Source organism: Callospermophilus lateralis, unplaced genomic scaffold (assembly GCF_048772815.1).
Source record: "Callospermophilus lateralis isolate mCalLat2 unplaced genomic scaffold, mCalLat2.hap1 Scaffold_43, whole genome shotgun sequence".
In the NCBI taxonomy this organism is placed as follows: Eukaryota; Metazoa; Chordata; class Mammalia; order Rodentia; family Sciuridae; genus Callospermophilus; species Callospermophilus lateralis.
In genome coordinates this window covers 1,580,205-1,724,383 of record NW_027514380.1, presented here as the reverse complement: position 1 = coordinate 1,724,383, position 144,179 = coordinate 1,580,205, and positions in this window count along the sequence as shown.

Here is a 144,179-nt window from a genome sequence, read left to right as displayed (position 1 = left end):
TGATCCTCCTGCCTCATTCACCCAAGCTTCTAGAATTACAGGCTTGAACCACCACACACAGTGAAACATAGTTTTTTTTTTTTGTTTGTTTTTTAATGAGACCCTCTCCCATAATTGTATTTTTATGCCTTATAAGCATTCAAAACCCCCAAATTTCTTATAATAGTCAATTTCAACTCCATCACTCCAGAAGCAATCACTATTTTTATATTTTCTCAACTGATAATAGTCTGTGCTAGAATTTTATATAAAACACAAGAGTTTATGTATTTTTATTTAAATAAACTTTAGTTATTTTGTTTTATTATTAATTCATAGTACTTCTAACAGTAAAGCATTGAAAGACTTTACTAAATGCTATTCAATGTATAGGTAAATTGACCAGAGTGTATTTAATTTTCTATTTGTAGACCCCAAACTACAAATATTAGGTATTATGAATAAAATGTTACTAAATGCTACTTTTGTGATATATGTCTTCACTTCTCTTGAGTAAAACTTCAGAGTGGAGGTTTTGGGACTCACATTAGGTGTCTATGTTCAATTTCAGAAACAAAAATGAAAAATACAAGTTTATTTTTCAAAATGTTTGTTCCATTATATATACTCAGAAATATCACAGAGGATTTCCAGTTGCTCTGCAATCTTGCCCACATGAGGGGCTATTAGCCTTTTGTATTTTAACCAGTCTAATCAATATGTAACAATTTACCATTCAAATTTTAATTTGCATTTATCTGAAGACTGGTTTCTTTTTTGTTCTTACTGATATTTTGTACATCTTGTTTTATGAACCATTTTCTAATCTTTTGTGCACCTCTAGGAAATGGGTTATGCCTCTTTATCATTGAGTTTTAAAAATGTTTTTAAATATAATTTACCAGAACTTTGCAAAATATTTGTTTTGTAACATATTTTCTGTAGGTGAGTCAAACAAAATATGACTGTGAGCTATATATTTCCACTTAAAAATTCAATTTGTATCTTACTTTTTTGATAATTTTATTGTTTTAGCATACAAAACTTCACTTATTGTAGGAAAACAAAAGCAATCACATGAACAAGCAGCTGTAGTCTTATAGAGGTCTGCCTTAAACATATCACAAGTGCTTCATGCCAACCTCTGCTGGAATTTCTAATTGAATCTTGACATCGACCAATTGAAGAAATCAAATTTAACTATTTTCCCTATCAAAGTAAACATAAGCTTAATGTTAAAACTAGATAGAAAATATACAACAAATGTTGGTAACATGAACTGTGCTAAAGAACTTTTAAAGAGAAAAAAACAATTTTATATTTACTATTGTATTGGTAATTATTTTCCAGTTATTAATCTTTTCACCTGGTGTGGTCACCATTGGTATGAATATTTCAATGACATAATATATAAAAAAAAAATTTAAATGGCCTGGGATTTTAAACCAATCATTTTACTCTGAACAGTACTAATCATGAACCCAGCCTAATTTCAGTATAAGACTGGGAGACATCTTGTCAAAAAGGTATAAAAAGTTTATTTTTATTTTCTGTAAGAAAACTAAAAATTCTCTTTGGCTTGACAATATTTTAATGTTTTAAACTTGTTTGAAATTTCTACCTGTGCTTTGAATTTAAATATGCCGGGCTATCCCTGACCAGATAACAACCCTCTCTAAAACCTTACTGGTGCCTCATAAATCTTGGCTCCTGCTGACCAAATAACAACTCTCTCTAAATCTCAGTGGCAGCTCATAAATTCTAATGTCTGGAGTTGAATTTATTCCCTACCTTGAAATGTTGAGACATGTAGATCCTTAACCTGCTATCTGCCTTTGTTTTATGCTTGTCAAAATCTTGTTGCTGGTGGGACTGCAAATTGGTGCGGCCAATTTGGAAAGCAGTATGGATATTTTATGGAAAGCTGGGAATGGAACCACCATTTGACCCAGCTATTCTCCTTCTCGGTCAATTCCCTAAAAACCTAAAAAGAGCATACTACAGGGACACTGCTACATCGATGTTCATAGCAGCACAATTCACAATAGCAAGACTGTGGAATCAATCCACATGCCCTTCAGTAGACAAATGGATAAAAAAATGTGGCATTTATACACAATGGAGTATTACTTTGCATTAAAAAATGACAAAATCATAGAATTTGCAGGGAAATGGATGGCATTAGAGCAGATTATGCTAAGTGAAGCTAGCCAATCCCTTAAAAACAAATGCCAAATGTCTTCTTTGATATAAGAAGAGTAACTAAGAACAGAGTAGGGAGGAAGAGCATGAGAAAAAGATTAACACTAAACAAGGATGAGAGGTTGGAGGGAAAGGGAGAGAGAAGGGAAATTGCATGGAAATGGAAGGAGACCCTCAGGGGTATACAAAATTACATACAAGAGGAAGTGAGGGGAAAGGGAAAAAAATACAAGGGGGAGAAACAAATTACAGTAGAGGGGGCAGAGAGAGAAGGGGGAGTGGGCATAGTAGAGAATAGGAAAGGCAGAGGAATACAACAGACACTAGTATGGCAATATGTAAATCAATGGATGTGTAGCTGATGTGATTCTGCAATCTGTATACGGGGTAAAAATGGGAGTTCAACACCCACTTGAATCAAAGTGTGAAATATGGTATGTCAAGAACTATGTAATGTTTTGAACAACCAACAATAAAATTTTTTTTAAAAAATCTTGTTAGCTGTATAGTACCCGAGACACCCACCTTCTCTGTAACATTTTGTGCTGAAAAGACTTTTTCCTGAAGATCAGGAGGTGATCTCTAGCATGGAGTTTTGTAAGAGACAGTTCTTTCCAGCTCTTGTGTACACAATACAATCTTGATTTAATTTAATTTCAAATTGGAGTTGCTGGTCTTTTTTTACTGTGTTCTGTTTCAACATTAACATTTTCTTTAAACTTCATTGTAAATAAAACCAAAGAACAAAACAAAACTCCTGTAAATGAACCAGGTGCATAATAATAGCCATTCTTTACTGAAAGCACTGTATTCATTATAGAAATGATTTAAGCTTTAAAATTAAAAGATAGCTCAAATATCAAGGTAGTTTAGAAGTTAGAAATTTTTTTCTTTCAGAATATAGGTGGTAAAATAGGTAGATGGAACATGTGCTGGGAGAAATCAAAAGTCTTTGCAGAGGAGGCACAGAGATTTGAGTCTTTCTCAGGTCTATATTTTGCACAGAAGAGAAAATGTGAAGCAAAACTATATCAAGCAATGTGCAAAAAATCACAAAAAAATATTTATTATACAAAAATCATATCTACAAAAATGGTTCAAAAGAAGCAGTTTTTTTTTGGTCAGGAATAAACATTTGGACACAAATGGAAGTTTTGGTACTTTTTTTAAATAGTTTTACTCATAGAGAATAATCTTTATACCATTTCTCCATTTTACTGGTTGGAATTAATCACAATTTATATATCTGCTAAAAAAGATACTGAATGCAGAAAAATATTAATTGCTCATGTTTAAATCACCTACATTATTTGATCTTTCTTTTTAAAATCAAAAATATCCATCTCTTAATAAATATCTCTATCTCTGTATATTAGCAACAACTCGGTCATAAAATATACTATGATAACTTGTCTCTTCATGTACTTACAGACTATGAATTTGCTGCTTAGAATTTAGATATAATTTTCTATGGTTTTCTCTACTTATTTATGTCTCTATGCCAAGTTTTATTCAAGCTCTTAGTATATGCCTTAATTACTCTATGTAGCAATTTAGGATCCATGTCTTATTTGTGACACTTTGTTTCCAGAACTGTGTCTAAAGGGAAATATGTATAAGATGATCATCCAGGCAAATAATATCTATCTAACATTATATTTTATTTTATACTTATTTATATATTTACATATACATATTATTTTTATTATTTAAAAACCCACTTTGTTCTGAAACTACAGTGATACTAGTGTATTTTAGCTTGAATTATTTGTGAGAAACAAACAAACTAAAAAAACATTTCTCTTTGTTGGCTGGTGATTTTTTCAACCTCAGGAGTCTCTTGAAGAATGGCAGAAATAGATATGTAACTCTCTAGTTTGAGGCAGACCCATCAAAGTAGATTATGTTTTGCTTCTGCTTTCTATCTTGATCATTAGAAACATACCTTTATATTCACATGGAACATTTTTGGAATTCTGTTCTGTTAGTTCTTCTAAAAATTAAATAAAAGTGAAAAAGAATGCAGGAAAGATAAATTATTAATTTCAAACAATTCATTTTTAAATTTTTTTTTAAATTACCAAAAATTCTAAAAAGTTAGAAAAGTTAAAGGCTTTAGAAATAGCCTAAGTCAATTTTCTCTTTTGCTCAGGAGAGTAGACTATATCTCCAACTCATTCCTCTCTAGAATTTTACTGTGTGCAAATATGAAAAAAAAAATGTGCTAAGATGCCTCACATGGCTTATAAGTTTTAAAATCCTCACAGGGGCTCAAATGTGCATTTTTCTACTTTACAAGTTACAAAATCTGAAATTTGTATACTTAAAAAACATTTACAAAGCTGTAATTCAAAATGACCTAAAAAATAAAAAAAAAAAAATTGAAGAACTGACCCACTGAACATTAATCATAGGGACTTATAATATTGAAGCCATTATATTAAATGTCTTTTTATCATTATCACAATTTTCCATGTTTATATCATCAATATATTAATCAAAATTTTTACCCACTTAATAACAAATATCTTTGTTTCTATTTTAATTGTTTTTAAGAAAAAATTATTAGTAATTCATGTTAATATTTTAATGTACATACTTGTTAAAGTATGAAATATATACTTTAAAAGCTATGGCTATCACAAGTGATAAATCCGGCCTAAATTCTTCTTAAGATTGGGAGCCATCTCATCACACAGGAATGAAAAGTTAATTTCTGCTTCATTATAAATTACTGTGATTTCTAAACTTGCTTGAAATGCCTGCCAGTGCCTTGAACTCGCCCATGTCTGGTTTTCCCTGATGAGATAACAACCCTCCCTGGAACTTTAGTGATGACTCATAAATTCTGGCTTTCCCTGACCAAATGGCAACCCTCTCTGAAACCTTAGTGGTGCCTCATAAATTCTGATGTTGTGATCTAAACTTACTCCCTAAGTGATGAACAATTTTAAACCACTAACCTTGTACCTGCCTTTGTATTATTCTTGTAAAAATCAGGGTTGTTTTCCCTGATAACAACCCTCCCTGAATCTTTAGTGATGACTCATAAAGGGCTCTCTGGTCTCAGATTCAATATGGATGATCTGATGCCCCTTCCAATCAAAAGCATTTTGTGGGAACTGTCCAATCCTGTGTGTTGTGAGGGAGCAGGAGGGTGGGCTTTCACTGTTACTTATTATCTTCTAAGTCCTCTTTCTTTTTGACATTTGTCTGGACTTGAATCTCATACTTCAGAGTCACAAGTTGCTCTGCTGTGCAGAAACTGAGGATCCCAAGCAGGCCCAACTCCAGAGAACCAGGAAATGGTGAGTGTGCATTGGCCTAGTGAGGGAAGCTGGGGGAGAAAGACTATTTATTGGAACCAAAAGACTGGCTGTGGTGAAAACAGGAGCTAGCAGATTGTGACTCTGGGCAGTCTCTGCAGGCTTAAGTCCTTCACTGGGCAACTATGTCCTCAGTCTCACTGGCCAACCAGGTGGAGAACATGTCAGTGGAAGAAATTATTTGCTGTCTTCTTATGGCTGTGGTAAAAACAGGAGCTAGCAGATTGCGACTCTGGGCAGTCTCTGTAGGCTTACATCCTCCACTGGGCCACTATGTCCTCAGTCCTACTGGCCAACCATGTGGAGAACATGTCAGGGAAGAAATTCTTTGCTGTCTTCTTTATGCTTAAAGGGCATCTTCAGTCTGCTTAAAATAGTCTGTGTCAGGTGTGTTCCTGCTGCCCAGTGTCTTACCAGATGCTGAAGATTGACAGGTGGAATAATTATCAAAATCAAATCTCCACAGGCCATTATCTTGAAGGAAAGGAGCTGTTGTTTTGGGGCACCTAATTTTTCTTGAGCCAGCTAATTTTTATTTTGACTTTCTTTTATTTTTACTATTATTGTTATTATTATTATTATTATTATTATTAAGGTAGTTAGTGTCATTAGGTAAATCAGGTCTAATATCAAGTAAAATGAAGAATGAACATTATATTGAGAATGGAGTCCAGGAAAAGGGGAATTGAAACTGTCCCCAAGGTCCAGAGCCCATCCCAAGGAAATGTTAATGAAGAAGCTCCCAACAAACAGGGAGATGCTAATCCAAATGCCCTTCCTTCCCAGATTACTACTTCAGCCCACCTGTCCCCCAGCCTTTGGGCCTTCCCATGTACATTCTATCACTGCAAGATAACAGATCAAAGGACAGGAATTCGGGGAAGCTGAAGGAAGAACTTAGTTATAAAAAAGAGAAGATCTCGCCCTTTCATGAATTCCTTCACTTGGGTCCTCTTTTCCTCTGGAGAGAAGTCTTTTCTACTGTCCTTTAATAAAACTTCAACTTCCACTCTAAACTTACCTTGGCATGCTTCTCTGATATTATACTTCAGCATTGCAGAGGCAAGGACTTGTCACCGGTAAACAGCCCTAATAGTGATACCGCTGTTGACCGGTGACGAGTTCTTGCTTCCCCAATGTTGAAGAATAACACCAAAGAAGCACGCCGAGGCAAGGTCAGAATAGAAATTAGAAGTGTATTAAAGGACAGCAGAAAAGACTTCTCCCGGAGGAAGAAGGGGACCCAAGAGGTGGGAATCCGTGAAAGTGCGGTTGTTTCCCCTTTTGATAGTTTTGGTGATGGAATGTAGGTTGAAGGGGTTAGGACACAGGTGGGCCCAATTATCACCTTTTGGGATGGGCTATCTCCAAGTCTGTTGGGGCTGTTTTCCTGGGTTCCATTAACATTTCTTTGAGGTGGACTTTGGCCTAGGGCTTTTTCAGGACTTCATTAACATTCCATGAGTTGTCTTGCGTTTTCCCTGAGTCATTCCCAGCATGGCCTCCATTTTAGATTTCACTCAATATTAGACCCGATTTACCTAACTACACTGACTACCTAATTTTAAATCTGGCTTTATTTCCCCCTCTAATTTGGGAACTCCTTACTGCTGTAAGGAAGGGGGGCGAAGAAGATCTTTCTGGCTTCTTCAGGCTGAAAAGGGACGGTGTGGGGCAAGCAGTTTGGAGTCCCCCTTTAAAAATCGGGTATATCAAGTGGTCCATGATAGAAGTCTGATTGAGAAGTAATAGACTGGAAGGCCATTTGAGTGATGGGTGGTCTATAAGAGTAACAAGAATTAATTAGTACTGGAACCATATTGATGCAGCAATAAATCTCATAGCACAGGAATATGCCAATGAGTATGATGGCAAAGACAAAGACTAAAAATATTTTCCACATGGAAGTACCAAGAACCAGGAGCTAAGATATTGTTTCCATGACAAAGTTGCTGAGGACATGGCTTCTATCTGAGCATGTAAATCTTTAAGGATATTTGTCACGTTGCCAGAATTATCAGGGATGTAAACACAACATTAAGATACAGTTTAATAACTTAATGTCATCTGAGCTTGCAAAATCCTTTTACTAGTATGACCTCTGTGTCTAATAGAGAAATCTTTAATTCTGTTACTTAGGGCTGGATAACCATACTAGCAAATATTAAGCCTACCTGCATAGGTTAGAAATAAAGGCCTTGAACTAAAAACTACTCTGGCAGTTCCTTTTAATAGTTATCAGGCATTCCTGTCTGAGAATCTCTTTTGAAGCCTCCAGTTTACTTATTTATGGAAGTTACATTTAACTATTTTATTTAAAATGCCCAGGAATAGCTGTGTTTTGGCTTTGACTGTCTCTGCTAAGTGTTTAAGATAAAGCAAGTCAAACTGAGTTTTGTTTCTATCTATTGTTAACAGTCAGCTGAGTTTCCTTGGGAGTCCTCGGGAACTTTACAGCAGCTTCTCAGATCTGCTAGTGCCATTTGCGCTAGGATGGGTCCAGGCCTTGCTTGACAATGTGGCTTCCCTCAGAAGCATCAGGGATGTCTCCCTTTTCTGATGACCCTCCTCTTCACAGCAAATGCACTTATTGGCTTTCTGTCCTCTACTGGTCTCATTAATCTCCCTGATCGGGAGGTTATGTGGCCTAGAGTTGCAAAGCTCTTTGGAAAAGTCCCCTATCCCCTGACTCAGACTGACTCAGAGGGCAAGAGCCAAATTTTTAATTTTAAAATTTAATCTTAAACATCCAGCAAATAAGTTTTAACAGCCTTATATTAAGAGCACTGGGCTTTAATGTCTATCTCTCTATCCTGTAGGTGATAACTTCTTATCTTACATTAACCCAGGTTGTGAGTTCTTAAATCAGTACCTCTGCAAAACATTAACAGACAATCTTTAAGCCATTTTGAAAACTACAAGATAAAATTATCAAGAGTAAAAACATATTTAGTTCATGTAATAGCTACCTTGAATTTTGGTGGAGTTATACATTATAATCCCCTGTTTGAGATCCTGGTAATCATGACAAAAACTAACCTTTGCACACAACTTTAAATGTACTGAAATCTAGCCTACTTCTTTCATAGTCACTTTCACATGAAGTGAGATGGGACACAGAGCCTTATCTCAAGTAAGGTGGGGCTCTTCATAGATATTAAATATTATAGTTCTGAAACTGATTTTTGCTTTTTAGACATCATTTTATAAAGCCTACATAAATTGTTGTGAACTTGAGCAAATACAACATAATAGCACATCTAAAACGTGAATTAAAGAAAGGTTGAAAACATAACCTTTCGTAGAAAAGTAGTAAAGTACTTTTGTGTTTTACAATAAAACCTTTACACAGATTAAGCCCTCATTAACTTAAAAATACACTTAAGTTGTATCTCAGTGTAAAAAGGTAACATAGAACTGTACATATCTTATTGATAACAAGCCCAGTTATAGAACACAAATGATTTAATTATATCTCCAACATGTCTTTCTTTTAAGCCTAAAATTACCATATAACTTTAGAACACAGCTTGATACAATGCTCTTTCTAAAGCTTCTACCTAACAGACTTGTATACCTGGAAGATGTGAACACATTAATAGCACCAATTACATTGATGTTTTTATATTAACCAAGTTTAGCTTTTAAAGAGATAACATAGCACAATTCTCTAAAACAATAGCACTTGTTTTACCAGCTGTTTAATTTCTTTAAGATTACTTGCTCAAAAACTTACACTTATAAGCAACTTACTTGAAAATTTTGAATTTAAGCAGATTTAACATTTTATTAGGGCCTTTTTGAACACCTAGAAAAACATAAGCTTAATTTAAGACCTCTTTACTTTCATCTGTTTACCTAATTTAAATTGAGCCATTTGAATCACGTGAGTCAAAGATATTTGGATCCATTTTAAAAATTTTTCATGAGCGCTCCTCATCTGCCAATTGTTATATCACTGCATGATATATGAACATACACACATACAGACATACTGACATACAACACGTAACACAAGTGTAACACAACACAATAGTAAAGGCCTTGTTGCTTTCTCAGGTGATATCTCATTGTAATGTTTAAAAACTCCATAGTTGATCAAAAATAGAATTTATCAGAAAAACATTAACTTGTCTGTAGGATCAAAATCATGAGCTCAAAAAAAAAAAAAAAATACAGAATCTAAGAAAAAAGCAAAAGGCTAGAAAAATTTGACCGGCCTGTAATTACTATTTGGTTTAATCTAGTTTGAGTTCCCATAAAAAGACACTTTTACCCTTTTTTTCTCTTGGGTCTCAGATCTGTCTCCTACTGAGTGCTCCAGGCTTCTTCTATTTGCATATCAGCTTAAGTCCTGGCTGAGGTCTGGGAAAACAGGAATTCTGAGCACAAAACCTCATGCCTAAGGCATTTTAACCATAAGTCACAATTTTCAGGTTTGGATGTTGAAAATTATGATACAAGTTTAAGATACAATTTATAAAATTTCATACCTTTACATCTTTCTACACTAGAAAAACTTGCTCACACAAAACTGAAAATAGGATCTCTATCATCAGAAGAAATTTCTTTAGGATCATGAAGTCACTTTCTTTGTTCTGAAATTTCTAAAGTAGTACTAAGTTAGATTAAATCACCTGAAAAAATTTTAAAAGAGAACTACACACTACCATGTATATCCAAAATTAAGCTTTAAAAATTTCCAAGACTGTTGCTATTCAATGTTATTTCAATAAGCCAGACCAACGTCCCAACCCAACATTTTCTTTTCCTGAATCTTACACACTAAGGGGAACAGATACCAAATCATAATTTACTATCCTTGCCCAAATTAATGCACTGTTACACCTAGTGAAATCTTTTCAGGCTACCCAGTTCAAAATTGATGAAAAAATAAAACTGAATGATTGGGAGTTACTTGCCAACTTGGAAGTAGAGTTCATTTAATTTTTTTATCCTAAGTATTTAAGTTCTCTGGCATGAATTATCTGAAATCACAAACTAAACAATTACCTAACCCTAACTTTTAACTGCAAGATTGTGCAATGCTTCAAACTCATTTAGATACCAGATGTTACAATGAAACATCATCTTTTAGACACATATTTAGCCTAGATTATTCCCAAGAAACAATCAGACAACTAGATAAGAAAATATCTCTCCAGGTTTTGAACTTCCATTTAAGTATGACTCCTATCAGTGGCACCATAGATTTCCCCATGAGTGGACTAGATGTTTTCACATAGGGGCAACTATAGGTGTAAAATTGAGGGACTCAGTGTGACTGACTTTACTGCATTCAGGTGGAGTAATCCTTGCAGTGCAGGGAAAGAATGACGAAATTCCCCAAAGCGAAAATGGCTCTGGCAGCTGCTGGGAAATCCTCAGTTTCCCCTTTACTTATAGGATTAGCACCTTTGGATAGACCCAATCCCAGGCAATCTGGCATATCTCCTAACTTTCCAGTAGAGTCAGTTTTTATCTGCCTTAGGTTTTGAAGCGGGAAGAGGGTATGTACTTTGATGGCTCAAATTTTTCTCTTGATTTTTTTCTCAGTGAGTCCAAGATTTTTTCTCTTCATAGCAGATATCATAGCTAAGTCTACTTTACACCGTTGGCATAATTTAGGATTTTCCCTTAGAGCAATGAAAATTTGAACATACAGCACCTGACACCATTTCCTTTTTGTAAATTTTATCAAACTGTCCCATTTTTTCAATACGCAGGCTAGTGGTGCACCTGGCGTATTGGAGAGAGAGAAGCTCCTGTCTGAGTGAGAAGAAAACAGGACTCAGGCGCCCACACTGCGCCAGAGAAAACTGTTCTCTTAGGGACGTCTCCCTAGGTTTGAGCTTCCTAAATGATCCAGCAAACCCATCTCTCACCTTGCTTAGCCAAGGGGTTTCTGGTCCCCTTTAGCAAAGTGCTAGGGTCTCAGTTTGCCCTGTGCCAGAGACCCTGGGAGGATTCAGACTTAAGGGCATTACTGCATATCCTCCCGGCCACTAAAAACCCATTTTAAAAAGAGAAACATACATGCTCTCTTTTTTTTGCCTTTGCTCTGTAGACTAGCAGATTACCTGAGGAGTTGATTCTAAAAATGCCTCTCTAGCAGCTTAAAGAGAACACAGCTCATTTTAAACATTGGGCGGTAAAACAGACTATTGAAAGTTACCTATGCACCTTAGGGAACCTGGGCAGATTTTACTAATTATCTCATGCCTTTCTCAGTCCTACAACCCGAATTGCTAACATTTCTGACCTGCGAACGAAGGGGAGCATCCAGAAGGAATTGGATGCGGGGTTTGCAGTGTTGTGTAGCCCATAAGGAGGCAAATGTGAATGGGGCTTTCCCTCAGTGCCATTCATCTACTGATCACCCTAGATACCCCTGAGGGCTGTCGGGAGGAGGCTCAAGAGAAAGGAACCTTAAGAATCGTCTGAAAGTAGCCCAGACCAGAATTCTGCAGTTGTTCCAAACTCCTTCCCACACCTCCACGCATCCGAGGCAGATGGGGATTCAGGACACAGTGTTCACACCAATTCCTCTCCGGGCCCAGACAGAAAAGTTGGAAGCGGCTTTGGCAGAACCCAACATGCCTGCTCTGTATTGAACAGGTGATTGAGAGCTGCCTAGGCTGAGAAACCTCTCACCCAAGTCTTGAAGAGTGGCGGCTGCACTATTTGCGTTTAAGTAGCCGTCGGGTGCCCACCTTACCCTCCAGAGAGAAAGAGAGAGAAAGAAACACCTCAAACAGACATGGGGTGCGTGCACTTACCTCGGTGTAGAATCTCGGTATGGGACCTCCAATATGATACCACTGTTGACCGGTGACGAGTTCTTGCTTCCCCAATGTTGAAAAATAACACCAAAGAAGCACGCCGAGGCAAGGTCAGAATAGAAATTAGAAGTGTATTAAAGGACAGCAGAAAAGACTTCTCCCGGAGGAAGAAGGGGACCCAAGAGGTGGGAATCCGTGAAAGTGCGGTTGTTTCCCCTTTTGATAGTTTTGGTGATGGAATGTAGGTTGATGGGGTTAGGACACAGGTGGGCCCAATTATCACCTTGTAGGATGGGCTATTTCCAAGTCTGTTGGGGCTGTTTTCCTGGGCTCCATTAACATTTCTTTGAGGTGGACTTTGGCCTAGGGCCTTTTCAGGACTTCATTAACATTCCATGAGTTGTCCTGCGTTTTCCCTGAGTCATTCATAGCATGGCCTCCATTTTAGATTTCACTCGATATTAGACCCGATTTACCTAACTACACTGACTACCTAACTTTAAATCTGGCTTCAATAGTACGTTTAAATTTATTTTGAGAAAGGTCATAGCTAAATTGCTGAGATTATTTTTGTTATGGTTGATATATCTAGACTTTGCTAACACAATAAAGCATACAGGTTTTACATACAAATGTATTCATATGGGGATTTTATTTATGTTGTGATACTTTGATGATTATTGTTATATTATGATTTCTCAATATATATGAATAGTAGGCCATGATAAGTTCTTTTTTTCTTAAAATTGAAAAGATTTTTGGCTAAATTTACATATATTTTTGTAGACTAATTTTAAAAATTTATGATTTGGTTACTTATTTCATTTAAAGTTAATGTTTTTGATTTTTTTTATTATTACAATATTGTTGTATTTAATAGTCAAGATTATTTTGTCATAATCATAAAACATGGAATATAATTTGCTACCCATTAGTATCCAGTAGTTCCCCTTTCCCTATTCTCCTACTTTCTTTTATTGTATATTTATTTATAGTTTTTTAAAATTATTGCATTATAGAATACACATAAAAGTACACTTCACTGTGATATATCTATATTTTTACATAGCAATTTTGGTGAGATGTATTGGGGAATAATTTGGGGGAAAATTATCACCTTTATAATGATGAGTTTTATTATCTATACATGGGATGTATAATTCAGTCTTTTATGTGCTTCTCATAATTTTTATTTTCTTATAAGTTCTACATATTTTGTTTCTAAAAATTTACACATGTAAAATACCACTTTCATAAGGCATCTATTGTAAGAGTAAAAGAAATTGAAGTTAAAGTGTAAAAGACCGGGCATTGTAAAGTTTCTAAACTGCAAGGCCTGAGTTAAAAAGTGAAGGACCAGGTATTGTTAAGTTCCTCTGCTACACCCAAAAACCTGAAATTCCTGAGGCAGTTAAGACAACGCCCTACTGGCCATTTAGCTGATTAATAGCCTAGGGCCCTGTGCAGCTTGTCACGTAGGCATACAGGGCCCGAACCAATCAGTTTTAATGTGTACCCCACTTAAGAGTGACCAATCACCCCCGCCCAATCTGTTCCCACCAATGAATGTGCTAATCATGTCTCAGAGTTGTTGTTCAATTTTCCCGTGCCTCATGATGATTTGTTCTGATGTATGCAAAGCCCCCGCCCTCCCCAAAAAGTGTACTTAAGCATTGTTCAACCCCTGCACTGGGCTCTTGGCTGCTCTCCCTTCTTGAGTGAGCAGGGAGCCCCAGTGCGCTGGAATGGAATGGATCACCAATAAATCCCCTTTTGCAATTGCATGAGCAGTCTCTTGGTGGTCTCTTTCTCCGACGCTTCACTGGACCCTTACACTATGTAAAATTTATACATAGTGTTTTATGCTCATTTTTAAACTGGATATGTTATGAAATGTGACTGACCTAGTGACCATTTTTCCTACAGATTATTATTTATCTCTTCCAACACATGTATTGTATTGAGCCATGCCCTTGGACTTAAAGTGTTTGGATGAGTACCATTGCGTATTTATATGTTATCATGGTAACATATGCTCTAATTTCACTAAGTCTCTATAATGGGAAATATCATGTATATTCAATAGCAAAATATTTTCCACAAATAGATACTAATTTAATCTCCTTTTGAGTTAATTATTATTCATTTGTTCTATATGTACATCAATATTATTAATTTTTCCCAAAATGGGTTTTTATTTTGCACTTTTTAATTTCTAAAAATTTTGAATTTTTAAATCTAATAAACATAACTCATGTATAAATTTGCAGTTCAATTTTTTGTCTTTTATATTTTTTATGATTTCTGGATTAAAAGATGAGAAAATGGATCCAAAAATGCAGCTAGAGTTTGATTTCAACAATAAGAAAAAGGTTTAAATTATTTTTTTAAAATTGCCTTTTTTATCCTCATCATTTATTATAGGTTTCTTGTGTGATTGTAAGTGTAGGTTATTTAAAGTGGATTCTAGGGCTTATCTTTGGAAGTTACTACAGGAAAAATAAATAAGAAATATCTCAACACTATGGCTGCAGGAAAATGAGTAAATTTCCTCAAATCATATGGTAATTAAATTGTTAAATGACATATTTACTAAACATCTACTCCTTAAGGAATTTTTAAGTATTTTTGGCAGTGAATCATGAATTCTATTATCTGGATTTTGGTGTTAAATATAAAATCATATGGAATAAAATTTGGTCAATCCTAAAAATATTCATACATAATTTGTTGTTTACTTAATGATAGACTGAGGAGATAGCAACTAATGAGCATATTTATTTTTAGAAAGAGTTACTTTTTTGCTTTTCAGTTTCTAATAAGCCTTTTATATTTATTTCCTTACTGAGTCTCTCAGGGCCACTGATGTGTTTTTGTTTTTGTTTTTTATTTTTTCATTTTGTAATCTCCAGGCATTTACCCTTCTAAGAAACCTGTCTTGGGAGCTCTGTTTCTGAAAAGTTTTTTAACATGAAAAAAATGTATTTGTGTTGCCCCTGAAATGTATTCTCAATGCACTGTCTTCAAAATGGAAAGAAAATAATATTTCCCCAGACTGACATCCCTGTGTCAGGAGCTAACAATACATCCATTGTCTTTGAAGAAATTTCATACAGTTCTGTCTCTGGGTAGTTTGATGTGGGCTGCTGAATTGCCACTTACTATACAAATACCCATGTTTTCTTTATCTGTACTGTGGGAATAATTTTAGAGGACACAGATGAATAATGCTCTTCATGGAGGTTATGAATACCTGTATGTTCTGTAGTGCACAGCTGATAAAGCCCCTGGAAGACACTGTGCAGATACTAATTGGTTAACGATTATCTGGCACTCACATAAATTTATTTCAAAAGATTGTAATAACCTTTTCACTTTAGGCATCCATGTCATCCACATTCCTGAGTATAAAAGTATGAATCTTTCTTTTCTGAATTCCAGGGTCCATTTCTCTTGTGCTTCAAAATGTTGCAAATAATTATGGTTTTTTTTGTCTTTCTTTTACACTGTCTTTCTAATAAAAATGTTCTCTGCTCCAAGTCTCTATTTCCCATGTCCACCTATGTTTAGAAAATGACATAGAAAATTGTATTTGATAATTTATAAAGAAGAGTTGAAAATACTTCTGGTTCATGTCTTCCTTCCTTAGAAACTGAACAAGAACTATGCTTGGTCCTGAAAAGGGAGCAGCATAACCTATCAGATATATAGAAAAAATGTTGATTGATTGTATATTCTCTTCTAAGAATTGTCTGTTCAGATCCTTGGCCCATTTGTTGACTGGGTTGTTGTTGTTGTTGTTATTATTATTATTATTTGCTTAAATTTTTGATTTCTTTATGTACCCTAGAGATTAGTACTCTATCTGATGTGTGAGGGGTAAATAATTCCTCCTAGGATGTAGGCTCTCTCTTCACCTCACAGATTGTTTCTTTTGCTGAGAATAAACTTTTAGTTTGATTTCATCCCATTTATTGATTATTTGTTTTAATTCTTGTGCTATAGGTGTCTTGTAAAGGAAATTGGGGCCTAATCTTACATAATGAAGATTAGAGCCTGAATTTTATTCTATTAGATGCAGAGTTTCTGGTTTAATTCCTAGGTTCTTGATACACTTTGAGTTGAGTTTTTTGCATAGTGAGAGGTAGGGTTTGTTGAAGAGGCTATATTTTCTCCAGTGAATGTTTTTGGCACTTTTGTCTAATATATGAGAATTGTAATTTTGTGGGTTATTCTCTGTGTCTTCTATTCTGTACAATTTGTCAATCAATCTGTTTGGTTGCCAATGCCATGCTGTTTTTGTTACCATTGCTCTGTAGTATAGTTTAAGGTCTGGTATAGTGATGCCACCTGATTCACTCTTCCTGCTAAGGATTGCTTTAGCTATTCAGGGTCTCTTATTTTTCCAGATAAATTTCATGGTTGCTTTTCTAATTCTATAGAGAATGCCATTGGGATTTTGGTTAGAATTGCAGTAAATCTGTATAATGCTTTTGATAGCATGGTCATTTTGATAATATTAATTCTGCCTATTCATGAGCAAGGTAGATCTTTCCATCTTCTTAGGTCTTTTCTGATTTTTTTTCTTTAGGGTTCTGTAGTTTTTCTTGAATAGATCTTTCTCCTCTTTCAATAAGTTGATTCCCAAGTATCTTATTTTTTTTGAAGTTATTGTAAATGTAGTAGTTTTCTTCACCACCATATGTACCCTATCTTTTGTATGTAAATTTTTAAGCTTTGTACTTTTAATATACTTCAGTAGTAATTATTAATAACTTATATTCAGCATTTAATGTGTCAATATGTTGTTATGTTTTCTGAGTAAAGGGATAAAATAGCATTTTATTATCACACTGTTTTCCCAATATCCTAGCATCTTTCTTTGGAATGAATGCCATTTTTCCTCTTCTCTGCACTGCAATCTTCATTATGTATCACTGCCTAAATAACAAGAGGCTTTTTAAGAGTTTTGTTTTTATTGTTGTTTTCTGTAGTTCCACCATTTATTTTATTATGAGGTTTACCTTGATTGTTTTAACTTTATTGCATCAATCATGTGGCATCATGATATTTTCATCAGCAGTAGACTTTATGTACAACAGTGGATATAGCAAATATCTAGATTCTTGTCATTATACTCAGAGAAATGAAAAATTGCAGAATATTCTTAGGATAAAATTTCCATCAGAGTGTATTTACATCAAGTCAGAAATCATTACATATGCATATATTTGCAGTTATATACTATATAATTAAAATAATTATTATTTATTGAATTTTCAAATTTGCTACTGCAAATTTTAATTGCATCTGCTTTTTTAATTTGTACTGTAAATTGAACCGAGGGGTGCTTATCCATGAAGCCACATACTCAGTCCTTTGTGTATTTTATTTTATCAGTCTTGCTGAGTTGCTAAGTGCCTCACTAAGTTGCTAAATACAATATATATAAGACAATATTATATATAATATTGTCTTCGAATTTATGAACCTTTTTCCTCATCCTCCTCAGTCACTGGAACTACAGTTGTTCATCACTAGACCTTGCTCATTTGCTTTTTAAAAGCACCAACATCGATATTGGTAACTCTCTCTGTGTTGTGTTCATCTTTGATAGCTTCTAATTTTGCTCTTTTGCTTAAGATTTTCTTTACTTTTAGTTTATAAAATTTACTTTTCATTGGGATCGAGGATTTGATAATAAATTCTTAGTCATTTCATGGCTTATTAATTATTTTCTGTTTGTTTTATTTTCAACCTCAGGTTTAGTTGAATTTTAATTTTTGCAGCTGTATTGAGGTCTAAGTGAAACATAATAACCTGTATGGATATTGTTTAAAGAAATGGAAAGACAATTTAACCCAGGTTTTTTACTGTACTGTATATACCCGAAGGACATAAAATCAGAATGCTACATTGACTCAGCAACATTAATGTTTATAGCAGCATAATTCACATTAGCTGAGCTACAAATCCAAACATTCAATGAGAAATGGGTCCATTCAATGATGACAAGATAAAAAATTGCTGCTTATGTACACAATAAACTATTAATCAGTCATTAAGAAGAATAACTTTATGACATTTGCCAGTAAATGAATGGATCTGGAAATGTTATGCTTAGTAAAACAAACCATTTCTTTAAAACTGAATGTTAAAATTTTTTTGCTGATATGTAAAATCTAAAGTTCATAAAGTGGGGAAGGGTAAGAAAACAAGAACAGTAGATTGCACAGTGGTAAAAATAAACAAACAAACAAACAAACAAATCAATAAATAAATAAATAAAAGGGAAGGAGATAGAAAAATTAAAGATATATATAAATCCTACCATCATAGTCACCAACAAGAACAAGATTCTAATTAGGATAAGATATATCCCATGCTTACATAATACCATAAAAATTGATTCTACTCTCAGGTAGAACTAGAAAGAACCAAAAAAAAATTACATTTTTTGAAAATCTATATGTATATTCTATTATAAACATCATACAATATATGCATCAATCAAATATATATATATATATATATATATATATATATATACATATATATATATAAAAATTGTTAAAATAATAAAACGGAAAATGCAAACAGGATTGTTTTTGTTATTTTTATATTAATAACATTCGTTAATACCATAAAATATTTGAACTTAAATTCACTGTTAAATATTTCCATTAAGTGGTCTGTCTACCTTGTAACATTTCAAAATTTTTCTTATACCATTGGTATTTGGATTACTAGAGATATCACTACATATTCAGAAAAGCCAGCTCTATCAACAGTAAAACCTATTTACTAAAACTATTTACTAAATAATACTCTAGCATCTCTTAATACTTTTACACATTTTAATCAAACTTAATGTAGAGTGTAATTTGCATAATCAGATCATTGTAATTTATTTTCTGTTTTTTTTTTCATGGTGAAATTACAGTTATAGGAAGGACATTTCACATCTTGATTTACAAATTTTAGCATTTTAACTTTTTAACATTTTAAGATTTCATAAAGATTTGAATAGACTGAATTTCCACAACCTTAAAGGTAGCTCTTACAGAAGAGAAGTGCTTTATCTTTCCTGTGTGTGCATAATGCCCTTCTAGACTTCAGCCTCATTTGAAACATTTTATTTTTATGTGAATGAGGTAAATAATCAGTGTTTTCATATACATTAGTTAATTCTGACATCACTGTTATTCTATAGGCAGTGTTATTTTAGGGCAGGAATCAGAGAAATGGATGTGGAGTCAAGGTTGAGTGAGGTCTTATGCTTATGAAAAAATAATCAATGAGCTATGTTTCATAGTCTTATTTTTTGTGAACCAAGTGGTACGAGGTAAACTGAGAAGGTTTTATGTAAAGACTAAGTTTCTTATCATAAAATTTTGGCTTACCAGCTATAATAGGGCAAAGGTTTTTTATGCATGGAATTCATTAAAAAATAATATTGAATATCATTCACAATATTATTAATATTACATATAATTCATGAAGAACTGAGTTTAAAACAATATATGGCTAAGAACAATGCCTGGGGACATTGTACACTCTCCAATACAGACATATTTATATCAATTTAATTATACATCTAATACACTAAATAAGAAGAAAAATAAATTGGATCAAAGCACAACAATATACAAATAAAAACTTGTAAAGATTTAAGCAAGAGACCAATAGTGGATGAAGTGTGGCTTCTAAATTCTAGGGGTAAAATCGTCATATAATTCAAAGGTTTGAAGAAAGATAAGTTACCCACTTTGAGCTAGAACAGCATTTGAAAGAAAAAGAATTACAATGTTAGCAAAGATTATTCACTTCCATTTGTATGCTTTGTAATATATTCCAAAAGATTTCTGCATGTTTTATTTCAGTCAAATTGAGAAACAATCCAGGAAGTTAAAAAAGAAAAGTATTTCTCCTCTGGTTCTAAAAGCAAGAAAAGGTATAGAGATTTATTTAGCTAGAAAAACTTACTAGTTAGAGGTAAAAAATAGAACTGAGATTTCCTGAGTCTCTGTATAATGTATCTCAGTGATCTCTGGATGCACAGGACATTTTTGCATAACAAAGAATTTGTTCACTTATGTACAGCTTAAAGAACATTGCTGTTTTTATTCAGTCTTTTTTATTAATAACAGTAATGTACTTTTCAGGAGTTTCCAGCCACAACAATACACAATTTCAGAAATCTTCTGGTTCATGCTCCATATATTCTGCCACAATATTCACCAGGACAAGATAATATAAACCTTTTGGCAGCCCCATCAAATCATTTACTTCTATTAATTTTAAGGCCAAACATATACTGCAGAGAAAAGTATGATACATTGAACAACATAGTTTTACTTCGTAAAATATTTTTTTAATGAAATATATATCCCAACTGTTTTGTCTTGGGATTGCATTAGAAAAATATGAGGTAATTATACTGTGTATTATGACCTCAGGCTCTGAGCCTTAAAATACAAAAAATATTTTATGTTTATTTTTAAATATAGTTTTTATATTTCAAACATTCAAATCAAATTCCACAGCAATCAATGATTAAAAAATACAAGAGGAAAACAACTGCAGTTTGGTGTCTCATCATGACCTTTCAATACCTGCTGTAGATTGCCTGTGGGTTCCACTTGTTTTTTAAAACATAATAATTTTTCCATACAATTTGGATCAAGTGGAGGACAATATCTCCTGCATTGTTTTCCTGGGCAAGCTGTCATACTTGAAACAACTGAACCCCCAATCAAAATATCTTTACATTCTAATTATACCAGTTCTTAACTGATCTAGCATAAAACAAATCCACTTTCTTCTTGTTGAATATCTTCAGCCCAAAGATATGTAACCTGAGAGCTAAAAGAAGTAGGACATAAATGAAGGGGTCTTTTTAGCATAAGGCAAATTGCACTTTTTTTGTATTTGATTTCTCTGCTTGTGATGATGTACACTTCTCTACCTACTTAAAATATCTGCTTCCACAGACTACATGATGCACAGTAATTCTCAGGAGTATTATCTATCTTTCAATTTCAATTTTTTGGCTTTCTATATAGTTACTGCACCATCTCATGGCCAGGTCAATATTTTCTTGAACTTCTTCACATATTAATCAATACACTATCTCAGATATGTTTGTTTTTAGATTGTCAGGGATCCCTCCTAGTGAATTCTGAGACGTGTGAGAGGTTGAACAAGCATAGAAATTTGCTTATAAAAAATAAGCCATGTTGTAGGTGGGAAGTAAAAGGAGAAAATATGCTAAAGTCCTCATCTAAACTTGTATATGCTGATACTACAAAAGGATACGCCAACGATGTCTGGTTTGGGGTAGGGAACCAACTTTTCTTATTCACTATGACACAAAGTTCATCAAATATGGTTGTTATAAACTTTTTGAGAACACCTAAATTTATCTTAGTAATTTCTAGATTGAAAAGCTACTCTTACTTTTAAACAAAACTATTCATTGCAATAAATCTGAAATAGTTCTTTAATATTGCAGAACAGAAAATTGGTGGCATTACTGACTGAATGCCAATATTTTCCAAAAACACCTATAGGGTACTTAAAAAATGCATAGATAATTAAAGTAAAAAGTGAAATGTCACCCAGAAACAACTACTTATAGTAAAAAATTCCATTACCTTATTTCAAGTACTAGTGCACTCTTTTGCCTTTTTTTCCAAAAGCTAATTTTTTTAACCTTTTGGTATGATATTTCACTTCATTTATATAACATGATCAATAGTATGTTTTTTTCATATGCACTCTCTGATGCATCCCAAATATATTTGAATACCTCAACACCTTAGCAGATTTCTATACATATTATTTGCTAGAGAAACAGTAGTTACTTTTGAAATCTATTTTGCCCTTTTAAAATGAGGTCTTGTAGTTTTTTTAAAAAAATCTGAAATAATTAGGATGAACTTAATTCTAATAAGCATATCGTAAATTTCTGATAAATATTTGTGAAAAAGATGAAGAAATAATAAGAGCATTTATAATCTGTACAATACGGTATGTGGTTTTTCATGTTTTTAGCTACAACTTATTGAGTATTATAACAATCTTATTATGTGGGTAAGATGTGGGTATGATGAACAAATATTAAATAAAAATTACATGCTGCATTGTTAGTAATTCACCAAATTTTTTTTTTCAAAAACAGACTCTCTGATGTGTGGTTTTTATCAACTATTATATTATGAATGACTGAAGTTCAGTAAATGAATAATTGGAACTACATACTTGCTTAGGGTGCCAATAGCTCATTGTTAAAAAAAAACCTTTAGTTATATAAAATTTTAATACTGTTTCTCATTTTGGGACTTAATGGAATTTTGATAAAATGTATATTAATAATGCTGAAGTCTTTTTTGAATCTTACATCAATTTATGAAATAAATATGCTTTATGTGATTTCCTCAATTCTAAGAGTCTTATGTTTTAAGAAACTGTATGGACAATTCAAATTAAAATTAACATACTAATATCAATAGCAGAAGCACCACAGGAAAAATGAAAACAAAGAATTTGGAGATTCCACCATTATAGATATAATTTTCTCAATGTACCTAACCCAGTATTGATACCAAAATTAATGAGCAACCTCTTCTCATGCTGAGTGTGCATGATGTTATTATATAAAATGAAAACAATTGCAAATGTTTCAGAGATGCATTTTACAACATTACTTGAAAATACAATTGATTGATCAGTATCTCATTGTGGTTGACCACAGCAAATACCTTCTCGGTGTTCAAGATAAATGGGTAAAAATAAAAATAAAAAAATTCAAGTAAAATTCATGTTAAACAATAACAGCAATTTTTTCATAAGGAAACTGTCAATGTTTTTTTGAAACAACATGACAATAAACTGTGCCCTATCACATAAAGGAAAGCAACAGTTATTTATTTTATTTATTTTATTATTTGAATATGCCAAGTATTCTTTGGGAAAACTGCCACATATATTGTTTTAATTTCACAAGTGTTAATTATATCTAATTTTCTCTAAATTGCTACTTATTTAATATAAATTTGTTGACAAATTATTTCTGTATGTGCTGATTAGTGAAATATAGTGAGGAATGGAATTCATTCAAAGCTCTATGTATTGCAATCCAAGTATGATAGGAGGAAGCTGTATATAATTATGAGAAACATTGAGTAATATTAATTTGTTCCAGATATTTATTTCCCTTAGTATCCACTTTTCACATAGTGCTTTTAAATTGAGCTGACTATTAAATATCATAGGAAAAGCTTTCAGAGCAATCAGAATAAGAAATTTAAAAGGAAACAATAAAATCATAAACATCTGGTTGAATCAACTAGCCAACTGTTGGATCTTAGCTTTTGACTTTTCTAAATTTCCTCCTATTTTCTTTTGATGATGACTAAGAGGAAGGTACTTCTATTAAGAGCATGACCAGAAAAATTTATGGCAATTTGTTTTTCTAAAACATATATAAAATTGACTTGCTAACTCAGAATAAAATCTATTGAGTATATCTTTTGATGGTCAAAAAATGTATAACTACACAACATGAAGATTGGCCTTTTGAAAAAAATAATGTGATGGTGAAAAACATTTTGAAAAGGTAGTATTGAATATTTTATATAAAAGAAAAGGCAGGAATATTTAAAATAGTTTTGATTATTAGATTCATGTAAAAAATTAAAAGGTAGTATCCAGGCCTGATGTGTTTATACATACTTGTAACCTCAAAAATCACAGAGTGTGAGGCAGAAGGATCACAACTTCAAGGCCAGCCTTGGTAACTGAGACCAGATCTCATGATAAAATATCAAAGAATTGTGAATATAGATAAATGATAAAGCACCCCTGGGTTCAATTCCCAGGACTATATAAAAGAGTTGTTTCCAGAATTTACACCCAAATCAGCAGCCTCCACTATATCTGCAACTATGTAAAGTTCTAAAAGGAAACTAAATTTAGTCGTACCTACTACTTGTTGTATGATATTGACCATGATTTTGAAATATATACATAGGAGACCCTTCAAAATGTATTAGATGTTCCCATTATTTTTTTGAATTGCAAGGAGAGAGGGAGGAAAACCAATTTAGCTTATCGGCCATTTCTTTCTCTTCAGGCCTAGTGAGTCAAATATTAAAAGGCTTTAGTGTTTAATTGATTATCATTTATGTAATCATAATGATATGTGTTCTGTGATTTCATGCTTAATCAACATTGGACACGTTATTATTTCTGAATATCAGCATTTGTACAGACCTCTACACCCCACTCTATTATTTAATAGTTACAAGTCCCTGTGTTCATGTTTCATCAGTTAGTTATTCTCTTTTAAAAATAATAATGTATTGCATTCTTTGTCTACAGAAAACTGATGAAGGTTAAAATAAGAATTTTCACAAATTTAACTTCAAAATAGTTTTCAACACAAAACACACACCAGAAGTAATAATAGTTTATTTCTATGATTTATTAGCCTTTCTGACATCCAATATCAGGACATGAATGCTGCTCATGGAGGGATGTTCTTCCTATCAGGAAAAATCAATACTATTTACTTCCATCCCATCAAATATTACAAAAAATACACATTTTACTGTGTTTCATACACAGAACTTGATGTTCCTTTATTTGTGTTTAGTGGGTTTTTACTTTCTTTTTCATCACTTTGTTTTTTCTGTATTTTCTAATATTCAATTTTTTTGTGTTGAGGAAAATAGATCACTAGAATCTTCTAACTTTTGCTATATTCAATCACTTGACTAATCACTAGCTAATATTTCTATTAAACCACCATTTTAAAAGTAGGACTGGAGTATCCTAACAAAGCTATTTTCAAGGTCTACTGCAGAATCAGCATAACTTTCTTCAGCTCTGTAGTTAGAGGCCCTGTTTCTATTCACAAACTTTGCTCCGCTTGTTTTATTTTTCTTGTATATTGAGAAACTCTCTTTGAAATGAGAAACAGAAAACAGCTTTTTAGAATTTTATCATTTATGAAAATCTATTTTTATTTATTATTAAAGAATAGTCTGCTTCAGTTTAGAATACCATTTTGAATACTAGTTTTCCTTTAAATCATGAGGTTATTCTGTATATATCATCTACAATCTATCGTTAGTGATAAATACTTGGGTTCTATTCTTGCTTTTTTGAAGCTGACCATGGTTTTTTCTTTTCAGGAAATCTTCTTTGTTTTAGGCATAGCCACTTGAGAAATTCTGGATATATATTTAGCATATTTAAAATTTATTTTCTTGATTATAGCATTCAATTAAAGTGGTGTATTTCCAGACCTGATTTTCTTTCCAGTATAAACATGCAGGAAACTGGGTAAAATATGTAAAATAATATGTCTGTTTTTCAGACACCAAAAACAGGCATCACAGGTGAGTGAAACCAAAAGCAATAAGTACAGATTGGTGAAGTGAACTATAATTATATTTTTAAAATTTTTCTTAATAAGTGCAGTTTGATCAAATGCTGTTAAAACTTATGGGTAAAGGGGAAGTAAGAATAATCAAAGTATACCACTGTAAGAAAAACTTGAAGTCTGGCACCTGAGAGCAGACTGTGGGGGAAACTTCATGTTATGATAGGAAAGAATCTCCCCCACTTTCCCTTCACCCTCTTACCCACTGAACCTCACCAGAAACCACGAAGATGCTTAGAATAAAAGGTTTCAAGTTCAATAGTCACACTCTATTCAAATAAAAAAAAAGTTAAAATTCAACTGAATACAGAATCTTGTTTGCAAAGTTAAGGGAATCTGAAACATCATATAAAAAGTTAGGTTAAAGATGATTCTGTGTTGTTTTTTTTATTATTTTTTTTGTATGTGTGTGTTTTGTTTTGTTCCAAGGGTGTGGCTATTCCTTGGTCACCTGAACTCAGCAAAGAAACTGTTATTTTGATGAAGTATCAGTGGCTGACCCACATTAAATATGGACAAATGTTAAAAAAAAATTTTTTAAAGCCTAATTTTGAAAAAACGTGTTGCTGTTTCCTCCCTCCACATTTTTCTTTATAAAGTATTTTCTAAAGTTTTTTTTTTAGTCTTGAAAAATAATAAAAATTTCTGGAAGAATTTACAACCAACTGCATGAGGGTCTGGGAAGCTGCGAGGCTGGAGCAAAGCTGGGAGGAGCAGACAGAAAGGGGTCTTGCCCTTAGTTACTGGAGGCCAGCTATAGCTAAAAACAGGCAAAAATCAATCAGTGTTTGTAAACCAGGAAATGATACAGATTATCAAGTTAATATCAGTTATAAAAAATTCATAAAATCAAGAAAATAGAGAAATCATGAACAGGATTAGAAAAAAATAGGTGTAAATTATATTTTTAGAAATTTATTGGTGATACATAAAAAATAAAGATCCCAATTTAAGAATCTCATTTCATTCTAATAAAATTAATTCAAAATGCCAAATAATTTAAAAATGTATAAAGATTTCCCTTAGACTAGAAACCAACAAAGGAGTTTTCATTTGTCAGCTTAAAGTTCTTGAGACTTGATCCCTTGAATTGAGCTCTTGGCAGAATTATTATTTCCATATGTCCACAGAATGTTTCATTTAAAATATATGTGCTTTTAAATTGGTCTCTAACCACTTCACTCATTTTCCCAACCCTTTGAGCATTGTTCTCCTTGGAAGCTAGACTCTTTTATTTGCATTGGAGGTAACCTATTTCCAGCATGCCAAAACCTGTTCACTTTCAAAGCCACTTTTGGAGATTTTATAGCCTGAAATGGAATAAAATTTAAATTTAATAAAATTTGAGACCTGATCTAAAAAAAGAAAATAAACTTGTTTAAAAGCCAGCTACCCAGACATTGAGGAAAATATTCTGAGAAAACCCCACAGGGCAGAGGGAGGTTGGAAAGCCAGACCACCGTTAGCCCGCCAAAAGGTCATTTGGGGCTGGCTTTAGAAGAGAACCCGAACTGGTGATGCAATGCAATTATTTAAATCCAGAAAGAAAAATGTTTGCTCCCAAATCTGGTGGTAGACGATTGCCTCTGACTCCAACTGATTCTGCACATAGGCCTGGGGAGCTTCTGGCCTAGGAGAATGCCCAGGACACCGTGTCACACCTGGGCTTGAGGTGTAGTGTGCAAAGGAGAAGGGCCTGGCCTTGCATCAAATGGACTCAGGGTTGTACTCGAGGCCTCCTGGGGGAGCAAGCCACATTTTTCTTTAAAACACATGTTATAACAAGAGGGGATTTTTCTTTCTTTGTTTCTCTGTCTGTGCCTTTGTCCCTGGCTGGCACCCCCTTCTCTGCCCCTGCAGCTCTCTCTCTTTCCCTCCTTCTGGCTCCTTGGAGTGCGAAGGCCTAGGCTGGCTGTCACTCAGGCCCAGGGAAGGAGGCCATTCAGGGCTCCACCAGCATCAAGGTATTCATTATGCCCTCCCCCAGTCCCAGTCCCTCTGCAGCCTCCAGGGCTGCAGCTCCAAGGGCATGAGGTCTGTTGCACACCCCCACGGAAGGGCCTCTGGTGGATGCATATGAGGCCTCCAGTTGGGCTTTTCGGCCTCCAACAGAGAATGTTCAGTTATCTCTGCACCTCCTCTCCCACTGTGGGGAAGACACGCAAGAGGAGCGCTCCAGCAACCGTGGCTGGCTCAATGACAGTTCCAGCAAGAGCATGGGCAGACCCTGTGGGGACAGGAGTCTTGGTACAGTAGCCTCCCTGGTGTCGGGGCTGAAAGGTTGGCTCATCTGCCTCAGTCACCCCCGCAGGACTCTGTGTGTGCGATGCTGGGCAAATGCTTCTCTGCTAAGCCACCTCTTCAGCCAATCACAGGAGTGTTTAAAGACAAGTCCGTGGGGCGAAGAGGACTCTGTTCCTTCATCCTTTCTCCTACACATGCACATACCACTGCAGGGCCTTCAGCTGGCCCAGAGGGTGGAGCCCCACATTGTGGGTGAGAACTGAGGTCCTCTAGCATCTTTAATCCTTATTAAAAAAAATGTCGCTAAAGTTATTTGGGTTACTTAGTTGGAAAGAAATGTCTTTAAGACACTCAAAGCTGGAGCTATTAAAGGCAGATTGTCAGCCCCTGTTTGCTAGGTAGCCAGGAACTCAAAATAGTAAAGGCATTTTAGAATGGACTTTCTTTTCCATCAATGGCTTCCTCTCAGTTTTAAGCAGGGAATGGCCATCCAGGACCTGGGGGACAGTCCTCGGCTGCTCGAGTCTGGGGGCAGGGTTGTGGTATTGAATGGAGGGAGCGTACCTGGTCATTAAAGGAGGTGTGGATCTGATCCCAAAGAGGATTCAGGCCACCAGGTTTCCTCTAACTCTTCTGGAGTTCTGTCCAGCTGACCATGAGTCTCTCCCTCCATCCATCCAGTGTTTAGCCATCCTTTTCTTCAACAAATATTTCTTCCTATGAGCTGAACACAGAATTAGTCCCTGTCCTCAGGAATCCTGCCTTCTGATTGCTTGAGACAACAGCCCTGAGAAATTCACAGGGAATCCCATGATTGCCAACATGACGTGTGCTCTGTAGTCTGGACCAGTGGTGCCTGAGAGAACCTTTGCAGACAAGGGAATGTTCTCCATTTGAACTGTCTCACATGGCTGCCACCTGCCCCATGTGGCTGTTGAGCATTTGAAATGTGACTAGTGTGACTACTTTTGCTAGAAATGAGCTCTTGCTGTGCTACCCAGGCTGGCCTTGAACTCCTGAAATCCAGCCATCCTCCACCTCCCAAGTAGCTCGGACTATAGGCATGGGCTTTGCCTCACCTGGCTTACTATTTTTAATTTGATTTAACTTTGATTTTTGCTTAAGTAGCCACAGGAGGCTAATGGCTACTGTCATGGATAGTGCAGGCCCGATATCACCCTAACCTGGGAACCCAGGCCCCTGGATCTGCTGAGCCAGAATCCCTGTAGGTGGAGCCCAGGAATCCGAGATTGCACAGTCTCTCCAGGTGATTTTTACGCAGCTTTGCTAGGGCAAGCTCGGCAGTGGGTATGATGCTACAGTGCAATTTGGTTGGACTGGGTGCTGCTAGGAGCAGGGGAACTGAATTCCAGACGTACAGTCCACTCCTGAGAAAAAGAGATGGTAGGGCTTGGTCTAAGGAGTAAAGAGGTGATGTGGATGGGCTTGGGGGCTTGGACATTGGTAGTGATGGTCAACAGCTCCACAGGCCCCCTGGTGGGAAGGGCTTGGCACACTGGATGAACTCAGCATGCTGGAGTAGAGAGAAGAGAGTTTGTGAAGAATCTGGTCCTCTCCCCTTCACCCCCATTTGTTTCCTGGGAAATCCTCTCTAAGCCTCTGCCTCTCCTTATTTGTGTCCCTAATCTTGGAGTCCTCTTCCAGAGCCCTCGTGTGGAAACCCAAGACAGGCCAAGAAGAGAGGATTCCGTCAGCGCAGTTTTAAAATCTGAGGTAACCAGATGCCTTTTGGGGAAAGGCTTCGTAGTAATTTTAGCGGCATCTTTTCTATTGTCTAGACCTAAGATCAGCATTTTAGGGAAAAGTGTCGAGGCACAGTTTCCCCTGCCTGCCCGCCTCCCTCTGTCCTCCCCTCGGGACTGCGAGGACTCTGGGCAGAATGTCAGGTGGCCAGAGCCTCCACTGAGCCCCAGCGATTCATTTGGCAGCTTAAAGTTTTGTCCCTGGAAGACACCAGACTTATTTTGAGATGGCAAATGCGGTGGATGCTTCCTGGTTGGCAAGACACCAGCTGTCTAATCTCAGCCTCGGGGGTGGTATTTTGCGGGGATATTGGCAGCTTCTTATCTAAAATAGACACGTGCCTTGCTTCAACCTCTCAGAAACTTTGGCAGCACTCTGTGTCCCTAGGTCTTGGTGTGGCACCTGGGGCATCGGAACTGCTTCCTGTCGTCCAATTGCTCTTGTCAATATTACTTTTTTCTGTTCTTCCAGGTCCAGCACACTACCTAGATCTGTCCTCTAGACAAAGATATTTGTAATAAACTCTTTGAAATCTTTTGGCAAGAATATCTGGGGAGAACACTGTTGGGCTCACAAGAACAAATAGCTAACGGAAGAATTTGAGCCACCAGGACCAGACACTGATTTATAGAGAAAGATACTTTCCAAGAACCTCTCATGTCATCCTGACTCGGTGCCAAAAAGTCATCCCCAGGTTCAACCCTGAAATCCTGAACCGAGGTCGCAAACTGGTAACCCAAGAAGCGCACCTGGCTCCAGGTTTTTGTTTGTTGGTTGCTCAGGTTTAAAATTTGCTTGGAGGCTCCGCGGTAGAGCACTCACCTACCAAGAGGAAGGCCCTGGGATCGATCCGCAGCACCACATAAAAATAAATAAATAAATAAGATAAAGGTATTTTGTCCAACTACTACTAAAAAATAAATATTTAAAAAATTTGCTTGGAAATAGAATATGATTCTTTTTTTATATTTATATTTTAGTTTTAGGTGGACACAATATCTTTATTTTATATTTATGTAGTGCTGAGGATCAACCCATTGCCTCACACATACTAGGTGAACCCTCTACCACTCAGCCACAACCCAGCCCTAGAACATAATTCTTAAGATTCAGGAAAGTTTGCACAAAAACTCAGGTTTCTATCTGCCCTTCAAAGTCACCAGAAGATCTGGCAGCCCCAGACTGAGTTCTCACACAGCAAGGATCGCTGGCACTTTCCTGCCAGTTTCCATGACTCCTGAGCGCAACTGAGCTCTCTTTGCCCCTTTTGTGTCTCGCCCTGGAGGCCTTGAGTGTTGCTAACACACTAAGGGTTAGATGAGCTGTGGCAGCACGCAGGAGTCAGCATGGAACTTTTGGTCCAGCCCTGCTTCCTGCTTGCTGTGTGACTTTCTTCCAGTCACGCCACCTCTCTGTGCTTCAGATTCCCTATCTGTCTGGAGGTCAGTAGACTAGATCAGTGGTTTTCTACTTTAAGCCAGGGCAAGGCTGAGAGGTGGGCTGCCTTGTCTCCCCTCTCTCCTTTTTGAATTAGGCCTGCGCATCAGATTTTGCTTAGGTGACTCCCTGTTTATCCAGGGTTGGAAAACTCCTGGGTAACTACTTGTGTTAACCCCATAGCCGGGGGTGTGAGGTGTATTAGAACAGGAAAGAGAAAATACCTTTTTATTTTTATTTATTTTGTGGTAGTAGGGATTGAACCCCAGGTGCTTTACTGCTGAATTATATCCCCAGCCTCCACCACCTTTATTTTTGAGACAAGGTCTTCTAAGTTGCTGAGGCTGGCCTCGAACTGGTGATCTTCCTGCCTCAGCCCCCTGAGTTGCTGGGATGACAGGCGTGTGCCAAAGCTTCTGGAATCATAATGTGTTTATTCATAAGAATGATGGGATTTGCTGAGCAGCATTATTCTCCTACAAAGAGAGGCTCTCCTCCCCTGTTTTACAGATGAAGAAACTGAAGTTTTGAAAAGTTGAGTAACTTGCCAGAGGTAACACAGCTATGAGTGGCCAAGAGCCCGGGTTTGTGTCATTGCAGACAGTGAGGGCCTAACTACTGTTTCTGTCCCTTAGGTGGCTTGGGAGGAGGTGGGTGTAGAGATGTGCCCTGAAGCAAAGGGGAGGCCAATGCCCTGGGGAGACCCTGCCGCCTCTTGTGCTAGCCCTCCTTGCAGGCCATTGGCACAAACAGGGAAGTCCCCCTCTGGTTTGTGCTCAGGACCAGGCTTCCCTCCCCCAGGGCTGACCCAGGCTTCACTCCTGGGCTCCGGGTGATCAGGAGATCTGGCAGCCATGGACTGAGTTTTTGCACAGCAAGGGTCAGTGGCACTGTGCGCTGCCATTAGATGGGATAGGGAGATGCACGCGAGGCCCATCGAGCCAAAGGGCACTTGTGGTTCTTTGCAGGTGTAATAATTGCTCACCGAGCTCCATAGGCGACATTGTGCAGCCCAGACAGCTGCTGTGGTTGTTTAGGAGGAACCTGGAGAATGGGGGGGTCTCATTGTTCTCAGGACCCAGCATGTCCTGTTTGAGCTTTGGTTCTCCCAGATGAGAAAGGAAAACCCCTGTCCCCACTCCCAGCCTGTGTCCCTTTTATGGAAAGGGCAAGGGTAAACTCCCTGCCAGGCTCCCCCTGCAGCTCAACCCCTCTGCAGCTCCTCTTGGGAAAGGGGCTGAATCCCCCCATTTATAGGTGATGTCTGAAAAGGTTAATGTTATAGGCTCTGGCCAACGTCCTCAGCTGCTGAGGGCTAGGTTTGTGATGGTTTCCAAAGCCTCGTCCATCCCAGGCCTGGGTTCACAACGGCTGGGGGAGCCTGGACCCAGCCGGGGACTCCTGGCAGCCTCTAGCCAGTCCCTGAGTGCAGGCTGCCCTTCCTGCGCCGGCTGCTTCCTGAGCGCTCTGGGCTCCAGGGAAGGAAGTGGGCGCTCAGTGAACCCCACCGTCCTCCAGGAAGGAAGAGCTTGCTTTCTTAATCCAGGTGGGGCCTGGGCATGACTCTCCTGGGAATGGACGGCTGTAGGCTCTCGTGCCTGCTGAGGTTACCCTTCCAAGGTAGCTCCTGGGTGGGATGAGTGTAGAGAGGTGCTTGGTCTCAGCTGATGTTTTAGCAACAGGGCTGCTCTCCTGTCCATCAGGGTTCAGGGTTCGCACACGACAGAGGTGACAACTTAGGCCCCCCAAGAGCGATTTCCTGGTTTGGGGAAAGCTGCTGGGATGGATGGGAGGAGGACTAGGGCTTGGGTGTCTCCAGACCCTAGGGGACCAAGGAATGGACCACCCTCCAGGGAACTGCACCGTGGGGAGAGCCCCTCGTCCTGGTGTTGCTGCAACCCTGGGCTGTGGAACCAAGGCCAAGGGAAACATATGCACTATCCTGGGTTAGCAGGGAGAGTCCCTCAAGGTCCGCACAGGGTGAGGGGGGGTCTTAGGGCGCAGTCAGGGTGCTGGTAGCAGAGGCAGGGCAGAGGCTGCCTGGAGGCGGAGACACCTGCCCAAACACTGCTGCTCTTTGGGTGTGCTGTTTCACCATCTTGGGAGGCTTCAGTGGCCCAGGTCCGTGTCATTGGGTGGGCTGGGTTGAGAGGTTGTTGCCCATCAGACAAGCTTTGGGCCCTAGATTGGATTTGCCAAGTCACAGCACATGGGACATTGGGATGGGATGGGTCTTGGGGGAAACCTGGTCCAGTTTCACCTTGTATCACAGGGAAATGGGAATCAAGGGAGGCCAAGAATGTCTCTAGGGCCCCACCACCCAGCAGAGACAAGTTGAAGTGAGGGGGTCGAGGTGGAGCACCACAATACCCTGTCGCCAAGGGAACATAGGCACCTTGGGGATGGGGCAGAAGGTTGGAAGGAGGAAACTCACACACTTTTAAAAGCACTTGCTGCTCGTAAATGCATACGGGATAAAATTAAAAACAGCCCTCAGCCACCCACCTGCCTTTCCCTGAGGCCACCGGCATTCTAGTTTATGCTGCCTGGTTCTAGGCAATTCTGTGTTCGGCCACACGCGTGATAGACGCATGACAGACACAGACAAATTCCTCCTGTCACCGCACCATGCTGCGGTATGTGTCAGAAAGGATTCCAAACCCATTCATTCAGCACCACTTCAGGACTTTCTTTTCCTCCCTCCCTCTCTGCCTCCTTACTTCCTTCCTATCTCTCTCTTCTCTCTTTCTTTTTTAGTACTGGATGTGGACACAGGGCCACACCTGCTAGAAAAGCACTTGACCACATAGCCACACCCTCAGCCCTTTCTTGTTTTGGGGAGGGGATTGAACTCAGGGGCACTCTACCACTGAGCCACCTCCCCAGCCCTATTTTGTATTTTATTTAGAGACAGGGACTCACTGACTTACTTAGCACCTTCCAGAGGCTGAGGCTGGTTTTGAACGTGAAATCCTCCCATCTCAGCCTCCCCCACGTGTGTGGCCCCTTCTGTTTTTGAAACAGGGCCTCACTGAGTTGTCCAGGCTGGTCTGGAACCTGCAATCCTCCAGTTTTAGCCTTCAGAGTCAATGGGATTGTGGGCATGCCACACCGCATCTGGGACTTTAGTACTTTGTAAGTCAACTTGTATTCATTGACACTTGACACACAGCCAAGTCCACTGGCCACCAGTGTGTTTCACTGAGGAACAACAGGGCAAGCTTCCCAGGGGCTGACTCTGCCTGAGGACAGCGGCTGCCCTCACTTGGAGGTTTTAATTGCTATGTGTTTGTTTTAGTTGCTTTATGTTTGAAAAACCAAACCAAATCAAACCCCAAACCAAAACAACAAAAAACCCAGCCAGCACACCCCACTGGAGATTTCCCAGGGAGGATTGCTTGGGATGGCAAGTGTGGTGCTAGGCCTGGGGCTCTGATTCTGCAACACAGGATGGTTTAGGCTGCCCAAACCCAGTAATGACAGTAGGAAAACTGAGGTTCCCTCTGGAGGACCTAGGGATCTTATTTCCTCCTGCTCAACCTCATTCCCATCCCACCCCCTTGACTGTCCACACACAGTCCACCATGCCTGCAAGACATGGCTCATCTGTCATGCTGCAAGACATAGACTCCCCTGGACAAGTGGGGAAACTGAGGAAAGTGGCTGAGCCTCTGCAAGCATATGTGTCCCAGCTTATACCAATAACATGATTCGGCTCTCTGTCCCGCACACAGTCAAAACCTTGAGCCGGATGGGAGGGGGTCGTGGGTGGTGCACTCACAGTGTCTGATATAGCAAGTTACCCAGCCCCAGCCTCCACAGCTTTATCTGTAAAATTGGGACATCAGAACAATGTTGCTTGTTTGTCTGTTTTTTAAATCATGTTGTATTTTTTTAACCTTTATTTTATTTATTTTTATGTGGTACTGAGGATCGAACCCAGTGCCTCACTAAAGCTAGGCAAGCAGCTCTACCACTGAGCCCCAGGCCCAGCTCCAGAACAGGCTTGTTTAAAAAATAAGAAGCCAGTCATGGTGGCATGACCTTGTAATCCCCGCTGTCCCCGCTGTGGGTCAGAAATCAGAGTGGCTTAGCCTGGTGCTTCTGGATCAATCTCTCATGAGGCTGCAGGACCGCGGTTGTCTGAGGGTTGGGCTGGGGCTGGAGGATTTGCTGCGACGTGGCTCACTCTCTGGGCTGTTGGAAGGAGGCCTCAGTTCCTCATTATGCTGACTTCTCCATGGGGCTGCTTGAGTGTCATCATGACAGGGCCCCTGGCTTCCTCCAGAGCCAGTGATCCAAGAGAGAGAGGAGCGGGAGAAAGAGGCATGATGACTTTTTGTAGTTATTTGTTTTGGGTGGTGCTGAGGATGGAACCCAGGGCCTTGCACATGCTAGGCAAGCGCTCTACCACTGAGCCACACTCCGAGCCCCAGAACGCTATTTTGTTAAGTTATGAAAGTTATACGAGTTCATTGCAAAAAATTTAGAAAAGTAGAAATTATAGAAAAATGCCTCTAATCATACCACCTGAATAAATGCAAAATACCGGGCTGCCATTGTGGTTCAGCGGAGAGCATTCACCTAGCACGTGCGAGGTCCTGAGTTTATTCCTCAGCCCCTCATAAAATAAATAAATTAAAATAAAGGTATTGGGTCAAACTAAAAATAACTAAATAAGTGCTATTTACAATTTGAAGTGTTTCCATCGAAACCCGTGTGTGTGTTTGTATGTGTGTGTGTGTATGTGTGTGTGGGGGTAGTTGTATCATTTGGGGGGTGAGGAGGGGTGTTGCCAGAATGCAGTGAGTTCTGGAGCTGTGGCAGAAGGGCCACCAGGAGTTGTGGCCTTAACTAGAGGGACTCAGAACACCCAAGAAAGAGAAGTCTGTTTGAGAGGATCTGCAGTATTAGGAATGCCAGAGGACAAAGAGGCGAAGAGAGTAGGTAGAGGCTGGAGGAGAATAAACTGCATAGGAGGTAAGTACATTTTAAACAAATCAAACACTGTGGATGTATCTCAGTGCAGGAGGACCTGGGTTCAATCCCAAGCACCACAAAAGAAAAATAATAATAAATAAATAAAAATAAATAAAGATCAAGGTGCTGGACATTGTGTTGCAATCCTGTAATCCCAGCAATGCACCAAAAGAACAGCAAGTTCAAGGCCAGCCTCAGCAACTTAGTTTGACCCTTTCTCAAAATTTAAAAAATGAAAAGTGCTCGGAGTATAGCTTGGTGGTAAAGAAACCCTGGGTTCAATTCCCAGGACCAAAATAAATAAATAAAATTAAATAAATTTAGATTATGAGAGGGATGTCGATCAGTGAGTTGTAGAGCACTCGGTCAGCACACTTAAGGCTCCTCCTGAGACCATCAAAGTAAAGAAATAGATAATAAGGAAGTGAATTGGAGTAAAGTTTAAGCATTCTATTTTAAGCTGGGCTTAAAATACATTGTAAGTATTTTTATATCCCATATTTTATATATTACAATACATATCATTACAAAAGCATAATAATATAAATTATAATTTAACTTGTTATAATTTATAATTAATATAAATTAGGGGCTGCGGGTTTAGGGTGTGGCTCAGTGGAGGAGCACCTGTTTAGCATGAGCAAGGCCCTGGGTTCCATCCCTAGCACCAAAAATTATATATATATATATATATATATATATATATATATATATATATATATATAAAACTTTTATAATACAAATACACACAAATACATATATAATATATATTATTTATATTATGTATCTATGCATTATTTATGCATTGATATTATGTTCTATATTTATATTATTTATGTATTTACATTATGTATTTATGTATTGTTACATAATACATAAACATTTTATTTATTATACTACACATATGTTATAAAATGTTAAATGTATTGTACTATTTAGAATTTTTTAATTGTATATATATGTGTGATATATATATATATATATATATATATATATATATATATATATATATATATATTAAGAATGTTCTTCAAGCAAGACACAGTGGCACATGCCTATAAACCCAGCAACTCAGGAGGTTGGAGCAAGAGAATCACAAGTTCAAGGCGGGACTCCGCATCTTGGTGAGATCCTCAGCAACTTAGAGAGAGCCTGTCTTAAAATAAGAAACGTCTTTAAGGTGTTTGCTGGGAATGTAGCTCAGTGGTCGAGCATGCCTGAGTTCAATCTCCAGCATCAAAAGAAAGAAAGAATGTCATTCAAATGCAAGATATTTAAGGACTGCAGACCATTCGAAGGACAGTGCTTACTGACCCCTTCTTCGAGCCCGTCCTGTCTTCCCCACATCAAGATCTTCCCTGAGCCCTTGCAACAACTGCTGATTTGTCCGCCATCTCTGGCTGTGGTTCCTTCAGTTCCCTCTGTGCCCATGCTTGCAGGGCTCATCCTGAGACACAGTTCTGGTCACGCTGTTTTCCTGCAGAAGTCCCCTCCACAGCTCCCTACTGTTCTTGGCCTGATCTCCAGGCTCTTCCATGTTTCTGGCAGGGGTCTTCCGACCCTTGCCCCCTGCCCCCCTACAGACACAGCTCCAGCCCTCCCCACTGGTGCCACATGGTCTAGCCACTCTGGTCTCTGCTGATAGGAGGCAGTGTCGTATAATGGCTGGTGCCTGGACGTTGAGCCAGCTGCCTGGGTACAAATCTCAGCTCTCCTGCTTGCCCAATTTTTGAGTTTGTAGAACTTCCCCATCCCTCAGGATGATGGGGGGACTCCATGAGTTCCTGCATAAAGAGTGCTTTGAATGGTGTTGGCATGTGTAAGTAAGTGATCCATGGATACATCAGATGTTTTCATCTTCAGTGACACTCCCTGAACACAGTGGAGCAGTTCCCCAATCAGAGCCCCTGGAATCTGGGTGGATTTAGGATGCTTCAGCCAATAAAATGCAGGGAGAGTCTTGCTTGTGACTTCCAAGGCTGTCACACAACACAACACAGTGCAGAGCCTCTTCTGCAGTGCAATACTTCCTCTCCGAGGCACCCTGATGGGAAAGAGCCCATGCCACACCTGTGGGAGAGGGGCTGGCAGTCCCAGTCTCTGAATCACCCTGGCCAGAAACAGGAGATATCAGATCATTTTAGCCTCCAGTTTTTAAGTTGCTCCAGTCTCTAGTTTTCCTACTGAGACCTCAGACTCTAAGGAGCAGAGACAAGTTCCCTCCACTCTGCCCTGCCCACATTCCTGACCTACTGACTGTTGTAAGTTTTGTTTTGTTTTAGTTGTAGATAGACACGATACCTTTATTTCATATATTTATTTCTCTTTGGTGCAGAGTATGGAACCCAGGGCCTCACATGTGCAAGGCAAGCACTCTACCACTGAGCCCCAGCCCCAGCCCCTGACCTGTAGACTCTTAAGAACATAATAAGATGGTTCCTTGATGTTGTAAGTGGTGGGTAATTCATTACACAGTAATAGATAACCTTTTTTCTCATGGCAAACTCCTACACATTCTTCAAAAACCATAAAAATGTTGCCTCCTCCTCTATGAAGCCTTCCCTGATTCCTCCTTGCCTTGGTGGCTTCCTGTGTGTGGGTCTTCAAGGGCCCATTCCTCACCATGTGGACCTGTCTCCTCATCCATTTCTCCCCTTAGACCAGGCACCCAGCAGGTCCATCTTCATGTCCTAGAACTGGGGCTGCTTAATGGAGGTTACATTTGATGAATAAATAAATGAACGACTTTGGCCCGTGCTGGCCTACCTGACTGAAGTATCGGGAAGATATTCACATAATTACATTGTGGGACTTGATGGATGTTGGTATAGTGGAATTCCCTTTTAAACAGCTTTACTGAGGGTTAAACAATGTGCAATCAACAATACATATTTTAAAAAGTTATTTTTAGTTGTAGTTGGACATAATACCTTTACTTTTATTTGTTTTCTTATTTTTAAGTGGTGCTGAGGATCCAGTCCAGCGCCTCAATCTCAGTCCCAACAATACATATTTTTGACAGATAGTAAACTACATATTTTAAAGTGAACAATTTATTATATACACCCACAAAACCATCTACACAATCAAGATAGTGAACTTTTCCATCACCTCATTATCCTCAAATTTTTTTCTTTCTTTTTCTTTTTTGATACTGGGGATTGAACTCAGGGGTACTTTACCATTGCATTACATTCCCAACCCCTTTACTTTTTAATTTTGTTTTGAGATAGGGTGTTTTCTGATGGTCTCACTAAATTGTCTAGGCTGGCCTCAAACTTGGGATACTCCTGCCTCAGCCTCCTAAGTGTCTGGGATAAAAGGCATGCACCACTGTACTCTGCCCAAAAGTTTCTTTATACTCCCTGTAATTTCACACTCTGAGCACAAGTAACCACCAATCTTCTGAAACTATAAAATAGTTTACATTTTCTAGAATTATATATAAACAAAATCCTGTGATATGTGCTTTTAACAAAAATCTGGCTTCATTCACTCATAAAAATTTGTCCACCCTGCTGTGATATAGTCATAATCTATTTCTTTTCACTGCTGAGTAGTATTTCATTGTATAGATGTATCACATTATCCTCCATTTTAAAAATGAGGAGACTGAGGTCTGGAGAAGCAAACCAATTGCCCAAGGTCACTTTGCTGGTGAACTTGAACCCAGGTGTGTGCCTCCAGGGACAACTATCTTAACTGCCACCTATGCCTTCTATCTGAGGCATGATGACTTTTTTTCACTCTCTTTTTTTTCTGTTTTTCCAGTGCTGGGAGGCATGGTGGCTGATTGAGCAGAGTTGGCATTTGAACACTGGGCAAATGCTCCATCACTGAGCTACACCCCAGCCCTAGGCCTGCTTTATTTTCAACCTAATCTCCAGCCCCTCTCCCCTCCCTAGAGGATGAGGACTGACATGGAAGGATCCAAACTTCTAATTATGGCTTCATCATGCTGGTGACCAGTCCCCATTCAGAAAACTACCAAGAATGTCACCTCATTAAAGCAAAAGACACAACTATCACCTAGGAAATTGCAAGCATTTAGGAACTCTGTGCTAGGAACTGGGAATAAAGATCAAAATGTGTGTGTGTGTGTGTGTGTGTGTGTGTGTGTGTGTGTGTGTGGTGTTAGTTATAGTACTAGGGATTGAATTCAGGGGTGCTCTATCACTGAGCTATACCCCCAGTACTTTTTTTATTTTGAGACAGGATCTTGCTAAGTTGCTAAGTTACTGAAGCTGGCCGTGAACTTGGGATCCTACTGTCTAAGCCTCCAGAGTCACTAGGATTACAGGCGTGCACCACCATGGTTTCAAAATATTTTCTTTATTTATAAATCACAATTTCAGCTGGGAGAGGTGGCACTTGCCTATAATCCCAGCAACTCAGGGAGACTTAAGTAGAGGTATCCCAAGTTGGAGGCCAGTCTTGGCAACTTAGTGAGGCCCTGCCTCATAAAAATAAAATATAAAGAGACACAAATGTAACTCAGACAGAGGACTGGGCTCAACTCCAAGTACTACACAAATTAATCAATCAATCAACCACAATATCACAGTTGGTGGACTTTAAACACAAATCCCTTACTGCAAGGTGATGTACAACTCAGAAGACATGAGTATTACTATAAGTCCATTCAATCATTAATAATTAGTTCATTCTACCCTTCAGACATATGGAAATGTTTCCTAGAACTAGGTCACCATGATTGCAGGCTTCCATTTGATCTTTTCAGGTTCCAAATAACAAAAGTGGTCTTGTCAAATGGCTTTGTCTTTTCAGGAATCTGCTCTGATTGACCTAAGAGAGACTGTCCTCTTTTGCTCTGAGCCTCTCCAGGTATCCGTGTTCCTTGAATTTCCCTCCTTCCAATCATTTCTTGACCCTCAGTGATTATTTGTCCTTCTGTCCATTTATGCCCAAACTTTTCTACCTCTGGAAGAACACAAGGCTGGCCACGATCCTGGTCTGCACATCAGTCAATAATACCACCTTAGTGAGTGTGTGCCCATCAGGTGGCCCCTGTTCTGGGGTAAGGTTACACAGAAGCACAACTAGCCCAGGGCTGTTCTTACCACAGGCAATACAGCTGCACTTATTGATGTTTTTTCTTTTAATTTTTTAAAAGTCTGTTCTTTTTAGATAGACTCCGGTGCACTCACTATAAATCCCTGCTTTGCCAAAGAAACGACCCGCCCTCCAAGCCCTTAGGAACTCTGACCAAGTCCCCAGTGGAGACAGAAGAAAGAACAAAGTGCAGTCCTGGTGATGCACCTGGGGCTCGGTGGTAGAGACTTGCCTGGCACCCCCAAGGTCCTGGTTTCCATCTTCAGTGCCCCAAAATGTGCACCAGCCTCCTCCTGCAGAGCAAAATGGTCAGGTGTATGTTGAGAAGGTTCCACTGGCTGTTTGGTGGCTTATCCACAGGAGAAGATCGGAGACCATCCAGGAGGGACAGGCAAGGACTGGGGAAACCATCCCCAAAGTGCTGGGAATGAATTTCCATCCCAGGCCCAGATGTGTGAAGGCCTGTACCCCACCGGCTTCTTCCTCATGGAAGATATGGTGTCCAGCCTTCTTTGGCTCTGCAGAGTAGACCATCGAGGCTGCAGGACCAAGGGGGCAACTGGGCAGCTGCTGTCTGTTTTCCACCCAGTTCCTTCTCTGTCTCTGCCATGGTAACAAGAAACCACATTTCTCACCACTATGGACCAAATGGTGCCCATTCTGAATTTCATTTTTTGGAATCCTAACCCCCAGTACCTCAGCATGTGACTGTATTTGTTGACAGAGTCTTTAAATTTGAGTAAAAAAGAGGCCAATACAGCTCAGAGGGTGGGTATTTTGGGAGTGTCCAAGAGGACAGCTGGCTTCAACTTCCCCCTGGGCCTCTCCACACCCTCTAATTCTCCTGGGAATAGCTGCACTTCCTCTGCCACAGGTACACAAAACAGAGCCACTCCCCCCACGCTATTGAGTTGAAGTTCCTTGGACACTTCTGCCTCTACTACTGTGTCCTGGCGACTGCTGAACATGTGACTCTCCATATATTCTAGGGCAGAGCCATCCCCACTCCCAGGGCTGAATCACTACAGGGCTGAATACCTCCCTTATTTCTTTTTTCTTTTTTTTTCTTGGTACTAGGGATTGAACTCAGGGGCACTCAGCATTATTTTGTATTTTGTTTAGAGACAAGGCCTCACTTCGTCGTTTAGGTCTGCACTAAGTTTCCTAGGATGGCTTTGAACACACAATCCTTCTGCCTCAGTCTCCCAATCAACTGAGATTACAGGTGCACCCACCCTTCCCCTCCCTTTCACTTACCCACCACCACTCAGGGCAGAACTCATGATTCCAAAGTCTACTTCCTCCTTCTTTCCACACCTGCCTTGGGTCTCTCCTGATCCCCTGCACAGTTTTAAACTCACAGGGAACTTTGGGTTCCAGGTGTCCTGTTAGATTCCAAGTTCCAGAAATTATATTGATTACAAAGCAAGTTTATTTCTGGGAAAAAAAAAGTCATGGGGATGGGCCATACTTTGATAGGAGAGGTATCTTCATAAGGAGACAACACAGACACAAACAGAAAGAAGACAAGGTAAAGACACAGGGAGGAGATAGCCAAGGAGGGAGGACTCAGCAGAAACTAACTCTGCCAACACTTGATTTCAGACTTTTGATTGTTTAAGTCATCCGATTAGAAGGAAAGAAAGAGAGAGGAAAAAAACAGTGATCTTTGTTATAGCAGCTCTAGCAAACTAATACATCCACCATCACCACAATAACAACAGCAAACACATACTGTGACCTCCGTGTGACAAGCTGATTCTCACTAACTCTGGAAGATGGGAGTTAGGGACCTTGTTGGGATCATCTTCCACTTATCAGCTATGTGATCTGGTTAAATTACATTGCTTCTCTGGGCCTTGATTTCCTCTTCTATCCCCTGAGACTAAAATAGCACCTACACACCAGTGTGGTATTATAGAATGATATAAAACATTCAAAGGGTTTAGAGCAATTTCTAGAACTCAATGTTGGCTTTTATTATTGATTTATTTGAAACTCTTAAGGTCAAGCAATCCTCCTCTTTCAGCCTCCAAAGTAGCTGGGACTACTAGAGAAGCACTTGGCTTTAATATTGGCTGTAGTTATTCATCTCATTTTATAGATGTGAAAATAAAGGATCTGAGAGGCTAAATAACTTGCCCAAGGTCACACAGCAAGTGGAAGGGTCAGGATTTGAACCCACACAAGTCGCACTCCAAAGTCAAAGATGCTGCCTCCGTTCCCACCCCTCAGCTGCCCAGACGCAAAGGCCACCTCGGTTACTCTTTTTTAATTAATTTATTTATTATTAATTCTAATCAGTTACCCATGATAGCAGAAAGCTTTTTAATTTCTTGTTCACAAATGGAGTAGTATTTTTCACTCTCTGGTTGTACATGATGTAGAGTCACACCATTCTGTAATCATACTTGTACCTAGGGTAATGATGTCCATCTCATTCCACCCTTAGTGTCGGCATCCCCTGTCCCTGGAAGCCCCTCCTGGGTCCATGTACACTGGACTGTGGACATTGGCTTGCGACAGTGTGCAGGTCGCGTGGCCTCAGGCACTCCTCCTCAATTCATTTCCTCTTCCAGCTCTCACTGCTGCCCCAGGTGTTGGGCAAGGCCAGGATGTGGCTTGCCCCAGGACACAGAGCTAACGAGGCAGAGTAGGGAGGGGCCCTGCCCTTCCTGCAGCCCCAGGTCCATCCTCTGGCTCACCCCAACAGGCAGCCTCAAAAGGGAGATGGGACCATGCCTGGGGTCCTGGGCAGGGACCAGAGCCTTTTGATCATGGGTGGTCTGGTTTCCTAGGAAAAAATGCTCCTGCAGCTGCTACCCTGATAGTGGCCAGGTGTATCTGCAAATTGCTCCATGAGCTCAGAGGCCTGTGTACTGAGGACATATGATAAGAAGGACCTGTGGCCTTTGCTGAACAGATTTTATCCTGAAATGCACAAGGTGTCCTTGATATACCTCGTCTCTGCCTGGAAAGTGGCCATTCAGCCCACACTTCTGGCATCTTCTGCAGCCCTTGTTGTTTATGGTTGGGGTGAGAAAATCTAGCCAATGTGGTCAGCTAGGAAGACCACTGTCAGACCCCCACCCACTAAGACCTGAGAGGGGGTGTATGGCTCATCAAATCAGAGGCTAAATCAGTAACAGCACAGGACTGATCCTCCTGTGGGTGCCTCGTGCCTCATGGCCCTGTTGGCCTTGAACATCTGAGGTGCTGGGGTGGGGGTTGGCACCTGGAATTGAACCCAGGGGTGCTTAAACCACATCCCCATCCCTTTTTAAAATATTTTATTTAGAGACAGGGTCTGACTGAGTTGCTTAGGGCCCCATTAAGTTGCTGAGGTTGGCTTTGAACTCACATCCTCCTGCGTCAGCCACCCAAGTCACTGGGATTACAGGTATGGGGCAGCTGGTTTGCTGGTTTTTAAGGAGTTGGAGATCAAGAAAAAGTTCCAAGCTCCCAATATGATTTGTGGAAACAGCTGGGAGTGTGTCTCCATAGCTGGCAGTGACTTGACCCCAGCTTACCACGTGAGCACAGGTCCCTGTAATCTGGCCTGTGCTCTGTGTGTGGGGGGGGAGGGGCCATAGGGGTGTCTCTGGATCTCCACACCCATCTGGTCACCCTGTCCTGCACTCTGTCTTGTTCGTCAAGTTCCAGAGGAACACAATACCTTTGTTTTATTTATTTATATCTATGCCAACCCAGTGCCTTGCATGTGCTAGACCAGCGCTCTACCACTGAGATGCCACCCAGCCCCCAGCACTGCATCTATCTGGCAGCTCTAATAGTCTTGGTTCTGGCTCTGCTCCTACTCTACAGCCTGCAGAGTCCTCTGGCCTTAGTTGGTCCTTAACCCCTAATACCCTTGTCAGCATTTTCCCATCTCTCCTATGATGAATCAAAGATTAATGGCCTCATGGACTGTCCTATCTGGCCGCTACCCCCTGCCTATGCCATGCTGACCTCACCCTTACAATCTTGGCCTTGCTTCCTGCAGTACCCACCTGGGAAGCATGTGAGATGGCATGTGAGATGAAGCCCATCTGCCACCTCCACCCCAGTTCAGTTCCCAAGGTCTCTCCCAGGGCTCACCTTTACCTAAGTCTGTTCTAACCTCAGTTGGCCATTCTGCAGTGTGGGGAGGAAGGGACCAGAGCCCCCTCTTTCATTCCAAGGGGCAGAAAATGTGAATCAGTAAATCTGCCTTCACTTGGGGATCTGATTCCTAGAGATCTGACTGGATCCCACCTCAAGATAGCTCCTTCTCTGCTGGATTCCACCCTGCCCCTGACAGTGCCCCAGCTAGCCGAACATGCCCACCTGTAAGTACTGGGCTGTTGAAAGCATCTATGGAGGCTCTCTCACTTGCTGGAGCCTCCTGGATCTCCCGCAAGACTGTGGAGCAGAAAAGAGCACAGGACTGTAGAAGCCAAGGGGTTGGCTTCAGATAGGTCTTGTCACTGGAGGGGGGTCTAATGAAGCCCCAGAGAGAAGGACCTCAATTCAGGACAATGGGGTCCTTAATGTATGTGACAGTAAAGAATTCTAGCCTGTGTCAGACATTGAGGTATGCCACAATCCGGCTGCAGCAAAATAACCGTGGGGTGACGAACAACTTGTGTAAATTGATACAGCAGGAGTGGCAGCTGTTTATTGTAGGACAGAAGGGATTTATATACATTACACACAGTTTATCTTAATTAACATAAACTAGATACAGCAGTCAACCAATAAGGAATCTCCACAGTCGCTGGCATTACTTCACAAACCACTCCCTCTGACAAAATGCCAGGTTCCATCTTGACTTGTTTACAGACCCTAACAGAGGTACACAGATTTATTTAGGAAAGCAAAGAGTACACATTCAAGAGAGAATTAGAACCAGGTGTAATGGTGCTCACCCATAATCCCAGCAACTAGGAAAGCTCAGGCAGGAGGATCATGAGTTCAAGGCCAGCCCCCACAACTTAGCAAGAACCTGTCTCAAAATAAAAAAAAAATAAAAATAGGGGCTGGGGATGTAGTGAGTGGCTCAGTGCTCTTTGGGTTTAATCTTTGAAACAAAAAAAAGGGGTGGAGTGGGCAGGAATACAGGCTATCTCAAGAGTGAGAGCACTTCTGCAGTTTGGGCTCTTCTTTTAAAGGAAACTTGGTGAGCATGGGCCTGGGCAGGTATGTGGAGATGAAATCAGTCTGGTGATCACAGATGGCTTATGGAGGTCTGGGAGTTCCAGGGATCCTTAGATTGACATCTTCTCCATTATCTGATCAATTGATAAGATTGGGAAAGTACCCTATATTATCGGTTTACTATCTCCTTTTCTCAACAAATTTTAAAAATGCATGTATTAGTGGGCTAATTAACAGTGCACAGGGCAGTTTTTTTTAAGTGGTGAGTTTCCTGTTACTTGAAGATTGTGTGTTATGATTTGGGAGTGCCAGGTCTGGGAGAAAAACTGGCTTGGGGAGTGAAAGTATGAGGAACTTTACGAAGGTGCTTTCAGATGAAAGGAAAAAGTGTCTTTTTTCCTTTCATTTGTCTCGTTTTTACCTGTCTTTTTTGTATCTCTTCTATCCTACCTCAAGCTGACATGCCAAGGTACCACTCCTGCTTGCCTGAAAAGCTCCATCTTAAAATGATTCCATCTGGGATCAGGTCAGAAAGCTAGGAGTCCTGGTTTCCCCCAAGCACCAGTTCTGTCCCTCAACCTGAGTTGTGGGTGTCTGAACAAAACCTTGCCCTTCTCTGCGGTCGAACATTTTATCCATGCAATGAAAGGAAATGAGTCAGGAATTGGTTTTGTCTGATTCTCTGTTGAAAAAGTTAGAAATTCAGATTTTGGTATAAAATTTAGATTTTTAGTTGCTAGTAATGAACCCCGGCTTGTTAACTTGGAACTGTAAAGTCTCTGTCTGACATTTAGTGCTGTGGTTTTCATCAGCACAACTCATTGGAAATTCCTGGGGTGTTGAGAGCCACAGTTTATTCAGAATGACACATTTTGGAGTTCTGGTGAAGTTCTTGTGGGGTTCCGAGAGAATTGGTACAATGAGCCCGGTGAAGGGAGTGTGTTCCCAGGAAGTGTGTGTAGAGTGCCTGTGAGAGTTCGGGAATAAAGAGTTGATGTTTGAACCTACAAGGCTGTGTGGCGGCTCGGTTATTTTGTGCACAACCAGACTGCGGCACTGGGGATTTTAAAGAAAAACATTGACTCCCAAGTACCCCAAAGTTCTGATTTAATGGCTAAAAGCAGGACACAAACATGAGGTACCAGATGCAGGGCTGAATCCTGGCTGCACCTTGTCTTCCCAATGTGACCTGAAGGCTGTGGGCAATGCAGGAAGGACTCTCAGGTAAAGCTTTGGCACAGAAAATGTGTTCAGTGAATGAAGGGGGAAAGCTATCGGCAGCTACTTTTGACTTAGTAACTTGAATCTGGCCTTGGAAAATAAGCCCATTTGCTTTCAGGACTGAGAAAGTATAATGTTCCACAGGGATGAGGGTGGGGAGACATAAATCTGGGTTCCATTTCTGCCTCTGGTCAGCTGTGGAGTTGGCGAGTTTGACAGTTTGATTTTCTCTGTTCTGGGCCTCAGTATCACCTACTTTTTAAACTGTGCTTTGGCCAGGGCTGTCTCTTCAATGTGAATGCCACAATTTCATTGGAGACTTATTTGTGGGGGTGGCGAGGGGTGGGGGTTGACTGACTCAACCAACTCAAAGCTTCTATCTAGAGGCTGAGGCAGAAGGATTGCAAGTTCAAAACAGCTTCATAACTTAAAAATTCATTTTTAAAAAAGAGCTGGAGACTTGGCTCAGTGGTGAAGTGCTCTTGGAATCAGTACCTTGTATCAAAAGCAAAAACAAACAAATAAGCAAACAAAAAAAACAAAACAAGAAAAGGGCTGTGGATGTACCTCTGTGGTACATGATTTGCCAGGCAAGCAAGAGGCTCTGGGTTCAATCCCAGTACCACCCCTCCCACCAAAACAAAGAAATAAATAAATGAAATCAAAAATTACACATGTCCAGTCCTGTAGTGGGAAAGCCTGCAATCTCAGTGACTTAGGAGGCTGAGACAGGGGGATCAAGGCCAGCCTCAGCATTTTAAGATCTGCCTCAAAACAAAAAGAACTGGGTGTATTTCAGTGGTAAAGTGCCCTTGGGTTCAGTCCCGCGTCCTGCAAAAAGAAACAAACAAAAAAATATTTTGGCCAGTGACGGATTCTTGTGCCCCAGCTTTGGAGCCCTTTAAGGACCAACAGAACCGGGCCAGTGTGTCCTCTGCGAAGCCACCGCCCTGCACAGCGGCAGGGGGCGCCCGACGACGTGCTAACCATTGTCCTCCGGGCCCTCAGAGGAGCCTCCTGGGAGAGTCTCCCAGCTCCTCACTCTGGGAACCCCTCTGGGTCGCAGTTCCCACCTCCTGCCTGCCAGGTTGCACGCTGACCTCTCCCTGCCCCGGCCAGGTCCCTTCCAGTGCTCAGCTCTCTCCCGCCCCCTATGGAGTGCCCCAATCCCAGGTGGTCTCCCTTGGCTCCCCGGCTCCAGGACTATCCTCCCCCACTCTGGGGGGTGGGTGGCTCCTCATTGGGGGCCGGGAACTCGCTGCCCCGGCCCCGCCCCCAGCTCCCGGGCTCCCTGGCCCCCCCACTCAGCAGCACAGCTTCCTTCTCCTCTACCCCCATGGCTCTGGAATTCCTGCTGGAACCTACACCGGCCTCCTGCTCCCGCAGGCTCCTGGTGTGCAAGCAAGTGTGCACTCCACTGGACACTGGGTTGCGGGGAGTCGTGGCATAGCTGGGTCCCTCTCAGCAGTGTGTGAATGCACACACGTGCATATTTGTGCATCCCACTGTGTGCCTACGCCAGTGAGTAATTTTTTGTGCACACACACTCAGTGACTCTTGGGGAAACTTTTCTGAAAATCCTGGGCTGGCAGTTTAAATATAAACAGGCTTTGTTTAATGCCAGAAGCATTTTCCCCAAGTTCCCAGAGTGGGAACCTTCACCTGCTTGCCCCTCCCTTAGAGATCAGGAGGCCAAGGCTTGGTGGGGGTGGGGGGCAGAGTGGGTGGGGACAGATGCCTGGTTAATAGATGTTCGTCCCCATCCCCTCCAGACTTCAAACTTCCCCGGGTCTCTGTCTCTCCAGGCCCTGTTTAACTTTGAATCTTTCCTCTTCGAATATCTGGGAGTGTTAAAATGATTCCAACATCATTCTGGCGGTGGAATTCAATTTGAAAAGTGGCCAGAATATGGAACGCTTAGGAGCTAGGGGATGCCATAGGGGACGGTGATTGGGGCACAGCAAGGAAATCGAGAGCAAGGGGAGTTTGTAGGATGATCCTATGAACAGGTGTCCTCACCTACCATTAACTGCTTTACACTGAGGGTGAGGACACCTGTCTAATGAGGTTGTTTGGAGTTTCCTTCCTGTACTATAGATCTGATGCCTAGGACTATCTGCTCAACAAAGGTGCTAAGAAATTTATCACTTCATTGGGTTTTTATGAGCAGGAAAGGAATAAGGTATAAAAACATGTACATTGGGTTTCTGGGTTGGCATCCTGGCCACACAGTTTTCTGGTAGTATCACTCCATGTAAATTTCTGCATTCATTCTTTCCTTCTCAGTAAAGTGGAGCCAATAACGGTTACATATATCCCAGAGTTATTCTAAGGATTAAATGAGTTAATTTACATAAGCACTAGAACAATGCCTGGAACATCTAAGTGTTGTGTATGATTCCCTTTTATTATTATTGGCATCACCTGTATTTATTTTGCCCTCCCTCATTCTAAGAATGTTTTATACATCTGTACATTTTTAAATGGTTGGGCAGGGGAGAACACTTTTATTTCCGGATGCATGAAATGGAATTCAAAGGTCAGTGTCCGTAAATAAAGTTTTATTGGCACATAGCCACACCCATTTGTTGATGTTTTCCTACTGGGAAGGCAGTTAAATCCTTTTAATGGAGACCTTATGGTACCCAAAGCAAAACATATTTACTATCTGGTTGTAGGAGGAAAACTATGCTAAGCCCTGCTGGACAATATCACCTCCATGAGTGCAGGGAGCTTTGCCTGTGTGATCATTAGTGTATTCCCCTGCACCTGGAACAGCGCCTGGAACATAATGCATGCACAGTAAGTATTTGTTGCATGAATGAGTTTGGCCCTAGGCAGAGGTGGAGCTGTGGCTCTCACATGCCTGAGCTTGGCATGGGAGTTCATAGCGATTCCACCAAGTGCTCCTTTGGAGATCCAGAAGAGGGAACCTGTCTCTTACCCTTACCTTCTCACGGGTGACCAAGAAATCAGACTACTGCAGGAAAGTAGCAGAAGCCCACTTTAGCCTTGCTTTAGAATAGTCACTTACCTGGCTCAGGTAGGCACCTTTATATAAGCCCAAATGCATGAGCAGATTCTAAAGGAGAGTCAGCTGGTCACCAGCAGTAGGTGTGTGTTCTCACACCTTCCCTTCCACTGTGGCAGTCTGGGAGCAGGGAGGAGTTGGAAAATGATGTCCCTGACCTTCCTAAGTGGGACACTCTCTAGAGAGGAGGTTTGGGGGATAGCCCTTCCTTTCCTGGAGCCCAAGGATCCCTGAGACCATTATCCATGATGAGATTGCTCTGGGCCCTGTCAAGAGGCTTTACAAGGATCCTAGTTTAAGGTTATTGTGAACATGGCTAGGGAAAAAAGAATTACTTCCCATGTGAGAGTGCAGCTCAGTGGTAAAGTGACCCTGAGTTCAATCCCAAGTATTGCAAAACAAAACCCTCTCCTCAAACCCCAAATAAACATGAGATCAAGCAGACAATGCATGGCATTTAGGAAATGGTAGGTGCCCCACATTGGCTGGCCCACTCATGCTGGTCCCTGGTCAATACAAAGGTTTGGGGAAGGAGGTAGTTCTTTCTCACTGACCTAGAGACTTCCAGGAGAGCCAAACCTGCTGGCAGCCATACTGTCATTGTGTGGACTCCGAATGAAGTCACCATTAGGGAGTGAGGGGTGGCAGGCCTAGTGATGGAGAGACAGCTTGTGCCCCTCGTCATATTACTTGGATACCTGAATCCTCCAGAGTCTGAAGCTGAAACTACAATTCTTTTTGTTGAAGCCAGATTTTGAAAAATCACTTACAATAGAAAAATTTTGATTTGTGGTCACTGTCATCCCCACGTGTCCACTCCGAGGCTCCCGAGCCCAGGAGGCAAAATGCACTGATCCAGGTGGGATTTCTACTAGGGCAGAAGGCCGTTCAGAATGTTCACAGATGGAAATCTGGAACTGGGGTGCAGCTCAGCGATAGAGCACTTGCTTAGCAAGGGATGGAGGTGGGAGAGTGAGCCACAAACCTGCCTGACATGTCGAATGTCTGTTGTTCCTGATAACACCTCTGAGCATCCCCTACTCAACTCTCAGATGTCCTGAAGGGGGCCAAGAGAACCCCAGCACCCCTGAAGATCAGATAGAGCCACAAATCAGCAGGGCCTGCAGCCTTCTATCCTAGAGGCTCAGCATAGCCTTCTGGCCCTTTCACTCTTGCCAGGAGCTTTGACCTCTTTCCTACTAAGGTGCCCCTTCCTTTTGGCAACCCTATTCCAAGGATAGCAGTGCATAAAAGGAAGGCAGAGCCAGGCACAGATCTGTAATCTCAGAGGCTGAGGATGGAGGATTGCAAGTTCCAGGCTAGGCTCAGAAATTTAGTGAGGCCCTAATTAACTTAGTGAGAACTTGTCTTAAAATAAAAAAAATTAAAAATAAAAATAAAAAGGGCTGGGGATTTAGCTCAGTGGTTAAGTACTCCTGGGTTTAATCCCCAGTATCAAAAAACAAAACCTAAAACAACACCCCCCCCAAGACAAAAAACAAACAAACAAAAACAGGGAGACAGGATTGGGTAAGATAAACAAAGAACCGAGTCTCTGGCCTAGGGCAAGTGACTTCTTGAGCCTCAGTTTACTCCTGTAAAATGCGACCCTCTTAGCCTCCCTGCCTGTTCACCATATGATATTTCTTTAGGGGAGACAGAACTTCTCTCCTGAGGTGCAAATACCTAATTACTAGGGACATTTAGAGCCCTGCTGGATACCAGAACAGGCCTGTAACCCTAGAGGAACTTTCTTAATTAGGAGGGCCTTAGTTCTAGTTGGACGGGGTAGAAGGTACTTAGGACATTTGATTTGAAGCTTTGTCTCTGCAAGATTTAGACAACATTGGTTCCACAACAAAGAAATTCCCCCAAACAAATGTAAACTTTTCTCTTCTATCGAGAGCATATGAAAATCTGTGTATTATTTTCTGCATGTTAAAAATCTTTCAAATAGCTGGACACATTGGTGCATACCTTTAATCCCAGCAGCTCCGGAGGCTCGGGCAGGAGGATCATGCGTTCAAATCCAGCCTCAGCAATGGCGAGGCACTAAGCAACTCAGTGAGATCTGGCTCTAAATGAAATGCAAAATAGGGCTGGGGATGTGGCTCAGTGGTCGAGTGCCCCATGCTTGGTACACCCTCTCAAAATCTTTCCACTAGGGGCTGTGGGTGTAGCTCAGTGGTAAAGCACTTGCCTAGCACATGTTTCAATGCTCAGCACCACATAAAATTAAATAAATTTAAAAAAGGTATTGTGACCATCTACATCTAAATTTTGTTTTTAATTTTTTGACTTAAACAAAAGGTTTTGGGGATTGATGTGGAGACTTGGGAAAAGGGTATCTGCCCCCATCCCATTGACACCTGATACAATTGTCTGTGGTTCTAAGATACCATCTTTATCTCCATCTCTAGCTTAACCTCCACATCTATCTAGCGGTTTATATATCCATCCATCTAAATCAATACATCAATGCTATGCTTCAGGCAAAGTGTAGAAGCTGGAATTAACTAGCTGGAGAGGGGAAATTTTCCAGTTTTGGAGGGAGATTCACCTGGATTTCAATCCTGGCTTTATCCCTTAAGGGCTTTGTGACTTTGGATTACATAATCAGCCTTCCTGAACCTCAGTTTTATTACATGTAAAATGGAATTTTTAACAGCACTGTGGGTATCAGCTTATTTGTGTAGGGAGAGCTCTCTGTAATGCATCAGGTGGGGCACTGGAAGAAAAGTGTGGGGAGAAAGAGGTTGTCCTTCCCCTAGCCCAGGGGATGCTGCCAATCAATTTACCCACTTCAGACCCAGGCGAGGTTTCTGTGAAGCACGGGGCGGTGGAGTTCTGTTGGCTTTTTGAGAAAGGCTTGGTGTCTCAGGAGTAGTCAGTGTCCCCTTGGGGCCACTGTGGGGAGCCTGAGCCTAGAGGCGCACTGGGCGTGCCGAGTGCACTGGGCATGGCCTTTGAGTGCAGGGTGGGGCTGTGGCTCTGGCCCCGCCCCACACTCACAGGCCATGCCCATACCACCCCCCTGCCCCTCAGGTCACACCCTGGCCTGGCTCCAGCTCCAGTCCTGGGAGGTCACTGGTGGCGCCTTGGGCATTAGGGAACCTTGTGAGCGGAAAGGTGGGGGGCATAGAATGCCTCGATGGGCGTGATGGACAAAGGCTCCCACTTCCTCAGGACCACCCCTGCATCTCAGGCACAGTGATGAGGACCCATGCACTGAGCGCTTTGAGGCTGAACCAGATGAACCAGCCCACCAGGATGGGGAGGTGGCCAGCTGTCGGCCTGGGGCCCTCTTTCACTTAAAAACATTTAAACTGCAAAAACTGGTTTTCAAAAATTTTCTGCCTCCTTTTGCAAGGGAAGGAGTGGCTTTTCCTTCTCCCATCTGATCAGTTTGGCCCCTAAGTCCAGAAAGTTTCTGACCAACCCCTGCACCTTACTCCCTCCCAGAGAAGAGAGATCTAGAATTTGCAATGAGGCAGTGTATCTAGTGAATCCACTGTGTCCCTTGGCTTGCCCCCTCCCGCACTGGAAGTTCCACCAGGCAGGAGACATTTTTGCTTTGTCCAGCTGCATCCCCCAGCACCTGGCCCAGGACCTGTCCTAGGAGAGGTCAGTAAACATTCCTTAGGTGAAGAACACAAACTTTACATTTACAGAGAATAAGAGGTGATTTTTTTTTAATCACTGTTTTATGTCCTTTACCTATTGGCTCCTATTCTCCTCACAGCTGCCCTACAAGGTGGGTACAAGCATGTCCTCATTTTCAAAGATAAGGGAACTGAGTCACAGAAAAATGAACTTACTTCCTGGAGGCAGAGAAGCTGAGAAAGGAATGACATACACTCTCATTCAGAAAACCCAAGATGTCAGGGCTCCTCCTTGGACCCCTCTTCTGACATTTCTTTGGTACCTGATATTGGACTCAAGAATGTTGGCTTCAAAGATCAGCTCTGCCATTTGTTGATAATGTGACCTTCTGCAACTCTTCCCCAGACATCAGTTTCCCCATGGGCCCTGGTGAGGGGGTGCCTGATCTTTCCTTCTCTGTCCACAAGCCCTTTAGGAATCTTTTCCTTGGCTGGATTGCAGCTCTGCTCCCAGGGGCATGAGAAACTCTGGGGTGCAAACAGAGAATTCCTGAATCCTTCCCTCACTCCTGCTGTGGCTTTGGCTCTGGGTAGGGGCTCCAGGGCCTCTCCCAGTGGGTGCAGAGGCCAGAGCTGCCTTTGTCTGCCCCAGGAGGCCAGCCAGCCCCTGCCCAGGCCTGGGAGATGTTTTTTCTTCCCCTTGTGTTGCAGCTGGGACCCTTTCTAATAGGATAAAAAGAGAATGACCAGGCCAGCCGGCTGGAAAATAAACAGACTTAAAAAGAAAAGGGCTAGGCCTGTTCTTCTCCTGTGGAGGCTTTGGTTAAGCAGAAAGTTTTAGTTCCTTTCTGAAAGGCATTTGGGCTTTTGAAGTCCCCTGCGGGAGCTCCCTCTGGCCCCTGGGATGCCAGGCCCTGGCATGTCCCAGTGTGCATGACCAGGATGGGGCCAGGCCACTCATAGAAGGCAGCAACAGGCCCTGAGAAATGTAGCACCAGGCTGGGTCCTCTGGGGCCTTGGGCCCCACCCACTCTGCTCCTCTCCCAGTGAGGCCCAAGCCCCATAACCTCACTTTAGTGGCCTCTTGCCTGAATTTCCTATGCTCCCTCTGGTTTTAAATGCTGGCTGGGTGCCATTTGGGCCAGAGGGTGGGAATGGACTGCTTCTTCATTCAGAGAAACAGAGAGATTTTGCAAACAGGGAGACTGAGGCAGAGAGGGCTTACCCCAGGCCATTCAGAAAACCTAAACATACTGAGTTGTCATTGTCCTCTAAATGTGAACAACAGCTACCATTTCTTAAGCACATATAATATGGAAGGATGCAGTTGATGAATCCTGGAATTCACCTGGCAGAGAAAACCCAGCGATCTCTCAAGGCACTGCATGTGTAGCTCTCTTCTAGTTTTATTTAGTTCCAGTCCTTGAAAATGAGCCTCTTCTTTGTGTGGCCACCCCTCACTAGCGTCTCAGCTACATCTATTACTGATGAAGGAGCACTATCAAAATATATCCAATAGCTGGGCATAGTAGTGCACACCTGCCCAACTACTTGGGAGGCTTAGGCAGGAGGATTGCAAGTTTAAGCCCAGTTTCAGCAACTAAGTTGAGAAAATATTTCAAAAAAAAGGGCTGAATATATGGCTCAGTGATAGAGTGCTCCTTGGTATCAAAATTTAAAGGGCTGTTGATGTAGATCACTGGTAAAGCACTATAATTACAAGTACTACAGAAAAGAAAAGAAAAAAAATTAGCAGCAAGCACCTACTAGGTGCAGAGTGTCATGTGCTAGACTAGACATGTTCCAGCTTTAGCCCCCTCTCTGCTCTCCACACAGCAATGAGCCCCATCACTGTGGTGCTACCCTTCCAGGGCACCCCTCCAATGAGTCAACTAGGTCCTACCTCCTATAGTGTCCACTACCTCCTGATGTTTTCAAATATGTAGATTGATTCACTGATAAGGACAGAGCCCTCATGATCCAATCAGTCCCCCAAGCCCTGCCTCTGAACATTGCTGCTCTGGGGACCAAGCCTTCAAAATAGGAGCCTCTGCAAAAGCTGGTAAACAGCACGGTTGGGATTCGAATTCAACCCTGCCTGGTTCTTTAGGCGATATGAGCTTCTGTGCTATGTTGTGGCCCTCTCTGTCCAGTTCCCACCTCTGACCTCTGGGCATTGCCCTGACAGCTACTCCAGTCACCCCTCATTCACTGGGCAGAGAGTAGGCACCATGATAAGATGGGGGTGTATATCAAAATCTAGGCCTCTGTCCTGAAAGAGCTTTTGGTTTACTTGGGTGGGCCAAGCATTCTACCCCTGGTCCTCTTGTCCACTAGAGAGCCTTTTATAGACCCCTCCTCTATATGCCAGCCAGAATGCTGGTCTTTTTCTTGATGACATCACTGCATTCTGAGCATCTGTATGGCACAGGGGATATAAAGGGAGCAGTAGACCCAGAATGAATGACAGAATTTCCCTTACTTCTGCCGGTGTGTTTGGGTTCTCAAAAGCAACACAATGTGTTCAGCTGAGGCAGGGACCCCACATGCTGACAGCTCCATAATATTTCTTCTGGGCCTGTATACCTAGGGGATTCTTTCTATTACAGTAGGAGTGGAAGTGCAGAAAAGGGCTATGTACACAGGAAAAAAAATTAAGTACCCATGCTGGGTGTAGGGGTACACACCAGTAATCCCAGCTACATGGGAGGCTGAGGCAGGAGCACTGCAAGATTGAGGCCAGTCTGGGCAATTTAGGGAGACGCTACTTCAGAATAAAAGGAAACAAGCAAATGTTTTAATTTTTCTCAAAATGATCTGAGCCAGTTTGTTTCTTCTTGGTAGATTCAGATAACAGTGACATAAGACAGGTTAGAGTCAGGTGTGCTCTCCTGCTGCCCTACAACCTCTCTAGCAGGTGAGAGTGAAGGCAAATGTTAGACCAAATTTGCTACATGAATTGACAGTCATCACACAGACATTCAGCAGCAAAGTGGAGTATTCTTTTATTTATTTATTTTTGGTGTGTGTGTGTTGGGAATTGAACACAGGGACTCTCAACCACTGAGCCACATCCCCAGCCCTATTTTGTATTTTATTTACAGACAGGGTATCACTGAGTTGCTTAGTGTCTCGCCATTGCTGAGGCTGGCTTTTTGAACTCATGATCCTCCTGCCTTAGCCTACTGAGCTGCTCGGGTTACAGGCATGTGTCTCTGCGCCTGGCAAAAGTGCGATCATTTTAAAGATAAAACAGGCCCTATAAAGTAGTTTCAACAGCTCAATGAAGTCCCAGCTCCATGTTTCAGGCTGTCTGCCCACTCCCCAGGGTGAGGAGCCCATCACATTCCTAGGCAGGCTTTGGTGTCTTCAGAATTTCTACTCATGGCTGGACACAGGATGGCCTGGGGGTGGAACTGGGTGTGTAGGGGGTGTGCAGTTACCCCAGCCTCACCTGCATGCAAGATAGAGAGCATTCTAGACTCTGTTTGTTAACCCATACCTCAAAGGTTTTGGACATCACCAATGAGAGCCCATTTTTAAATCTACCACATTTTTGTTTGTTTGTTTTCTAATTTAATAATTAAATTTATTGGTGGCTAAATGATCTACTCAAGACCAACGAATGTGTGACTAGTTCTGGAATGTTCCCACTGCCTTCTGGGGCTGTCTACCTGTGCACTCTGAGTTAAAGCTTATAAAACAAGGCCTCATATCACTTTTATTATATTGAATTTTTTTTAAAATTTGTTTTAAAATTAAAGAAAATACTGCCGGGTGCAGGGGTACATGCTGGTAATCCCAGCTACATGGGAGGCTGAGGCAGGAGGATTGCAAGTTTGAGGCCAATTAGGGCAATTAGGGAGATGCTGTTTCAGAATAAAAGATAAAAGGATGGGGGAATGTTGCTGAGTGTAGCGTGCCCCAGGGTCCGATCCCTAGTACTGGGGGGAAAAATGAAAGCCAGTCACCAACATTTTAACAGAGAACAAAGCCACAAGTGAACCAGAGTCCAGCACCTGCAGGCTCCAGTGTGCAGCAGCACACTAAGGGCAGCTAAAGATGGTCCTGGGGGAGGCTCCTGGGGCCAGGGCCAGGAGTTTCAAGCTTTCTGAGGGTGTGGGACCCTCCCAATGAGTTCGTTTCCATGCTGCATTGTGGGTGTTTCCTGCAAAAACTGCTGATGAGTGAAGAACTAAATAATTATAATAATGATGATAAAATAGAGATGGCTTTCCCAGCTGAACAGAAACTGGAGATGACAAGGAGGTTCCCACACCTGACTTATTGTTTTTGGCACCAGGCTCCTGCAGCCCCAGGGAGGTAGATGTCTGGGTCTGCTGCTGTCCTCTTTGAGTTGTGGTCATGGTGGGGGACAATGGGGAACATCTGGGGAATTTCAGATGCATCTGCAGGTATTTTCCTCCCCCAAAATGGCAGGCTGAGAACTAGAAGAAAAGAAGGGGCTACACTCTTCTCTCTTGCTTTACCCTCTTGTGAATGCCTAGAAACTGCAAGACCAGCTGGGTGTTGTGGTATATACCTGCAATCTCAGTGACTGTGGAGGCAGAGGCAGGAGGATTGCAAGTTTGAGGCAAGCCCAGGCAATTTAGTGAGATCCTGTCTTAAAATAAAAGAAAAGGGGCTGGGGATGCAGCTCAGTGGCAAAGCGCTTGCGTGGTGTAGGGAGAAGTCCCGGGTTCAACCCCTATGACCACAGAAAATGAAAATCAGGAGAAGCCAAAACCTCAAGATGAGGAGGCTGAGGAAGGTGAATTGCAACTTTGAAGCTAGCCTCAGGAACATAGGAAGGTCCTGTTTAAAAATAAAAAACAAAAAGGACTGGGAAAATAGCTCAGTGGTAAAATGCCACTTGTTTCAAACCCCAGTACCAGAAGAAAAACCCCCATCAACAACGACAATACAACCTCAAGACCAGGTTTCTGGGGAAGAAGCCCTCAATCTGCCCAGCCACTGGCACACTGGGAAAGAAGCAGCAAGACCCATCCTGGTGGGTGGCTGCATGTGTTGCGCCTGGCTACCTGACAGATTCAAGGAGAGTACATTGCCATTGCGTCCTTACTGCCCTCTTGACAGGATACCAAGGGAAACATGGATTCCACAGATAGATGTATCATTAAATGCATCAAAAACGCACAATGCTGAGGCCCTGGGTTCAATCTCAAGCACAAGTGCACAGAAAGCATACCATCTCCTTGGTAGACCTAAAGCAGTAATCTTCTACAAAGCAAACACAAGTCTATCTCAAGGGAACATGAGATGGGGGAGTGTCTAAAGGAAAGAAGGGAATTTACAGTCATGTGGTTGGCTGTCTCTATAAATGGCATTGACTTTGGTGATGGTGAAGGTGAGAGATGGGAAAGGAAGAGAGGGAAGTTAGGCCTGATAACAGCTGTCTCGTGGCCTCATTCTAGGCCAGACAGACAGTGCTTACTGAGATGAAATTCTCAGGAAAATCTCATGAGATCTGTGCTATTAATACTCCAATTTTGCAGATGAGAAACTATAAACACATACAGCCCTTTGCTAGAGGTTCTCCAGTGAGGCAATGAGGAAGATGGATTGGAAATGGGATAGGATTGGTTATAATGCCTCCTTTGGTTTTTTATGGGAGCTGTGACAACTTCTCACTGCAACCACTCAGCTTCCTCTCACCTCTGGTCCTTTGTACAAACTGTTCATTCTATCCTTTTCCTTGACTCCTTCCATCTCTTCCTTCAGCATGTTAACCAAACCACTTTTGACCCTTATTTTTCTGGCTTCGTTTGTACTATCATTTTTTCTTCTCAGGATTTGTTCAAAACTGTTTAAATCATTATTCTCATGATCTTCTATTAAACATTACCCTTACGGCTAACTTTTAACACCGCTAAGCCACAACCCCCCACACACACACCTTAGGGGCTGGGGTTGTAGCGATAGAATGCCCAACTAGCATGTATGAAGCCCTGGGTTTGATCCTCAGAACAACATAAAAATGAATAAATAAAATAAAGGTATTGTGTCCAACTACAATTATATATATATATATATATATTTTTAAGTTAGCCTTAGCTGGGTGCAATGGTACAAGCCTGTAATCCCAGCGGCTAGGGAGTCTGAGGCAGAAGGATTGCAAGTTCAAAGCTAGCCTCAGCAAAAGTGAGGCACTAAGTGACTCAGTTGTACCCTGTCTCTAAATGAAATACAAAACAGGACTGGGGATGTGGCTCAGTGGTGGAGAGCCCCTGAGTTTAGCCCCTGGTATCCATCTCCCCAACAAAATCCCACCCCTCCCAAAAAGGCTTTTTCATCACCCTAGCAAACAAGCCCCAGCAGAGAAGAGTTGTAATCCTTCTGCATTGTTGTACCCTCAGTCTTGGCACACAGTAGACACACAATAAATAAATAAATGTTGAATAAACAAGTGAACCAAGGAAAGTATAATTCTTCCTCCCCAAAATGACTGATTCTCAAAGGCTGATGCAAGTTCTATCCACAGAGAGTGAGGCTTTCAAGTAATTAACCAGCAAGCAAAAGTTGCAAATTTCAGATTGCATATATGCAAGTGACAGGTGTCATTTAAGGTAAGTGCGCATGTGTGTGTGCACATACAAGTAGAAATATGTAGGAGAGAAGGTGGTCACTGAGTCACTTACTGCAAAGCATTTTTTAACTGGTATTGGGCTTGAATCCAAAGATACTCTACCACTGAGCTCCATCCTTAGACTTTGTGTTTTATTTTGAGACAGTATCTCCCTAAGTTACCCAGGCTGGTCTTGAATTTATACCCCTTTTGTCTCAGCTGCCCTGATAACTGGGATTACAGGCATGTGTCACTGTGCCTGGCTTGCAAAGCATCTCTTAAAAGACTCTTGGAACTCTTCAGGATCAAATTTAGGGACCATAAAAGGAATTCTAACATAGGATTTTTTGGGGGGTGGGGGGTGGATACCAGGGATTGAACTCAGGGGCACTCAACCACTGTGTCACATCCCCAGCTTTATTTTGTATTTTATTAAGAGTCAGGGTCTCACTGAGTAGCTTAGCATCTCACTTTTGCTGAGACTGCTTTTGAACTCACAATCCAATTGCCTCAGCCTCCTGAGCCACTGGGATTACAGATGTGTGCCCCTGAACCAGGCTCTATAGTTTTACAGGTTTGTTTTTGTTGCTGACTGGACTGTTGCATTCACCAGATCGCTCTGGATGATACACTTGCCTTTTCTTGGAAATTCAGAGCAGCAGCTTCACTTGCTCCATGTTCAGAGACACATTCTCAAGATGCATCATTTGGGAGAATTGCAGCTCTTTGGCTTCCCCTCCTCCAGCCACATGATGACTGAGGAAAAATGTCTATTTTTTTGAGCAAGTCTTCTTTGTTTTTAAAATCATCAACTTGTAATCTTTCTTTCATTTATGTTGTTGGTTTCTTACATTTTACTCTGGGTTTCCCAACCACTTCTCTGAGCAGGGCAGAAGAAGTTGCCTCCTCTAAATCTTGATCCACCTAAAGCAGATGAAATTGAGGTCAGAAAATGCCTTTAAATTGTTATAATTTTTATGTGTGGTGGCACAGACTTGTAATCCTAGCAGACCTGTAATCCTAGCAGCTCAAGAGGCTGAGGCAGGAGGCTCACAAGTTCAAAGCCAGCCTCAGCAAAAGTGAGGCACTAAGCAACTCAGTGAGACCCTGTCTCTAAAGAAAATATAAAATAGGGCTGGGGATGTGGCTCAGTGGTAGAGTGCCCCTTGGTTCAATCTCCAGTACAAAAAAAAAATATTGTTTCTATAATAATAATGATAATAATAATAATTATTATTTTATTGCCATTTTGGATTGAACCCAGGAGCACTCTACCAACAAGCTACACACATAGTCTTTTTCATTTTTTATTTTTAAGATAGGGAGGGCCTTGATAGATTGCACAGGCTGGCCTCAAACTTGAGATCTTCTTGCCTCAGCCTCCTCAGTTGCTGGAATAACAGGCATACACCTTGGGCCAAAGGGACCTTTTTAACAAGGGAGGGGACCTAAACCCTGGATTCCCTGCTGGAGGTAGGCAGATTGTGTAAAAAAATGACTTTCTGGTACAGAGTCACCAGATTGTTGAGAAGCAAAGCCCAGGCTTCAACAAATGTCACTTGAGACACTTCTGGTATGAATCCGAGCTCAACAGGGCTAGGGTAGCAAGGGGGACAGTACTGGTTTTTTTGCAACTCCGAGATTTTTCTTATAACAACGTTTTTCTGGAACTAGTTTAAAATGAAACAAGCTTTAGAGGAAACAGGAGAAAGGAGGCAAGATGAGGTCAAGCACCCTCCACACCCTGAGGCACCCTGACTGTAGCTGACAGGGACACAGCAGTCACCTCTGGGGTAGGGGTGGTGTGAGGGCCTCTCCACCCTGACTGTAGCTGCCAGGGTCACAGCAGCCAGGACTGGAGTGGGGACTGGGTGAAGGACTAGTTGCAAACATGTTTCACAGCGGTGCGTGCAACTCATCCAAAAAAAAAAAAAAAAAACTTTGTGTGCTGCTCCAGGACCCTCATCCTTGAGGATTAGTTCCAAAAGGCCTTGGCCATCCCTGCCACCCACCCACCCTCCAAAATTCCCCCCTGCGTCTCTCCCAGTCCATTCTGTTACCTCCACCTCTGGCCTCTAATCCTCCTGCAGTTCCCCTAGGACAGAGAAAGGGCAGAGGCACTGGCGCCCCTTCCAACCAGATGACCCCCTCCTTGTGTCTAACACAACCCATCCCCACCTCGCTCCTTTTGTTTGCCCCTTCTCTCCTGGGTGGGTACTATCAGCAGTTTCCATGCCCCACACACAGAGCCTGGGCTGGCGAGCTGGGGGTAGTTCTCCCCCCTCCCCAGGAAAGGCAGCCCACGAAAGGGGAACCCCAGTGCTGAGGCCAATCGCCCCCTACCCCAGTGTGTGCCATCTGCCACCTGTCAGCCTCTCTCCAGGTCCTCGATCCCAGGCACCTGTGGAGGTGTGGGGGGGCCGCTGGTTTGGCCCCTCCTTCTTGGCACTTTCCCAGGTGCCTAGCATACTCTGCCCTCGCCTGGGCCCTCAGCACTCTTCAGCCTAATCCTGGCCATCCCTGGCTGCAGGAGTTGGCTCCTTGGGGATGTTGGACATTCTTGGACTCACAAACTGGGAAGGGCAGTGGCTGAGGGTGGCAACCCTATTCCAGAGAAAGGGAGGACCTCAGGGCCTAGGTCTTACTTAGTGGATGATCTGGCCTTAGCTTGTGGGGGTATCCTCATACTCCGTCTCTTCAGTCGGCGTGTTTGCCTGGGCATTGCATTTCTCCAGTCACCTGACTGTACCTTGGAGATGGCCTTGGGTGCATGCCCAAGGACCCCCTCTCTAAGGCCTTTCTCTGCATCTGCTGGCCTGCTCTCCCTAGCAGCAGAGGTACGGGGGTGGCTTCCCACCTCGGCAATCAGCCCAGCACGGGTTTGGCAAGCAGGGCCCTGCGGGACTGCTAAGCTAGCTGAGGGAGGCTCGGGCCAGGCTGGCGAGCAGGGGGGAAACCGTGGGGTGCTGGCACCCTGCTTGGGGCGGGCACCGCTGCTGGGCTGGCCCAGCGCTGCTCTTGGAGGGGAGTGGGTTTTTCCATGAAAGATTGCCCTGTGTAACTAGTCTCTAGTTAGCGCAGCTGCCTAGTCTAGGGACACAGCCCTCCCCTCTCCAAGTGGCAACTTATCAGTCCGTGAGATTGATAACCACCAGCGCGGCGCTGTGCACCCTCTCTGCTCTCCAGGCTTAAGGCGCCTCGGCCCAAGGTGGCGTCACTTGCCTGGAAGGGGAAGATGTGGGGGTCTCTCCCCTAGCCGGGACCTGGACACCTGCAGCTGGCGGCGGAGGGGGACACTTCAAAGTAAAGGTTTAGGGGAGCCGCCCAGGGAAGACTTTCCTTAAGCATGTGCCCTTCCAGAACCCCAGGACCAACTAGGAGATCTGAGACTCAACTAGTTCAAGAACTACTGCCGCAGTCTGGCTGGGCACAAATCACGAGCCACTGAAGCAGGAACAAACTTTATTTTTAAACTGCAAGAAAAAACCTTACACAAGCTCCTGGGGAATTCTCCCAAATGCCACAAGGCTGGTGCAGGAACCCGGCAGCCGGACATATCTCCTCCGAAAAAACCCTCCTCCTGCACTTCCTCAACCAATGGGAACTCTCGGGGAATCCCTGGAAATCCCCAGGAGAGCTCGAAAGTAGTGCGAGAACTCAAAAGTAGCGGCAGAGGCGGATAGTAATGCCTCGCCTGTCAATCAATACTGTTGGCAAAATGCCAGGGGCCATACAGACTCCGCTGTGGCTCTCAGCAAACTACAGTGACTTGAGGCACCCCCTGGCAAAACTTTGTGGAAAGTAGCAACTGGTTTATTCTTGCCAACCTTGGAGGGAAGGGGTGCTACTGCAGTTTTCTGGGAATAAGGTGTTAGAGTCACAGCCTAGAAGTGCGCACCAGGCCCAAGAACCCTAAAAATAAGGGTATAGGCTAGCCCAGTGGTGTAAGCATTTGTTGGATGTGGGGTAATGGTGGTCTTGGAACACCAAACCATCATCAAAGTCAATTGAGAGGGAACAGTTAGGTCTGAGAATAATTCTAGTGTGTGGGGCACAAGAAGCAATGCTAGGGTAGCTAACCTGTTTGCTCCCCTATTCATTGTTCAATTTTTGCAGTTTGTAATGCTAATGCATCTGGGTGAGCTTGACAGCCCGCAAGGGCCTTCTGTTTCCTCCTCCCGCCCCCAGTGCAGCCAGAGCCTGGCCCTGTGAGCTGGCACGGTGCCTGCGCCTAAGTGGTGCCTGCCAACGCCGGCGCTGCTGCCGCCACTGATGCAGTCCAGGTTTTGCAGGCGGCTGGAGCTTTATTTCCAGCGCTGTCCTTTGCTCAGTGCTGTTGGCTCTCTCTCCATCTGATCCGAGCCAGAGCAGTGCGGGGCGCCCCAGGGGATCAGAGCGCTTCCCCCCCTGGCCTGGACTCAACTCCTCACATCCTCCTGCTGGGTTTCCAGCCAAGCCTGGCTTTATTATGTGTCTGCACTGCAGCCCCAGCAGCCAGATCGAGGAGGAGAGCCAGTGACTACAAAGAAGTCAGCAGCGCGAGGGAGGCTGGTGGGCCGGAAGGCGCCGGCTGGAGCGAGGAGGAGCCAGGGCTCAGCTGCCACACTGCTCTTGCCAGGGAGGATGGGAGTGAAAATCCAGCCTCTACCTCAGAGCAAAGCCCATCCAAGGAAGGGACATGACCTTTGTCCTTGGAAAAGCCCACAGAGTGCTCCTAGGCACATTCCCACCCTGCTAAGTTGTTTATCTACAAATAACAGGAGAGATCTGCTGCGCCAGGTGTCCCTGACTCAGTCAGGCTATGTGGGGATCCATAGCAACCCCCTAGCAGTCACCAATCAGCATGAGACAGAGAAATACCTGGGATGCCACATTACCCTCCTAGTAGTTTATGATGTTAAGAAACCTTGCAGTTCAGCACGAACACCCCTCTTGGCTTAAGCCAATCAGTTCAAATGAATACCCCTTTTGTACTGACCAATCACTCCTACCCAACTTGTTCCCACCAGTGAATGTGCTAATCATGTTTTGGAGTTGTTATTTGATTTTCCCGCGGTGTGTGATTTGCTAAGAGATGGTAAGATGTATGTGGGGGTCCCTGCCTTCTGCAAAGAATGTATAAAACTGCTGCAAACCCTGGGCTAGGGTCCTCTCAGCGTCACCTGTTGCTGTGTGTGTGCAGGGAGGACCGAGCTACCTCACAAAAAAACTCCTCTTTTTTGCTTACTTGGTCTCTGATGGTTTTTAGGGGGTCCTGAATTCGAGCATAACAGGGAGCCCAGCTGCTGCAAGGAAGAGGCGGCGAGGTCGTCCTCCTCCTCCGCACAGCCTCCACCATCTCCCAGCCCTTGGCCCATGGAGGTAGCTAGTGGGCGGGCAACTTGGCACTGGCCTGGGGATGAGCTGCAACCACTGCTCTAGGGCAGGCAGCAGTAGCTTCGCACATGGCTGAGCGATGCCCTGGGCATGGGCGCACCTGTGAAGCCAGATTTAAAGTTAGGTAGTCAGTGTAGTTAGGTAAATCGGGTCTAATATCGAGTGAAATCTAAAATGGATGCCATGCTGGGAATGACTCAGGGAAAACGCAGGACAACTCATGGAATGTTAATGAAGTCCTGAAAAGGCCCTAGGCCAAAGTCCACCTCAAAGAAATGTTAATGGAGCCCAGGAAAACAGCCCCAACAGACTTGGAGATAGCCCATCCCAAAAGGTGATAATTAAGCCCACCTGTGTCCCACCCCTCGGGCTTCCAACCTACATTCCATCACTGAAAGAACTATAAAAAGGGGAAAGAACAGCCCTTCCATAGATTCCCACCTCTTGGGTCCCCTTCTTCTTCCGGGAGAAGTCTTTTCTGCTGTCCTTTAATAAACTTTAATTTCTACTCTGACCTTGCCTCGGCGTGTGCTTTCTGGTGTTATTCTTCAACATTGGGGAAGCAAGAACTCGTCACCGGTCAACAGCGGTTTCATATTGGAGGTCCCATACCGAGATTCTACACCGAGGTAAGTGCACGCACCCCATGTCTGTTTGAGGTGCATCTTCCTCTCTCTTTCTCTCTGGAGGGTAAGGTGGGCACCCGACGGCTACTTAAACGCAACTAGTGCAGCCGCCACTCTTCAAGACTTGGGTGAGAGGTTTCTCCGCCTAGGCAGCTCTTAAACACCTGTTCAATATACAGCAGGCATGTTGGGTTCTGCCAAAGCCGCTTCCAACTTTTCTGTCTGGGCCCGGAGAGCAATTGGCGTGAGTACACGGTGTCCTGAATCCCGATCTGCCTCGGATGCGTGGAGGTGGGGGAAGGAGTTTGGAACAACTGCGGAATTCTGGTCTGGGCTACTCTCAGACGATTCTTAAGGTTCCTTTCTCTTGAGCCTCCTCCCGACAGCCCCCAGGGGTATCTAGGGTGATCGGTAGATGAATGGCACTGAGGGAAAGCCCCAATCACATTTGCCTCCGTATGGGCTACACAACACTCCAAACCCCGCATCCAATCTCTCCTGGATGCTCCCCTTCCTTCACAGGTCAGAAATGTTAGCAATTCCGGTTGAGACTGAGAAAGGCATGAGATAATTAGTAAAATCTGCCCAGGTTCCCTAAGGTGCATAGGTAACTTTCAATAGTCTGTTTTACCGCCCAATGTTTAAAATGAGCTGTGTTCTCTTTAAGCTGCTAGAGAGGCATTTTTAGAATCAACTCCTCAGGTAATCTGCTAGTCTACAGAGAAAAGGCAAAAAAAAAGAGAGCATGTATGTTTCTCTTTTTAAAATAAGTTTTTAGTGGCCGGGAGGATATGCAGTAATGCCCTTAAGTCTGAATCCTCCCAGGGTCTCTGGCACAGGGCAAACTGAGACCCTAGCACTTTGCTAAAGGGGACCAGAAACCACTTGGCAAAGCAAGGTGAGAGAAGGGTTTGCTGGATCATTTAGGAAGCTCAAACCTAGGGAGATGTCCCTAATGAGAACAGTTTTCTCTGGCGCAGCGTGGGCGCCTGAGTCCTGTTTTCTTCTCACTCAGACGGGAGCTTCTCTCTCTCCAATACGCCAGGTGCACCACTAGCCTGCGTATTGAAAAAATGGGACAGTTTGATAAAATTTACAAAAAGGAAATGGTGTCAGGTGCTGTATGTTCAAATTTTCATTGCTCTAAGGGAAAATCCTAAATTATGCCAACGGTGTAAAGTAGACTTAGCTATGATATCTGCTATGAAGAGAAAAAATCTTGGACTCACTGAGAAAAAAATCAAGAGAAAAATTTGAGCCGATCAAAGTACATACCCTCTTCCCGCTTCAAGACCTAAGGCAGATAAAAACTGACTCTACTGGAAAGTTAGGAGATATTCCAGATTGTCTGGGATTGGGTCTATCCAAAGGTGCTAATCCTATAAGTAAAGGGGAAACTGAGGATTTCCCAGCAGCTGCCAGAGCCATTTTCGCTTTGGGGAATTTCGTCATTCTTTCCCTGCACTGCAAGGATTACTCCACCTGAATGCAGTAGAGTCAGTCACACTGAGGCCCTTAATTTTGCACCTATAGTTGCCCCTATGTGAAAACATCTAGTCCACTCATGGGGAAATCTATGGTGCCACTGATAGGAGTCATACTTAAATGGAAGTTCAAAACCTGGAGAGATATTTTCTTATCTAGTTGTCTGATTGTTTTTTGGGGATAATCTAGGCTAAATATGTGTCTAAAAGATGATGTTTCATTGTAACATCTGGTATCTAAATGAGTTTGAAGCATTGCACAATCTTGCAGTTAAAAGTTAGGGTTAGGTAATTGTTTAGTTTGTGATTTCAGATAATTCATGCCAGAGAACTTAAATACTTAGGTTAAAAAAATTAAAAGAACTCTACTTCCAAGTGGCAAGTAACTCCCAATCATTCAGTTTTATTTTTTCATCAATTTTGAACTGGGTAGCCTGAAAAGATTTCACTAGGTGTAACAGTGCATTAATTTGGGCAAGGATAGTAAATTATGATTTGGTATCTGTTCCCCTTAGTTTGTAAGATTCAGGAAAAGAAAATGTTGGGTTGGGACGTTGGTCTGGCTTATTGAAATAACATTGAATAGCAACAGTCTTGGAAATTTTTAAAGCTTAATTTTGGATATACATGGTAGTGTGTAGTTCTCTTTTAAAATTTTTTCAGGTGATTTAATCTAACTTAGTACTACTTTAGAAATTTCAGAACAAAGAAAGTGACTTAATGATCCTAAAGAAATTTCTTCTGATGTTAGAGATCCTATTTTCAGTTTTGTGTGAGCAAGTTTTTCTAGTGTAGAAAGATGTAAAGGTATGCAATTTTATAAATTGTATCTTAAACTTGTATCATAATTTTCAACATCCAAACCTGAAAATTGTGACTTATGGTTAAAATGCCTTAGGCATGAGGTTTTGTGCTCAGAATTCCTGTTTTCCCAGACCTCAGCCAGGACTTAAGCTGATATGCAAATAGAAGAAGCCTGGAGCACTCAGTAGGAGACAGATCTGAGACCCAAGAGAAAAAAAGGGTAAAAGTGTCTTTTTATGGGAACTCAAACTAGATTAAACCAAATAGTAATTACAGGCCGGTCAATTTTTTCTAGGACTTTTGCTTTTTTCTTAGATTCTGTATTTTTTTTTTTGAGCTCATGATTTTGATCCTACAGACAAGTTAATGTTTTTCTGATAAATTCTATTTTTGATCAACTATGGAGTTTTTAAACATTACAATGAGATATCACCTGAGAAAGCAACAAGGCCTTTACTATTGTGTTGTGTTACACTTGTGTTACGTGTTGTATGTCAGTATGTCTGTATGTGTGTATGTTCATATATCATGCAGTGATATAACAATTGGCAGATGAGGAGCGCTCATGAAAAATTTTTAAAATGGATCCAAATATCTTTGACTCACGTGATTCAAATGGCTCAATTTAAATTAGGTAAACAGATGAAAGTAAAGAGGTCTTAAATTAAGCTTATGTTTTTCTAGGTGTTCAAAAAGGCCCTAATAAAATGTTAAATCTGCTTAAATTCAAAATTTTCAAGTAAGTTGCTTATAAGTGTAAGTTTTTGAGCAAGTAATCTTAAAGAAATTAAACAGCTGGTAAAACAAGTGCTATTGTTTTAGAGAATTGTGCTATGTTATCTCTTTAAAAGCTAAACTTGGTTAATATAAAAACATCAATGTAATTGGTGCTATTAATGTGTTCACATCTTCCAGGTATACAAGTCTGTTAGGTAGAAGCTTTAGAAAGAGCATTGTATCAAGCTGTGTTCTAAAGTTATATGGTAATTTTAGGCTTAAAAGAAAGACATGTTGGAGATATAATTAAATCATTTGTGTTCTATAACTGGGCTTGTTATCAATAAGATATGTACAGTTCTATGTTACCTTTTTACACTGAGATACAACTTAAGTGTATTTTTAAGTTAATGAGGGCTTAATCTGTGTAAAGGTTTTATTGTAAAACACAAAAGTACTCTACTACTTTTCTACAAAAGGTTAAAAGTTTTCAACCTTTCTTTAATTCACGTTTTAGATGTGCTATTATGTTGTATTTGCTCAAGTTCACATCAATTTATGTAGGCTTTATAAAATAATGTCTAAAAAGCAAAAATCAGTTTCAGAACTATAGTATTTAATATCTATGAAGAGCCCCACCTTACTTGAGATAAGGCTCTGTGTCCCATCTCACTTCATGTGAAAGTGACTATGAAAGAAGTAGGCTAGATTTCAGTACATTTAAAGTTGTGTGCAAAGGTTAGTTTTTGTCATGATTACCAGGATCTCAAACAGGGGATTATAATGTATAACTCCACCAAAATTCAAGGTAGCTATTACATGAACTAAATATGTTTTTACTCTTGATAATTTTATCTTGTAGTTTTCAAAATGGCTTAAAGATTGTCTGTTAATGTTTTGCAGAGGTACTGATTTAAGAACTCACAACCTGGGTTAATGTAAGATAAGAAGTTATCACCTACAGGATAGAGAGATAGACATTAAAGCCCAGTGCTCTTAATATAAGGCTGTTAAAACTTATTTGCTGGATGTTTAAGATTAAATTTTAAAATTAAAAATTTGGCTCTTGCCCTCTGAGTCAGTCTGAGTCAGGGGATAGGGGACTTTTCCAAAGAGCTTTGCAACTCTAGGTCACATTACCTCCCGATCAGGGAGATTAATGAGACCAGTAGAGGACAGAAAGCCAATAAGTGCATTTGCTGTGAAGAGGAGGGTCGTCAGAAAAGGGAGACATCCCTGATGCTTCCGAGGGAAGCCACATTGTCAAGCAAGGCCTGGACCCATCCTAGCGCAAATGGCAGTAGCAGATCTGAGAAGCTGCTGTAAAGTTCCCGAGGACTCCCAAGGAAACTCAGCTGACTGTTAACAATAGATAGAAACAAAAGTCAGTTTGACTTGCTTCATCTTAAACACTTAGCAAAGACAGTCAAAGCCAAAACACAGCTATTCCTGGGCATTTTAAATAAAATAATAGTTAAATGTAACTTCCATAAATAAGTAAACTGGAGGCTTCAAAAGAGATTCTCAGACAGGAATGCCTGATAACTATCAAAAGGAACTGCCAGAGTAGTTTTTATTTCAAGGCCTTTATTTCTAACCTACACAGGTAGGCATGGTGTTTGCTAGTATGGTTATCCAGCCCTAAGTAACAGAATTAAAGATGTCTCTATTAGACACAGAGGTCATACTAGTAAAAGGTAAGTTATTAAACTTTATCTTAAGGAAAAGGACATCTGTAACCCTAAAAGTTAAATGTTGTGTTTACATCCCTGACAATTCTGGCAATGTGACAAATATCCTTAAAGATTTACATGCTTAGATAGAAGCCATGTCCTCAGCAACTTTGTCATGGAAACAATATCTTGGCTCCTGGTTCTTGGTACTTCCTGGTGGAAAACATTGTTTGTCTTTGCCATCATACTCATTGGCATATTCCTGTGCTATGGGATTTATTGCTGCATCAATCTGGTTCCAGTACTAATGAATTCTTGTTTCTCTTATAGACCACCCATCACTCAAATGGCCTTCCAGTCTATTACTTCTCAATCAGACTTCTATCATGGACCCACTCGATAGACCCGATTCTTAAAGGGGGACTCCAAACTGCTTGCCCCACACCGTCCCTTTTCAGCCTGAAGAAGCCAGAAAGATTTTCTTCACCCCCCTTCCTTACAGCAGTAAGGAGTTCCCAAATTAGAGGGGGGAATGAAGCCAGATTTAAAGTTAGGTAGTCAGTGTAGTTAGGTAAATCGGGTCTAATATCGAGTGAAATCTAAAATGGATGCCATGCTGGGAATGACTCAGGGAAAACGCAGGACAACTCATGGAATGTTAATGAAGTCCTGAAAAGGCCCTAGGCCAAAGTCCACCTCAAAGAAATGTTAATGGAGCCCAGGAAAACAGCCCCAACAGACTTGGAGATAGCCCATGCCAAAAGGTGATAATTAAGTCCACCTGTGTCCCACCCCTCGGGCCTCCAACCTACATTCCATCACTGAAAGAACTATAAAAAGGGGAAAGAACAGCCCTTCCATGGATTCCCACCTCTTGGTTCCCCTTCTTCCTCTGGGAGAAGTCTTTTCTGCTGTCCTTTAATAAACTTTAATTTCTACTCTGACCTTGCCTCGGTGTGTGCTTTCTGGTGTTATTCTTCAACATTGGGGAAGCAAGAACTCATCACCGGTCAACAGTGGTTTCACCTGCACTCCATCGCCTGAGCGCCCCCCCCAGCACCCCTTCCTCCTCTGGGGGGCTGCGACGGACCTAGCTGAGAGCCAGAGAAGGGGGTTGACCCAAGGCTCCCAAGTGCGGCTTCCGAACCAGTATGGCCTTTTTGAGCCCCCATCCCTAAGTAGGCTGAGTTGAGGTACCCCCTGCCATCCAACATAATCTCCAAACCAGGCGTTTGGGCATTTTTTGAGCCATTAATATTTATTTATTTATTTATTTATTTATTTGTATGTGTGGCAGGGGATATTTGAAGCCTTTTTTTTTCGGGGGTGGGTGGGTACTGAGCTTCCGGGCTCCCAACTGCCTCCCAGTCTCCTCCCCTCAGCAAGGGCCTGGGGTCAGCGGGGGTGGGGAGGAGGAGGAGGGGGGCGGCTTTTTTTTTTTTTTTTTTTTGCATAACTTGGCTCAGCAGAGTGGTCTTTGGACTCCCTGAGCCACTGCTGGGACTGGGAGCCCCCAGCTGTCACATTGAAACAGGCAGGGCCCCGGCATGCCCCCTGGGCCTCTCTCCGTCCCAAGCAGCCTCAACTGGCGGGGCCACCCCGCCTCACCCCCGCCCCAGGCCGCCTCGACCTGCAGTCTGCTTCCCGCAGCCGCTGACCTGGCTGCAAAAAAAAAAAAAAAAAAGTTTCTGAGAGGCAGGCTGAGAAGGGCTATCCGGAGCAGCATGGGGGAGGCAGGGGTGGGGAGCCAGCTGGGGAGAGCGACTGAGCGCCTGGAGCCCCAGTCATGTCCAGGCGGAAGCAGGTGAAGCCGGGCTCCATGAAAGGTGAACTAGCAAGGCGCGATGGAGTTAGGAGGGAGAGAGAGAGGGAGGAGGGACCAGGGACCAGTGAACGGGCGGGAGGCCTTGGACCCCACTAGCAAGCAGAGAGGTGGAGGAGGAGGCGGCTGAGGAGGTAGAGGAGGGGGAGGAGAAAGCCAGTAGCAGGAGGGGCACGCTTTCACACCCTACCCGCCTGGACCCTTTCTAGGCCTGGAGCCACCCTCGCCCGGACGGGGCCTGGGGTCGCTCCCTCCTTGCAGAACCCGGGCCTGCATGGTCAAACAAGAGGTGAGGCCCAACTTGGCAGAGATTTGAATCTTGGTGCTGGCGAGAGGAAGGAAGAGGCCTCGAGGTCGGGCGCCTTGGAGGCTGGCAGCTTCCAGGCCGCCCTTGCTGGCCCCGGGCCTCCCTGGCTTTCTCCAGGCCCCTCCTTGTCGCCTGGGGATATGGAGAGCAGTGGGTGCTGCCTGCCCCTGCTTCAGGTGCGACATCCAGCCCAGCCACCCAGCACCCCCTCCCTGCCCCCTGCCCAGGCCGCGCTCCTGGCTGGGGCCCCTGCACTTTCTGCCTGCTCTGTGGAGGCCAACCTGGCAGAGACCCTCCGCCAGAAGTTCATTGTCTGCACCAGCAGGCAGGTCCCAGGACGCCAAGCAGCGCTGCGGCAGTCATCTCAGTGTGCTGGGTACTCACCTCTGCACCCTAGTCAGCTTGCTGCATCGAATCCCCAGGGTGCGCATGTTTGTGATGAAATATGGATGTATGGGTATACACACACACACACACACACACACACACACACACACACAAGCACTTCTTCTCCTTGCTTTGCTTTCAGTTTACACCACATCCCCCGCTCCAGGGGCCCCTGGAAGGTAGAGGCCCTGGGGAGAGGCAGTGCAAGGTCTGAGCCCCTCCCCTGCCTCCTCTCCCAACTCCCTTGATGACCTCTGGCAGCAGCCCAGTTCTGCTCTGAAAAGTTCATTTCCTGAAGGCCTGCGTGGGAAGGTGCTGATGCCCCACTCTTTTCCTGCCAGCCTTGCTCTTGGCTGGAGTAGTTGAGACTGAATCTGGCAAAGCCAGTGGCAGCCGGCCTGAAAAGATGCTCCCTGTCATCCTAGAAGAAAACCAACTCAGTTCAACTTTCAGCAGCAGGACTGCACCTCTATTACGCTTTGGGAGAAGTTGGTCTTACTTTTGCTCCATGTTCTGTATCCCAATTCGGAATAGCCTGTTCTGTCTCACAGAGGTGGGGGTACCAAGGGTGTTCTGATCAAGAGAAGGAAACCAGAAGAGAGACTCCCAGAAGAGAAGAGGGAAGAAGGGTCGATGTTTGCCTTTTTCTGAGTAAAAGGGCACCCACAGCTTTAAGTAATATTTGATTTCTTTTCTCTTTTCCTGGCTCATTGCTCACTCCTTCTAGAGCCACTTAAGAAGAAGATATTGGAATTGGAACTACTGGATGCAAAAAGAGTTTTCTTTAAATCGGGCAGTTGATTTTTTGTTAAACATGCAGATTTTTTTTTTTTTGTAAAGATGCAAAGCTTGCTTACCTATAATCTGGTAATGTGTCTTCATATCTCCTTATTTTAGAAGTCAAGCCACAGAAAAAAAAGGTAGAACAGTTTGCAGTGAATAGATAGGTGGGTGTTTCAGAGTTGCTTGAACCAAATTCAAAACCACTCTGTGGATCTCAGAGAAAGACTCAAGAATTGGTCTTTAGCCTTTCACGAAATGAGCCTTGAAATGATTTTAAATGAATCCACATGTACATGAGTGCATATGTAGCTGAGAGTTCAAGCAAATTGAGGAAGGAAGATAGCTAGGTTGGAGAAGACTAGTGCAGGCATTTTGAGAAGTATTGTACATACCAGCCACACAATCTTTCTGCAGAACCTTGGCATTGGAAACCCCCTGATTCTTCCCATGGAGCATTGCATTTTCTAAAAGCTGCCACAACCTTTGTCTCTCACCATTTTGCCTTTTATTCAGTTGTCCTTTTCATCCATAAAAACAACACTCATCTTCTTTATTTTGATGATTCATGGAAAGGGCTAAGAATGCCAAGGCCATCAACATGGGCTGTTGGACTGGTGTTCCTGTATCTTGAGTGGCCAAAATTCAGTCATCCCTTGTGCATTCATGTTCCTTATTTAGTTTATTCAATATAAACTTATTTGGCTAAAACTGTCCTAGCTTTTTCATGACACAACTTTCTTTCTACTGTTTACTCTGTCAATAAACTGTGGCAAGTCCTCAGTGGCTTTCTGCCTTAAGCACTGTATAAGAACTGTACCTTCATGAGCTGGCAACTTTCTCTAGGCTCTCAGAGCACAGATCCCCACCAGATAAAAATAATTTGGTGGATCTGTGGCTTGTACAGCAGGGGAACTGTAGATTCTTACTCCCTGCAAGCATTCAGCTGGAAGGTTAACATTTGGGGTTTGGTTAAAATCCCCCTGCTGTTTACATTCATCATGGAAGTATGCCTTCCACTGGAAAAAATATTTGCAAGCTCAAGAGCAAATTTAGCTAGGTTTTTCCAGTCTTGAGGGCAACTGAGTTCAAGACTGAGTGATTTGAGCATTTGATCTGCAAATGACCCCCAGGTCCCATCCTCTTTTCTCCCATCTTTAACTCTTTCAGGGTACCCAATGCATGTGTATATCAAGTGGCAGAATGATGTGGCATAGGTGACGTGTTGATTGGGAAGGCTTGCACTCTTTTACCCCACTTTTCATCTATTGTCTTACATTTATCTTCAAAAGGACCTCTGGCCTCCTGAAATGGGTTTCTAAAAGATAATGACTTGGGCCTGTCTGGTGGCCTGGTCATTTCTAAACTGTCTTAGTTCCTTGCTGGCTTTGGCATTGCCTCATAAAGGGGCAGTTGCCATTGACTCAGACAATGGTGTAACCTTTGTCTGTCGGTAGAGGGTGCACTTGCACAATTTGTGGTTGTCTCTTCCTGAATCATTCGTGCTAGCAGTACCATTTTCTGCCTCTCTCCCTCCTGTACCTGTTGTGGTTGTTTTATTTGAAATAAATTCTCACCCTTAATTTTCTATTCCTGCTGGAGATGCTTGATTTGACATAGATTATCATCTCCACCTTTTTCAACTTGCCTTTTGTGCACAGCCTCATCTTCCTTCAGGGCCAACATTATATGCAAGGGTCTATTGCAGGGCCCTCTAAACTTTGCAGAATGGCTGTCACAAAAGAAAAAAATATATATACTGGTAAAGTACACTCTTGTTTAACTTCAGCTTCCCATGCATTTGCCATTATCTTGTTCAATATCGTAGGATCAGAAACATCAGTAGCTCTTATCCATGGAATGGCATCAATCACAACATTCCAGAACTTCTGGGGTTTTTACTCATTTACATTTAATCCTCTATTATCTAAGAGAGTGTCCAGAACTTGTTTGTATTCAGTAGGTTCCCTATTTCCCCTTCCTCACCACTCTGTGAGGGGCCACACACTGTCTCATAGCCTTACATCAGATCCTTGCTCAGGTACCAGAGGTGTGGGCTTTCTTTCATCCAGCAAAGTGGTCCATGCAACAGGGTAGAGGACACTGTGGCTGCAGAGTCACTAATCAAGACCTCTGAAGAAGAAGCAAGAAGAGGGCCTGATATTTTTTTTTCACTTATCATGTATGTATACTCAGGCAATAGCTAAGCATATTACAGGCAAGCACCAACACAATTTCTGGCCAACTGCCCCTTCAGCAATCAATTGAGGAGTGGGCCATGGAGCGAGCACTAGAACTGCAACATGTGGCCTCAGGCCCTTGGCTCTACCTATTGGGTAAGCAGTTTGCCACTCACACACCTAGCTTGGGGCAGTGGTTAGCCAATCAGACATCCTTAATATATTCCATGTATTCAGTACTCCATGCACATGTCCCCACAGATGGTCTCTAAGACACCATTGTGGCCTGCCCTCTATAAGGTTTCTTGAGGTACCAGGGTATTCCCATCCCTCTGGTCTCTTTTAAATAAGACAATTGTGATCAGGTTGTGCAAGGGGTGACACATGTACCTCATAGAGAGAAGTTTTGTTACCTTCACATTGGAACACAGCAGCAAGTCTGCTTATAAATAATTAATGCTCTAATTCTGTTTGGACTTGAATTCTTTGTTAGAGATAGAGTATTGATTTATCACTCTCTGGCAGGAAAATCTCATCTATCTGTCAATAAAATAAATATGGTAGATTAAAGAGTAAAAATTTTTCATTCAAAATCAAATTTAATCAAACTGTGTTCAATACAGCATTTTGTAATTATTATATGTATTAGATGTATAAATCAGTATTTATGGTATTTGTTCTCCCTGTGAAAAACAGTTTGTTCATTTACCTCCTGGACCTTCTTTGTCTCAGGAGAATTCAAGTTGAGTGCAGATCTGACTTGAGAAAATATTCGGCAAGAGAAAATCTTCTGTCTGTCCTTGAAGTCTGTGGAGAGTCTTTGATACTTCTTCATTAGAAGTTTATCTTAACTATCTAGCTAAAAAGTTCTAACTATGTAGACTGTTCCCAAGTATGTTGCTCTTTACTTCATCACAAAACATTTCAGAAAATTTTCTTTTACAAAAGTGTTTATCCTTGAGGGGTTTAATTGGGTAGAAGCCATAAGGTGATATGATAATTTTTACAAATTTAGGGACATTTTCAGGAAGAAATCTTCACAGAGATGCAGAGGGTAAAATACATATAGTATGGAACAACATACTAATATAAAGATTGTTAAGCTGATGAACTGAGAATAGGCCAGTGCCATGTGAGCCATGTTAGAGATTGATGTGAATGAAAAAATATAAATATTTTGTAAATATTCTGTTATTAATTTTTAAGTGAATAATTTATAATGTAAGGCAGCACTTTCCCATAATAATATATAATTTTAGAAAAGGAGGGCAATAGATGTTCTTTAAAATACAGTTTAATATTGCTTAGGGACAGCCATTTCTATTTTAATATAATAGTGGATAATATTAAGATATAAGAGTATGTGCATTCATTAGTGGTAGATTTCTTTTGTCACATGGTCACTGAAGAGAGAAATTTCTGGCCAAAGGAATCTGTGGAACATCCAAATCACTGTGATTTGTTTCACTATCTCAGAACCTGAAACCTCTCACTGTTAGTGAATAATCTTGAAAAGTTTTTCTCACAAACTCATTATGTTTTCCCAGAATGACATGTTTAGGCCTGAATGGTGTCTCCTATTTGAGAAATGAGCACACAGTGGCCATTAGCATTGTGAAAGGACACAGAAGGTGTGAATGTCTAGATGACAGATGGCTCAGTGATAGCAGAGACTTATATTTGAATGGGAAAGTTGAATGCATTTTTAGGGGAGGAGACATGAGGGAGCAACCCTTTGACTGGAGTTTAAATACCAAGAGCTGTTGAGGTCATAAATTTCTGCAGTCGAGAACAAAAGCTTTAGCTATAAATGGGATGTGTGTTCCAGGGGTAAGGTTACTTCCACAAAGCTTTCCAGAAAGTAAATTTTACATAAAAGTCCACTGGGCCCAACATGGGGAAGGGTATTCAAGATTTTGTCTCAACCATACCAAAAAAACCATTCCCTGGTGACATACCTATTCTTTCCCAACACATTTGGACTTTAATTTTCAGAATCACCATGCTACTGTTTTTATAAACTTGATCAAGAATATCTCAAATGGCTCCTGACAGAGCTGAATTTCCTCAGTGTCACAATGCAGAATGAGTGTTCCTCTTCTTGACTCTGGAAAGATTATTTTAGCTTTTATTAGACTTGAAGACTGGAATTGCAATTGAGTATTTAAATCTGCAGTCTGTCCCCAGGTATTGTATGCCATTCACTATCAGATTACCTGGAGACAATTAAATATCTCATTAAAGCAAAGGCTTTTGAGGTTCTGTCTCACAGTTATCATTTATGAAGCACTGAGTCCATTACATTCAATGTCCAGTGTTGAAAAAATTTAGTCTATATTAGCTACAAGATCCGAAGTATATGCAAATAGAATACTGTTTTGAAATTATTTAGAATCTGTTTAACCTCACCATGAATAATTTTCAAAACTATTTTTTTTATTTTGTTCTCCCGTAGATCATACAAAATCATATCTATTATAATTCTTTATCATAGATGTAAAAATTTGGTTTCAAAATTTACCGATTCTGAACATACAATTTTTGAGTGCAAGGACCATTACTCAATTGACTGTCCAATGAAGATATGTTATGATTTGCAAACCCATGGGTCCCTTTGAAGATGGTGAACCAGCTGTAAACACAAGAAACTAAAAAGTAGTTGAAACAGGGGAGTAATATGATCAGATTTGTGAAGTTAAAACATTATTCCAGTGATAATATAAGCCACTCAACTTTGTTTAGAAAATTATGCTTACTTCAAATTTTCTAATGAGGGAGGAGTGAAACTGTCCTTTTCAAAGAGAAACTAACAGACTCCAAAAAACAAATACTTACAAATTAGAAAATGAAATAAAATTTTTATTATATGCAGTATAAATAATAGTTTAATTTGTAGCAGGAATAATTTATCACACATAAATACTTCATGACACATGTGAGTCTCTGAGACACCCAACTCCAACCTGGCACTTAGGGATCTTTTACATATTTATCATTATTTATTAATTTATTACAACACAGTTTTCTTGTTCCTGGTACTGCTTTATAGGCTTTAGATTCAACAGAGAACTAAAATGGACAAAAATTTCTTCTGTCTGGAAGCCTACATTTATCTGAGATAAAGAAAAATATTTTCAGTATAATAAGTTGCATAAAGTGTTTTTTAAAAGTATTATTAAAATAAAACATACAGCAAAAGAAATTTGGAATGTCCCTTAATGGTAAAAATCAAATGAGGCTAACAAATAAAAAGCAATAATTTCAACAAGAAATGAAAGAAACTTAAATGTTCTCTGCAGTGCAAAATTATGAGAAAGTCTATGGGTGAATACAAAGTTCCACTGCACCACACTGTTTTCAACTGAAAGAAATGTTACTCTGAAAACATTATAGAGTCTTTATAAATTTGTGTGTGTGTGTGTGTGTGTGTGTGTGTGTGTGTGTGAAAGAGAGAGAGAGAGAGAGAGAGAGAGAGAGAGAGAGAGAGAGAGAGTTTCATAAAGGTCGAGGTAAAAAAAAATAAAAATGTGATGTCAATAGTTAAATTTAACTTGAATACTCTTTCCTCATTATTTCCTAAACAACCATTCTAGAGCTTTATGTTATTATTGGTGGTGGTGGTGGTGGTGGTGGTGGTGGTGGTGGTAAGTGTCTGATTTCAACAGCATCTATTTCTTGTAACATAGTTGGCTTGAGTCATTTCTTCTACATTCTAATAACAGCCTGACCTCATAAATAATAGAGTCTGCTGGAGAAATGGTTCTCTAGATGTGGTCCCCAGGCCAGTAGCTTTAAACTTATACAATAGCTATGAATTCCCATGCCCAGGACTTATATGAAGAGGCAATAGTAATAATTATCTGCCTGGCCAGTTTACTTAATAGCCTAGAAGGTAATAGGGATTCTGACAAAGTACACCTTAGGAGTCACTGGCATTTAACCAGAATATTTGGGGCCCCCCAGGAAGATTGTTAGAATCCCATGATTGGAAGAGTTTAGGTTCAATCTGGACTCTGGAACAGAATTCATAGAAATAGTGCATGAGGACTCTATCCACACCATTCTATTTTATTGATTAATTTATTTTTGGGGGGAGGGACAAAACTTGAATTGGAATACAGTTAACATCATGTATTTGTGGCAAGTTACTAGTTTTGAACTACAAATAGGTCATATGGTTCACAATATTTGAACCTGGTGATTTATAGAACATCATCATTCAATATCTTTTTCTATTATGGAAATGCCCTGTGTCTATCCTGTCTAATCCAGTAGTTTCAAGAACATAAAACTTTGGCATTTTGATCCTACAACAAAGGAACTGAGGTCATCACTTTGATGAATTACATGGCCAATGGCCACAACATTGGCTAGCATCATTATAGGACACAAAAGCAGAAAATGGAAACATTTCCTTTAAAAACTGAAAAAGACAGGGATGCCCTCTTTCAACATCTTTATTTAATCTAGTTCTTTAAACACTGGCCAGAGCAAGTAAACAGATGAAAGAAATTAAAGCAATATAAGTAGGAAAAAACAAAAACAAAACAAAACCCTCAAACTAGCACTATTTGCTAACAATATGATTCTATACCTAGAAAGCCCCCAAAATTCCACCAGAAAATTTCTAGAACTAGTAAATGAAGTCAGAAAAGTAGGAGCATAAAAAATCAACACCCATAAATCAAAAGAATTTTTGTGTATCAGTGAAAAATTAAAATTAGAAAAACAACCTTATTTAGAAGGGTATAAAAATAATAAAATTCTTGAAATCAACTTAATGAGATAAGTGGAAGACCTCTACAATGAAAACTACAGAACCTCTAAGGAGAAAAACACAAAAAAAAGAAAAAGAGAAAGAAATAAAGGAAATCTGAGAAAATGGAAAGATCTCCCATGTTCTTGGAAGAGGCAGAATTAATATTGTCAAAACGACCATACTATCAAAAGCACTATACATATTTAATGCAATTTTAATCAAAATCCCAGTGATATTCTTCATAGGAATTGAAAAATCAATCGTGAAATTTATCTGACAGAATAAGAGACCCAAGATAGATAAAGTCATTCTTAGGAAGAAGAGTAAAGCAGGTGGCATTACTAAGCAGATTTTAAAATGTGCTAAAGATTAACAATAAAGAGAGTGGTATGGTGTTGGCACCAAAATAGACTTGTGGACCAATGGTACAGAATAGAGAACACAGAGGAAGATCCTCATTGTTACAGTTATCTTATAATTGACAAAGACTTTAAAATATATATTGGAGAAAAGATAGCCTCTTCAATAAATTATGCTGGAAAAATTGCAAATCTATATGAGACAAAATGAACTAAATCCTTATCTCTCACCATGCATAAAACTCACTCAAATTTAATCAAGGACCTAGAAATTAAACCAAAGACAATGTGTCTGTTAGATGAAAAACGTAACCCAAATCTCCATCATACCTAATTAACCTCTAAGTTTATTAATAAGACTCCTATAGCACAACAATTAGTATTAAGGATCAATAAATAAGATGAATTCAAATTAAAAGGTTCTTCTCATCAAAAGAAACAATCATGAAGTCAATAGAGAGCCTACTAATTGGGAACAAATTCTTACTACATGCACATCAGATATAGCACAAATTTCTAGAATACACAAAGAACTCTAAAATCTTAAAACCAAAAAAAAAAAAAAATAACCCAATCAATAAAGGGGCCAAGGAACTGAACAGACTCTCCTCACAAGATGATATTCAATCAACCAACAAATATTTGAAAAATTGTTCAATGTTCCTAGCAATTAGAGAATTGCAAATCAAAACAACTCTATGATTTCATCTTACTCCAATCATTTCAAAATTAAAAACAATAAGTTTTAGCAAAAATGTGGGGGAAAGGCACATTCATACAATGCTGGTGGGACTGCATATTTGAAATATTGAAAGCAGTATGAAAATTCCTTGGAAAACTGGAAAGGGAACCACAATTGGAAACAGTTATCCTACTCCTTGTTCTGTACACAAAGGACTTAAAAAAGAGCATACTACAGGGACACAGCCACATAAATGTTAATGGTAGCACAATTTACAGTAGCTAAACTGTAGAATGAACCTATATCCCTTTTAGTAGATAAATGTATAAATAATATTTGATATATATATATATATATATATATATATATATATCAGAATATTATTATATGTACTATGTATATTATTATATTTATTATGTATATGTATTGTGTATTATTATATATAATATGTATTATACTAGATACACAATAGAATATTATTAAAAGATAATAAAATATAATGAAAGTATTAAAAGATAATAAAATCATGGTATTTGCAAGTGTATGGATGGACTGGAGAATATAATTTAAGTGAAATTATCCAATCTTCCCCAAAAGTATGTTGAATGATTTCTCTTACTTAAAGATGCTAATTCATATCATGATGTAGGAGAAGAAAGAAGGGGAAGATTAAATTGAACTCCAGATAGGGCAAAAGAGAAAAGGGGATGGAGGCTAAGGAAGGAGGAATACAGGTAAGAAAGAGAGTGCAATGTAATTTTTATCATTACCCTAAGTACATTTATGAAGCTGTAAAGAATGTGACTGTATTCTGTGTACAACCAGAAGTATGAAAAATTATGCTATATGCATAATATGAATTGTAATGCATTCTGTTCTCATATATAACAAATTAAAATTTAAAAAATAAAAAAAAATGCATACTAGAAAATTTAAAATTGTTATTGGGTCATTAAGTGATGTTCAAATTTAAGCCATCCAGAACTGCCGCAGTCTGGCTGGGAACAAATCACGAGCCACTCAGAGCTTTGTAGATTCAAACAGCAATTCTTTATTCCTGATTTCACACCGGCCTTCTACAAACACGTTCTGGGGAAATCCACGTTCTCTGCCCAAATCCACCTCCACTGGGCTTCTGTCTCCCAAATATACTGTCAGACCCTAAGAACTCAAGAGGAACTCAGGCAGCAGGATATGCCCTATTCTAAATGGGGAACGTCCTAATCTCTTATTATGCTAAACCAGGAACACCCTAAACACGGATCCGCCCTGTTCCTTGAGCAAGGTCACCTTACATGCAATGTCGCTACAAAATGTCCTATTTCCATGAGTCCTTCCACTAAAGAAACATGGGGGTACACTGGCAAGAAAATTGTCATACCTACTTGGCTGATGGCTCCCAGCACAGAACACCTTATTCATACATAAAGATTGGCTTAAAATTTAATAATCAATTTTAGGAAAATTAAAACACTACCTTCAAAGAAAATAAAAATTGACAGTAGTGAATTTGGGCGGTTGTTTTTTCTTTGTTTGTTTGTTTTTTGTATTGATAATATGAGTGACTTTGAACATGCAAGTGTTGTCTAGAGAAAGCTCTGAGCCTGCACAGGTACTTTCTGTTTGCTAAAAAGTTATTGATAGTGAGTGGAGGATGGTCATATATTATTGGTTGGGGGAGTTTTTAGTAAGCTGGCCTAGAGGGATGGCACCCTTTTCACTCCAGGGCCAACTGTAATTCAACAATGATGGGAGAGTCAAAAAGTAGGTGTGTATAGGGTAGAAATGTACACTGGCATCCATAGTTAAACACAGAGAAAATGCATTATGTGTTTGCAGATGGATTCAAGAGAGAGTCAGGAGACTAATAGTAATAGGGAAAAGTACAGCTATAGAGGCTGGCAATTTTTAGGTGAGTTTGCTTCTACACAGAAACCCCCCCCACACACACACACGCCACACACACACACACACAGACACACACACACAAACAGGAGGTTTGGCCAATTCTCTCAGCCTAGTCCCCTACACGAAGGTCTGATGTGCTTCCTGCTCTGAAAACCGTCACACATATAGTTGCCTTGTGCTGTAGATATTCTCATTTCACCAGACTAAAAACACATATTCTCAGAGTGATACTGTGCCAGTTTCTCAACACCTATACATGCTGATTTCAAAAAGGTGAACTCTATAACCAATCTTAGGCACTACCAAATCTGCCACCCAGTCAACCTGGACCTAAGCACCTCTCATTATGCCCTTTATTTTATTCATCTTCTAAATTTTAGCAAAGTAGGACATCAAATCAACTTCATGATGACACCCAGGAATTTGATTGTTTCACCTATAGCACATCTCGGAGAACATGAGGTGTGGGGACTCTTTCCATTTCCCCCCCTGTGTGCTTCAAAGAGCAGTATATTAGCTCTATACCTCCATCCCCTCCAAATAAAAACAAGGCCTAGAAAAATGACAATTCCACAATCTCAAAACATGCAGGACACTAAATAGAATTTCTGTCAAAAAATAATAAGAAAATGAATAAATAAATAAATAAGAGAAATAAGTATAACATGCTACCAGTTTACTGCTCACAGCAATTGCTTCCAAAAAAAAAAAAAAAACCTCTAAATTTTTTAGGTAGTTGTGAAGATGGTGTTCATAGCTTCTGCATAGAGTTCAGGTCCCTAACTGAGATTTCCAGTGTGGCCATTGCTTTCTCATAAAAAAAAGATTTGGAGCATCCAATTCATTTTAGTAGTGTTTTTCTTCTTTATCTTTATTCAAGTCTAATGTGGCATTCTGGCAATTTGAGGAAATATTAAAGGGTAGCTCTTAGGTTTATAAGGTAGTAGTTTTCAATTAAATGAAAGATTGTTCAAATAGCTGAAATATTTTAATAGCTTCAATGAGGTATACCTAAAATTATATGCATACATTTATCTTATGTAGGGGTATGTTTTGATTTAGTATATGCCATAGATTAATTTTCAGATTCTCAGGAAACCATGCTTCTTCTCCTGCTTTGCTTGTATATTAAAATCAGACCATCAAAGACTTATATAAATCAAACTATTCAATACTTTCTTCATTGAGTATAGTTATTTTGATACTTATCCATTTTTTGAGTGTTTCAGTAGTGTAATTCTGTCCTCACATTCATGGATTCAATACTTTACATTCAAAATTCTTCAAATGAGAATATGCATAAAGATTTGGATATTGTAACTTTATTTCAAAAGAGAGAGAGAGAGAGAAATGTGTTAAGCATGACATTCTAATTTTCAATAATTTGTATTTTGCATAGAGGTTTTAGACATTTTGTGAAGGTAATTTTATGAAATATTTTAGTGCACCTGTGTTTTGACTTTGGTGTGTCACATGAGGTCTGGTGTGGAATTTTCCACATGCAGCATCATGTCACTTCTCATAATCGTTCACATTTCTTATTTTTTTTTAATTTTTAGATTTAAAATGCTTCTCTTTTAGAATCTGGTTTATCATTTAAATTTCAGTGAGCATTGCATCATTTCCAATTGGTGTCTAATAGTGCAACCTTTTGTGTAATTTACATACAACTCTTAGCAGAATTATGATCTTATATTCTAGGTATAAACCTTTTGTGTGAAATATATGAGTCTTATTTTATGTGTTCATTTAAATTTTAAAGTACATGTTCATTGTTTTACTTTAAAATTCTCTAAAATGTACTCCATAAATTTTTTACCAAGGCCTGATATCTCTGTTCATATATCAGCCTTGTTTGATCTTTTCAAACTTGACACGTTCTCCCGATAATGTTATAGATCTATATTGAAGGTGATGTGACCATTGCCCAGTGTGCTTCAATTAAATCTGTTGTGAAAAATTGCCTGTGGTAAATCCACTTGAAATTTTCAATTTAGTGTTTTTTGAAAAAAATTAAAGCTTTTCTGAAAAAAACTCTTTCAACCACAGTTATTCATAGTTAAAATTTGAATGAATTCATGTATTTTAACTTGGTGAGTGTATTAACATTTTAAGACAATAAAATTTATATATTAGTGCATATCAAATTATAATTCTTAATAAAAGTTAAGAATAATCTTTATTTTGATGGATTTGTCTAAAAAGTAACTATTAATTTTGAATGTTGAGTCTTCTACATTAAAACAATTACAATTCTTATGGTAAAAATTCACAAGTCACAGAAATTTGAATGGTGCTTTCATTGTATGGTTTTGAAATGGGGATTTCTAGATAGGAGTTAATCACTCCCTGAGACTTAAGGATTGTCCCATGTCTTGATCTGATTAAACGTCTGCCAAAAAAATTGGGACAGGTTTAGTTGATTGATGAGAAGTGAGAAAACATGGTACCAACAACAACATCAGCAACAACAACGAAAAATTCTCTTCAGTGAATCATTTAGATGTCTTAATTCTTTAGTTTTGATTCATTTATCCAGGGAGTGATGGCCCTAATTTTTAACATAGAGATATCTTGTTTCTTACAGGACCACGTACAGCTCACACATAACATACGATTATAAAATATTTTTTTCCTCTCAATTTAAATTGTCAATAACATGTTATAATTTATGAAATGTCACAAAGAGGTATATAATATCAAGACTAAAAATTTGTATGCATATCTATGAGGATTGCAGGAAGCCTAGACCTGTTCATTTTATAATTCTGTTGCAGTTTTTTTTTTCATTTTTTGGACAGGTTGAGATAAGAAATATCAAAATGACAGCACAAGCACCTCAATTAGAATTGTTTAATAATGGTATGATGAGTAGATTCGATCTAGTTTTGACAGACATTTGCAAGTGGCATAACTTTAAGAGAAAACCTGTTTTTAGATATCTGGATGTTTTTGTGTGACATCTGAATATGCAATGTTTGTATCAACAAACAATTTACAAAATATAAATAGAGTTGGTTGCTACCATTTGTTTGATATTTAGTTTAGCATTGGGGGGACTTAACCCACGAACACTTAACCACTGGGTCACATCCACAAATTTACTTATTTATTTATTTATTATTAATTTTCAGAAAGGGCTCTCACAAAGTTGCTTATGGTTTTGCAAAGTTGCTAAGCCTGGTTTTAAACTTATGATCATCTTCCATTGACCTCCTAATTCAGTGATATGGCAGGTATGCACCTGGAACTTTACCAAATTTTGGTTTTGGGTACTAGAGATTGAACTCAGGGACACTAAACCACAGAGGCACGTCCCCAGTCCTATGTTATATTTTATTTACAACAGGGTTTTGCTGAGTTGCTTGACAGGTTATGAAAAAACAAATTCCCCAAAAAACAAATGTGGAATGTTTTCTTTGATATAAGGAGGGTGATTCATAGTGGGATAGGGAGGGGGAGCATGGAAAAAATATATAAACTCTAGATAAGGCAAAGGGGTTGGAGGGGAAAAAGGGGTTATGGTGTTAGAAATAATGGTTAAATGTGTTGAACATTATTATTCAAAGTACATGTATGAAGACAAAACCGATTTGAATATATTTGTATACTCAAGAGATATAAAAATATTTTGCTCTATATGTTGAATAAGAATTTTAATTCATTCTGCTGTCACATTAATAATAATAATAATAATAATAATAATAATAATAAAGAAATTTCAAGGTGAGGATGAACAACTTACTGAGACTTTGTCTCATATAACATTAAGAATGGGGTCTAGTTTTAAATAGAAGAGCACCCTTGGTTTCAATCATAAGAACAACACAGCAATTTATTTTCAAATTTGCACAAGACAAAATGTTACCAAATTAATAAATTGGACATTAAAATAATCAAATAATAAAGTAGTACCTCTAAAAGGAAAAAAGTGACAGTTAAGATTACTTACCTGACACATCACTAAATACATTCAATAAGAAAAGAAGAAGACACCAAGAGAAGAACAGCCAAGCGAATTGAATAGCCTGTTTTTACAGGTGATATCTAAGTGCTCAGTACAAATAAAAACTTCAGGATCTTAAAAAATTAGAAAAAGATAAAATAAATCAAATATATAAAAATAAACAGTATTGATCAAGATGTGAAGTGAAAAGTTCTTAGAAACTACAGATGAATTATAAATTACTATATTTTTATAAAAATTGTGTGCCTATTGAAGGACATAATCCTTCTCTACTAGTAGCATTAAAACATAAAAATGATTGCCCTTATAAACCATAATAACATATAAAAATAGAGCTGAATTTTTCATACAGTTGAAATCTGTAGGGTGGAGGAAAAGATAATGTACACATAAGAAGATACAAATAATAAAGTGTGATTAAAATGGTATCTAAGGTCCAGACACATTTTGGCCACAGTACATTCAGCCTAATGAACAGTACAAAACACTACATCAGTATTATATAAATGTCACATTTGTATTCTAGTTCAAACAGTACATATATATTTTAAATGAAAATATGTAGAATTTATCAGAAAATAAAAACTTGAACAAGGATATAGAACACCCAATTACATACATGTGTTTAGATACTACTCATCATTACAAAGACAACAATTTTCCCTGAATGTAATACGTAATTTTTTAATCAAAACTTTACCATGTGGGGCTTGGGTTGTCATTAAGTGATAGAGTTCTCATCTAGCACATGCGAGGCACTGGGTTCAATCATCAGCACCAAATAAAAATAAATAAATAAAATAAAGAATTTTTTAAAGAGAGAGAGAGAGTGAATTTTTTTAATATTAATTTTTCAGTTTCTGGTGGATACAAAGTTTTAATTTTTATGTGGTGCTAAGGAACAAACTCAGTGCCCCACATATGCCAGGCGAGCATGTTACCACTTGAGCCACATCCCCAGCCCAAGGATTTTTGTATGACTAAAACTAAGAAAAAAAATTTTTAAAATTTCAGCATGCTTCTCTTTTTAAAAAATAGCCAAGACTAAGGAAAAAATTACTTTGGAAGAAAAGTATATATGAAATACTTTCAAAACCTCTGCTTTGTAGAAGCAAATGAACTAGTAGTATCATTAAGTGACACTGATGTATATTATAAAAGTATAATACAATAATGAAAACCAAGGAGTAATAGAATGAATCATACACATAGATGAATCCACATGCATGTAATTATTTCTATTGTTAAGAGCAATAGAATGATCGAAGCCTATCCATATTAAAATAACACTGAAAGCAAATGGGTAATACACAACAATATAATATTAGATGTTTGAGCTAGGGTCACAGTTCCATGAGAGGTTGTGTGCAGCATATGTAAAGTACTGGGCTCAAACTCATAAAAAAATAGCAGATGTTCAGGTGAGATGAAGTTAGAAGTTGTTTTAGTCAGCTTTTCTTACAACCGTGACTAAAGAAATTGACCAATGAAACCATAGAGATTTTCAAAGCAAGCTTTATTTCCTAGACGCAGGTCTAATTCAGGGGTCTTGCATAGTGAGCCTCATCCCTTACCCCATGCAGTTTTGCACTGTTTCAAACTGCTAGACCAAAATAGCACATATAATAACACTAGCCAAATTCAATTTGTTCAAACTGGCGCACTGAAATGTCTTTTTGTTCTACTATCTGACCATTGCTCTTATAAAGTCCTGAACTAACATTGATTGCTGAAGGGTAAAAAGAAAAAAATGAAAATTCTGAACTTGGATGTCTACCTAATCAGGAACATTTTGGGAATGGCTAAGGGCCCTGTCTTCCTCCTGTAGTGTTACCGAGATAGTTCTTTGCCAGAACTGTTCTTTAATGGAACCTACAGATGGACTAGGAGGAAAGCACACACTGCTGTTTGGAGGAGTGTACACGAATCAAATGGAAGTGGCGTGAAGGGCATAAAAACACTGAGCCCAAATGCGGACCTATGCTTCCAAGTACTGCAGCAGGGTGGTCTCTACTGCAGGCATGGCCGGTTTGTAATAGTGAAAATCACTTTGTTGTTTCAGATGCTCCTACTGAAAAAGGGCTCTGGGACGTGGAACTGCCTTATGGAAGAGATCTCACAGGCGACCGGAACCCCTTCCTGGCTTCCTGCACAGCGCTCCCCACCTGCAGCCCTCACGCATGCGCACGCGCTTCGCTAGAAGCCACGCTTGCAGGCTGCCATCCAACTGCTCCAGCATATGTTGCTGTTCCAGCGGGGCAAGATGCAGGTGCAAGCAGGGACAGCAGGCATTCGATGGTCGGCCATTGTTCCCATGGTGGCTTCCAGAGCCAGTCCCGTAAGGCCCAGAGGTACTGGGGCCGCGACCCTCTCCCTTCCTGAGTTGTCCCTGCCCAGTCTTCCGTCTATGGGGCGGTGGTCTCCTTCTGAGTCTGTGTCTGCGCAGGTGGTGACACACACTCAGATGGAGTAGAAATTACTGTTATTTCATCATGAAAACTGTATATATTTCTCACCCAGCAGCTTAGACCTGTAGAAATTATAGTATGTGTGTACAATGACAGTGTACAAGTATGTGATAGCATAAGACTGAAAGACCCCAGCCCAGCAACCTTAGGCTTAGTTACAAAATTATTAGGGCACATCACAAACCTGCAGACAATGTGTTTTTCAGATAATCAGTTAAGTGTGACCGATTGAAAAGGGAAAAACAGGATGGTTGGGAAAGAGCAGAAAAACAGATTCCAGGGCATGCCTGAATAAACAGGGGCTAATAAGCAGGAACAGAAAAATCAGAGTGCTCATATGTAACTGTCATGTGGTGTAATTCCAGGAACATAAAATGAAAAATAACTTTACCCTTTAGGTAACCTGTATGCTGGGTTCAAAATAACCAATAAGAAACCTGTTGCTTACCGCACGCGCGAAACCTGCCCCTTTACCCTATAAAAGACCTGTACCCCAAAGCCCGGGGTGCCAGCTCACCAAAGCTCCGGCTGAGGTTTCCCTGAGCACCCACAGGCATCTGTGTCTGAATAAACCTCATGCGTTTGCAGCCAGTGCCTCATGCGTCTTTCTTGGACAGGGAATCGGTGGGTCTTTCAAGACTAGAGCTATACTTGTCAATATAGTAGAAATCTGCAGCCTAGGAGGAAAGAGAAGGTGATCCAGAAAAATTAAAATAATAAAGTTTGAGAAAAAATGATTCTGGAGCCCAGAAAGATTTTTGGTTTAATTAGAGTACAAAATACCACAAAAGTATAATACTGAAGTTACATCTGTTAGATACATCATATTTATAATGGATTTCAAGGAAAATATGTGGAACTTATCACAAACAAAATAAAAATTTACAAAAGCACATAAAATAGCATGTGTGTAAATAAAACTAATCATTACAAAGACAACTATTTTAACTCAATTTAATATATAATATTTTCCTATCAAAATTTAGCATGTTTTTCTTTAAATACAAGAAGAGATCTGCACCTGTTGGTGCACAATTGTAATCCCAGTACCTTGGGAGGTGTATTGTGAGCTCAAAGCCAGCATCAGCAAAAGTGAGGCCCTAAGAAATTCAGTGATATACCGTGTGTAAATGTCATTCAAAATATGTTTGGGGATGTGGCTCAATTCCCCTGACTTTAATTCCAAGTACCAAATGAAAGAAAAGAAAAGAAGGGACAAAAAAACTATCTTAGAAATAAAATATATGTAAAATATCCCAAAACCTTTAATAAAAAAAAACAACAAATAATATAGTTATTGTTATGAGACACATTTAATGTATATTATGAAACTATATTGCAATAATACAGACCAATATATCATAATATAAATCAAATCTGAAACCATATGTAGATCAATAGTATTGTTAAGAGCAATATAAAGGCATATGTAAAACTGACCATACAAAAAATAACATTAGATGTGAATGAATGAATCTATCCCACCTAAAGTTAGAATTGGGACATAGAGGCAAAGTTCACTGTTAGAGTGTGTGTGCAGAATGTGCAATATAGTCAGTTCCAAACTTAGCAACACTATAAAAAGCAAATATTAACAGGGAATGATGTTGAAAATAAAGCAGAATATTAAATGAGACACTCTCCCTCCATCTATAGATAAATTTAAGGGAAAAAACTACTGTGAGTATCTCTTTGGCAAAATAATGAATGAGTAGAGAGATTTAGATACAGTGGATATTAGTCGAGTCTTAAGAAATGTACCACATTTGGGACAAAATTCCCAATTACTATCATCACCTCTAGGGAACAGAAATGTGAGAGAGGGGTTGAGGATGTTGCTCAGTTTTTAGAGTGCTTGCCTTGTATGCACAAGGCCCTGGGTTCAATCTCTAGCACCACACACACACACACACAAAAAAAAGAAATAAAAAGAAGGAAATATGAAAGAAATGATACCAAAAAATGGTGATATCTAGGAGCCATAAAATTTTCCAAAAGTGTTTCATCAGCTGTGACCAAGACACAAAAATACCTAAATACCAAAGCTGTCAATTTATCTCAAAAACAAATCTGCCAGCATATTTTCCCAATTGCTGTTGCTGACAGATGAAGTTCACTTTAGCTTGTATTATAGGTTAAATAGGGAGGAATCCAGTAAACCACTCTTAGCCTGAGTGAGATTTTAGCACTTCCTGAATCCTGCCCAACCCTGATACACTAGTAATAAGGCCAGAACTACCAATTGCTCCTAGAAAGTTTTTTTTTTGTGTGTGTGTGTGTGTGTGTGGATGTGTGTGTCGATGTGTGTACTGAATATCTCAACTTTAACACATTTTATTTACCTTACTATGTCCTGAAGTTCCAAACTCTAGAACAAAAGGTGATTGAGCTTATGTAAATCTCTGTAGATTTCAAACAAATGAATTTACATCTTTTTTTCAGATATTTTATGAACTATGATACCAAACAGCTGTTCAGAAAGGAGCTTAAAAAACAATGATCCCTGTTTATTCCAACAAATCTTTACAGAATAGTCCTACATTGGCTACTTCATATAAACTTTCCTCAGGGATAAAATGCATCAGTCAAAGAGATTTTCTGTAGCCTGGGCAGTGTTGTTGAAAAGGTTATTATAATAATCTGAAAGAGCTTGGTTTGGTGGCAAATATACTAGAGGCTGGAGAGGCAAGTCAGGAGGATTGTGATTTGAAAGACAGCCTTAAGAACATAGAAAGGCTATAAGAAACTTATTGAGATATTAGTGATAGATCACCTGTCTCAAAAAAAAAAAAAAAAAAAAAAAAAGGACTGAAGACATAACTCAGTGGTAAGCACCCGCGGAGATCAATTCCTAGCATCAAACCACACCAAACTAAACAAATACCTGAAAGATAGTAGGGACTCCAGAGTATAGGTGTATATGCATAGATAAAAATTTTGGTTACAATATAAAGTTAATAAAGATACATTTGAAAAAAAATTTCATGGTTCTTTTTTTTAAAGAGAGAGAGAGAGAGAGAGAGAGAGAGAGAGAGAGAGAAGAGAGAGAGAGAGAGAGAGAGAGAGAGAGAGAGAGAGAATTTTAATATTTATTTATTCATTTTAGTTTTCGGCAGACACAACATCTTTATTTGTATGTGGTGCTGAGGATAAAACCCAGTGCCACACGAATGCCAGGCAAGTGCACTACCGCTTGAGCCACATTCCCAGGCCCTATAATAGTTCTTAAGAGCTCAAAATAAAAATGCCATATAATCCACTAATAATAATTATTTTTGAAGCAGGGAATCATTGTGAATGTCTGTACTCTCAGTGGCTTGGGAGGATGAAAGAGGCGGAACTTAAATGCAAGACCAGCCTCAAAAACTTGCAATGGCTTAAGTGACTCAGTGATATCCTGTCTTATTAAAAAAGTAGGGCTGTAACACAGTGGTAAAGTGCCTAAATAACTAAAAATAAATAACAATAACAATTCTTGGTTTAAAAAATGCCCTATAACCCAGTAATTATAATTCTGGATAAATATCTAAAGAAATTGGAACACTTTTGTTAAAGATATTACTTCACTTCCATTTTTATTGTAGGTTTATTCACAGTATCTAATAAAAGGAATCAAATTAAGTGCCTTTTAGATGCAAGGTATTGATGAAAAGGTTTCTTCCAGCTGAAGATCATTCTTCTACTTGCCTTAAAGGCTGCAAACTTACAATTCAAACTGCTCCCGAAAAGGCAAGACTCAGATATGGATTCTTCTGAGTACTCCAAGAAATTTTGGTACCTCTGGAAAAATTCTGTAAGACGTTTCCAAAATTAAGGAATAGGTAAATTTTGAAGTTTGGAATGTGGACAACATACAGTAAATTATTCAAGGGAGAATCTTAATTCAGACACTGTGATAAGGTGTCTGGTCTGGGGAAGAAAGAAGAAGTAAAATCAGAGTTTGAGATAAAACTAGACTTTGCTTCACAGATTTCTAGGTTATTAATTTAATCCAAACAGATATTGGAAAAGGGTTAAATTACTAATTAAAATTTTTGTAAAACAGGTATTTAAAAAGTACCAGGAAAGGGGCTAGGAATGTGGCTCAAGTGGTAGCACGCTCGTCTGGCATGCGTGCGGCCCGGGTTCGATCCTCAGCACCACATACAAATAGAGATGTTGTGTCCGCCGAGAACTAAAAAGTACCAGGAAAGAGTTGAAGGTGTGGCTCAGTGGTACAGTGCTTGCCTAGCATATATGAGGCCATGAGCTTAATTCTCAGTGACCCATATAAATAAATTAAATATAAATAAATATTTTTTAAAAATACCAGTAGTAGAGTGCTTGAATAGTATGCATGAGGCAGTTTGTTTGATACTGGACCCACATTAATAACAATAATAATAATAATAATAATAATAATAATAATAAAGATATTTTGTTCATCCACAACTAAGAAAAAAATTATTTTAAATAAGTACAACAGTGCTATGGCCTGTAACCTTCTAATTATCTGTGTTCTAATTAAGCCCTTGCAATTAACTTTCTTGCTATTTAAATTAAAGTCCAGTTCCACTTTTATTTCCTGCCACACCAGGACAAAGTAATTTGCTTGAATATTAGGAATGCTTCTAAATGTCACTTTAATAAAGTTGTTTTACATATTTAAAAACTCAGTTGAAAGCAAACTTGGTGGCATAGGCCATAACCCCTGTGGCACAGAAGAATTATACATAGGTATCATGAGTTCAAAGCTACCATCAACAAAAGCAAGGCACTAAGCAACTAAGTCAGACCCTTTCCCTAAATAAATACAAAAAAGGACTGGGGATGTATCTCAGTGCCCCTGAGTTAAATACCTGGTACAAAAAAAAAAAGAAAAATGAAAAAATTTCAATTGAGGACAAATATTTTAAAGAAACAAACAAACAAAAATCTTAATTTTGGACAAATTAACTACACTATTGTGAGGATGGCCTTAGGCCTGGCCTAAAAAACTCCATTTTAAAAATTTCAGTTTGAAACATGCAGTCTCACCAGGCATGCCTAAAGAAGCCCTGAAGTATTGCCTTCAGACATAAACAAATCACTTCTCCTCACCATAAACAGAGTGAGGCCTCTGGCAGGTTGTACTCACCTAAAAAGAGGAAAGGGTGAGAAAACCAAGGCGCAGACCACCAGACCAGATGTTTCTGGCCCTAGAGCAAATGATGTCATGGAAAAATCTGGTGGTAACTAATAAGGATTGAAAAAAGGGTAAAAAAGCTGCAAAATTTAGTATAAAGAGTAGATCAAATGAACAAATGTTCAGCCAGCTCAATAAAAAATGCACTTGAGCTGGGGAGGCTGATGAGGACTTGGAATGACATCTCATCACTTCTCATCATTTGTATTATCCTCACCACTCTTAAACTCTACAGCCACACCTTAGTAGGAGGGGGAAAGGTAAAAGATTATGTGATGTTCTTCTCATGTGATGAAAACTTAATTTCAGTGGGGAGAAACCCAATGGGGAAAATAAAACCAAGAGTCAAGATCTCCCACACACCCAAAATATATACTTTTATGAATAAAAATTTTATCAAAATTACTTTAAAATTTCATTTAACTTTTGTGCTGTCTGGTCTTATGAGAAAGCAAATTTTATTTTAAACTTCTAAGCAATGTCCTAAGGCATTAATATTTTCCCAGAGTGAAAAACAATATAATGCATTAGTATAATTTAAAAATTTCTAGTATTCATAATAAAAATTAAGAAGAACAGCTTAAATCAATTTAATAACTTAAACCACTATATCCAAAATATTATTATTATTGAAAGTATAAATTGACTAATAAACAAATGTATTTTTCAAGCTTCATCCTAAAATTCACTCTTGACCTCTCAGGGATATCTATGTTCACCACAGCTATATTCCATGTTTGAGATCCATAAATATCCTGACCTCAGCAAGGTGAAAAAAATGGACAACTCAGTTCTGTGTCATAGGTTATGGAATTAACATACCAAACAACATTATCTTATGGCCAAAGAACAGGAGAGACTTTGCACTTTGAGAGAGAAGCCATCTACAACTCAGAAGTGTACAAAAGTGGAAACTGTTTCTCACAGGATTCTGGGCACAGATCCATTTTCATTTTAGATATCATACTTTAACCAAAAGAGGTTGACATCACTGGAGAGAAGACTCTAGGTAATCAGATCATCAGTAACCCAGAAACTAGAGTCTAAACATTAAAAAAAATTATTTTGCAGTTTTGTCTTTAGCCTAATGCAGAATTGTTATTTCAATTTTCTTCTTTAGTATGGGGTACTCTGAGAATATCATCAAACATTAAAGGCATAGAAGTCTACACATATTTCCATATAATTCAATAAAGCCTGTCAAGAAATTAAAGTTTAAATTTAAATTAATAAAAATTTAACAAGTACCTATAAGGGACAATATGTTTTTCACATAACTTCTGTTCCACATGTGATTGAATCCTGGCATTCAGCCCATGTTTAGTGAATTAGATATCTATCACTGAATAATAAGAAACCATATAAAAATTATTGTCTCAAATGTGGGCTTATCATCAATTAAGCCTGGGTTCATATGGGATCTTTTTATTGCATTAAGTGATAGTTGGTAAGGTTACTGAACTTCAGAGGGAGATATGGTTGCCAAAAAAGCACCCTTCTTCTCAGAATCAAATAAATTAAGGTGGGCTCATTCTCATGGAGATGACAGTGTTATAAAAGTAAAAACAAAGTATTCAAAGTGTTTTCTGACTAATACACTTTCATAGTCACAGATTTACATAAGTCACACACAAAAAATAAGAGCTCAGATCCAAAATTTGGGAAATATACTCTGCACTTTGGCTACAAGGGAAGTAAAAACACATTGTCAACTTTATGTGTACAGATAGGGCTAAAGAATTGTTAATAATGTTGACACTCTGTATCATTCTGCTTTTTGTAATGGATGAGGTTTACATAGCTGTTTAGTGTGAAAGAATATTTGAAAGGTCTCCTGAATATTAAGCAACTTTACTGGAATTCAGGATCAATTCTCTGTGACCCCAAAGCCACAACTCACATCCTTTAGACTACATGAATTATCAATCTTTCATTATTGTCTTAGAAGTTAGACAGTGGCACAAAAAAGCAGAATATTTTTTTGTACCAAGGACTGGACTCAGAACAATTTATCACAAATCACATTTCCAGCCCATTTGTTTTTAAAGACAAACCAAGTTCTCACTAAGATGCTTAAGGCCCCACTGAGTTGCTGAGTCTACCCTTGAACTTAAAATCCTTCTTCCTCAGCCTCTTGAGTCACTGAAATTACAGACATGCATTACAATATTGGCTCTTGTTTCCTGGTTTATAAATAGGCAAAATTGAAATGATAAGCAGAGAAGCAGCTGTTATAATCACCCCTTTATTAACTATGGCTTAATTCTTAAGGTTTAAATATCAAAACCCATATTTCAAAGTATACTGAAGGTAACATTATCTATTATAGTCAACAGTCTGTTGATCCCCATTTTATCCAGACAATTTTTTACTGCCTAAACTTTGATTTAATTTGAAAATGTTACTCAATATGTTTGAACTTCTGGTTTTTCTTCTGGCATGATTAGGATACTAGGTTCAAATCATACAACCTATGGAAAATTATGGTTTGGTTATAGCTAAAGAGAAGACTATATGATAAATAAAATTTTAAACTCATGAAGATGAGGTATTTTCTTTATTTTTATGTAACCTTGGTGAATAATATACAGAGTACACAGCCAAACCTTAAATCATACAAAGCAGGCTCTAACTCTAGTTAATAAAGAAAAATATCAAATACAAAAGTTGTGTTGCAAAATCACATAGCAGTTGGTTTGTTATCAGCAGCACAGGGATGGGTTTCTGCCATATAATAATATCAGTATGACTTCAATACATATGATATCTTTAGATGCAGCCACACAGCAGTTGATCAATGATAAGTTGCAAGAATGATGAGCTTGTTTAGATACCATCTGTAGATGGCTTTTAGTAATCCTAGACAGGGAGATTGTGTTCTAGTCATATCACAATATAGCATATTTTTTGAGGCCTGTGGATGCAGAGCTCTTACCTCCTTGCTAAAAGATCGTTACAGAAGACTTTAGGTGTGAAATCTATAAGGGTGGATCATTGGAAAGTCCAAACATGGCTATAGCTACTCTGTTGTTGATGCTTCCAACAGGTTACTGTTATTATTATGATGATAATTATTATTAATATCATTATCATTTATTTAAGTAATGAATACCTTGATTAAGTGTACACATTCATTACCATAAACATTTTTTTTCTGAGCATGTGTTCACTATGTAAAATATTGATCATGCACCTTTGTTTTCTGGCCAATATATGAAAAGACCTTTGGAATGATGCAGGATTCTGAGCGCTGAATGCTCTGGGCTACCTGGAAGCTATTGTTACCTCTGCATAAGCATGACTACACTGCCAACTCTTCCTCACATCTCCCAATTGCTAGAGACCAAAATTTTACATCATGGGTCTCAACACCCACACAGCAACTCGCATAGTCTTTAGGATATTTGCAGGTGAGAGATATCTCAGTCCTCATAGATTAATGGAGATTTTTAGGGGAGAAGTGGCACCTATGGACACGAAGAAGCATACAACACTTTGTTGCCTCAGTCCAATTACAGTGAACTCCTGTGGAGAGCTGTGACATAATGGGATTAGTTCCTTGTAAACAGAAATAAGGATTCTGACTGCACTGTGTGCAAACATGAACCTTGGAAGTTGAACTATCAATGAATTGCTGAGGCCAAGGCCCCAGCCCCTGGCCAAAGAAAAAAGTGGCAGCAGTGGCATAGATGATTTGGAGAAGTAGTCAAATGAGTCATGTGCAGCTGCTGTGGTCATGGGATGAATGGTTTCTATAGATCTGACAGCAAAAACTGATGCAAGTGTATGAGAGACTACCAGAATGAGAAATTTCAAGATAATCAAGAAGTATAGGAATTAAAAGTATATCCAGTAGAGTAAGATCTCTGTATTTTGAAAATACCCATCAACCTTCTCCATTATGATGATTGAGTCTTGGGAGAAGAAGAAGGATAAAGACCTTCAAGTCCAGTCAATGGATGATGCATAAAATGAAACAACAGCAGCCAATGGCTCCAGTGAACAACTGGCATGGCCAGCCCAGGTATCCAAGTTTACCCCATTTTACCTGTTAAGCAGAACTGGTGGACTTAAAAAATAATTTACCCAGATGGCAAAAAAGCAAGATAATTATTTTTTGTCTGTAAGAATTAGAGATAAACAGCATTCTGTGTTGCACCTTAGGAATGGAGAGGTTAGAATTGCTCTTTTAAGTAGAAGTTGTAAAATGCTCAATGCCATGAGGAATTTAAGGACAAAAAATAACCAAGTATGTTAGTACCTGGCCAGGCTTCCAGAGGGCTGTATTTTTAGCAAGTAACCAAGGTCATAAACACTCATATTCAATCTATGTACTCAAGGTCAAAAACATTTGTTTGTGAGCATGCTCTTAAATCAGTAAAATGTTGTTGATATGCCTTCTTTGTCTGACCTGCATAAAAAAAGAATTCTATTTAATAATTTGGGGGGGCTGAGGGATAGAAGCTAGAGTTTGCTTATGAGCTATTGCTGCCTTCAAAAGTAGCATGCCTACCATCCCAATAGTTCCTCATATCCTCATTCAACTGCTTGAGCCCCAAAACTTGCTTTTTTGATATAAGGCCCTGCACAACAGCCACAGATGTGAAATCAATTTTAATTTGAGACAATCACAAATCCTCTGCTTTATGCAAGGAATATTGTGTTGTTTTGTAGACATACTCCCAGAAAAAAATCATATAGTGGAGATTCAGTATATTATTTATTTTAGATTACACATATGGCCTTAATGTTGTCTCACCCTCACTTTTTTTAATGTAGTGTTTCATATTCTCCATTTACAAAACTTTTGTGATACAGATACAGTCCTTTTGTTGTAGTTTCCATAGCATCGTGCATTTTCATCATGATTGAAATGAAATATGCCTGTTTTCAAATTTCTCCTGATAAGAAATTTAAAAAATATTGCTTGTTCTTGATTTTTCAATTCAATTTTTAGCATTTTCCCAAGTTTATTTTAAATCCTTGCTATAAGCTTTAGATATTTTTCTCAAACATAATATTTCCATTGAATAAAAAGTTCATCAGATGTAAAAATTTTGTTTTTCTTTTCTTTATTCTTTCTTTTCTTTTTTCAAGGGGAGAGGAATGAATACTTAACCTAGGATAGTTCTCCTGAACCCCTATATCACCAGGTTTTTAAATTGTATTTTATTTTATTTTTAGTTTTCACACAAAGTCTTACTTAGTTTCTTAGGGCCCTCTCATATTTTTAGGCTGAATTTGAAATTGTGATTCTTCTGCTTAAGTCTCCCTGAAAGGAAAGTGACCACAACACTCAGAGCAACCAAAAGATTTTTATTGGAACAGTGCAACAAAGAGAAAGGAAAGAAGAAAAGAGAGAGAGAGAGAGAGAGAGAGAGAGAGAGAGAGAGAGAAAGAAAGAAAAGAGAAGAGATGAAGAGGGAGAGAGCAAGAGCAAGAGAGAGACAGAGAGCACGTGCAAGAAAGATAAAGAGCAAGAGAGAGAGCAAGAGAGAGGGGGGCCTGGCAAAAGGGAGTTTTTATATCCCAAATCTAATGGGGCCTCTGGGTCTGCAAGCTGCCTTGCTGGCCCAAGGGGGGTTGAGTGCTCAGCCTTGAGTGGGACTTGACACAAACAGGTGATAAAGGACCAGATAGAGGCGGATTTGAGTGTGTGGGCTATCTTGCAGCCAACATCTGTTCAGCCTGCCCTGCAGACAACACAGTTCAGCCTGCTCTGCACCCAACATTCCTCCCTTGTTGTTTTTCTAAGTGACATGGGGGACAGCTTAAAGTCCTCTGGCTTCTTCCTGCTTAATGGTGGGTGGCATTAGACCTAGAAGGGGAAGTGGAGGAATGTTCAGGGGACAGGTCTGAGAACACCAGGGCAGCCAGAAATAACACTCAATGGCTACATACAACTACTGTGGTAGGGGTAAAGTCCATAAAAGTTCCTTGAATACACAAGTCCTTGATGGCATCAAACCAGTCCTGGATGGGGGAGATTCTTGGTATCAGCCACTGGTCCTGTAGCAGGAACTGTAGGAAGTATTGGAGGTGGCTTGGTTGAATCCAGTAATGTTAAGGGTGACAACCTGATTGCAGCCAGTGGAAGGGCAATCGCCTTGACCCATAAACTGAGAGTGGGTGGTGTCATCCTGGTGTCATGTCACATTGATGTAGAAGCAGTATCTGTGGTTTGAGATAAAATCTTGAGAGAGAATAATGATTAGTAAAAGAAGAAGAGGATTGGCGAGAAATTTTGAGTTTGGTGGGCATAGTGGAAATCCAGGACTGGACATTTGGAACAAGTGCTTTTTTAAGGTGGGAGACATGGTACCAGGGGGAGTTTAGGTTTGATGCTTTCTTGTGAGGATACTGTGGAGCAGTCAGAATAAGCAGAGTGGACGTGCTGGAGAGTAGTTCTCATTCCTAGGAAGTGTAAGAGGGGTTGTGAAACCTGGAAAAAGGGGTCAGAGAGGGTTTTAGTGTCCAGTGGCATCCTTTTCTTTTTTTTTAAAGAGAGAGTGAGAGAGAATTTTTAATATTTATTTTTTAGTTTTCGGCAGACACAACATCTTTGTTTGAATTTGGTGTTGAGGATCGGTATGTGGTGTTAAAGATCGAACCCGGGCCGCACGCATGCCAGGCGAGCACGCTACCGCTTGAGCCACATCCCCAGCCCAGAGAGGATTTTGTTTTTATTTTTTTAAGGTTTTCATTCATTTATTCTTTTAAACAAGTCACTTCATACAGCATTTATATATTTAAAGTCATAGATGGGCACAGAGTCTCTGTAGCCAGAGGAGTTGGTCATGAGTCATAGGTCTCCATCTTGGGCATCAGGGCTGGAAGTCTTAAAGAAGTAGTTGATTGACCAGCTTGTTGGTGAATTTGTGTATCTGATCTTGCATGAACTTCTGTAGGCAATTTAATAGTCATGGTCCTATTAGGAGAAACATAGAGAGGACTAACAGGAATCCTCTGAGGGGGAGGAACCAAGGTCATACTTAACTGAACATTCCTCATGGAGTCTGTTGGCCTATTTGCTGTCTCCTCTTTTCCAGCTGTTCTTGTCTTTCAATACTCCCAGGAATGACTGTGTTTTGGCTTAACTGGTTTTGGTAGGTGCTTAAGATCAAGTTGGTTAAAATTGACTTTGTTTCTATCTATTGTTAAGAGTCAGCCGAGTTCCCATAGGGGTCGCTCGTGGGGGAACCTGAGAGCAGCTTCTTAGTTCTGCTAGTGCCATTTGTGCTAGGATGGGTCCAGGTCTTGCTTGACCATGTGGCTTCCCTTGGAAGCATCAGGGATGTCTCCTGTCTCCAATGACCCTCCTATTCACAGCAAATGCACTGATTGGCTGTTCATTCTTCAGTGGTCTCATTAATCTCCCTGATCAGGAGGTTATGTGGCCCAGAGTTGCAAAGCTCTTTAGTGAAGTTCCCTGTTCCCTGGATTCAGACTGACTCAGAGGGCCAGAGCCAAATATTGGTTTTCTTGGCCATTTTATTTTAAGTTTAAGTCTTGATAATAAACATCCAGCAAAGTCAGTTTCACCCTAAATTAAGAGTATTGGACTTTAGCTGAAGTCTGGCCTACTTTGGAGTCATTCTGACATATATTAAGATGGGAAGCACAGCCTTATCTCAGGTAAGCCAGGGCTCTTTATAAATCTTAGATAAATAAAGGGTTCTAGTATTGAAGCTGATCTTTTTTGTTTTAATATTATTTTATAAAGTTTACATATATTGTTGCTTGATATCACATGAATACTAGGTAATACAGTATATTACATTTAAATTGTACCCAGTGTATAGAACTTTATATTAATCTTATTGATAACAGGTCCAGATACAGAACATTAAATGATATAAATAAATATCCAATATATTATTTTTAAGAGCCTAAAATAACCATCCAACCTTTTGGAGAACACCAGCTTGATATAATTTTTTTTTAAAAAAAGCTTCTATCTTAATGAGATATACCTGGAAAATATGAACATATTTAATATACAAAGAAGAGTAATAGTACCACAATTATTATTGATGTTTTTATATTAATCAAGTTTAGCTTTTAAAAAATAACATATTATAATATTGCAAAATAACAGTTGTTGTTTAACCATAGTTGTATATACAGACCTTCTTTAGCACTTACTTACACCTATATAGCCAATATACACAGAACTTTATCACTTGCTTAAACCCCTCTTATTTACTTAATAGACTCTCTTATCCAGAAACACATTTTCCTTCTATTAAATCCATACCTAGAACCTTCTAATTTCTCTTTCCAATCTGTTAACTCCTTCTTTATTCACACTTTGAAACAATCCTTGCAAATTTCTGAATTTAGGCAAATTATTTTATTTTAATAAGAGATATCTTGTTATTTGCAGTACACAATGAATCACATCTGTTGACCATTTCATGAAAACATGAACAATGTTTAAGTATATAGAATTATACTGTTGTAGGGACAGACAAGGCAGGGCACCTAAGATAGCAATGAAGATAGGGAAAAAGTCTTATTTGGTTGCAACCGGATTCAGAGGGCTCTGCTTCTGTTGTAGTCAATCAATTAATCCCCTGAACCCCAAAATTATACAAACAGTGATGACATTTCAGTCCCTTTGAAATTTTGATGGAGGCTCACAGCAGGCCTAGCAGGTGCCCTGGAGAAGACTTGGACCTGGATGGCAGCATTAGAACCTTATTTTTCTCCATCTGAAATTATTCAATATTTTGAGATGACTTTCTGACTGGAGGCAGAAAACAGGAATCATTTCAGAAGAGTTGAGTCAGCTCAGAAATGTGTCAAACCCTGCTGGGCACTCGGCTCAGTAGTTGAGTGGTCAGAAATATCAGCAGTGGCCTCATGATTGGCAGCCTTGCACAAAGAAAGATCAACCTTGGTGCTTTCCCAGTTTCCAGGTAAGTCAGATGGATCCCAAGCATTGGGCACTCACCTGCCTTCCTAAAAAACCTGCAAAGCCACTATCCAGGTGTTCATTCTTAATAGTTGCTGAACACTCTGTGCTTTTCAAGGTGAATAAATAAATAAATAACAGATCATGACTGCTCACCCCAGCCTGCTTGTTTTTATGCAAACAGAGTTGATCTGTTTCAAAAGGAGCTAAGTGGGGCTGTGATCCTGGCTCAGTGGTAGAGCATTTACCTAGCATGTGTGAGGTCCTGCTTTCGATCCTCAGCATCATATTAGATAAATAAGTAAATGTACTGTGTTCATCCACAACTAAAAATTATTTTTAAAAAAGAGGCTAAGTGTTCTGTCTTGCTCTCCAAGTGGTGCAAAAAGTCACATAATCATTAAGAGAGACTCAAGGAAGACACAGGCAGGAGGCAATGGCAGGAAGAAGTCCACAGCAGAGGAGGGTCTGACTCCTGGTGCTCAGGACTTTCTAGATGGAAGAAAAGGAACCCAGCGCCTCCCTGGGAACTGCGCCCCAGTGGTGGCGGCTGGGTCCCCTGTCAGCCGAACTGGACAGGTTTCCAGAGGGTTTCTCCAGGTCCCCAGTCCTGGGAAGACAGTGTCCCCCTCTTGGTCTTTCTTCTTCTTTTAGTTTGCTCGGGTCTAGGGTTGGCACCAGGTGAGCAAGTTGCCTCGGGAGTGGGAGCTCGCCCATGAGGGGGCGGGAGTACAGGCCCAAGGGCAGCAGAGCCTGGCAGCAGGGGAGGCTGGAGCTCCCAGTCCCCCTGTGGAGAGGGCAGGAGGCCTGTAGTGACTGCGGGCTGTGCTCTGGGGTCCATGGACTGGGGCCTTGTCCCCGGATCCCTGGGCTCTGCAGGTTCCAGGGCTTGGTGGTGTCTCTGGCACTCTGTTCTAGGGCTCTTACTTGTTGCTCTCCATCACTGTGAAGGGCCCAGCTTTGGAGCCCGCTTTCCTGAGGCTGTGGGTGCCACCTTCTGTGTGCCCTGGAGGCCAGGCTGCCCAGATTTTGGAAAGGACCAGAGTGCAGCATTTGCTCCATGACCCTGAAAGTGCCTCACTGGGGAAATCAACTCCAGTATGAAGCTCCTGATCCTGAAGGGATCTCAGGGGACATGTGAGTTGGGGCATGGCCTGCAGAATGTGGGTCTTGGGAAGAGTTGGCAGACCTAAGGCCAGGCGACAGCAAAGAAGCCTCCCAATTTACTCTCTGGGCTGGCTGCCAGGCACTGTCAGGTAGGGACACCTGGGGCCACCCGTGGGAGATCAAAAGATTGAAAACAACACCTCCAGTCCCGAGATGGCAGAGCCTAACAGAGGGGCATTTTCAAAAAGATGAAGAGATGGAAAATGGTCAAAACTAGTATATTTTAAAGTTGAAATGAAAGCTTGCAAAATTTTGGGACCGTATTTTTGTGTAACTTGTGCCTAAATAAATATTAGGTCATTGACTCCCTTCTACTCTTTTAGTTTTTGTTTTTATTTTATTTTAGCAAAGAATCGGTTTTGCCAGAATTTTCCTCAGGAGCTGAGCATTACCCACAGCAGGGAAAACAAACTTACACTTCGCAGGTTGATTTTGACTTCAAGTCTGGGATCTAGCACTTCTAAATGTAGAGGAAAATCATTTCTTGCTGTATTTTCCATGTGTGATTCTTTCCCTTATCCTCAAGGACCCAGTGATATTTGTTTATTGGTTTCATAAGCTTCTATTTAAATGTAGTTTTTGTATGAAATACTCCCAGTTGCCACAGGGTGTAGTTTGTCACAGTAAGCTGCTACTGGCTTCACTTTCCAAGAATGTACATCATTTCCTTTCTTTGATTTTAGGGAGTTGATATTACACAGCATCTGATCTTTGTGGGGACAATTTTCCATAGTACATCTGTCATTAAAAAGGCTTTTGGGTTTCCTTCCTAAGAGCAGTGCATAAATTTAAGCCAAGCAATGTTAAAGGATAAGATGTTTTTCAGCATCTAGAGTATTATAAGACTACTGTAGAAATAAATTTTAACAACCAAGACCTACTAAAAGCCACCTCCAGATGGTACCCAGACAAGCTTATCATTCATGCAAATGATCATTGGTCAATTACTTTGTAGCTGCAACTTCAGAAAGCATATGTGCTGAAGCCATTGTAATATTATTTTATTCATCTTGAATACATATGCAACTAAATCTGTAACATACTCATCATTGTGCTGCTGTTATCAAACAAAATGTCATGTGATTATGCAACACAATATTATATATCTTTTTTTTTTCATTCACTAGAAATTGATCTTTCAGTCTATGACTTAAGGCTTGTGCTGTATGCTCTCTCAAAGCAATTATCTGCATCTTAGTAACCAGAGATGAATTTTTAAAAAGAATAAAAAGTACCTCATCCTTGGGAGTAACTAGAGTTACAGGAATGCACCATTAGGTGAGTTTGTATACTCAACTTTAAGAATGTTACAAAATAGCCATGTACATGGTCATGCACTTCAATACCGGTGATACAGGTTTCTGATGCTTGAGGATCAATAGTTGTAGATTAGCCTTGACAACTGAGAAAAACCCTGTCATAAAAAAAAGAAGAAAAAGATCTGGGAGTATAACTCAGTGATAGAGGAGTTATGAGTTCAGTTCTTCATATTGCTAACTAAGTTAGAAATATGAAACAAAAATATGATTAAAATTAATACTATTAATATTTTATTATATAGACTTCTCTCTAGCTGTAAATTCATCATAATTTTGCACAGCATTAAAACCAGTGTTCTAACAGAAAGCAGAGAAAGCACAAAAATTTTACAGGATGAATCATATTTTCAAATTAAATCAAGTTTTGAACTGTAACAAATTGTATAGATAAAATGAAAATCAACAGATTCCCAAATAAATAATATTTCCTCATTATGTGTCAAAACAAGTCCAATGTTTAAATATTAGGAAATAAGACAGCATTTAAGATGGGGTGATTTTAACAGCTCTCTTTCTGTTTGACATCACAATTTTGCCTTTGTATGAACTGAAAAGAACTGGTATGGTGATGTGTTTCTTTAATTTCAGTGACTCAGGAGATTTAGGCAGGGAGATGTCACATTCGAGGACAGCTTCAGCAACTGAGTAAATACTAAAGCAAGCAAACAAACAAACAAAACCACAACTGTGTTGGGCAAGGTGCACATAACCATAATCCCAGAAGGATGGGAAAATGAGGCAAGAAGATTGTAAATTCAAAGTCACCCTCAGCCAAAGTGAGACGCTAGACAACTCAGTGAGACTCTGTCTCTAAGTATAATACAAAATAGGGCTGGGGATGTGGACCAGGGTTAAGTGCCCCTGGCTTCAACCTCTGGTACAAAAAATTAAATAAAATGGGGCTGGAGGTGTGACTTTGTGCTTAAACGCCAGTGGGTAGGATCTCTGGTTCAAAAGAAACAAAAAAATCTGCTCTTTTGAATAAGTGTCACTATCTAACATCCAAGAGAATATGAAAATATTGATAACTCATGTAACCTAGAGGAGGTGAGTTTTGGCTTTGAGATAAGGTAAATTTTAACCTGAATTCCAGTAAAGTTACTTAGCAAATATTCTTGTGAGAATTAGCAAATATTCTTTCACACTGAACACCTATGTGAACCTTATCTATTATAAAAGGTACAATAATCATTAATGCCAACATGTAACAATTATTCAGCTTCATTTATATACAGAAAGTAGATGATATATTTTTACTCCTACTCTAGGACAATGTAGAATGTGTTTCCAAAACTTTGAATATGGTCTCTTATTACTTTTAATGAATTATGTAATTCTGTTTGCTATGAAAGAGGTCAGGTATCAGGTCAAGAAATATTTGAATGTTTTCATTTTTGCTTTCAGAACACTGTTACCTCCATGAGAACAAGCCCACAATACTTTTTTAATCATGAGTTATTTGGGGAAAAAAATATCAGGGTGTTTTATTGGCAGCCAGATTATACTCTAAAGTTCAGTGTATTTACCAACTATCAGCTAATCATATGCAGCAAAGATTCCAGGTGAACTGAGCCTAAATGGAAGACCATCCCCAATATGAGCTAATAAGTTTTAGAATGAGTTAATTAGTGACAGATAATTAGTTAATTTATTCACTATAGGCTGGATGCCAGGATTCAATCATATGATGTGCAGAGGTTGTATGAAGAAAAAAACAGCAGTCATCTTATAGACAGTGATTTATTTTTTCTTCATTAAACTTTTGTTGACTCTCTTAATAAACTGTATTGAACTATAGAAAAATATTTATAGACATATATGCCTTTAATTGTGAAAATATTCTCCCACTACCTTATAAATTTGGTATGAATATTAGCACAATTATAAAAGCCAAATATCTCAATCCTGCCTCTAGCGTCAAGGTAAAATTGCAAAACAAGTTTCCCTTTAGTGTATTTATATTGTAGAGTCTGGGATATATATATATATATATATATATATATATATATATATATATATATATATATATATACACACACACACACACACACACAAGTAGTGAGGGTACACAAGTCTAATACACAGTCCTTTTTTTCTTAAATTTTTATTTGTTGCTGTAGATTGATATAATATCATTATTAGTTTGTTTCTTTTTTTTTTTTTTAATGTGGTGCTGAGTGTTCAACCCAGTACCTTACACATACTAGAAAAACACTCTACCAGAAGATTCTGACCTCTTTTTTCTTTGATTTTGAGGGCCTGCTATCCTCTCATGTTTTTAATTGCTGGACTCAGCAGTTTTAGATGTGCTTCTTTTCACATTTTGACACCATTGTCAGCAGATCCAAGATCTTAAATTAGATAGTCCTTAATACAAAGTTTCTCATTTTGACTTCTTAGTTAAGTATAGGTAGATGCAAACTATTATTGAATTAAATAGTTTTTATTTGAGTTTCTTTACAAAAGTCTTTTTTTTTTTCTTTTCTTAGGTCACTATGTTCTCAGGTTAGAATATTAATAGGAGATGCTTTCAGTTCATGGGAAATATAATTTTTTTTTCAGTAACAAAAGAGAATTCGTTTAATTCATTGAATGAATTCTAATGATTTTAATGGAGAAAAAAATGATTTGTTGAGACACATAAGGAAAATTCACAATATTAAAATCACGTTTAGGATAGACTAGAAAGAAATAATAATTAATAAAAGAATAAGTGCAAATTATCCAGAAAGATTTTAAAAATTTGAAAATGCCTTTCCCCCATAAGCCTGTAGAACCAACATTGGATGATGATAGCAGCATAAAATATTTTAGGTTCTAAGGTGGAGACTAAAGTAAAAGAAAAAATGTTGATGGCTTCAGAAGTTCTTTTTCTCCTTATGAGTTTTTTAAAAAAATTTTATTACTTTTAATTTGGTGGAGAGATACTGAAAAACTTCCATGGCCCAGGGAGAATTGCCCCACCTGTCCACCTTCTATGCCCTCCACCCATATTTCTTTTTTTTTCCTCAGTCCACCTTTGCCCCCTCCTCTGCCCAGTCCTTTCCATAGTGACAGGACTTGAAAGCAGTCACTGCTGGGGAGGAGGAGGGAGGGATGGACTTGCTTCAGAGCCCCCTCCTCTTCTCCAGAGCTCCAGCGGTCCATCTCTCTTGGCAAATGCTGAGATGAGGAGGAGGAGGGGGAGGGGTGAAGCAGGAAGAGGAGGAAGAGGAGGAGGGGAGGAGGAGGAGAAGCAGGACGAGGAGGAGTGGAGGAGAAGGAGGAGGAGGAGTGGAGGAGAAGGAGGAGGCAGAGGAGTGGAGCAGGAGGAGTTGCTAACAGGAGGAGTTATAACACGGAAAGTAGGCGGCTGCACCCTCAGCTACAGCCTCAGCTACAGCTTCAGCAGCGAAGGTCAGCGCCCTGGGCAGCGGGCACCTGACTGAGGATGACAGGAGCCAGTCACCGCGCCTTCCCCCAGGGGCTGCGAGGGCGGGTGGGAGGTAGGCGGGGGCTCTGGGTCCCCAACCCTGGCTGTGAGTGCCCGCGTGGAGCCCCAGGAGAGGAGCGCCCCCAAGAGGGCTGTTTCTGGGTGCTGGCACCGCTGCCCAAGTCTGCGGAAAAGGGGAGTTGCATCCCAGGGACGCCGTGGAGATGGGGAGTTGGGGTTTGGGGTGGGGAGGGCGGGAAGCAGGCAGGGGAGAAGCGGAGTCCCAGGAGAGAAAGGAGGCGCTCCAGCGCCTCGGGAGAACTCGGGAGATGAGTCCCGGAGCGCCAGGCGGTCGGAGCCTGCAGCCCCCGGTGCTGGCCAGATGTGGGCGCCCAGGGGGTCCGGCGCAGGCGCGGACCCCACTGGATAAGCAAGTGCCTGCTGCCCAAACTGTTGCGGTGTTGGAGACAGCCTAGGTTCCAGCTCTCCCGAGGGCAGCGAGGGGAGGTAGGACTCGGGAAGTGCTGGGGGTGTGTGAAGGTGAAGCAGAGTGTCAGAGGCGGCCACTGGCTGAGCCTCTAGGAGGAGAAGGAGGAGGACGGCAGCCCCGCCGTTGTCAGCGCCAGGGGCAGGGACAAGGGGCGCAGCCCAATGCGGGCTGACAGGAAGGAGCTGCAGCGGGCAGGGCGGCTGAGGCTCAGGCAGAGCAGGCCAGGCCGCGGATGGGAGGGAGGAAGCCAGGACCAGATCAAACAGAAACTGCTTGCATTAAGATCTGTAACCACCCTGGTGAGGTAACTGAACCCAAAGAAAAATCAAAGCGCGAATATTGCGGTTTAGACATAAGTGTGCAAAAGGCTTAATTGTTCTAAGGCAAGGAAGCAATGTAAACCATAATTGTAACTATGCAGTTATAAATCACAATTTTAAACAAAAGGACAGAAAAACAGGCAGAAGTACTGAATTAAAGAACAGGATAGAGTTTTTAACTCATAATAGAAGACTTGACAATCCTTACCAAAGGGGTGAAGATGTTCAGAAATTTTTCTTTATGAAGATAATTTGTGGAAGGAGTGAGTTTTTTGTTTGTGAAGAAAATTTTGGCAGAACGTACAGAATAAGAGAAGGAATAGCAAAAGCACAAAAGTCACAGAAGGAAGCTAGAGTCTAGTAAGATGTTCAGTAATAGGGTTGAGGATATAACTCAGTTGGTAGAGTGCTGGCCTCACATGCACAAGGCCCTGGGTATAATTCCCAGTACCACCACCACCAAAAAAAAAAGTTCAATTACAAATTTTTATTGTGTTTATCATGATGCTATTTAGAATTATTATTAGTATTATTATTTATATCAGGAATTGAACCCACAGGTGCTTAACTACTGAGCCAAACCCCAGCTCTTTCTTTTCCTTTTTTTTTTTTTTTTTTTTTTTGAGGCTGAATCTTGCAGAATTTTTGAGACTGGCTTTGAGCTTGCAATTCTCATGCCTTAGTCTCTAGAGCCAAACAAGATTACAGCCATTCGCCACCATGCAATGCTTGGAATTTTTTTTAAAGTTATTTTATTATTATATATCAGGAATTCACCCGACAATGATTGTATTTTCTTTTGCTAATGTTTTGAATAGAACCTGTACCTTATACCACAAATAACCTAAAAACTCACTCTTTATGTAAATATGATGTCATCTTGGCATGAGTGGAATGACTCTACAGTTCTTGAAGTGACTCCCTAAGTATGGTCAACCATAATGTCAAATCTTTGATATTGTTTCATAAAAAATTTGGAAAAGAATATGGCACATTAAATGTATATTCTAATAAAATTAAAAAGCCTTGAAAAATATGTCTCAGATACTTGTGCTTTAATCCATTAGGAGTAATGTTTTAGACTGTATAGTTGAAAAAACAAATGTTCTTTAGAACCCCACATCTCAGTGATTTATTTAATCAATGTTTATTTCCCACTCGAAAAGGTCTAAAGTGAACAAAATCTAATGGTCAGGCAGGTCTACTGGGTGGCTTACATCTGATATAGTTCTCAATACTCTGGGGTTCCTGCATTTCATGGGTTTTATGAATCATTTTTCCTCTACAATTTGTTAGTATCACAAGAGTACTTGTTTCCATCAAAAATATCTACCTTAGTCTCCTAGACCTTAGAAATCTTCACTTTGTGATGGTGTGCTGTGGGAGATGCATTAGCTTTCAGAGTCAGTTTCAGCCTTCAGCACACTTGTTTGTGCTACTTGCCATCTTTAAGGATTTTTCCAGCATAAAGTATGCTTAGACAGTTATTTTGTGTATGGAGAAAAACTTGAATTTTTATTTAACTTGCCTCTTGACTGACTGATGTATCTTAACCAGTGATGAATTTCTATTAATACTTTTACATGAATAATAAATGAAAAGGCATATTTAATAGGATAAAATTATAAGTAAAAATAGAATGAGCCATTATGCCTTCATTAAGATTGCCAAATGAGAAAGAAAATTAATGTATTTTAAATATTTGTAATTTAAAATTATTGTACTTTAAATATTATAGCAACTACAGTAACTTTAAAACTGTTTCTTTATCTTAATATATATGATTGAAACTTTATAACTTAAAGATTATTTTTTCAAACCTGAACTCAATGAATCACACCTCACCAGGTGCAAAACTTAAAAATGAAGGCAGAGAATTTGTATATTAAGAACAAGATTAAAAAATTAAAAAAAAATAGATGGCTATTATAAAACCTGGAAGATAATGTTGAAAAGATTCTTCAGAATGAAAACAGAAGATTGGGCAAAGAGAATAAATTTTCCTAACATGATTCTAAACTGAGAGAGAGAGGAGGTATGGAAAAGGGGAGATAGAACATGAAAAAATAAAACTCCCTACTGCTGAGTGGGAATGTGAATCTTCAAAGAGTTTAAAGTCTTTCCACAAAGTAAAAAGTGATCATGAATAAAGGTGCCAAACCCACAGTTGTCCCTTAGTTACCACCAGTCTCCCTGTCTAAAGACACAGGAGAAGTTCTTTCAAGTTTTTTGAGATAGCTTAAAACTAAACGTCCAAGCCAGTCAACCTTTCTTTAAACTAGGAGGTAAACATAAAGACCATGGTGTCTATACAGACTTTATATCCTGTGATATTACTGTGTCTGTGTTTTAAACAATTTCATCTGTTGCTTTATGAATTGTTAAAAATGACTGTATTCTGTAATGGAGTCCTTTGTAAATTAGCTGATAAATGTTGAATAAGAAAAAAGTTATCTACCATAGCTAGAATATCAATTAGGACATGGTGAAAGGCATTAAAATTAATTAATCTAGAGAACTAGAAGTAAAAGTGTCCCAGAAATGAATGTAAATTTGCTAGTTTACATTTAACTTCTGGATTCTTACCATGTATCCATTAAAACATAAGATTTGAAGAAAAATATTTTTTAAGACAGTATGTACTAGTCCTTTTTCTTGGCTAAGGGAAGTCAGACTTCTTAAGACCAACTCCATTACTCTTTCATATATCCCTAAATGCTGTGTGGTCTTGCACTGGCTTTGGCCTTGTTTTCCAGTTCCTACTGTTCTATTGCACTTTTTGTTCTGACATTATTTAAATAGTGCTCTCATTTTGGATGGTTCTACACATTCTGTATTATGAGCAACAAGCACAGGGTAATTATTAATTATTAAAGAAATACTAAGGCAAATTACTTCTAAAAATAGATAAAGAGAGCTAATTATTTTCTTTAACTGTTTTAAGACCTAAATATTATTACTCAAAAACTTGTTCTTCATTTTTTTCTTTTTGATTTCACAGTGGAAAGATGTGAGAGAGACACATGGACAGACACAGGGGATGTATAAAATTTTCTGAGGTTAAACCTTGTTGTGCACACCCATTTCTCAAGAATTTGCTTAGAATTCTGACTTCTTTTCTCTAACATATTAAATCATTAAGATTTGGTAAATTAGAATGCTTATTAGTTTTGACTTTACATCAAAATTGATTCTGATATTTACTTGCCAAGAATTTATTTATTTCATGATCCTCAGATTTTTGAGGCTTACTTAATATTCTTATAATCTTTCTCTTATGCTTACATTACTCAGAGACAGAATTGCTGTACTCTTTCATATGTATTTCTTAAGAGTAAAAACTTCAGAGTATTTGTTCGGGTATCAAAAGTATTTTAAATTAATCTCATGGTAAAACAACTCTAAATGCTCCTTTCTATGTTTTCACATTTTCAAATTGAGGTTTTCTTCAGAGCATATTTTACTGAATATTTGTGTTTCACAATAACAGACTCAGAAATTTCAGTCACTAAAAGCCATTTATTTACTGATATATGTACAATTGGATTTTTAATTTTGTGCATCTACAGTAATATTTGATAATAATATTCATGATGCTTTCATGAACAAAAGTATATTACAAAAATAGATGTATTTCACTATACCTTAATAAAAATGGACATGTACATGTATCATTATTTAAATGTTTATTTTCACCTCAGGGTATATTTTACCAATATTATTATAAAATAAATCATATAACATTTATTACTTTATGTTTATTTGTTTGTACCATATTTATTTATTATGTTATTGTTATATACATATTGCTGGTTAATACATTCTTTTTTTTAAAGAGAGAGAGAGAAAGAATTTTAATATTTATTTTTTAGTTTTCGGCGGACACAACATCTTTGTTTGTATGTGGTGCTGAGGATCGAACCCGGGCCGCACGCACGCCAGGCAAGGGTGCTACTGCTTGAGCCACATCCCCAGCCCCAGGTTAATACATTCTTAAAAAGAAAATGCTATTTAATAACCATAGCAGTGTTATATTAAAGAGCTTTTTAAACTACTCTTTTAATACATATTTTCTTTTATCTTTCTAAAACCTTCTAGAATGTGTAAATTTATAAATATACACATTGAGAAACAAGAGATCCTATGGCAATAAGTAATATATCAAAGTGTCAAAACCTGATAAATTCAGTGCTAGAAAATTCAGCTTTCCTGAATTGCAGGTCAATGATGTCTCTAATGCAGATAGTAAGCAAAACTTTAAGATAACTAAATTACTGTAATTGAAATGATTCAGCAAACTATTTGGCATGAGCATATATGTCCTCAATTTTAATCAAATATATATTAGATTTATTTATAATATATAGGTTAATTAATTCCTTTATTATTATTATCTCTTCTTTGAGAAATGACCTCTAGTAAACAGCCTCATTTGGCCTCAGGATGCGTGTACAGTAAGAAAAAAAGTCTCAAGAGTTCTCTCTATTATATTCATAATATATTCACATATCCCCAAGGCCTTTTACATACTGGTCAGTCACACACAGCAATCAATTTGAAAGTTCATAAAGTTTTGCAATATAACATTGTTATCAACGAAAATGAATATGTCTTTTTAAACCCAGAACTTGAAATGACACTGGACTCAAGAGATCAAGTTTATGAAGACAGGAGTTATGTTTTATGGCTTCTGTTTATCTGCAGAAGAGCTGTCAAGGTGAAAGGGGTTGTGTGAGAATGGCCTTAGGCCTGAGCCTAAGCAACTCCTGTAATGCCAGCTTCATGGGACCCCAATAGACCTCCAGGAGCTGAATCTGATGTAATCACACAAGGGTGTTTATTGTAAGCTCAAGCCTGGACTCACAACCATTTCAGATACAGTGGTCCGAAAGAGTGAATCTTGACCCTTAATTCAGTGAGGATTAATAGATTTTTGGGGATACTGTATGCATCACAACATCACACAGCCAATCATTTCACATCACATAAAAGTCAAACAACAACTCTTAACATTGAATAGCACATTCATTGGCAGGAACAAGTTGTGTAAGGGTGATTGGTTAGTTCAAGTTGTGGATACATTTGAACTGATTGGTTTAGGCCATGAGATGTTGCAAGAGTGTTTATGATAAACTTGCTTAATCATGTTACCAATCAACAAAACTACTGGGAAGTTCACCTGGTGTATCAGGTATTTTCTGTTTCTCATGCTTTTTATGGTAGCTAGGGGGTTGCTATGGGTCCTAACCTAGTGTAACTGAGTCAGGATCACTTGGCATGGAAGATCTCTCCAGTTATTTACAGACAAACAACTCAGCACGGTGGGTATATGCCTAAGACCACTCTGAGTTTTTCCATGGACAAGGGTAACTCCCCCCTTTGGACAGGCTTTGCTCTGAGGTAGAGGCTGGTTTCTCAAAAATGGAGTCACATCAGTTTCTCACTCCATTTAAAAATATCCATTTTGAAACCTGAGGTCATTATTAGAGGTCATTTATCACCAGGCACACGCACAGAGCCCTCTAATATGGCCTCAGACAAATTACTTCCCCTCACCCTGATAAACTGAATAAAGCCTCTGGCAGGCTTGCCTCTCCTGATAAGAGTGAAAGGTGAGAACATCAGGATGGAGACCACCAGACCAGATATTTCTGACCTCAGGGTAAATGAGAAATCTGATGGCACCTGATAATTACAAGGTGTGGTTAAAAAAATAAATTAAAAAAAATTAGTATAAAAAATAGAGTGAATAAACAGGGATTCAGCCAGCCTAAACAAGTATGTACTCCAGCTAGAGAGCCTGATGAGGACCTACACTGACATCCCATCATTTGCCATCATTTTTTTATTCTCTGTGTGATCCTCAGTGCTCTCAAACTCTACCACCTTGTCTGGACCTTTGTGAGAGCTGCAACTTCTCCCTGTGACCCTCTTCTCAACTGGTCGTCCACTCCCCACCAGAAAAAGCCTGTTTTGGTTTGGGACCTGATCACTGTTGTCTGAGTGAGTGTGCATCTGCAGGACATAAAACCTAAGGCTTGATAGTTTTGAACTTAGCATTCAGAGGTAATGTCTGTCACTAGCCTTTCATGATTAAATCTGTTTTGCAATGTTCAGAATTAATCTAAAATTGTTTTCTGGGAATTAATTAATCTAGAATTGCTTGGTGTTATTTGATTATCTCCACTGCAGTGCCTATCATTAAGGATTGTTGTTTTCTTTTTTTAAAGAGAGAGAAAGAGAGAGAGAGAGAGAGAGAGAGAGAGAGAGAGAGAGAGAGAATTTATTTATTTATTTTTTAGTTTTTTGCAGATACAACATCTTTGTTTGTATGTGGTGCTTAGGATCGAACATGGGCCGCATGCATGCCAGGCGAGCACACTACCACTTGAGCCACATCCCCAGCCTGGACTCTTGTTTTCTTCATTAGGAACCTATAGAGTAAAGTTGTATTAAGAATCTGAGTGAATAAAAAATTGAAAGGGGCAGAAATGCATGAACATTCTTTATTTCTCCCCTTACAGCATATGTCACAAATTTGCTCCCTGGCAACATGTTGTTATTATTTTTAAAGTATTAAATTAAGGAATTCTTATAACTAAGGATTATTATTATCTTCAATTCTAAATGCTGACTGTACTTTTGGCATTATCTCTGTCTTTTGACTGTTATTGTTACTGCTGTCTACTGGAAATGAGGCCTTGCTTTCCCAATGCTAAAGTATAAACCAGAGAAGCATGTCAAGGCAAGTTTAGAGTGGAAAGTTGAAGTTTTATTAAAGTACAGCAGAAAAGATTTCTCCCTGGTGGAAGAGGGTGACCCAATAAAGTGGTACCCCCTATCTTCACTGAAAAGTCTGCTTCACCATGGCTGATTTGGGGACCATCAGCCAAAGAGTCACTGCAAAAGAGTTCAATGTAGATAAACTTTCTATTTTTGTGTTGCCCTGTTTACTTGGCCACTGGCCAGAAAGATACCAGCATTCCAGGTGCTGGACACCCCCTTACTATTTTCACAAATATATCCAGTATAGTACTTTGAAGAAATGTGCAAACAAGGCCTCTGGCCTTGAGCTGGGCTTCACAGAGATGTCTACATTTTTAAGATAAGTTACAAATGGGCTCTATGGTAACAGCTGACAGAGGGAGGAAAAAAGGGAAGAAGAAGTTCTCCTCTTCTCAAGTGTTGTCCTTGAAGGGTTAACTTGCCCAGAACAGTGAAAGGAAAAAGCTGCTTTTATGGGAACTTCTGCAGACTGTGAACTTCTGAGCCCCTCTACTTACATGCTGGGTATAAAACTCTGAAACTCCCTGAACTTGGAGGGGTTGATTGATAACAGCAAAAGCTGTGCTCTCTGAACCTGGCTGCAGCCAAATAAAACTGTTTTCTACTATCTTCAGTGCCTTGATTCATTTGTCCCTACAACAAACTGGGACACAGCAATGGAGGGAGTTCTGTCACATGTGGTGAGTCAAGTTTTGCAAGAGAAAACACCAACTGGGCTGCTATGCTGCTGGGAGCCATTAGCCAAGTAGGTATGACAATTTCCTTGCCAGCTTACCCCCATGTTCCTTAGTGGAAGGACTCCTGGAAGGTGACCTTGCTCAAGGACCAGGGCGGATTCGTGTTTAGGACGTTCCCGGTTTAGGACAATCCAGGGGTTTAGGGCGTTCCCGTTTTAGGAAGGTTATACCTGCTGTGAATAGGGCGTATCCTTCTGCCTGAGTTCCCCTTGAGTTCTCACGGGATTCAGACAGTATTTTTGGGAGACAGAAGCCCAGTGGAGGTGTGGATTTGGGCAGAGAACGTGAATTTCCCCAGAACGTGTTTGTAGAGGGCCAGTGTAAGATCGGGAATAAAGAATTGCTGTTTGAATCTACAAAGCTGTGAGTGGCTCATGATTTTGTGCCCAGCCAGACTGCGGCACTATCCCATACATCTGTCCCACTTAGAGTATCAATCTGATTCTGATTATCACTCCAAATCCTCTCCCCACAACAAGAGACCTTTACATATAAGGGTCTGCTGACTGCCCCATATCAGTCACATGTCATTTGAAAGCCAATGACAGATCCACATGGCTCTACATTAGATGTTTTATCATACACCTGCACTCCACTGCTCCAGGCCCAGTTTCCAGCAGGCTCCAACTCAATGGAATCTCTGTTCTACACCATTTTCATGAATTCCAGTCAAAAAAAGCACTATCTGGTTCAGTCATGATGAGCAACAGGAGATCCGATGGATCTCCAGTGCTTCCTGGTCATGAGAATTTCAAATATTTCACTGTATTGGTCTAGACATCATTCAAGGATGAAGTAGGTGGCACTGTGGGTCTTGATTCTTTCAGGAACCAATAATCAGTGAGAAAACTCCTTTCAATGGATAATATATATATAATAATATAATATAATGTTATATATGTATATATATATATATATATATATATATATATATATATATATATATATATATATATGAGAGAGAGAAAGAGAGAGAGAAATATATATATTAAATACATGTAAAAGTAGCAATAGATATGCAAATCCAAATTCTTAATGGAACATATATCATTCAAAGATCACAAAAATATTCATTTGACTCTACATGGGGTTATGTATAAACTTGTTCAACTATGGAGCTCACCATTGGTTGAACTTTCAGTTCCCCTGGGGTTTGGGGGGAGTGATCTGTTCTTGAAATTTGTATTTGCCAAAGTCAGAGTACTCACATGAATGTACCTGTGATAGCAGGAAGGGCAATATATATGTATATAACAATACATGTTCTGACCCAGCCTACAGAGAAAGGGAATCCATAAGTTATATATTTGTTAATTTTGACTATCCATGGAGAAGTATTAGAATGAAAATGTGACTAGTGTTATAACACATACCCTTGATAAAGAAAAAGGGAAATCAAAGAATACACAATTCCTCCTATGAACTGCCTGCATTTCTTTATTTTAGGTTTGCTTTTATGCATATGTTAGGATTAGTACTCAGAGTCTAGTAGGGTATGGGTTAGGGTCAGAGATTCAATACTTCAAAGGGAAAATATTGAAATCAATTCAATGTGCATATGAACATGTGCTACACAAGATCACTTCCCACTGTCATCCAGAACAATGCCTTGACATTACCACCACCCCAAGTTATACACAATTAGAGAGAGAAGAAGAAGAATATCTGTGAATACATACTGGAATGGAAAATGCTCAGCCGTTCACAACCTTGTAGGTGGCAGAGGAGATTACAATGACTGAGCATTTAATCTCTCCTACTCTTGGCTGTGCCCTTCCAAAACCTGATCTCAGGTAGTTTTTACTGAGTCTCTGGAAACAAAGAATTGATAAACAGAATGCATCAGTGGAAAGCTTTCCAGCATTCATCCTAGTGAATATATGAATAGACTGCTGCTTGCTTTGCAGTGTGGCAACACCTACTATGTTCCTAAGTTCCTGTATTTTTCCTGAATTTTGGCCACTCTCCAGAAGGGGCTCCGGGTTTTGTGTCCAAGATATGTACCAGCTCCAAGCTCTGTGAAATGGCCATGTCCTGCATTGTTGAAAGGAATGCCAAGCATCTCAGAAAACTCAGAAATCAGTGTGACTGGTAAGGGTCTCAGTGGAGAAACCCTGCTTGGCTAGATAGCAACCTAAGTAGCATTATCAGGAACTGTCAATTCCCTAGTGTCATCTTGTGGAAAAGTCTGTCCCTGGGCTGTTTTTTTACCTATTTTTCAATTCCCCTGCATGACAGGAAGGTCTTCGCCTAAGACCACCCCTTTGTGAAGCCTCAAAAAAAACAGTTTCAAAATGGAAATGAAGGGGTCTCACCTGTGGCTCTTTGGTAAAGTGCTTTGTGAAGGGATGTGTCTGAATCAACCTCTTGGCACTGTGTGAGGCTGTTGATTAGATTCTCAGCACCACATGAAACTAAATAAAGATCCCATGTGTCCATCCAAAACTAAAATTACAGAAAAGAACAGTAATTTTGGATTACGTCTCTCACCTTTTTCTGGTTAGGCTCCTGACCTCCATTTAGTTCAAAAAGGGATTCTTTGGTCAAATGAGGTGTTCAAAGCCCTGCAGTAGCTAGCATATAAGTGGCTGTGTTTTCTGCCTTGGACTTTGAATAGCAGGGATAACAGGTATACACCATATCATAACACATAAAAAATCTACCCCCATCAGTCAGTAGGCCTCTAAATTGAGAAGTAGGGCAGTATTAAACAAAGTCTTCTACTTAAGCTCATCCAAAATTAGTCAAGTTCCAAATGAAGCTACAGAAACAAAATTTCTATCAACATTCTCTGTTGATAGAAATTTGTATTTGCCAAAGTCAGTTGTAGTCATATCCTATGGAGTGATAGTCATATCCTATCACTAACTTTAGCATCCCAGATCTGGTCTCTTTATTTGTCAAAGCCAGCTTCCAAGTTTCTTCTCTGCCTCAAGGCCTCCCATTTCCATGGATCAGCCCACTGCCCCTTTTCTAAGGCAGTGTACTCTCATTTCAGTAACTCCTCATGCTCTGTCTAATGAATATCTCCTTCAATTATCTGTTCACAAAAAGAAACTTGAACTACAAACCTTGTCATTGCATCCATCTTGCAAAAAAACCTTTCATTATTAGAAGTTGAAAACAACTAGAAATAGAAGAAAGAAAAACAGCTGGATGATATGGTGTATACCTGTAATCCCAGCTATTCAATGTCCAAGGCAGGAAATACAAAAGTTCTAAACCACCCTGAACCCCTTGACCAGATTCTGTCTCAAAATTCTTAAAAGGGTCAGGATTTAATTCTGTGGTTGGGAGAATGCATGCCTAGCATATGTGAGACCATGAATGCAATTCTTGATATTGAAAAAAAAAAGAAAAATGCAAACAACAACAAAATAAAGATCACACATAAGAAATGACCTTCTAAACCATTAAATAATCAAAAAACAAAATATTTTCTTCCCAAAATGAAAAGAAGACAAATTTACATGCTTTCACATGTTCTTTTTAACATATTGGAAATCCTGGCTAGATCAATCTGCAAGAAGTACATGCAGAGGGCATGCCAAATGGAAAGGCAGAAGTATGATAACCTCTGTTTATAAGCGAGATAAAGTTATGTCTGGAGAATCTCAAGATTCCAAGAAAATAATCACCACAATGAATAAATTCAGCAAAGGTGTCAATACAAAAGCCCACACACATAAACTGTGTTTCTATACACTAATATATATATTATCAAGAAAACAATTTCATCTGACAAGTAAAATATAATGTAATACTAGTCACAATGTAATACTACCCAATCAAGTAGATCAAACGTGAAGACTTTAGAACAAGCAATGATACTTAGAATAACACCAAAAAGTGAAAGATATCAAATGATTATGGGCAGGAACACTTAAATTTGTTAAAATATCAACACTATCCAAAGAAATCTACAGTTTCTGCTCCAACCCTGAAAAAATTCCTAACTTCTTTTTTTCATGAATACCATTTTTATTTCATATTTTTATTTACTCATATTTGTTTTACATGAAAGCGGAGACTATTTTGATTTATTCATAAAAAAACATGGAATACATCTTATTCTAATTAAGATCCCAGTCTTGCTGTACATGATGCAAAGATTATTCATTGCAAAAATTTAAAATTCCATCCTAAAATGATAGGGAATGTGAAAATAACCAACTTCAGAAACATTTTGAACTAGAACAAAATTGGTGATCTAACCTGTCATAATTTCAAAGCTCCATGCTATAAAGTTGCCAGTCATACAAACACAAAAGATAGAAATGTTGATTAATAAAACAGGGTAAGAAATTCAGAAATGAAAAAAAAAAAGTTCTCAAGTGATTTCTGACAACAGCATTCCATGGAAATGGACAGTATTTTCCACAAATACTATTGAGTAAACTGAATAGATAGCAATACAACAAACAAGGAATTTGGGTCCTTATCTGACACCATGGACTAAAATTAACTCAAAATAAAGAGAGGACCTAAATGTAAGATTTGAAATATAAAACTCATAACACACAAGAGGAAAAGCCCATGACAAGAGATTTTGACAGTGACTTTTTGAATAGCACATCAAAAGCACAGGCACCAAAAGGAAGAAACAAACTGAACTACATCAACCCCAAAACTTTGATTCATCAATGGACACAGTCATTACTAAAAAGATGACTCACTAAATTCAAGAAAGCATTTGAAAATTATATTTCTGGTTAGAATTTAATATCTATGATATAAAGAGCCCTTATACCTCAATAAGAAGAAAACAACAAACCAATATTAAAATATGCAAAGGACTTCCACAGATGTTTCTCCAAAGACGATATGCAAATGGCTGAGAAGCACATGGGAAGATATTCAATATTAATAATAAGTGGAGAAATCAAAATCAAAATCAAAATCAAAATGAGATCCAGCTTCAAACACATGATGAAACAGAAAGAAACAGAAAACAGAAAAATCCCTGATCGTCTCCCATTCTCCAGTCCAGGAACAAAGAGGCACATCCACCCACCACCACAACTAAAACAGAAAACACCAGTGCTGCTGAGAATGTGATGGAGCCAGAACCCTAGTGGGTTACAATGCAAAGTAGTTCAGGGAAACTGATTGTGGTTCCCCAAATTATCAAAAGAATCATTCAAATGACCCTTCAATTCTACTTCTTTTGAAGAGATATTTATATGCTTATAATTACTACAGGATTATTTATTATACTCAGGGGTACATTGAGGGAGAATATTTTTTATTTTTAGCTGTGCATTATAGTTATACATAAACATGGAATATAGTTTGTTCCAAGTCAGTCTCGAGAACTTGCCCTTTTCCTCCCTTCCTCCCTGACCCAGTTTCCTTCCTTCTTCTATATTGGTCTTCCATCCATGTATTTATAGTTTTTTTTTTAACTCGTGCATTACACATGTACATAAAGATAAAACTCACTGTAGTCTCTTTATATAATGTATATAGGATAGTATGGTCAATTTCATTCTACAATTTTGCCCTTTTCCTATCCCAAGGAAGAATTTTTTTTTTATGTGTAGCACATGATGAAGTATTAGCCTCTGGGATCCAGCCTCTTCGGTCCTAATTCATATTTATTTTAAATGTTTCTTGGAGGTGACTGGAATATGTATGAGACTTTGTAAGGAAGGTTATTGATTGGAATTGTTTGGATTTTGCTGTGTATTTGTTTGAATTTGGGCATGAGAAACTCTGGGTTTACATTCAGGCATCTGGAAGATAGGAAGTTTATGCAACTGAGGATTTTCAGAGTTCCACAGTATTGTGTGCTGTTGACTGAGTATATCAGAAAGTATGAGCAGTTCTGTACATTAATAGTGAGTTCTGTGCCCTTTAATAGTGAGAGAGTGGCTGCATGTACTTTGGGTCTGTGAGAGTATTGTGGATTTGTAGATTCAGATGGACACGTGTGTTCCCAGACTTGTGTAATCTAGGACTGTGAATGTATTTAGGGATTGTGATGGCTGAGTATTCATTCTCAAATTGTAGATGGGTAGTGTGTGTTTCCACTGAGAGAATATAGGAGTTATATTTATATGGGAATACAAGAACTGACAGTGTATATGGGTTATTATGACATGGTGGGACTTGTGAATAATTATTAAGAAGAGTGTTTGAATGGAGTATTTTGGTGAATACTTTTTGATATTCACAAAATCTTGATTTTTAAATTAAATTTAATTTTTTTGGTTAGGAAAGGGTGTGACATTAGAGTGCAGGGGTAAAATATGTGTATTAAGGCCACACATATATTATGTGTGTATTTGGGAAATGACAATGAGTAGATTATAGGTGACATCATTGTTGTGTACATTTGGACAGGGTTGGAAAACTTTATGTGTGTTTGGGAGTTGGTGTTTGCATATCAAGTGATTCTGGGAATATGGACTTATGTTTATTTGTGTATGTTGGTGGTTGTACCTGTGTCATTTAGGGTTAAGGATGTTACATTTTTGTAATCAGGGTATTTCTGGTTGCACTCAACCTTGGGGAAGTTAAAAGAGATTTTTGTGTATATTGTATTTCTGATGAGAGGATGAAGTCAGTGAGGTTTTCCAGAGTACTTAGGGTTTTGTTTATTTGACTTCTGGTAACAAATAGTTTGTGTGTGTGTGTGTGTGTGTGTGTGTAGGGGGGTTGTATGTTGTATTTCTGTGTGCATGCATACTCAGTGTTTGGTTATATCATGTGCATGTCTTCAGGAAGTGTAGAGTATATAGGAATGTATAAGCCTGCATTTGGAAAAGTATAGATTATAGTTGCATTTCTGTCAGTACCTGGGTGATAACAGGCATATGTATTTGGGGGTATGTATAGAGTATATTTTTTTAGAAAGGAAGTGGTGGTGTGTGTATTCAGTGAAAGCAGGGATAAAAGTGATTTATGCATCTGTGTTTTTTGTGGGATGGCAGTGAGTTGTGAGTCATGCACCTGTTTCCAAATGTGAGGGGTTTTAATGATATCTGTGGTGGAAGGGTTTGCAATGAGTGTTCCTCTTCACATGTACGTACCTCAGCAAGAGGTGTTCACAGATCTCTGTGGCTGGGTTGCATGTGTGTGCATCTGTGGCTATAAGGGATGGCAGGAACACATTGGTGATGGAAAGCCTTTCCCATGTGCACTGACGCTTGTTCCTGTTGACCTGGAGCTCCAATAGTGATTTCTGCTTTCTCATTCTTATCTGACATCTGTCTACATTAGTTGTGGTGGTGGGTGAATGTGCCTCTTGGATCCTGGGCTGGTGGATGGTAGTTGATCAGGGATGGTCCCTCAGGAGTGGTGGGGGGAGCTTTTCCTCCAAGATGTGAGTTATGACCATTGTGGTTCAAAGGGACTGACTCTGGAAGGAAACTGCCAGGAGTTTCACAGTTACAAGGACAATTGTTGAGAGAGTTGTCTGTCCACCTGTTGCATCCTCCCTTGCATTTTTACCTCTGCCAAGACAAAGACTGAGACCCTAAGCACATGTCTCCACAGGGCCCTCTCAGCTTGGTGGTGTCCTTGGCCCATATGTGCACATGACTAGTCTTATGGTGTGCATGCTCTGGCAACATCATGAGCTCTATAATTATTACACCACTGCACCTCAGTCATATTAGGAGAGGAGTTAAGAACTGATTGTACAATGATACTTGTTTTAAATTTTCCTGAGGAGCTACCCTCATTGTATTCTTTTTTTCTTAGCATGACCAAGTGAGTGATTCATCCTTTAAATCTGACTGATTCTTTCACATTTCTACTCATGGAGAACTTTCTTCTGATAAGTTTCTACTAGTGGAGAATTTACTTTTTTTATTTGTGTGGAAATAAGCAGAATGAGTTTAATTTTATATACATTTTCAAATATTCACAGCAATGTTTTGCCATGTCAGCTATTTGGGAAGGCACATAAGTGGTGTTCATTACACTTATTTTTCCATTCTTTTGAAACCAGCATGCAGCCACAGAACTTTTCTCATCTTGTAAAATTGAAGCTCATTTATTAGACAATAATCATCAATTTCCCTCATGCTTTAAGAAGTCACCATTCTCCTTTCTGTATTATTTTAATTATTCTGTGTACTGTACTTCATATAAGTAGGATCGTACAGTCTGCATTCTCAAGGTCCATCCCTACTCTAATATTGGCCAGGATTGTCTTTGTTTTATAGACCAAATAATACTTCATCATGTGTTACACATAAAAAAAAAAATTCTTCCTTGGGATAGGAAAAGGGCAAAATTGTAGAATGAAATTGACCATACTATCCTATATACATTATATAAAGAGACTACAGTGAGTTTTATCTTTATGTACATGTGTAATGCACGAGTTAAAAAAAAAACTATAAATACATGGATGGAAGACCAATATAGAAGAAGGAAGGAAACTGGGTCAGGGAGGAAGGGAGGAAAAGGGCAAGTTCTCGAGACTGACTTGGAACAAACTATATTCCATGTTTATGTATAACTATAATGCACAGCTAAAAATAAAAAATATTCTCCCTCAATGTACCCCTGAGTATAATAAATAATCCTGTAGTAATTATAAGCATATAAATATCTCTTCAAAAGAAGTAGAATTGAAGGGTCATTTGAATGATTCTTTTGATAATTTGGGGAACCACAATCAGTTTCCCTGAACTACTTTGCATTGTAACCCACTAGGGTTCTGGCTCCATCACATTCTCAGCAGCACTGGTGTTTTCTGTTTTAGTTGTGGTGGTGGGTGGATGTGCCTCTTTGTTCCTGGACTGGAGAATGGGAGACGATCAGGGATTTTTCTGTTTTCTGTTTCTTTCTGTTTCATCATGTGTTTGAAGCTGGATCTCATTTTGATTTTGATTTTGATTTTGATTTCTCCACTTATTATTAATATTGAATATCTTCCCATGTGCTTCTCAGCCATTTGCATATCGTCTTTGGAGAAACATCTGTGGAAGTCCTTTGCATATTTTAATATTGGTTTGTTGTTTTCTTCTTATTGAGGTATAAGGGCTCTTTATATCATAGATATTAAATTCTAACCAGAAATATAATTTTCAAATGCTTTCTTGAATTTAGTGAGTCATCTTTTTAGTAATGACTGTGTCCATTGATGAATCAAAGTTTTGGGGTTGATGTAGTTCAGTTTGTTTCTTCCTTTTGGTGCCTGTGCTTTTGATGTGCTATTCAAAAAGTCACTGTCAAAATCTCTTGTCATGGGCTTTTCCTCTTGTGTGTTATGAGTTTTATATTTCAAATCTTACATTTAGGTCCTCTCTTTATTTTGAGTTAATTTTAGTCCATGGTGTCAGATAAGGACCCAAATTCCTTGTTTGTTGTATTGCTATCTATTCAGTTTACTCAATAGTATTTGTGGAAAATACTGTCCATTTCCATGGAATGCTGTTGTCAGAAATCACTTGAGAACTTTTTTTTTTTCATTTCTGAATTTCTTACCCTGTTTTATTAATCAACATTTCTATCTTTTGTGTTTGTATGACTGGCAACTTTATAGCATGGAGCTTTGAAATTATGACAGGTTAGATCACCAATTTTGTTCTAGTTCAAAATGTTTCTGAAGTTGGTTATTTTCACATTCCCTATCATTTTAGGATGGAATTTTAAATTTTTGCAATGAATAATCTTTGCATCATGTACAGCAAGACTGGGATCTTAATTAGAATAAGATGTATTCCATGTTTTTTATGAATAAATCAAAATAGTCTCCGCTTTCATGTAAAACAAATATGAGTAAATAAAAATATGAAATAAAAATGGTATTCATGAAAAAAAGAAGTTAGGAATTTTTTCAGGGTTGGAGCAGAAACTGTAGATTTCTTTGGATAGTGTTGATATTTTAACAAATTTAAGTGTTCCTGCCCATAATCATTTGATATCTTTCACTTTTTGGTGTTATTCTAAGTATCATTGCTTGTTCTAAAGTCTTCACGTTTGATCTACTTGATTGGGTAGTATTACATTGTGACTAGTATTACATTATATTTTACTTGTCAGATGAAATTGTTTTCTTGATAATATATATATTAGTGTATAGAAACACAGTTTATGTGTGTGGGCTTTTGTATTGACACCTTTGCTGAATTTATTCATTGTGGTGATTATTTTCTTGGAATCTTGAGATTCTCCAGACATAACTTTATCTCGCTTATAAACAGAGGTTATCATACTTCTGCCTTTCCATTTGGCATGCCCTCTGCATGTACTTCTTGCAGATTGATCTAGCCAGGATTTCCAATATGTTAAAAAGAACATGTGAAAGCATGTAAATTTGTCTTCTTTTCATTTTGGGAAGAAAATATTTTGTTTTTTGATTATTTAATGGTTTAGAAGGTCATTTCTTATGTGTGATCTTTATTTTGTTGTTGTTTGCATTTTTCTTTTTTTTTTCAATATCAAGAATTGCATTCATGGTCTCACATATGCTAGGCATGCATTCTCCCAACCACAGAATTAAATCCTGACCCTTTTAAGAATTTTGAGACAGAATCTGGTCAAGGGGTTCAGGGTGGTTTAGAACTTTTGTATTTCCTGCCTTGGACATTGAATAGCTGGGATTACAGGTATACACCATATCATCCAGCTGTTTTTCTTTCTTCTATTTCTAGTTGTTTTCAACTTCTAATAATGAAAGGTTTTTTTGCAAGATGGATGCAATGACAAGGTTTGTAGTTCAAGTTTCTTTTTGTGAACAGATAATTGAAGGAGATATTCATTAGACAGAGCATGAGGAGTTACTGAAATGAGAGTACACTGCCTTAGAAAAGGGGCAGTGGGCTGATCCATGGAAATGGGAGGCCTTGAGGCAGAGAAGAAACTTGGAAGCTGGCTTTGACAAATAAAGAGACCAGATCTGGGATGCTAAAGTTAGTGATAGGATATGACTATCACTCCATAGGATATGACTACAACTGACTTTGGCAAATACAAATTTCTATCAACAGAGAATGTTGATAGAAATTTTGTTTCTGTAGCTTCATTTGGAACTTGACTAATTTTGGATGAGCTTAAGTAGAAGACTTTGTTTAATACTGCCCTACTTCTCAATTTAGAGGCCTACTGACTGATGGGGGTAGATTTTTTATGTGTTATGATATGGTGTATACCTGTTATCCCTGCTATTCAAAGTCCAAGGCAGAAAACACAGCCACTTATATGCTAGCTACTGCAGGGCTTTGAACACCTCATTTGACCAAAGAATCCCTTTTTGAACTAAATGGAGGTCAGGAGCCTAACCAGAAAAAGGTGAGAGACGTAATCCAAAATTACTGTTCTTTTCTGTAATTTTAGTTTTGGATGGACACATGGGATCTTTATTTAGTTTCATGTGGTGCTGAGAATCTAATCAACAGCCTCACACAGTGCCAAGAGGTTGATTCAGACACATCCCTTCACAAAGCACTTTACCAAAGAGCCACAGGTGAGACCCCTTCATTTCCATTTTGAAACTGTTTTTTTTGAGGCTTCACAAAGGGGTGGTCTTAGGCGAAGACCTTCCTGTCATGCAGGGGAATTGAAAAATAGGTAAAAAAACAGCCCAGGGACAGACTTTTCCACAAGATGACACTAGGGAATTGACAGTTCCTGATCATGCTACTTAGGTTGCTATCTAGCCAAGCAGGGTTTCTCCACTGAGACCCTTACCAGTCACACTGATTTCTGAGTTTTCTGAGATGCTTGGCATTCCTTTCAACAATGCAGGACATGGCCATTTCACAGAGCTTGGAGCTGGTACATATCTTGGACACAAAACCCGGAGCCCCTTCTGGAGAGTGGCCAAAATTCAGGAAAAATACAGGAACTTAGGAACATAGTAGGTGTTGCCACACTGCAAAGCAAGCAGCAGTCTATTCATATATTCACTAGGATGAATGCTGGAAAGCTTTCCACTGATGCATTCTGTTTATCAATTCTTTATTTCCAGAGACTCAGTAAAAACTACCTGAGATCAGGTTTTGGAAGGGCACAGCCAAGAGTAGGAGAGATTAAATGCTCAGTCATTGTAATCTCCTCTGCCACCTACAAGGTTGTGAACGGCTGAGCATTTTCCATTCCAGTATGTATTCACAGATATTCTTCTTCTTCTCTCTCTAATTGTGTATAACTTGGGGTGGTGGTAATGTCAAGGCATTGTTCTGGATGACAGTGGGAAGTGATCTTGTGTAGCACATGTTCATATGCACATTGAATTGATTTCAATATTTTCCCTTTGAAGTATTGAATCTCTGACCCTAACCCATACCCTACTAGACTCTGAGTACTAATCCTAACATATGCATAAAAGCAAACCTAAAATAAAGAAATGCAGGCAGTTCATAGGAGGAATTGTGTATTCTTTGATTTCCCTTTTTCTTTATCAAGGGTATGTGTTATAACACTAGTCACATTTTCATTCTAATACTTCTCCATGGATAGTCAAAATTAACAAATATATAACTTATGGATTCCCTTTCTCTGTAGGCTGGGTCAGAACATGTATTGTTATATACATATATATTGCCCTTCCTGCTATCACAGGTACATTCATGTGAGTACTCTGACTTTGGCAAATACAAATTTCAAGAACAGATCACTCCCCCCAAACCCCAGGGGAACTGAAAGTTCAACCAATGGTGAGCTCCATAGTTGAACAAGTTTATACATAACCCCATGTAGAGTCAAATGAATATTTTTGTGATCTTTGAATGATATATGTTCCATTAAGAATTTGGATTTGCATATCTATTGCTACTTTTACATGTATTTAATATATATATTTCTCTCTCTCTTTCTCTCTCTCATATATATATATATATATATATATATATATATATATACATATATAACATTATATTATATTATTATATATATATTATCCATTGAAAGGAGTTTTCTCACTGATTATTGGTTCCTGAAAGAATCAAGACCCACAGTGCCACCTACTTCATCCTTGAATGATGTCTAGACCAATACAGTGAAATATTTGAAATTCTCATGACCAGGAAGCACTGGAGATCCATCGGATCTCCTGTTGCTCATCATGACTGAACCAGATAGTGCTTTTTTTGACTGGAATTCATGAAAATGGTGTAGAACAGAGATTCCATTGAGTTGGAGCCTGCTGGAAACTGGGCCTGGAGCAGTGGAGTGCAGGTGTATGATAAAACATCTAATGTAGAGCCATGTGGATCTGTCATTGGCTTTCAAATGACATGTGACTGATATGGGGCAGTCAGCAGACCCTTATATGTAAAGGTCTCTTGTTGTGGGGAGAGGATTTGGAGTGATAATCAGAATCAGATTGATACTCTAAGTGGGACAGATGTATGGGATAGTGCCGCAGTCTGGCTGGGCACAAAATCATGAGCCACTCACAGCTTTGTAGATTCAAACAGCAATTCTTTATTCCCGATCTTACACTGGCCCTCTACAAACACGTTCTGGGGAAATTCACGTTCTCTGCCCAAATCCACACCTCCACTGGGCTTCTGTCTCCCAAAAATACTGTCTGAATCCCGTGAGAACTCAAGGGGAACTCAGGCAGAAGGATACGCCCTATTCACAGCAGGTATAACCTTCCTAAAACGGGAACGCCCTAAACCCCTGGATTGTCCTAAACCGGGAACGTCCTAAACACGAATCCGCCCTGGTCCTTGAGCAAGGTCACCTTCCAGGAGTCCTTCCACTAAGGAACATGGGGGTAAGCTGGCAAGGAAATTGTCATACCTACTTGGCTAATGGCTCCCAGCAGCATAGCAGCCCAGTTGGTGTTTTCTCTTGCAAAACTTGACTCACCACATGTGACAGAACTCCCTCCATTGCTGTGTCCCAGTTTGTTGTAGGGACAAATGAATCAAGGCACTGAAGATAGTAGAAAACAGTTTTATTTGGCTGCAGCCAGGTTCAGAGAGCACAGCTTTTGCTGTTATCAATCAACCCCTCCAAGTTCAGGGAGTTTCAGAGTTTTATACCCAGCATGTAAGTAGAGGGGCTCAGAAGTTCACAGTCTGCAGAAGTTCCCATAAAAGCAGCTTTTTCCTTTCACTGTTCTGGGCAAGTTAACCCTTCAAGGACAACACTTGAGAAGAGGAGAACTTCTTCTTCCCTTTTTTCCTCCCTCTGTCAGCTGTTACCATAGAGCCCATTTGTAACTTATCTTAAAAATGTAGACATCTCTGTGAAGCCCAGCTCAAGGCCAGAGGCCTTGTTTGCACATTTCTTCAAAGTACTATACTGGATATATTTGTGAAAATAGTAAGGGGGTGTCCAGCACCTGGAATGCTGGTATCTTTCTGGCCAGTGGCCAAGTAAACAGGGCAACACAAAAATAGAAAGTTTATCTACATTGAACTCTTTTGCAGTGACTCTTTGGCTGATGGTCCCCAAATCAGCCATGGTGAAGCAGACTTTTCAGTGAAGATAGGGGGTACCACTTTATTGGGTCACCCTCTTCCACCAGGGAGAAATCTTTTCTGCTGTACTTTAATAAAACTTCAACTTTCCACTCTAAACTTGCCTTGACATGCTTCTCTGGTTTATACTTTAGCATTGGGAAAGCAAGGCCTCATTTCCAGTAGACAGCAGTAACAATAACAGTCAAAAGACAGAGATAATGCCAAAAGTACAGTCAGCATTTAGAATTGAAGATAATAATAATCCTTAGTTATAAGAATTCCTTAATTTAATACTTTAAAAATAATAACAACATGTTGCCAGGGAGCAAATTTGTGACATATGCTGTAAGGGGAGAAATAAAGAATGTTCATGCATTTCTGCCCCTTTCAATTTTTTATTCACTCAGATTCTTAATACAACTTTACTCTATAGGTTCCTAATGAAGAAAACAAGAGTCCAGGCTGGGGATGTGGCTCAAGTGGTAGTGTGCTCGCCTGGCATGCATGCGGCCCATGTTCGATCCTAAGCACCACATACAAACAAAGATGTTGTATCTGCAAAAAACTAAAAAATAAATAAATAAATTCTCTCTCTCTCTCTCTCTCTCTCTCTCTCTCTCTCTCTCTCTCTTTCTCTCTCTTTAAAAAAAGAAAACAACAATCCTTAATGATAGGCACTGCAGTGGAGATAATCAAATAACACCAAGCAATTCTAGATTAATTAATTCCCAGAAAACAATTTTAGATTAATTCTGAACATTGCAAAACAGATTTAATCATGAAAGGCTAGTGACAGACATTACCTCTGAATGCTAAGTTCAAAACTATCAAGCCTTAGGTTTTATGTCCTGCAGATGCACACTCACTCAGACAACAGTGATCAGGTCCCAAACCAAAACAGGCTTTTTCTGGTGGGGAGTGGACGACCAGTTGAGAAGAGGGTCACAGGGAGAAGTTGCAGCTCTCACAAAGGTCCAGACAAGGTGGTAGAGTTTGAGAGCACTGAGGATCACACAGAGAATAAAAAAATGATGGCAAATGATGGGATGTCAGTGTAGGTCCTCATCAGGCTCTCTAGCTGGAGTACATACTTGTTTAGGCTGGCTGAATCCCTGTTTATTCACTCTATTTTTTATACTAATTTTTTTTAATTTATTTTTTTAACCACACCTTGTAATTATCAGGTGCCATCAGATTTCTCATTTACCCTGAGGTCAGAAATATCTGGTCTGGTGGTCTCCATCCTGATGTTCTCACCTTTCACTCTTATCAGGAGAGGCAAGCCTGCCAGAGGCTTTATTCAGTTTATCAGGGTGAGGGGAAGTAATTTGTCTGAGGCCATATTAGAGGGCTCTGTGCGTGTGCCTGGTGATAAATGACCTCTAATAATGACCTCAGGTTTCAAAATGGATATTTTTAAATGGAGTGAGAAACTGATGTGACTCCATTTTTGAGAAACCAGCCTCTACCTCAGAGCAAAGCCTGTCCAAAGGGGGGAGTTACCCTTGTCCATGGAAAAACTCAGAGTGGTCTTAGGCATATACCCACCGTGCTGAGTTGTTTGTCTGTAAATAACTGGAGAGATCTTCCATGCCAAGTGATCCTGACTCAGTTACACTAGGTTAGGACCCATAGCAACCCCCTAGCTACCATAAAAAGCATGAGAAACAGAAAATACCTGATACACCAGGTGAACTTCCCAGTAGTTTTGTTGATTGGTAACATGATTAAGCAAGTTTATCATAAACACTCTTGCAACATCTCATGGCCTAAACCAATCAGTTCAAATGTATCCACAACTTGAACTAACCAATCACCCTTACACAACTTGTTCCTGCCAATGAATGTGCTATTCAATGTTAAGAGTTGTTGTTTGACTTTTATGTGATGTGAAATGATTGGCTGTGTGATGTTGTGATGCATACAGTATCCCCAAAAATCTATTAATCCTCACTGAATTAAGGGTCAAGATTCACTCTTTCGGACCACTGTATCTGAAATGGTTGTGAGTCCAGGCTTGAGCTTACAATAAACACCCTTGTGTGATTACATCAGATTCAGCTCCTGGAGGTCTATTGGGGTCCCATGAAGCTGGCATTACAGGAGTTGCTTAGGCTCAGGCCTAAGGCCATTCTCACACAACCCCTTTCACCTTGACAGCTCTTCTGCAGATAAACAGAAGCCATAAAACATAACTCCTGTCTTCATAAACTTGATCTCTTGAGTCCAGTGTCATTTCAAGTTCTGGGTTTAAAAAGACATATTCATTTTCGTTGATAACAATGTTATATTGCAAAACTTTATGAACTTTCAAATTGATTGCTGTGTGTGACTGACCAGTATGTAAAAGGCCTTGGGGATATGTGAATATATTATGAATATAATAGAGAGAACTCTTGAGACTTTTTTTCTTACTGTACACGCATCCTGAGGCCAAATGAGGCTGTTTACTAGAGGTCATTTCTCAAAGAAGAGATAATAATAATAAAGGAATTAATTAACCTATATATTATAAATAAATCTAATATATATTTGATTAAAATTGAGGACATATATGCTCATGCCAAATAGTTTGCTGAATCATTTCAATTACAGTAATTTAGTTATCTTAAAGTTTTGCTTACTATCTGCATTAGAGACATCATTGACCTGCAATTCAGGAAAGCTGAATTTTCTAGCACTGAATTTATCAGGTTTTGACACTTTGATATATTACTTATTGCCATAGGATCTCTTGTTTCTCAATGTGTATATTTATAAATTTACACATTCTAGAAGGTTTTAGAAAGATAAAAGAAAATATGTATTAAAAGAGTAGTTTAAAAAGCTCTTTAATATAACACTGCTATGGTTATTAAATAGCATTTTCTTTTTAAGAATGTATTAACCTGGGGCTGGGGATGTGGCTCAAGCAGTAGCACCCTTGCCTGGCGTGCGTGCGGCCCGGGTTCGATCCTCAGCACCACATACAAACAAAGATGTTGTGTCCGCCAAAAACTAAAAAATAAATATTAAAATTCTTTCTCTCTCTCTCTTTAAAAAAAAGAATGTATTAACCAGCAATATGTATATAACAATAACATAATAAATAAATATGGTACAAACAAATAAACATAAAGTAATAAATGTTATATGATTTATTTTATAATAATATTGGTAAAATATACCCTGAGGTGAAAATAAACATTTAAATAATGATACATGTACATGTCCATTTTTATTAAGGTATAGTGAAATACATCTATTTTTGTAATATACTTTTGTTCATGAAAGCATCATGAATATTATTATCAAATATTACTGTAGATGCACAAAATTAAAAATCCAATTGTACATATATCAGTAAATAAATGGCTTTTAGTGACTGAAATTTCTGAGTCTGTTATTGTGAAACACAAATATTCAGTAAAATATGCTCTGAAGAAAACCTCAATTTGAAAATGTGAAAACATAGAAAGGAGCATTTAGAGTTGTTTTACCATGAGATTAATTTAAAATACTTTTGATACCCGAACAAATACTCTGAAGTTTTTACTCTTAAGAAATACATATGAAAGAGTACAGCAATTCTGTCTCTGAGTAATGTAAGCATAAGAGAAAGATTATAAGAATATTAAGTAAGCCTCAAAAATCTGAGGATCATGAAATAAATAAATTCTTGGCAAGTAAATATCAGAATCAATTTTGATGTAAAGTCAAAACTAATAAGCATTCTAATTTACCAAATCTTAATGATTTAATATGTTAGAGAAAAGAAGTCAGAATTCTAAGCAAATTCTTGAGAAATGGGTGTGCACAACAAGGTTTAACCTCAGAAAATTTTATACATCCCCTGTGTCTGTCCATGTGTCTCTCTCACATCTTTCCACTGTGAAATCAAAAAGAAAAAAATGAAGAACAAGTTTTTGAGTAATAATATTTAGGTCTTAAAACAGTTAAAGAAAATAATTAGCTCTCTTTATCTATTTTTAGAAGTAATTTGCCTTAGTATTTCTTTAATAATTAATAATTACCCTGTGCTTGTTGCTCATAATACAGAATGTGTAGAACCATCCAAAATGAGAGCACTATTTAAATAATGTCAGAACAAAAAGTGCAATAGAACAGTAGGAACTGGAAAACAAGGCCAAAGCCAGTGCAAGACCACACAGCATTTAGGGATATATGAAAGAGTAATGGAGTTGGTCTTAAGAAGTCTGACTTCCCTTAGCCAAGAAAAAGGACTAGTACATACTGTCTTAAAAAATATTTTTCTTCAAATCTTATGTTTTAATGGATACATGGTAAGAATCCAGAAGTTAAATGTAAACTAGCAAATTTACATTCATTTCTGGGACACTTTTACTTCTAGTTCTCTAGATTAATTAATTTTAATGCCTTTCACCATGTCCTAATTGATATTCTAGCTATGGTAGATAACTTTTTTCTTATTCAACATTTATCAGCTAATTTACAAAGGACTCCATTACAGAATACAGTCATTTTTAACAATTCATAAAGCAACAGATGAAATTGTTTAAAACACAGACACAGTAATATCACAGGATATAAAGTCTGTATAGACACCATGGTCTTTATGTTTACCTCCTAGTTTAAAGAAAGGTTGACTGGCTTGGACGTTTAGTTTTAAGCTATCTCAAAAAACTTGAAAGAACTTCTCCTGTGTCTTTAGACAGGGAGACTGGTGGTAACTAAGGGACAACTGTGGGTTTGGCACCTTTATTCATGATCACTTTTTACTTTGTGGAAAGACTTTAAACTCTTTGAAGATTCACATTCCCACTCAGCAGTAGGGAGTTTTATTTTTTCATGTTCTATCTCCCCTTTTCCATACCTCCTCTCTCTCTCAGTTTAGAATCATGTTAGGAAAATTTATTCTCTTTGCCCAATCTTCTGTTTTCATTCTGAAGAATCTTTTCAACATTATCTTCCAGGTTTTATAATAGCCATCTATTTTTTTTTAATTTTTTAATCTTGTTCTTAATATACAAATTCTCTGCCTTCATTTTTAAGTTTTGCACCTGGTGAGGTGTGATTCATTGAGTTCAGGTTTGAAAAAATAATCTTTAAGTTATAAAGTTTCAATCATATATATTAAGATAAAGAAACAGTTTTAAAGTTACTGTAGTTGCTATAATATTTAAAGTACAATAATTTTAAATTACAAATATTTAAAATACATTAATTTTCTTTCTCATTTGGCAATCTTAATGAAGGCATAATGGCTCATTCTATTTTTACTTATAATTTTATCCTATTAAATATGCCTTTTCATTTATTATTCATGTAAAAGTATTAATAGAAATTCATCACTGGTTAAGATACATCAGTCAGTCAAGAGGCAAGTTAAATAAAAATTCAAGTTTTTCTCCATACACAAAATAACTGTCTAAGCATACTTTATGCTGGAAAAATCCTTAAAGATGGCAAGTAGCACAAACAAGTGTGCTGAAGGCTGAAACTGACTCTGAAAGCTAATGCATCTCCCACAGCACACCATCACAAAGTGAAGATTTCTAAGGTCTAGGAGACTAAGGTAGATATTTTTGATGGAAACAAGTACTCTTGTGATACTAACAAATTGTAGAGGAAAAATGATTCATAAAACCCATGAAATGCAGGAACCCCAGAGTATTGAGAACTATATCAGATGTAAGCCACCCAGTAGACCTGCCTGACCATTAGATTTTGTTCACTTTAGACCTTTTCGAGTGGGAAATAAACATTGATTAAATAAATCACTGAGATGTGGGGTTCTAAAGAACATTTGTTTTTTCAACTATACAGTCTAAAACATTACTCCTAATGGATTAAAGCACAAGTATCTGAGACATATTTTTCAAGGCTTTTTAATTTTATTAGAATATACATTTAATGTGCCATATTCTTTTCCAAATTTTTTATGAAACAATATCAAAGATTTGACATTATGGTTGACCATACTTAGGGAGTCACTTCAAGAACTGTAGAGTCATTCCACTCATGCCAAGATGACATCATATTTACATAAAGAGTGAGTTTTTAGGTTATTTGTGGTATAAGGTACAGGTTCTATTCAAAACATTAGCAAAAGAAAATACAATCATTGTCGGGTGAATTCCTGATATATAATAATAAAATAACTTTAAAAAAAATTCCAAGCATTGCATGGTGGCGAATGGCTGTAATCTTGTTTGGCTCTAGAGACTAAGGCATGAGAATTGCAAGCTCAAAGCCAGTCTCAAAAATTCTGCAAGATTCAGCCTCAAAAAAAAAAAAAAAAAAAAAAGGAAAAGAAAGAGCTGGGGTTTGGCTCAGTAGTTAAGCACCTGTGGGTTCAATTCCTGATATAAATAATAATACTAATAATAATTCTAAATAGCATCATGATAAACACAATAAAAATTTGTAATTGAACTTTTTTTTTTGGTGGTGGTGGTACTGGGAATTATACCCAGGGCCTTGTGCATGTGAGGCCAGCACTCTACCAACTGAGTTATATCCTCAACCCTATTACTGAACATCTTACTAGACTCTAGCTTCCTTCTGTGACTTTTGTGCTTTTGCTATTCCTTCTCTTATTCTGTACGTTCTGCCAAAATTTTCTTCACAAACAAAAAACTCACTCCTTCCACAAATTATCTTCATAAAGAAAAATTTCTGAACATCTTCACCCCTTTGGTAAGGATTGTCAAGTCTTCTATTATGAGTTAAAAACTCTATCCTGTTCTTTAATTCAGTACTTCTGCCTGTTTTTCTGTCCTTTTGTTTAAAATTGTGATTTATAACTGCATAGTTACAATTATGGTTTACATTGCTTCCTTGCCTTAGAACAATTAAGCCTTTTGCACACTTATGTCTAAACCGCAATATTCGCGCTTTGATTTTTCTTTGGGTTCAGTTACCTCACCAGGGTGGTTACAGATCTTAATGCAAGCAGTTTCTGTTTGATCTGGTCCTGGCTTCCTCCCTCCCATCCGCGGCCTGGCCTGCTCTGCCTGAGCCTCAGCCGCCCTGCCCGCTGCAGCTCCTTCCTGTCAGCCCGCATTGGGCTGCGCCCCTTGTCCCTGCCCCTGGCGCTGACAACGGCGGGGCTGCCGTCCTCCTCCTTCTCCTCCTAGAGGCTCAGCCAGTGGCCGCCTCTGACACTCTGCTTCACCTTCACACACCCCCAGCACTTCCCGAGTCCTACCTCCCCTCGCTGCCCTCGGGAGAGCTGGAACCTAGGCTGTCTCCAACACCGCAACAGTTTGGGCAGCAGGCACTTGCTTATCCAGTGGGGTCCGCGCCTGCGCCGGACCCCCTGGGCGCCCACATCTGGCCAGCACCGGGGGCTGCAGGCTCCGACCGCCTGGCGCTCCGGGACTCATCTCCCGAGTTCTCCCGAGGCGCTGGAGCGCCTCCTTTCTCTCCTGGGACTCCGCTTCTCCCCTGCCTGCTTCCCGCCCTCCCCACCCCAAACCCCAACTCCCCATCTCCACGGCGTCCCTGGGATGCAACTCCCCTTTTCCGCAGACTTGGGCAGCGGTGCCAGCACCCAGAAACAGCCCTCTTGGGGGCGCTCCTCTCCTGGGGCTCCACGCGGGCACTCACAGCCAGGGTTGGGGACCCAGAGCCCCCGCCTACCTCCCACCCGCCCTCGCAGCCCCTGGGGGAAGGCGCGGTGACTGGCTCCTGTCATCCTCAGTCAGGTGCCCGCTGCCCAGGGCGCTGACCTTCGCTGCTGAAGCTGTAGCTGAGGCTGTAGCTGAGGGTGCAGCCGCCTACTTTCCGTGTTATAACTCCTCCTGTTAGCAACTCCTCCTGCTCCACTCCTCTGCCTCCTCCTTCTCCTCCACTCCTCCTCCTCCTTCTCCTCCACTCCTCCTCGTCCTGCTTCTCCTCCTCCTCCCCTCCTCCTCTTCCTCCTCTTCCTGCTTCACCCCTCCCCCTCCTCCTCCTCATCTCAGCATTTGCCAAGAGAGATGGACCGCTGGAGCTCTGGAGAAGAGGAGGGGGCTCTGAAGCAAGTCCATCCCTCCCTCCTCCTCCCCAGCAGTGACTGCTTTCAAGTCCTGTCACTATGGAAAGGACTGGGCAGAGGAGGGGGCAAAGGTGGACTGAGGAAAAAAAAAGAAATATGGGTGGAGGGCATAGAAGGTGGACAGGTGGGGCAATTCTCCCTGGGCCATGGAAGTTTTTCAGTATCTCTCCACCAAATTAAAAGTAATAAAATTTTTTTAAAAAACTCATAAGGAGAAAAAGAACTTCTGAAGCCATCAACATTTTTTCTTTTACTTTAGTCTCCACCTTAGAACCTAAAATATTTTATGCTGCTATCATCATCCAATGTTGGTTCTACAGGCTTATGGGGGAAAGGCATTTTCAAATTTTTAAAATCTTTCTGGATAATTTGCACTTATTCTTTTATTAATTATTATTTCTTTCTAGTCTATCCTAAACGTGATTTTAATATTGTGAATTTTCCTTATGTGTCTCAACAAATCATTTTTTTCTCCATTAAAATCATTAGAATTCATTCAATGAATTAAACGAATTCTCTTTTGTTACTGAAAAAAAAATTATATTTCCCATGAACTGAAAGCATCTCCTATTAATATTCTAACCTGAGAACATAGTGACCTAAGAAAAGAAAAAAAAAAAGACTTTTGTAAAGAAACTCAAATAAAAACTATTTAATTCAATAATAGTTTGCATCTACCTATACTTAACTAAGAAGTCAAAATGAGAAACTTTGTATTAAGGACTATCTAATTTAAGATCTTGGATCTGCTGACAATGGTGTCAAAATGTGAAAAGAAGCACATCTAAAACTGCTGAGTCCAGCAATTAAAAACATGAGAGGATAGCAGGCCCTCAAAATCAAAGAAAAAAGAGGTCAGAATCTTCTGGTAGAGTGTTTTTCTAGTATGTGTAAGGTACTGGGTTGAACACTCAGCACCACATTAAAAAAAAAAAAAAGAAACAAACTAATAATGATATTATATCAATCTACAGCAACAAATAAAAATTTAAGAAAAAAAGGACTGTGTATTAGACTTGTGTACCCTCACTACTTGTGTGTGTGTGTGTGTGTGTGTATATATATATATATATATATATATATATATATATATATATATATATATATATCCCAGACTCTACAATATAAATACACTAAAGGGAAACTTGTTTTGCAATTTTACCTTGACGCTAGAGGCAGGATTGAGATATTTGGCTTTTATAATTGTGCTAATATTCATACCAAATTTATAAGGTAGTGGGAGAATATTTTCACAATTAAAGGCATATATGTCTATAAATATTTTTCTATAGTTCAATACAGTTTATTAAGAGAGTCAACAAAAGTTTAATGAAGAAAAAATAAATCACTGTCTATAAGATGACTGCTGTTTTTTTCTTCATACAACCTCTGCACATCATATGATTGAATCCTGGCATCCAGCCTATAGTGAATAAATTAACTAATTATCTGTCACTAATTAACTCATTCTAAAACTTATTAGCTCATATTGGGGATGGTCTTCCATTTAGGCTCAGTTCACCTGGAATCTTTGCTGCATATGATTAGCTGATAGTTGGTAAATACACTGAACTTTAGAGTATAATCTGGCTGCCAATAAAACACCCTGATATTTTTTTCCCCAAATAACTCATGATTAAAAAAGTATTGTGGGCTTGTTCTCATGGAGGTAACAGTGTTCTGAAAGCAAAAATGAAAACATTCAAATATTTCTTGACCTGATACCTGACCTCTTTCATAGCAAACAGAATTACATAATTCATTAAAAGTAATAAGAGACCATATTCAAAGTTTTGGAAACACATTCTACATTGTCCTAGAGTAGGAGTAAAAATATATCATCTACTTTCTGTATATAAATGAAGCTGAATAATTGTTACATGTTGGCATTAATGATTATTGTACCTTTTATAATAGATAAGGTTCACATAGGTGTTCAGTGTGAAAGAATATTTGCTAATTCTCACAAGAATATTTGCTAAGTAACTTTACTGGAATTCAGGTTAAAATTTACCTTATCTCAAAGCCAAAACTCACCTCCTCTAGGTTACATGAGTTATCAATATTTTCATATTCTCTTGGATGTTAGATAGTGACACTTATTCAAAAGAGCAGATTTTTTTGTTTCTTTTGAACCAGAGATCCTACCCACTGGCGTTTAAGCACAAAGTCACACCTCCAGCCCCATTTTATTTAATTTTTTGTACCAGAGGTTGAAGCCAGGGGCACTTAACCCTGGTCCACATCCCCAGCCCTATTTTGTATTATACTTAGAGACAGAGTCTCACTGAGTTGTCTAGCGTCTCACTTTGGCTGAGGGTGACTTTGAATTTACAATCTTCTTGCCTCATTTTCCCATCCTTCTGGGATTATGG